At 41.4% G+C, this 144,179-nt stretch overlaps 1 protein-coding gene across 1 annotated transcript; it reads left to right on the top strand.

Annotated features, from left to right (window-relative positions):
- Positions 1 to 81,891: 81,891 nt before the first annotated feature.
- Positions 81,892 to 138,886, top strand: EYA2 (EYA transcriptional coactivator and phosphatase 2). The gene is made up of 16 exons (XM_068416139.1): positions 81,892 to 82,000; positions 87,137 to 87,185; positions 87,804 to 87,946; positions 90,823 to 90,939; positions 91,122 to 91,139; positions 104,778 to 104,845; positions 106,813 to 106,990; positions 108,609 to 108,736; positions 109,239 to 109,322; positions 122,556 to 122,645; positions 129,403 to 129,461; positions 131,646 to 131,806; positions 132,838 to 132,952; positions 133,564 to 133,685; positions 134,481 to 134,581; positions 138,560 to 138,886. Exons 1-16 carry the CDS (start codon positions 81,892 to 81,894, stop codon positions 138,638 to 138,640), a joined length of 1,623 nt encoding a protein of 540 aa, XP_068272240.1. The 3' UTR covers positions 138,641 to 138,886.
- Positions 138,887 to 144,179: the final 5,293 nt, after the last annotated feature.

The following is a 144,179-nucleotide window of genomic DNA, read 5'->3' as shown; positions in this document are numbered from 1 at the left end:
GATTTCAGGATAGAAACTATTCATCACTCTCCATGTCATTGCAAGGTTTACCTTCACGCTGCGGTCAGCCGCTGTAGCTTATGGATACCAAGGGCAGAGGAGAATCTGTTGGAGGAAAACTCTTTCTGTCACTTTTTTTTCATTGCTGCTGAGGTCAGAGCCTCAGGAGTTTGCACAGTTACAGCAGCTCCACAGCATCATGATGCCATCCAGGGAGATGCAGTGGGACTCATCCCTATGCAACAGCAGGTATGCTTAAATATCCCATTGACCTATTCTGCCAGGATTCAAATGCAGGCTTTCTTCTCTGTGTTTTCCCACTTCTCTCTCTGAAGAGCTTTTCAGCAGGTAAAGGCTTTCAGGGGTAGAGACTGCAATGATTTTAATAGGAATGATGGGGAGAGACCTTGGAGTGGTACAACTTCTTCCCATCCTGTAACATAAAGCACCCAGCACAAGAGTGATGCTAATGTGGGAAGGAGAACAGGAGCTGTGACATTAACTGTCCCTCCTTCCCCCCTGCACTGACCCTCCCTTTCAGTAAATTCATGCCTGAGGTTTTTCACAAGCTGGAGATCCCGATAACTGCAGGTACACCTGCCCTGCTATAGCTACAAACATATCTCCTGGACTTCTGCAGCAAAGGAGGAGGCTGGGAACAGACGGAGTTCCGTCCTGGAGATCAACAACAACAGGATTTTACACCATTTATTTTTGTTCCATAGAGGCCCATGTACCTCATTAGCATATATACATATCCACAGTCTCATTAGTCCTTCTTTCTCCTTGCTCTCTGTATGGTAAATCCCCTTCAGTTCTGCCAGGGCCACAACCCATGGAGGGTCCATGAACCACCATGAAACACAGCTCGTCTGCAGCGTCCTGAACTTTCAGTGGCATGAACAAATGGCAAATCTAAGCCTTGTGACATGAAAAACATGAAAGCTATTTTTCCATCCTCATCTCTAACAAATCCTGTTCTTCGTTCCTAGAAAGCAAAGTCAACTCCATAAATCAAGAAGTCTGTGGATTTGGGGTTTTACATTAACACCCTCATTCATGCTTTGCTGTGACCTCTTGGATTGGGGTGAACTATTCTACTGTGCTGGGAAGTGGCAGCTCCAGAGCCAAATTTAGCACCTAGAAAATTTCCCTTGGCTCTCAGGTGCCATAATTTTAAACTTGACTCCCTGCTTAAAGACAAAGTCATGTCTACATTTGATTTCAGGTGTTACATACAATAATTTAAGAAGTTAAATGGGGATCTGGCAAGTCTCCGACTATGAAGGGGGTTGGAAAATATTATTTGGAGCCAGAAATGCAGCTTTCTTGGCTATGATCTGTACTCTGTCTACCATCATCAGCTCTGCATTTAGTCTTTCACTGATTTTCTCAAGCACTACAAATGGTGACATTTTGCTCAGCTGGAGTATCACCATCAATAAATACAGCTGGACTAGAATACCTAATGGAGGGTGAAAAACTGGGCTTGTCATAGTTATTTATAACGCCTCTTAGGACAGTTAAAAGTAACTGAAAGGTCTCTGGAGTTTTAGAGCTTTCTCTCACTCCACTCCACTACTTCCACTCCTCCTTTTGCTCTGGTTTTTTCATATGAAATATGGCCTACCCTGGAAATTTATTTTAAAAAATCAAAACTCTGAAGAAACTCACAAAAAGCAACTTGCAATGGTTAAGACACAGCAAGCCACAGCAAGCAAGCTACTGATGATGCCACCATGATGCCTGCAAAGGAAGAGCTCCTGGAAGGGCACAGACTCCCAGAGATAGCTAACTCTAACTTTGGTCACAGCAAGCAGGTGCTTAAGGTTCCTCTTAATGCTGCCTTTAAATCCACAAATCCTTCCAGCCATCCAACGCAGAGCTTATGCTTTACTGTCAGACTGCCCACAGCCTCATCAAGTCTATAAGAAAGGTAACTCAGTTCTCATCTCCTTAATCTCTGTTCAGAGCTTTTGATTTTGCTCAGGGACAAGATTAGGCTGCTGTATCTGTGCCAGAGGCTCAATATTTTCCATCTTTAGTAACCACACTTGAAACACTATAATAAATGAGCTCTTGGAGTGCTTCACCTTCTGCAATCCAGTGCTGACCAGAGTAGATCTACATAACTCAATGGTCACCAACACTACTATATCTACTTTGGAGGTGTTTTTGGGATGGGAGGTGCTGGAAGGGTTCAGGGAGAAGAGGCAACACCGAAGGGGGAATGAAACTATATCATAAATTAGACTTTGACTCAGAATTTCCAAACTTTTAATTTTGTCATTTCAAAACAGCAGTCATTCCAGTGATGAATGGAGAAAGAATTTCTTTATTAAAGATCCAGCACTCCTCACTGCTCAGATAAGATATAAGCACTCCAAGTACTCTAAATTTAAAAAAAAAAAAAAAATCTATTCCCAAGTCTGACCATCATGCTATAAAGGCCTGTTCCTGCAATTGTTTTGTGTTTCTTAACCTAGAAATATCAAAGGATAGAAAATAAGTTAAATCCAGAATACTCCTGCAGCCTTCTTAATCAACTGCAAAAAGGGAAAAGAAAAAAAAAAGGTAGCCATAGATACAACCACATTCAGCAATAACATGTAGAAATCATAGCTACTGCCAGCTGGAGTGCAGGATGCTGAGAAGTTATCAGTGCTATGATAGTAGATATACACATATCTAAGCAGAATCCAGTACTCTCCAAGGAAGCTTTAAGAGCCATGGATCTAAGTTTATCTGACTCTGGTATAGTGCCACAAACCCGTACCTTGGGGTCTCACACATCATACACATGGTTCATCTACAAAGAGATGAGACCTTAGATCTCCCCTCAATGAGACAGCAGTGCCTCCTGCTGTACTCCAGGCTCCATTTATTCCCAGACTTCCAGTTCTCTCTGGTTTCAGTTACCATTGAAGCTATGGTTGGTATTTTGAGAAGAACTGAGGTGAGTAATGACAGATGTGTCTAACTAGTCTCAACAGCTCTGGAAACATCAGCCTGTATCACAGAAATACACTCTGCACAATCCAGCGTGGGATAACAGCAAGTTGTGCAGTGAGCGAGGCAGCCTGAAACATCCAACAGATATTCTGTTCATAAACCAGCTTTTAATGCATTTCTGAGCATGTTGGAGTATCACAGCACATCAGGGCTGATCTGTGGCACCCACAGGGTTTCAACCTCCTCGGACACGCTCCCCTCCTCTTGCTTTAACACATTCCAGTACTAATCTACAGGAAGCCCTGTTGCACCACTGCGACCTTCTGCTGAACAGACTTTCACTTGTGCTGACCCATGACAAACTATCACAGTTGGGGAATGCTGACTGTATCACAGTCCACGTGAATGCCAAGTCTGGCTTAATCCAAAAACATCAGAAAAAGGAACTTGGGGTCAATCTTACTTCAGGAATGTACCAAACTTCCTGAAGGTCACAGCAAGAGAACAAGCCCAATGTTTTACCTCTGGAATAGAGAGACAGAGAGGTTTAAAATCCTTTTGAGTCATCCGCCTGCAAAGCAGGTAGACTAGCAAAATAAAAGAGGTGCTTGTCTCTGCTCTGGGCTGTAACTGGGAGCCTTTCACTGGAGAGGGTTCTTCCTCCCCCTCGGGGTGGTTTTCTGCATATCAGGCAGAAAATCTCTTTGAAAAACAGCAAGTCAAATCTTTCAAAACAGTCATTATGACAACAAAGAAGAATAATAAAGACCGCTCTGCCACCATGACTTCCACCCAAAAAGTTTCTGAAGGCTTTGCAGAAACTATTTATCAAACCTCAGTGCAGTGCAGCCGGCTCTGGAGAATAACATCAACAACAAGCACCTCCACAACTGCAGACAGAAGAGTGCTGGTGAGGCTGCTCTAGCCGGAGGATGAGGCTCTGGGCACTAGCAGCCCACCACCCTTCCCTCCCCAGGGCTACGCTAATCCAAATAACATGTTCCCAGTACTTACAACAGATAATGGCACTGCTGAGATGGATGTCTGTCTGTCCCACCCTCCCACCATTTGAATCGATCTTGTTTGCCTGACTTCCAGGCTTTGGGGCTTTGTAATGTAGGCAAAGCATTTTGAGACCTTTGACTCAAAAGATGACATGGGTGTAAAGGATAGCCTTCATTCCCAGGCATGTTTTAGACAACCAGTAAGTTTCACAGCGCATCTGGGAGACTTCTACATTTTATATTTGGAGAAACTGAGGTGAGAGGTTACACGGTTTCTAAAGATCACCAACCGAAACTGTGGGAGTGCCAGGAACTAGGTGTAGATAACTAAAGCCCTTCAAATGACCTGTTCCATTAGAGAAATCTCTTTTCTAGTCCTTTTCCTTCAAGGATCGAGGAATATCCTAACACTCCTGCTAACAGAAGGCAGAGAAGGACATTTATACCTGAAACAAGTTTCATCAGGGAACAGGGTTCCCGAATAACCTTCTTCATAAAAGTCCCAGTTCAGTGACAGAGTAGGAGGGGTTAGTGAACCTGGAAGCTGTGACACCTCCCTTTCCTGGACCGCCTGTGACCACAATGCTCCTGCCAGACTGGCTCTGGAGTCTTGCACCAAGTCCAGCTCTGCTGCAGTAATCCCCTATCAGCACGGCCAGGAAAAATGTAGCCTGCAAGCTGTGATGCCAACATCACTGCAGTGATGAGCCTAGGAAGGAGTGCCAGGATGAATGTTAGCTCTTCTGTAACTAGAAGCTGCAGAAGTGGTAGCTAAAGACCTAACTGAGCTGCAGTGCAAAGCCTTGTGAGGATGGCCTCAGCAGAGCAGAAGGTCAAAAAAGCACTGAGGGTCTTGTTTGGAGGCAAGAAGGTACTTCTGAACACTAGTAGAGTCACTCCAGACTTACTCTGGGATAAACGAGAGAAAAAACTTGGTCTTGTGTATGTACAGCCAAAAGTGAATGTATGCAAAACCTGAGTAACATGGGGAAGTATTTCTCCTCACCTCTTTCCCCCTTTACCATTTCATACTTATTTTCTTCCTCAACCCAGAGGAAAAGCCTGATCCATCAGCTGACAGGCAATCCACATATGATTTCAAATTTTCCTGAAACTGTCCTCAGAAACACTTTTCCTTAGAAAATTATCTGCTCCCTCTGCAGACCAAAGAGAGCATCATCTTCTGATTATCTATGCAAACCAAGCCAAACTTCTAAATCTTTGGCAGTTCAAAATTCACAGCATAAAACTGTGAGATTTCAGGAGCTCTCCATAGCTCTGTTACTGAATTCTTAGAACAGAGCAAGCACTGCATTTGGGCAGCCACACAAAAATATTAATTTGCATTATTAAGACAGTGTTTTTCAGCTTCATTGATTGTTATCTTTCCAAAAAATTGCCCTTGAGAGTAAGTAGGAGTAATCAGAAAAGCAACCCTTCTGACATCAATAGGGATGTGAGCATATGCCTTCCTTTCTGAAATGAAATTGTTGATGCTCATTGTCAGCCAGAGGAAGGAAGATGTGACCACAGCATTTATCTGCATTCTTATCAAAGACACTTTGTGCACAGAGGCAAGAAATGCTCAAAGTGAATGTTTTTATAAGGGAAGGGGAAGAGGCTTCTCTACTTCACACACTAAGATCCATCAAAGAATATTTGCAGAAAGGCAATTTTGAATTCATTCAGGAAGATCTTGAAAGGAAAATATAATGCTGAAGATTGAGCTCTTTAGGGACTAAGGAGACCATTCCGGTGCCAACCACCTAGTACTAAACACAGTAAGTTTACAAATGAGCTACACCTGCAAGTAATGGAAGCAATGAGTGTGCATCAGGCTGCTACAAGACAGTTCAAGAGTACAAATCAGAATATGCTAATTGCTGTTAGTTTTGTGATCTGCATTATCGGTTCCACTGGGTTTTTTTTGCTTAGTTGTATTTTATTTGCTTATCTGATGAAATTAGATAATTTCATTAGAAATTAGATACAGCTCCATTTCCCCGGTCACCAGTTAAAGGGACTTACCAGAGTAGGTTCATTAACTTTGAACAGTGAGATGGGTCCAGATATGATTGCAGAACTTCATTTATCCTGCCTGGCCAGCAATTACATCTGACAGCCTTTCTGTCTGCCACAGGTTTTCTAGAGACTCCTTATCTTAGCAGAACAGCAGCTTCCATGCTAACCTGAAAAGGCTCGGCCAGACAGCCAAGAACTCATACTTTCTATCATCTCTTGCATTTTTTTTTTTTTTTTTTTTTTTTTTTTTGAGTTAAAATAGCTTGGTTTTGGCTTTCTCTGCAGAAAAAGACTTAGGAAAGGTCTTTTCTTTCATGCATGTTCACAGCTTTGTGCCAGGATCTAATGAGACTCTGAACCAAAGCTGACACAGTTGGTCTCAGACAGAATAATCTCTTCTCACAGTGCACATTAAGTGCTTTTTGGACTGGATTCCTTTCTCTCAAGCAATTATAGGTGATTTTAAAGAGACAGATGACGTCAGATTCCTCCTTTGTCTGTCAGGCTTTTCTTTTTTTTTTTCTTGGCTTTCTCTTTTCTGAACAATAATAAAAAAGTTGCCATTTCAGGGGAACTTCCCAAATTTCTGACCACACTCACCAGAGGGTTGCATTCCAGCCTAAAACCCCAGCCATTTCCTATTTTTCTGTCACAAGTGGTAAACAAGCACCCCAAAAGATCAGCATTTATAGGGAGGAGCTAAGGGTAATCTGCTGGCAAACGACTGCAGTTAAGTACAATTTTATATTTATGAAGAAATCTCTTCTCATGATAAAAGACAAAGGTATTTTTCCTACTTACTATACACTTAACAATGGCATCTAGCTGAGCATTTTATTACAATCTGATAGCCAGAAATATCCTTGGAGGAATAAAATTACCTGTTACAATCCCTATGAAGAGCCTGGCAATTAGAAGCAATTAAGATCCCCATTAGCCTTTCACAGCTCTCACCCAGCTGCTTGCTCCAGCCTCTTGACTATCTTACTGGCCCTTCATTGGACTCCCTCCAGTTTATTAGTATCTTAAACTGGGGAGCCCAGAACAAGCATTTCACTCCAGGGGGGGTCACACAGCTGTGGAACAGAGGGGAATCCCCATTTTCTCCAACCTGCTGGCTGCACTTTTATTTACACAGCCTCATGTGCCTTCATCACCTTTGTGTTCAGCGTTCATTCGCTCTTCTTGCTTTCCCTGTGAAGAGATGAACAGATTCCTTCAGTCAAAGATAATTTTTATGTGCTCTTTATCTTTGCATTGTACAAAAAAAATAATACAATGAGGTGCTGGTTTTGCAATAACCTCACAGTTTTTGCAAAATTTTAGCCTTAGTTTAGCCTGCTTTGCAGATATACTCAGGTTCTAGGAAAGCCTGAAAAAAACTGAAATGGGGCCCAAATCTGAGGGCTTGAGCAAATGTTAGACAGCTGCACGCATCTTTCCGAAGTAAAACATATACTGAATGTAGCTGATTGGAAATTAGGATTTTCTGCTTCTGCTATGCTTGTCATTTTGCAAGTTCTTGTTTTATTTATCAGTTTGGATGCACCTGACCTTGTCTGTTCCATCTTGAAAACCTCCTTGTGCAGAGACAGCAGCTGGGCAACCATCCCACTCACAGCCCCAAGCAAAGCAATCAAGTAACCCAACAAGTCTGTAGACATGTTTGTTTCAGACATTGTTTAAGCAAAAAGAGGGGGGAAAAGAACTTAGTGAGGTTCACCAACCTTCACCAGAACAGATGCAGAAGAAAATCCCTCTGGGTTGCTCAGCTCACTATCGCTGCTGTCCACTGTCTCTCTCTGACCTGACCATCCTGTCTCCTTCCTCCCAGACGCCCCTTCCCATGTCCTTACCTAACCGAGATGGAGCAATAAACTCATCTGGGTAAAAAAAGCACCCTGTGGGAAAAGAGAAAAAAAATGTCACTCTTTGTACAAATTTCTGCCCTGATGATGAAAATGTCAAATGGAAACATATCTCCCCTCCGATCATGGCAAGATGTCAAACACTCGGTCTCTTTTCCCTGCCCCTGCTTTCCACAGTGCCCACAGGGTGATTTTGGGAGCTCTCTCCCCCACACAAGCCAGACAACGCGGGAACCTGAGGGAGCTGTGGCTGCACACACTCGCCCTGCCTTGGAGAGCCCTCTTGCTGCTGTCAAATATTTGCCAGAGGACTCAGGGTCCCTTCAATCTGTCTTCAGGGATCTAGATGGTATCTTCATTCTATTTAAATGGGGATCAAAAAAAAGGCCCTTGGATCCAAACACGCGTGAGCTGCTGAGGAGTGTTGACCTGGCTCGTCCTTCTGCTCCTGTTCTCTGGGCTGGTCACACCATCCACCTGTGAGCTACACCATGAGTGGTCTGTCTTGTACACTGCCTTCCATATATACTTGTACAGTGATATTACAAGAGACTTTATTTCCTCTGAAAGACAATGGGTAGGTGCCACAGGCAGGTACAGAGGTCAGCCAAAGGCAGACCGTGGTGCTGGCGGTGGCACTCAAACCCTCTGCCCTGCTCAGGGTAGAGATCCAGCTTGGCTCAAGGCCTCTGGCCTCATCAAGATTGAAAATTGAGATTGGCCGCCCTCTTGTGTCATCCCGTCCCCTGGAGCAGGGTGACTGGCAGGGGCTGGTGAGGGACCAACCAGGGTCACCCCACTCCTGGCCCCAGCAGAGCTCCTGGGAGTGAAGCCTGGCCTTGGCTGCAGCTCCAGTCCTGCACCCTCCAGGGACCACAACCATTAATCTCATTTCTGTCACCAGTTGGGACAGCATTGCCAAGGCCAGTTCTCAGCTGCCCTGCAATAAGGGCAGTCTTTTACACCATGGAAAAGTGTCTGCAAAATGCCTTTAAACCAGACCAACAAAAGTCCACATCCATTGCAACAGGTAAATGAAAATGTAAGCGTCAAGGAAACTGAAGATCAGTCCTCTCGTGCACAGTAAACAACTTCTCCACCCCCAGGATCATTTCTTGGCTCCTCTCCCTTTAAATCGTAAGTGTCATGGTGGAAAAAACAGAAGGACTCAGTCCCTTAAAGCTCTTTCCTCTTTTTGCCTGTCGTTTAATTAAATTATCCTATAATGAAATCTTTCCCTAATGAGTCAGTGTTTAATAATTTATTAGACACTGAAGCCCTGCTTGGAGTCTCATCAATTATGTATCACTGCACCAGCCACTTTCAATCTCTCTTTTTTCCTTTCTCATTCAGTTCATTAAAAGCCCCAGCCTTGCTGCTTCTAGGTTTTAATTCACTTGTCCAGACTTAGAGGTCAGTTCACTGATACCTGTTTTGCCCAGCGCTCACTAACAGACGTGTGTGTGCATGTGTCAGCTGGTCTAAAAGTACAGGTGGCAGCTGTGTACACGTCTGTGCACACACGTACCAGAGCATGGGTACCCACCTTTCTGCCCGTGAGCAAGAGTTTGTGCATTTATCACAGATTTATACAGGTTGTCACGTAGGTGTATGTATAGGTGTTTGTAGATTTATAAAATCTCTGTGTGTGTAGGTGTGTTTCTGTTAGCTGTTGCACATCTACATCTATAAGGTTATATTTGCATTTACATCCATGCAGGTATCTGTCCCTACCGGCATTCCTGCCCATGTCTGTGTGCCAGCACACTCCAACTGCAGTGAACAAGTCTATCTTATTCCACTGTCTTTTTCATTTTTGTTCTCCTTAAAACAAAAGCACATATAATCTGTAGGAATCAGTCAGGAAATATTATGCATGAGCTGTACAGATAATGAGTTTGTATCTACTGAAGTGATCAGGAAGGGACTGCCTGATTCTACCCATTGCTGCAGTCCTGACCATCACCCTCAGAGTAATTTGGGGAAGGAGCTGACTCTTCACCGAATTTTCCCATCCCATTCACTATCAGCCCTCTGCAGAGCACTAAGCCTTTACACAGCTCAAGCTCCCTTAGCTACACCAAGGTAGTTCTGGAGTCAGTAACTCCACTGGCTACTTATCCTGGAAGCATTTTTCTGTGAAGATTTGTGTAAAGTACACTGCTACTAAAAACTGAGTCTAGGGGAACAGTTTCCCCAAAGAATTGTTGACCTTGGAAGACTTATTCTAAAACTTCACCCATTTGCTCCAGCTTGTTTCATTAAGTCTGCTCAATTACCATAAAAACATAATTAGTTTAGTCTCCAGTCTGGGAGGGGAGAGTCAAGCTCAGTTGTTTCTAACTCACACAGTGCCCTCGGTAATGCTGGTGTGCTAGTGCTCAGGAGAGCTGAGAGGTCTGGAGCGGGTGAAACCCCTGGCTCCACACACCTGCATCAGGAGCACAGCTCAGCATGATGACGCTGGCAGTAGCAAGGCAGATCTGGTGTTGAACTGACGCTGTCCTGGAGAGGTACAGAGTATTTTGGTGTCTTTTCCTGAGCAAAGCCCTGCTTAGTCCACACCCAAATTGGGGCACCCTGAAGTACCACTTGTTTATCACAATGTCTTAAGGTCTATTCCAAGAGACACAGACCCACAGCACATGCACTGGGTCATCTCATGTTCCCAATGACCAGACTACAACTGATCAGGAGGAACCTAGGGCAGAGGTAATCCCTTCTCCTCCTCTGAACAACCAGCACAGCCTTAGCACAGCCTGGTGCTGCCCCATCTGACCGCTGCCTCCATTATATCAGGGCTGCTCCCAGCCCTGGTGACATGGGGTGAGGATGGTGTTGGTCCACTCTGCTACTCCCGCTTACCAATGTTTCCAAGGAACATTGTGGAAAAATCACACTCACTCACATATACATGCATTTGCATTTTGAATACTTAACTAGACAGCTGTGCATGGGAAAGATTTTTTTTTGATCAATTTATACCCCAAAGCACAAAATTTGATTTTCCTCTTAATTATCTTATCAAGCATTTCTGAAAGAGTTGTTAGCTGTAACAATCTCATCAGGCCTTTCAAAAAATCTACTGTGATTTTAGAGGGTCTTTCTTTACCTCAAATTGTTTCTTTCAAAGTGAGTATTTCCCCACAACCATAGTAAGAGAATCTGTAATAGACACTAAGAAAACGCATTTTACTAATTAAATGATTGGTGTGTTTTTCTAAAAAAAGGATGCAGCCTCCCAAACCAACCGTGTATTGGTGTTACTGGAACCCTGTGTTGCTCATCAATAAATATTCTGTGTCAATAGGCCATTAACTATTAATCCCAGTGCTGGCCATTTGAGAACTTTACATCAACACTCTTGTTATTTTACACATTGCTTCTCATCTTAAGTGACTCGCACATATGGACAAGAGCACAGTCTCGCAAATGAGCCCACGTCAATAACACACAGGACACCACCTCCAATAAGGAAGGGGGAGAATCGCCAGAAAATGAATGTCTGGGGCTATCATAAGTATTTATTTACATTGAGAAGAAAGAGAAACCACTCTTGAAGAGCTTATTGTGTTACCTAAGCTGAACTTCCAACATATGTTCACTCTCAACAACATTCTCGCTTCATTTTTTGTTATCCTTAAAGGAAATTTGGTGTTAGTGAAAGATGTCAGACTGAAGAGCAGAGCTCACTGCTCACCACGCAGGCTGCTGCCCAACTGAGCTCCTCTCCAGGCTCAGCTCCCTGCTGCTACCTGATGCAGACGGATGATTCCCAGGGTGAGCACTGAGCTCGCTGATACAGCCCTACAGTACTATCAAAGAGTATCACCTCCAGGAATGCGTTCTCCAGAATAAGAGAGACAACAAGGGGAGAGTTTAATAGTTTTGATTCTGACCCTTTTCTCCAAGAGTATCTTGCAGCTAAAATACATTAAATGCAAAAAGCAGGAGCAACATTTTATTTTAATGGTGCAAAACAGTGCATCAATAAACACTGTTTTTTCAAATGATTTCAATATGCTGAACATTGTTCCTCCCAATAAATTCTCTTCAGGCACCTAATTTATAACTCAAATCAAACCCTGACCTGTTGATTTTAACTTGATTCTTCTGTAAGTCACATGAGGAATATTTTGATTCCCCAAATGGCTTTTCTCTTCCTTCCAAGTAAGAGTTGTGCAAGTCCACAAAGCTACTCCAAGTAATTATTCAACTGGACAAACTAAGAAATACAATATCCTGTATCCAGCTACTAGAGATGTCCCCACAGTATTCCTCAGGCTGTTACGGGAGGTGACTGACGAAGTTTTGAAAAGTTCTATTAGTGACATATATGGTGAGACTGAAGGGGAAAAAACACTCACTTCTTGTCTGAACTCTAACAGAGAAATAGAAGTGAGGGGTAAGCAAAGAACAGAGATTTGCAGTGTGTCAAGAGCATGTGGCAACACAGCAGCCAAACACGCACACACACAGATAGAATTGAGTAATACTGAAGTGGTAATTGCTACTCTGCGATTGCATGGCTTTAATTCCTGGCATTTAGTTGGCCAGAATTGAGCAGGAATTGGTGCATCCTCGACAGAGAGAAATGATGACAGTGCAACAGCTGTGCTCTCTAGCAAACAGCGTAATGATATTCAGGGTTTATGGCTCTCTGGTTTGATTCCCAATAGCAACTATCCTATTATCCGTGGTCGAGACAGGTTAGCACCTGCTAAAAGCAATTTCTCATAAATTAGTTCATGTCAGCTCTTGCATGGCTGCTACTTAAGCCCAAGGTCTGCCTGTACCCTGCCACAGCAGCTCTGCCCATGCAGATGGCCATCTCCCCGCAGCTGTGCGCTGGAGCAGGGCAGCCCAGCAGAACAATTGAGGCAGTGTGTGAGCTCGGCCAGGTTGTGTGAGGCGTTTGCATGGGGACCCACACCTGTGCTGTGCAGATGGTCAATGTGCTCCTTCCCTCTGGGGAATCGCACAGGAGGAGTGCACAGAGTTTCTGTTTGCATCTAAACCCGGGTATCTCAGCAGCCACCTTTAGGAGAGGGGCCAGCGGGCCGGGCTTGCTGCAGGAGGCAGAGCCCATACCTTGCACTGGGTCCCTGAGCAGCCTAAGGGAACTATCTGGGTCTGGCACTGGGAAATGTGTCCTCTGTCAGGAGTCAGCAGGTCCGTGGCTCAGACTTGACTGACATGTAAAGTGGGGCTCACCCAGCCACGCCAGATTCCGATGAACATCGGCCGTTATTTTCACATAACATATTTCCAACCCCACACTTGAAGGAAGATCCTGGACTCTCCTTCACCAAGCATCTGTGGCCAAACTCAGCCCTAAGTTAATGCCACTGTAAAGCTAAGGATGGTCCTTAAGAGCAAAATTTGAACCACACAGATGTAAAAATGCAGGTCTGCCTCCAGTTCTCCCTGCCCTTTGGCTCCTAGAGATTAACACGTGCTTCGTGCTCCCTGCATAGACCCACACATGCCTATTTGAGCCCACTCCATAGACAGTGTCGTACAATGAGACCCACGAGCAACAGCTTTGCAGGCTGAGCTGCCGGCATTGACCTTGGCGCGGACAAGCCATTTGCAGAACGGCGCACACAGATGGAACATTTCCTCAGCAGACACGGACCTTATATTACACAGAGTCCAGTAGGTCACTGTAAGTGCTTTGAATCAATGAGGCATCTCATGAGAGCCTGTGCAGGCCCCCAAACTGGGATGAAACCTGAGCTTGCAGCTCAATGTGTTACAACAATTTTTCAACTGCATTGCAAACAAGGGGGCTACGGGGCAAGCAGTTGTCTCTCCTGAGGAAATAGCCAGAAAAGGGTGAGGTTTACACAAGGCATGTTCAGGATCATCAAACTAGGGTTTGAACAGACCAAAATGAAAAGTAACAGTTGTAAACGGGGGGGAGCAACAAAACCTGATGCCAGTCAGTTGACTGACATGGTCAGAGCATGAGTGATCAGCACAACACATCTGCCAATCACAGAGATTTCATCAACCTGACATTCTAGAGCAGCATTTCCTGCAGATGCCACAATTATCACATTGCAGTCCAGGAAGCCTTGTCTCCACATGTGCTAATGGGCTCCAGCCCTTCCCTTCACACACACAAAGTCCCACCCCAACCAGCAAGAGCTGCAGGAAGCCTGTGCAGCCTGCCCAGAGGAAGCCGCGGGGCCACTGGGAAATACGACCTTTTTCCCCACCTCCATTATCATGCCTATTTTTACTCATTTTATTACTCTAGACTTCCTTTTCTATTTCTGACAGTTTTGTTACAACCTTTGTTTTAATTTCCAGAGGATAATTTTATCTTCATTTTTTCCCCTGCATCTGCTCTTCCTACACAGTGTTCCTCACTTTTCTTTTCCACTTAGGCCTACCACCTCCTATGCTCTTGAAACCATGTATTTCCCCAGCTCCTTCTTCCTCTTTATTTGTAGAGCACTTTTATTTTTAACACAGCAATTTCTTTAGCTGTTGGACATTGTGCTAAACACTGCCCAGAGATTTAGGTTTCCAGCTAGAGGGAGGCTGAGCAGACCTTATACCCCTCCTTGGGGTCAGTGATAAGGCAACACGCTTTTCAAGCAAAATATGGATGACTCGCTAAGCGGTTTCAAATTCATGTTTGCTAACAACCAAACTGGATTGGCACACCTTCATCCACAGAAGTGGTAATGACTCAAGAAAAACATTAAATGTCATATTTTTACCTAGAAAAGAAGGGATCATTGGAGCAGACCCCAGATCCCGTTAAGGTGCTGTGTGTGCAGTGCCCCAGGCAGTCCTCACTCCTACAAAACAGTATTTTCAACACACCCAATTTCTCAGCAGTTGAACAGCAAATATTAGGAAGAATACAGCACAGATGCTCAGGAGTTAAATAGTCACAGGGTTAGGTGCACCAATCACACAGGACAGCACTTGGCTGTCTGAATAACAAAAAGTAACCTGGAAAGTTGGAAAAAGGTATGAGAGTCAACGCAGGAAAGTTATGGTCAGCAAGAGCATAAAGACCTCAGTTTACAGCACCAGACGGAGGAAGGGGGGGGAAGAAAAACCTACCAGAGGCAACTTCATCTGTCATAGGCAAGCTGATTACAATCAATAGACACTTAATGGTCTCTCAGAGTCCCATCTGGGCAATTAGCAATAGCATTAAGCAAGGAAAGACGTATTGTAACTGTTTCTTCAGTGGAAGTGACAGAAAAGGGAAATAAGAAACCAAATTACATTTTTAGATCTAAATTCTTCTCTCATTAATATTGCATGAAACCTACTGTCACTGGTAAAAATGGAACAAATGTCAAAGTTTTTCTTTTCTTTCTGTAATTTTCTGGCTGATTTTTTGTTTTAAATTTACAAAATTCAATCTCCATTTCAAACTGTAATAAGATGCATTGAAGTCAGGAGATAAATATGAGTGCCAGTGAAGGAAAGAGTGGACTTTTGGGTATTTCTTTTACAACCAAATAAATCAAAAATAATGATTTTGAATGCCCCAGACTTCATTAAAATCAAAGAGCAGTATTCACATTTTCACTCTCTCAACCCTAAAATGCGACAGGTTATCATCCCAGGCTTTCTAAGGATAGAAAATAGTCCTAGAAGTAATTGAAAAAAAGGAAAGTTTTCTGTGCATCTTTTATTTTGTCCATGGCAAACACTGAAGAATAACATATTAATCAGGCAAAAGTACTTGATGTGCTCTCAGTTTTATTAAATATAACACTACTGCATTATGAATGACAAAATTATATCTCTACAAGTCATATAACTAAATTGCTGTCTCCACTGTGATCTCAGGACACTTCTCGAGAAATAGAGTATATCCAGTATCTTGCACAAATTTAGTTGATTGTCCTAAATTTTTCTCCTGCAATTCAGCTGACCCACTATTGTGCAGATTTTGACCTGTGATTTCATAGAAAATAAAGACTAAGGTTTTTGTTGGATTGGGATAATATTTGCTATTATAAGTTGTGCTCTTTTAGAGTCTACCAGTCCAGACCTTCCAAAAATAACAGGGAAAGTAAATTATGAGTATGTCAAGTTCCCATGTGAGATGTGCTTAATTATTATCACACAAGCAAATTAGGAATCTGTGCACACAGCTGACAAATTGGGTGCACTCTTGCATTAAAAGTAATTATCTGTTTTGTGTGCCACCAGTGAACTTACACAGATGAGACAAATTATCATACAGAAGTCAAGTCTATAATATAAAAAAAAAATCAAATTTGAAAGCATTTTTATCAGCTCAAGACTTCAGAGAGTCTGTCAGGGAGTACAGCATTAGGCTCCATAAATTTTGGCAAGTTATCAGCACCGTTCTATATCCAAGGAGGGCTCCTAGGATCAGATGCTTTTAACTTAATCCATGGAATTTTGCAGAAAAAACAGACAAATTGCATAAATGTATGTCAATTTGCCAATGGAAAGGCATATATCCTGTCTATACATAAGTTCTGTTGAGCAATTAAAAAGAACTGGTGAAATATGTATCCCTTATGTATTTGCTCCATGCAATATCTATGAATTGAAGATGATAATCTCAAAATGACAGGCCAAGAAAACAGCACAGCTCTGAGCATGTTAAACCTGCAGTATGGTAACTTTCTGTTACAGCGGTAAGTGATGCAGTAACTCCTTTGAGCTCGTGTTGCCCCTCTAAGAATCAAATTACATTTTAAATCTGCAGTGCAACTATTTTTCTTATCTTTGATCCACTGCACGAAGCAATTTTAAATCTGCCCTGAGCGGACCTGTCTTCAACAAACTTTTTAACTATTGCACTGGTGGTGAGCCCTGAACACCAAGAGCAGCAACTCGCTTCTACGTACTTAATAAATCACTTTATCTGAAATAGCTGTCAGTGAGATAGAGCCTGTGTTTCTTTGCAAAATCTTAGATAAGAAAGACTTCTTTATAATGGCTTTATTAGATACTGTAGAAGACAGACAGTTCTCCAAACTGACAGCCATAACTGAGCCACAACCAGATGCCAGGAATCAGGCCACGGTAGCAATTATATTTGGCAGGATAGGTTGCTGAAATTCTTCTAGTCATTGAATTTCTTCTTTCAAACCCCTTCCTTTCCTCTGCCATAATGAATTTTGCAAACGTATATAAAAGATGGCACTGAGACAGCTTGTAACATATTGACCAAGTTAACCAGGTCTGCCTAGAAGGGTTTTAGGTATGAAAGTGATACAGGAAGCAATCTTGAACCCTGGCTGTGCACTCCTAATTGATTTACATAAATGTTTGTGTGACTCTGATTTGATAAACATTACATACAATGTGAAGGGATTTGTAGGACAGATTTTTACAGCTTTCTATTTGCTGCCCATTTATCAGCAGAGACAGAGATCAGACAGAAAAGGGCTGGAAGCAGAGGCAGAGAAGGACCAGGAGATCTAGTGTCAGAGGTACTAAACATCAGATTAAGTTTATCATTTCTGATGGGTTGTTATCAAAGGTTTCTGGGCTTCCCAGTACAACAGAGTCATGGACATACTGGAGCAAGTCCAGCAAAGGGCAAGAAAGATGATTAAGGAACTGGAGCATCTGACACATGAAGAGAGGCTTAGAGCTAGGACTGTTCAGCCTGGAGAAGAGAACCCTCCTGGGGGACCTTATTAATGTGTACAATTATCTGATAGGAGGGACATGAGCAGATGGCTCAGCGGTATCCAGTGGCAGGACAAGAGGCAATGGGCACAAAATCAGACACAAAAAAATTCCATTTAAACATATGAAAAACCTTTTCTACAGAGAGAGTGGTCAGACGGTGGACCAGGTTGCCCAGAGAGGTTGTGGAGGTACTCAAAACCCAACTGGACACAGCCTTGAGCAAGCTGCTCTGGCTGACCCTGTTTGGAGCAGGGGGCTGGACTAGACGATCTCCAGAGATCCCTTCCACCCTCAGCACTTCTGTGATTCTGCTGTACAGATGGGGTCCGAGTAACAATAAACAGCCACATCGTCTTAACTTACACCATCTGAAAGGTTGGACCTGTAGCAAGATACTAAAGGCAAAAGTGATATTTGTTACATTCTTGATTCTGTAGATTGATTTGATGGCACACAAAATATGTTGATAGTTTACCATTTATTACTCTCAAACACAGTGGCAGCACCGTAGAGGATTTTTTTTTTTCTGATCATGGTGTGGGTGACTATGCTAATGACAATATCCTACACCTGGGTATAATTGTCACTATTAATACAGATGTAAATGAAATGTTAATTCTTGCTAATAGATTAAACTATGAATTGCTTTAAGAGCAGAACTGCTACAATAAAAGCAATTGGGTTGTTTCTTTGTAATTTGATGGCTCACAAAAGTGCAGAAACATATCTTACAGCTTTACAAATCTGTGATAATTTCCTTCAACTTTTACTTTTATTGCCTTGTCATTAAATTCACATTGAGTTCTTAAAACAAAAATGTTTAAAACAGATGTGGCTGTTAAAGTTACAATATGAATTTTACAACCCTAAATTTTATGACACTGAAAGAAATTTCAGCCACCAAAGTCAGAGACAAGAATGGAAGGAGAAGGCAGCTCTAAGGTTAACAGATTTCCACAATTACTAAAAACTTAAGCTAACAAAATGCATACAATTAAATATTAATTGTGTAAATCAGTGTTCAGAAAGAAAATTATCCAAAACCCCATGAATTATGAGGGCTGAATACCAAACAAACAAGAAAAAAAAAAGAGAGGTAAAGTTTTAATGTCTTCAATGTCTTCATTCTACTTCTGTCCTTTATCAGTTTCCTCTAGCGATCTAATTTACAGGACCTAAATAGTTCACTGCACAGTGAGCCACAGTGTCTGTCAAGTAATCCTAAACCAAAGATTCATTCTAACAAAAAACATCATTTTCATGATATTTTTGGAGAGGAAATTCAACTTCCATTTAATCCAACTATAAAAAACCTGTGATTTCACCAGAAGTTCCACTATGGGTAGACAGACAGAAATGCAGACATGGTCTCTTTCTGTCTTAAAATAATTCATAACAAGCGTAGGAATGATCTCGCAGTATATTATCCCACACAATATGTTCTCTGATCTTTCATGTGAATGGCCCCATGCTAATGCCTCATTTCCTGGATTTGAGTCTATGGCCACAGCCCTTCACCAGTATTTGCACGTTTCCTTTGCTCCCTTTCAGCAAGAAACATCTTCTCATGTTGAATACTCTTCTCAGGTCAGGTTCAGCAGGATTACATCATTATTATCCCAAGTGTAAAAAGTAAAAAATTGACTTCAACCTTACTTCTTGTTTTCTCTTTCTCTCAATTGTTATTGCCTTTCCAGTTCTATAGATCTCTAAAGCTTTAATCCTCCTAGCAACTGTATTTGTCTTTTCCAAGGCAATTCATACGACAGTCATTTGCTAAATTTAAAGTCTACGTATTTCAGATATGGACTGGCTGACTCTCCTTACAATAAAACATCCATAATTTGGTTTAAAACCTGTGATTTTTTTGTTGTTTATTAAGTTCTACACACCTCAGCTTTGTCATCAATTTAAGCAGTTTTTGTGAGGGTTTAAATCTTATGCTCAGGGAAAGTAGAAATTCTAGACCAAAATAATCTTTGGTGAGACTGCATCATCTCCCCACGTGCTGCGAGAGCACACTGAAGTTTTCCTGTTGAGTCTCAGTGGTATCACCTAAACAACCCACGCAATCAAGTTGCTACAGAGATTTTTTTTTTAAATTATTATTTATATGCTCTCTTTTTTTAATTGGCTTGATATTGTTGTTTAACTCAGTCTCTCCCAGAAAAGCATCAAAGCAGTACTGCTGTCAGCAGAGGCATCCCTGCACCACGCTGCTCTGCGTTTCTTCTCCCTAACTCTCCTGCAAGCAAGGTCCTGCAGAATTTTTCCTGTTCTTGCTTATATTTTGCTAAGGACTGGGCAGAGGCTTTCCAGCCTTGTGCTGATCCCTGATTTACTGCTTTTCCTTCCGTGCACTTCACAGTAACTTCCTCATGCTTGTTACTCCTATAATATCAAGCACGTCCTAGAAAACACAGCTCTGTCAGTCAGCCACATTATGACGTACACTTTTGGCTTCAGCAGAGAAAAAACCTTTTCCTCTTCTCTTCCAGTTGTCCTGAGCTCCAGCTCCTCTTCACCAGCAGCCACATTACCTCACGATTTCAGCAGCCCTCCCTCTGATCTCCCCCTTCCCTCATGACTGAGCTCAACCCTGGCCAGGTAACTTTCCATATTAGCAGCTAATCTCTCTGCTCCCATATGGCTGGGGTCAGTCATCATTTCCATGACTTATTTGTTTCAATATCCGTAAAAAGTGAGGAAGTCCTTGGCATCAAGTAGCTTTAAATGATGTCAGGGGTCAACCGTGTCTTTGTTCCAGCACCATAAATGTTCCCCCATTCCTTCCTCACCTCCAAACACTGCCCTGTAGCAAGCAAGAGGGTAACACAGGTGTCCTCCCTTCTCATTTAATTTACTGCAGACATTATTATATCCATAGCAATTCGGTTAAAAATAATATAGTGCCTTTTCTATCAGCCAAGTTGTAGGTGTCTGAGAAATGTCCAAGTTAGGAGGGTAAGTCTGGGGCTTGCAGGGAAACCTGATAAAATACTGCCTCCGTTTCCAGCATCTCAGTGCCAGAAAGTCTCAAATCTCTCTCAAAATCTGTATCATCCATGTGAGGTCACAAAGGCAAAGGAGGGGAAAATAGATATATAAAATGACCTTTTAAAAAAAAAAAAAAAAACAGTGATCTGAGTTGCTAGAAAGCAGAAGCTCCATTGCTCAAGGGAGGTATGTAGCTTGGTTTGACAGCTATCAGTCCATTTTGCTCAGGTCTATTAAACTTCATCTCTTTTAATATTATTTTTTTATAATTCCTCCCCCATTACTGTGTAAGATCTATAAGTAATGATGCTTTTACAAGTAAAGCATATATATCTGCCAGCATCTTGGTTCCTCTGTCATCTAGACTCATTCAGAATAGGACTGAATATCTTTGATTAATGCTAATGCTTGATTAGTGTGCAAATGCTCTCATGAACAGTAGTGAGCCATCACATAGGAGAAAGCATTATCTAAAACATTTAGAGACTGGAAGATGATCTAACAGGCCTCTTAACTTTTTAATTTTTATAATTTATTGTAGCTAATTTATGCTATAGTATAGTGTTAACATTATTTGAAAAGTCAGAAATCTCTCTGATATTGAGACTCATGCACATATATAAAGTCACATATATACTGAAATTCTTAAACAGCCTCCAGACCTTTACAAGTCTAGCTATTGCATATAGCTTCAGAAAAGGTGTTTCTTTGCTGCAAGTATCACCATCAGTTCCCATTTACAAATAGTTTGGATGTGATATAATAGCTACAGTGCTTCGAACCAGGCAGCCCCCCGATTTCCCAGACATGCTGCATAACCAGCTGCCACCCAAGCGGCAATACACTCCAGTCAGAGCAGTGCAAAGAGGTTTCACCCAGAAGGTCAGACCAGCTCCCCCCTAGGCCTGCAGAAAGCTGAGTACAAGCTGTGTTTGTCAGCACCAACCTGCATGTTTTCATCATCATTTTTAAAAATAGATGGGGCATCATCCACAAGTAACACCAGCTGAGGGGTCCTATGAGACAGCATTACATTTCCTTTTTTACTTAGGGAAAAAGGAATACACAAAAGAACGATGGGAATAAATTCCACCTGCTGTTTCAGGACATGTTCAAGAGCTAATTAAGGCTCTTCTAGTCACAAGCCCACAATACAAGGATGCAAAACAGGAGGAGGAACAGAGGGTCTGTGTAAGGTTTTCATCACATTAGGCAGCTCAAGTGTTGCTATTTAGATTCTGACATCCTGACCCATCTGGGCGATATCTCTAAAGCTTAGAAATACTGTAAAAATAACAATCTCACACACATTTCACTGTGAAGTTCTTGCCTCCTCCCTTCTTTTTTAGTAAGGGCTTGACGTTTAACTTTGTGGGAATCAGCATGGTGTCTGGATCTTCTGCAGTCCCTAGCGTGACTACACCTTTACCTGTGTCTGAATAATTCACGCAGTTCAGAAACACTAGTCTGCAAATACTCAGTGTCTCATGAAAGCTGAGTAGCTATCTATCTTCTCTGCTTCATTGGTAAAGGCAGCTAGCATTGATGCAAAGGTGAAGTAATTGATTTTGAGCAGCATTCAGATATGATGGTGATACCACCACGGAAATGTACACGAGTAAATTAACTTTCATATTCCGGTAGCATTTGAATAATGTGCAGTACAAAACATCTGGGACCGCGTATTAAAAGAGGATATAAAAATCCTGCATAACCAGTGGGCATCCAGTGGATGAAGCAGTACAGGATGACGCAATTATGATTTAACCAAATCAAGCATAGAGGGGAAAAAGAGGCTGCATTAAAGTTAAAACATTAATTTTTGATTATCCTAATTTTTGAGTGCTTGAATTAACAATTTCAACATATTTTGTGAAATGTAATATAAACAAGTTTTGTTCATATCTTAATGATTTCTATGGAAGTGCATGTAGGTATTACTAGACACCACATATCGTATCCCTGACATTTTTCTCTAAGTTACATTGTAACTGGGTCTTGCACGTGAGAGAAAGCAGAGATATATGTGAAACACAGAGACAAGCAGGTATCCTTTTCTTGTACCAGCTATGGCATTGAGGAACATCTTGGACCTCAGCTCTGCTTCAAAGTTCCTGCTGAGCAGCTTTCCAGAGTCTCACAGCTTCCCTGATAAATGCACTCATAGAAAACACCAGCAGGAAAACTCAATATTATGTGAAACTAATCTGGTTTCACATCCTGTCATAGCCTCCAAACCAAGTATCTCCTTACTGAAAGATTTGTGTACCTGTGGCCCATTCTTGTGTTGCCCTGAAAAGTAAGCAAAGACAGGAACAGATGGTTTGAACACACAAATGAGTTGATTACGACAGTCTAAGCTAAGCTTAACCACTGGATTTGGGCCTCATCATACTCTGCAGCTGAGTGATAACCAGAGTAGACACTCTCTCATACATAAAAACTGGGAAACATTTTTGCAAGGTCCTGGGAAGTGAAATATCAGAGCTGTAAATGGAGTCTTCCCAGATCTTCCCCAATATGGAGTTAACATCCTCAATTTGTAAACAGTCAAAAGTGTGTTTGCACAAAGACTGTTAAACTGGGCTTTGGGACGTGGGCCTCCAGACAGACCCCATCAGCTGTTGAATGGCCCTGTCTTTTGCTATGGTCATGCAAAAAATGAAGTCAGAATTGCAGAAATTTTATTCTCATTCATTCCTCCTGCTCCATATATCCATGAAGTCAGTCACTGGCACCCATACGGTCCCTTTCACATGAGCAGCTCAGCAGGTAATGAAGACAGGGACTGTCTACGTTTAGCTCACACCCAGGGCTAAACAATAACAGTTGCTCTCTCACCCAAGGTCCCTTCCCCAACCGAGGAAGGGAATTGTGCGTTAAAGTTAAATAGATTTAATAAAATAAAGAAACCAATATCAAAGATAACACAAAATTATACTTATCTACAGAGTACTGGCAAGTTGCTCCAGGAATAGCAATCACTGAGAAGGCAAAACAGAAGGAAAATGAAAGCAAAAAAAAAAAAATCCGCACCTCTTTCTACCAAGCTTTCCCTTTTATAGTGAACTTGATGTTAATGATATAGAATACACCTGTGGCCAGACTGAGTCAGCTGCCCTGGATTTAACTGCTAAGGGCTTTGATCACCATGGCTGGCCACAAACTGAAACCAAATCCCAATGAAACCAGGACAGAGACCAAAGTTCCCATTTGCTGATGCGTACATTGCAGCACTGGCAAATGATGTTCTTGTAACTCATTCCCAGCTCTGGTACAAAAAGCATCTCCCTGGTGCAATGTCCCTTCTCCTGCCATCCTATGTCAGAGCTGGGGACAAACACAACACAGGGACTGTAGTGTTCTTTCACGTATGGAGCAGCTCAGCCTGGGCCAGGGATGGAGCACTTTGATGGGGAAGAGGAATTTTTTCCTTCATTTTCACTTACTGTGGGATGTGCAAATGAGAACCCATCAGTGCTGCAGTGGAGACAAAAGTACAGTTCTGGCTCTGAAGAGAATCTTCATAAAAAGTCCATCATGGAGTATTTACTCCATCTCACTTTGATTTCCATATAAAAATATACATCTATTACAAGTAAATATTGTTTAATAAGAGTTAAATTACCAAGATCAAAGTCTGGTTTGTGTGTATGATTTCTTTCAGCCGTATACCATCATCATGCATTATTCTGTAGGTCAAATTAGAATGTCAGCAACATTTATGGTACCCCACTGCCTTAATGAGTTTAAACACATGAATTTAGTGAACTTGGATTTGTATGATTGGATCCTCAGTTTGCTGATCCTCCGTTGTTTTGGTTCTTTCAGGTTAGCAGAAGTAAAAATCAGTAAAAACTTATTTTTGGCACTAGAGGCAGCGGATCTGACTGAATACAGAAAAACAGCAGATCGACTGAAACAGTTCCATTATTACATGGTCACTTTGAATGTTGAACTTCACTTTAAGCCAAAGAACAAGCTAAAGAAAATAAAGCTTGAATATATTGTTCCCACATTTGCAAACCACTAGCATAAGAATATTTTTGAGCATCCCAAATATTCACCATTTTTGGCTATAACTTTATCTCAGTCACCATCTTCAATGCCAAGTTTATTTTTAAAGAGCAGTCTAGTTCCTGCTCCTTCAGGTTTATGCAGACAGCTGTTTTGCTTTGCTCTTCCCATGCTATGAAAAATCTGTCATTCAGTATTTAATTCTAGCACCTAACTGGCTCTCTTGAGACAACAGAAGAGCCTCCAACAAATGTGAACCCATCAAGATCCCCAAGTAGGATAAAAAACCCCAAAGTGAAGGCTAAAGCAAAACAGCAGGTCAGGAAGCTCAAAGGTTTGTAGCATTGATTTCTTTGGCACAAAAACCACTGGGTTAGTCCAGTCTGTACTCTGATTTAAATGGAATTATCCTGAGGTAAAAATAAAGGAATGCAGTGGTGAATCAGGCTCATTGTCTAGGTCTAGTACAAAGCTGAGATGAAGGCACTGGCCTGTGTGTGCTGCAAGGTGTAAATGAACAACACGCATGAGCAAGGCTTGATCTGTTCCTTATGGTGCTCACTAAACTGTATGTCAGGTATTTGTCTGCACAGCTCCTGAGGCCACGCAAGACTCATCTGGTTTGTAATAAAAGGATTTGGCTGCTACGTCAAGATCTTAAAAAACAATTTGAGCCAAATGGTGCAATAGGACTCCACCATTTCTCTGTCAATATTTGGAAGAAGCCACTGTAATTGGGGAGTGTTTGAGGCTGCAAGCTCGTGTTTGTCAATATGTACTTGGGAGCAATTCGCTGTCCTTGCTTCTAACCCTTTCATGTGGCTGCCCGACAACTGCATTTGATTTTTTCACCCCTTGTGAAGGTTTAAGGGCTGCTCCTGCTGCTGCTCCTTTCCTCCTCCTTGTTATCCAAAGCAATGGCTGTTTCCTTGCCCTGAATAACCTGCAGAAAGCAGGAGTTTGGCTGGCGGGTTTCACAGACTGCAAAGTTTCACATGGGGAGAGGATGAGCAGGAACCAGGCTGGGGAAGAGTGGAAGAACAGTAACTCATCAAGCCCTTAACATGGCTTTCAGCAAATATTGCTCTGCTGTGCTTTATATCCCTCAGGAACACTGATGGCACGTGACTTAGCCTGACTTCTGGCTGGTTTAGACACTGCACTGTGTGCATCAGGTGTCAGCATGAGCAAGGGGCTCATCAGACCTTCTGGATGTCCCGAAACAGGACAGTTGCATACTCATGGTAACGAGGCTTCTCCATTAGACGCGCATTTCTGCAAATTGCCATGCACGTTGAGGATTTTTTAAGGGGGGCCCATAAGACAGACAGAGATAATCAGAGAAGCACCCACTGGAATACACAGAGCTTTTGCCCAAGTGTTGCAGTATCTGAAGTTCTCTTTAAAGCAATGGCCCTAATGGTATGTTACTAGATAACAAGAGATGAGTTCATTTGAAATATGTGAAGTATATTGAAAATCACAGTTATGAGGACAATCTAAACCCTTAAAAGCTCAAAGAGCACATCATGATTGTTTTAAGCATTAACTGACCTTTTTTTACACCAGTGAGGGAACCTCCCTGTGATGCTGGAGCTGCGGGATTAGCAGCACCATCAGATTCGCAGGGACTATGACCTGGGTGTACATGAGACTCCCAGAGAGGCAAGTGGCACTTCTTGAAGCAGCTTCCTGCATTTACAGGATACCTCTTCTGAAGATTTTCATATCTCACTATAATCTGACTGAATTTTAAATAGAAACTTAGCTGAAAAGCGGCTTCTCACTGTGTTTCACAATACCTGGCACTGGCTGCTCCAACAGTGAGCACAAACGCCCTAAGAAAAACACTAGTTCAGCCATAATTTCCTGTCTTTCTGTTTCTGCTTTTCGGGGTTATGCATACCATTACCTAGAGCTTAGCAGTGTTGTGAAAGACACTAACCAAGTGTAATGACTTGGGGAATTCAGCTCACTTCAGAGTTTCCAGAAATTTTTCTCCCCCAAGAAGTTTTTCCAGCTATTTTATAGGCACCAGAAGGAAAAATAGTTTGCCCAGACAGCAGCAGCATGAGCTGTCTTTGGATTCACACTGTCGAACGCAGAAGGCATTTGCTGGGCAACTTTCGAAGTGTGCATGCCACAAGATTTAATCAAGGAAACTCGAGTTCATGTCCTATTTTGCAAGAGGTATATTCCCCAAAAGCGCTGGGCACACCTCCAGGGAAAACTCATCACTGCTGTGGAGCAAAACTGAGAGGGCAAATGCTTTAAGGTTGGAAACATCCCCAAGCCAGGAACACAGCTTGTGCATGGGCATTTGCAACGCCATGGGGCACGAGTGCTGCTTTCAGCATCGTGGGCCTGGCAGCAGCCCAGGCAAAGCCCCTTGGTGCATATTCCAAAAACTCAAGAAGGTCCCTCATAGTTGTCAGAAGTTGTAATTAGTATTCTGAGGTTTTTTGTTCTTATGTTAGACAGATAACATTGATTTGGAAATGTCTGTTTGACTAGGAGAAAGATTACTTTGGGAAGCCTGTTCTGTTCCATAAATGACACTAGGGTTATACCAGCCCAACTAGAAAAACTATCAACAACCAAGGCAGAGAAGAAGAGACAGATTCTGTTCTCTTTGCTCACCTAAACTAGCAATTCTGTAAAAATAACCCCATGGAAGCTGACAGTTGTTGAATGAGAAAAAGATCAGCATCAAAATAGTATTCAAATAGCATGAGAATCCCTCTTTTTGTAATAACAAAAATGAACGTCAAGGGTGATGATGATCAACACCAATAAGGAGCAAAGTATGCTTTTTTTTTAGAGGGAAAACATCTGCTCTGTTTTGTTTTTTCCTGAACACTGTGAAAATAGTTGGTTTTGCCTCAGGAGGTAGAAAAGGTTTCACTCCTCTAGTAATGCCTTCATTTTTCTGCTGACCCTTTGGATCATTTAATTGGGCTCCTTTTAAAGCCAGTATGTAGGTAACGTGCATGCATAATTAGCCAGCTGGGTCCCCTGCCAAGAGCATGTCATTTAGTATCTGTGAGTGCCAGCAGGGTCAGGCATGACACATGGTGCAGTTCTGAAAAGCAAACAACCTTCAGGTCTTGCCCATAAAACACGGAACGCATTCAGGGCTGTATCGGGCTCTTTCAGCAGTTTCTCATGCATGACCAGAGGTGTGGATTTTATGTGCAACTCATAAAGAAAACTTTGCAATTTGCACGCCACAAGCACTAGCAGGTGATGGCTCGGGGTAGCAGAGGAGGTGAAAAAACTTTGGCAAAGACATTAAACTGTGTCTGCAGGCATCAGTTGCCATGTGATGGCTTAAGGAGCTAAGCAGCAAGTTTGAAACATGGTTGGGAATCATTGCTTCATATCCCAGCAGGACTAGCTCAGCCCCTTTGGGAGGTGAAATTTTAGGAATCTACTTGTAAGTGCATTTTAATTCACATGAAATGCTCTGGTAGGGTCCACCCTTCGCTTTCCATGCAAACATGGTGCTTTGCACAGCCACCAGAGAGTTAATGGTGCCCTGGCCGTGCAGTTGCTGGCACAAAATGCTGGGTAGATTTTGCAGAGGGGTGTGTGTAAACAAGCTCCAGGCATCTCTGCAGCCCCTTGAAAAGCCCTTGTAGTAACAGAGCTGTGTTATGCTGTGTTTCTGTCTTTGCTGGAAGTTATCATTAACGATAGGGTCTGCAGCAACCAGACACATTGAGATTTATCCGGAACTGATGAACAGAGAGACTGTTTCCTGACCACAGTAGAGTAATCTAATCATTATTATACCATCGCTTCCATCAAGTCACTCCTACCTGAAATATCTGCCTTGCCTTCAATTCATTTCCTTCCAAAACCCAGATAAGACTCATTCACGTGATAAAGCATTACCTGCCTGCACACAGTGAGGAGCCACCAACATCATCTGCTTCAAGAGGCTCCTGTTTCCATCAGGTACCTTTGCTCTTGCCCTGGGTCAGCTGTGACTCTGCCACTGCAGAGTTATCCACCCATTTGAGGGTATATTGCCAAGTCTGTTGTTAAATAAGTGCTTATTTTGATGGGGAGGACTTTCACACTTCATGTGGGAAACAGAACATGGAAAGCACTCATAAAACCAGTGGCTAAGGTATATAGTGACATTCATACCCCGATCATGACAGACCCAAAGCCAAGACCCAGACGTGCATCCCAGCAGTTCTGTCCTCATCAAGCACTCACATTTTACCTCCACACTGCCTCACAACCAGCTCTGTAAAACACACACCAAACACCTCTGCATTTTCATGGAGCCACAGGCAAAGGATGAGCAGGGAATGTTTAAAGGATGTCAGTATCCCAGGATACCCACACCGCCTCTTACCACCAACATTTCTTTATTGTGGACACTTCAGAGGCCACTGCTTTTATTTGTTGAGGCATGGGCAAACTTGTAGCTTCAAAATATAAAGATCTGCCAGATCTGCAAAATCAAGAACTGTTACTTCCTCGTATTTCTTAGTATTTGAATCTTTCAGAGTCTCACTTCTAGTAGCTCGCCTGTGTGCTTGCTTATGTAAGGGACGTGGAAATGCTGACAAATTCATCGATTCCAGAAGCTGGAGATTTAAGAAAAACACCCGGTACTGCGAGACTCTCAACAGTCATAAGACTTTGATGTTTTGACTGATGGAGTTTCCACCACTTCCACCAGAGACTACTCCATAACAGGTCCCTGTATACTCATGTTGCTGTTACTCAGCAGTTTTGTATTTTCACTACAAAACCACTCCTTTCATATCATTCTTGACATCCCATACAGAGCACAGCCAAAGTATGGAGGTTTCTGAATTCTCCATAACACTTAGGGATATGAGATTAATACATTTATGTGGTCCACTTAAGGTTATCACATGATTGTCTTCAGGAAATGAAAGGGGCCAGGGCTTTTACACATTTTCAAGCACATACCAATAAGAATTTTTTTAAAAAGCCCCTCTCCAATCTTCTTGTTTAACAAAGAAGATATTGTTTGGAAGATAGAAAATAAATTAATTTTCTGCTATGACCTCATTAAAACTGGATTTAAGTTCCAACCCAAAAGAATTTTAGAACAACATTAGTCTCTTGCCCTTAAATCTCCATCTATTGAAGCTGGTCTATTTATTAATTTCCCTGCCAGAAAGCATATTTTGACTGGCCTGCAAGCTGAGCAGACAGTCTCTCCCCAGAAGCTCACACATGAGGGCCATTTCCTTATTCATTTCTTCTCAGCAAAGAGGGTGTTTCCAACCATATCACTTTTAATCAAAGCACTCTTGACTCAGACACAATTGTTCACGTTGATGGACAGATGGGGATTTGATCCCGACTGAAGAAAACAAAAACTTAGAGAGGGCAGCGCCTCTCTTATCTGCAATGAATGAACGAGATCAGCCATAACCTGTTTTCTTCTCACCATACAACAAATCCAGTGTGTGCTCCCAGCACAGCCATAGATTCTCATCTTGTAATTTTTAATACAAGACATATACAGCCTGAGGGAACAAATTACTCTTCTGTATTCAACATGCTTCAGTGCCTTCAGAGGACTGTGCTTGAGAAATACAGTTACTTTGCTTGGCAGGAAAAGCCTTTGAAAACAAAGGAGAGGGCTCTCTGCGATCAAAGTCAAGTTCATCCCAAAAGCAACAAAGCAAGCTGTTTGGGAAGTTGGACATGCTTTGGTGGAAAATTGTCAAGACACGAGTTTACTTTCGAAGTGGCACTGTACATCAAGTTTTTTTCCTGTGCAATCCCAAAGCATGACTGTCTTAAAAAAAAAAAGCCGGTTTGAAATCGGCAGGACTCTGTATCCCAACTTTTCTCTTGGGAACCTGGAGCTGAGCAGAGAGGACAGGAAGCCCTTCTCTTCCCTCTCCCCCCTTCCATCTCTCTGCTGTTCAAACCTCGCCTCTTCAGGATGGGCACTATTTTCTCATGTGAATGTGCAGGAAAATGGGATCTCAAATGCTACTGAAATAAAAATACCAATGAGAGATGACAAACGTGTGGGTCTCTATAACTAAGACAGACTGGGATCGCTGTCTGATACCCTTCTGCAGCTGTGCCAACCGTGTGTGCACTAAATCACAACAGTGTAGGCCTCCACACTCAAAACAGTGATTTAAGAATCACAAGATTTTAAAAGTTACAAGGTTTGAGAGATCTTATTTGTTTCATTCAGCACGAGTGGGTTTTGAGCCTATGAAAGCAATAAAAACTAGAAATGTATTCTATCACAAAAAAATAGAGAAAGAAACCAGATTTTTGAGTAATCGCCTGTCTTTACAAACAATAAATTTATTTTTACTGAGCTAGGAAATGTGGGTCTTTTTTATTTTGAATATTTTACAAATCACATCAAATGCATTTGAACTTCCTTTACCCCCTGCTTTGCTACGAGGATTTCTATAGGACTGCAACTGTCAGATACAGAAAATGCTTCTATTTCTCTGACTGCAATACTTCACACTAGCCGACCTATAGTACTTCTACTTTTTTTGCATAAGTACTCTTCACAAGAATCTTTTCCAAGAAAAATCCAATTACAAAGACGGCCACTTTTCTGTTTTCCAGAAGTGTTTTCAAATATGATATAATTCTATTTCCATTTTAAACGGTCCAAATGAAAATATCAAAATATTGCTGCTTTATACTGCGTCCATTCAGAACATCATTTCAGGTTTTGGCAACTGAACATCTTTGTTTTCCACCTCTGCTGTCAAGGCAGGAGGGTATCCAATTTCTTATCTTTCTCCCTCTCTACAAAAAAACAGTAAGGCTTATAAAGAGCATGAAAAGATAAAGAAAAATGTAAAAAAAAAAAAGGGATATTGCTTTGCCTACAGGATGTAAATGGTGTTTATTTTCCCCCTTTCTCTCTTGAAAAGATTTAATTACAATGCCATTTTCAGATAGAGATTCTTTTTTTTTTTAATAGAATTGAGATTTTTCTACGCATTTACATCCAACATTCAAATCCAAACTACAGTCCTATTTTCTCCTAAAAATGCAACCTCGTTCTATATGCCTGTCTTCCTAAACAGTTACGCGGGTTTATGAACAACGCAGGCTGTATTTTTCCAGTTTACAAATAATAAAGTGTAACTTCCAGGAAGGAAACCCAGCATAAAGTATCCTGTTACCTTTCCATAGAGTGGCTGCTATATTCGTTTGCAGAACTAAGTATGCAAAAACATATACCGACATTAAACGTAATTTTAGTGTACATACAATTGTATGGGTAATGACGACACTTTTGTTTGTTAGTTTGTGGGCATTCTTCTCTAAGTGCAACATTTTTCAGTCTGTTCTGAAAATCTAAATTCACACACAGATAAATTCAATCGAGTATCTCCCTTACCAACAACTGTCATAACAACAAAGAAAAAACATATGCAAAAGTTTACATATAAAGTGCCTATTAACACCGCCTCAAAAAACCCCTTGCACAAATAGTATATATGCTCCCTGCTGTGAAGTTGATTTTGTCTGGTCTGTAACTAAATTCCCCTGATACTCCAGTTTTATGACAGTGTGATGTAGTGGCAAATCAGGGCCATGCTGATGATCTAAATCAGAATAACCAGCATGTTTTTCATTTCAGAAGCAGAAAAAAAAATAACTTTGTGAGAGAAAGCTTGCCAGTTTCAGCACTTCCTGGCCGCCAAGAACATTTACTGAAAATCAATGGTCTGTCCAAAACCTAACGTGAGCAGGAATCATAGTGCAGCTGTTCAGAATCTATACTGCTTCCTAGGCAAAGTTTCTAAGCCCTTTCAGTCCTTTACAATAATAAAAATGATTAATGGTCTTGAACACTGTGAACCAAGTGTTTTGAAGTGTAACCTGCTACTTGTAATGCACTCAATATTTCTGATCTGTATTGTACTGGCATACGGGGCCTCTGGAAGCTAATGTTAAAATGGGCAACATTTGAAATGAATGAAGAGGGGCTCATGAAGTCTGACAGCAAAATCATTTTCTCCCAAACCAAGATATTATTTTCCATCAGTTCGTAAAGGCAAAAAAGAAGTGATTGTAAATGTATATAAACATATATCATTTTCTATAAACACATATTCTAAGAGACCAATGTGGATACCACACAGTATTTTATCAGCAAAATGATCTACCTCATCCAGTGCAAAAGTTTGCCATAAAGGGATCTCAACTTGTTTTGGAGAAACATAAAAGTGTTGGGTCTTCTCAGAGACTGCATGCAGCAGAAGGAGGCTCAAAAGTTTCATGGAACAACTTCTTCCACCTGGGCCTTCTCATATTCCTGCCCCTTTCAGATGCAGCCCCAGCCATAAGCACAACCCTTGGAGCCAGTTTGATCTGTGTCAAGAGTTGGTAGATTCACCTAAATAATAAAATCCAGTGAGGCACAGCAAAGTGCTGGTGACCAGCAGATACCAGACACTTGCAGTGTACAACTGCATGGGTTGCCGTGGGGCACTTCTTTCGTTCACATCAAGCCCATCTCCAGCTGCCACACGCCTGATCTCTGGGTCTGCTTGCACTGAGGCTGCAGTTGCACAACCTCCTTCTTCTGAAAAATTGGACTCAAGCCTAAGGTGTCAGTCGGCTCCCCCTTTATCCCGACTTGTTTGCTCATGCCCTGTACCAAGGAAACAAACTGATGAATTTGGACCTCACCTACTTCCAGATACTGTCAGGGCCCTGATCATCTGACCAGCCTCACCTGGGACCCACAGCTGCTGCCCACAGCCCAGGAGGTCTGTTTAAGCTCAGCCCCAGGGTACCTACCCCCTGCCTGGGCTGGAGACATAAACACCTCTAGCCCTGATTCCTGGGTGGACCTTGGCCCTGTGCTATAGGTGGCTCATCTCTGGTCTTCTCTTTGACTCTTTATGCTTTTGTACCTGGCTGGTCTCCCTGGATGGACCCTGGACCTGGTTCATTGTTCCCTGTGTCTGGGGCTCTCAATGGGTCCCATTGCCAGTATCCATCACTGCCTGTGCTGGGGTCACTCTTAGCTTCTGGGTCAACTTCCCTTAGGAATCTATTGGCATTTGCTGCTCCCTGAAAAGTATAAACTTTAAGTGAAAAGTTGTTGAGCACGGAAAAAGAGCAACAAACTACGATGGAACAGGAGAAAGCTTGACTACTGGATTGGAGCTCCACTGCAGCTTCAGCATCCCTACTGCTGGTACTTCCCTGTCTGCTTGTTGGGCGTAATAGAAGCTCGGAGAAGCATTATAAGGAACACTCAGTAATGTTTACAGAGAGGTAATGTGCTAAGTTCTCTTATGAAACTTTTTACTCTAAATTTACAGGCCTTACACACAATATTATTTTGGGGACAGCATATTGTATTCATTAGATATCTCAAATGGTATAAACAAGGCAGTAGAAGCACTCAAATTGCTGCAAGCCAGATGGAGATCTTATCATACTACCTCCCACAATTTAAATTAACTTCTTTTTGAAAGCTCCAAGTTATTCCTCTATAGCACAGCAGATGAGTGAATCTCCTGGGTCAATGCTGAACTGTGCCATGTAGAGCAGGTATGTGCCTGTCCCCTCTCTCTGCTAAGGATGGACCCAAAGTGCAGCCTCCTGCCTGAGCACTCGCACTAGTACACAGTAGTGGAAGGTGCATGTCAGCTTAAACAAAAACAAAGTAAAAATTAGATCATGAGAAGTCACATTTTTGGAACATAAGGGAACATTTTAGTCTAATTATCTTCTTGAGCACAGAAAGAAAAGGAAACATTTTACCAGAGTCAGTTTTTAAAAGAATTATCCTAGGTAAATTGATCTGCAGAGAATTGCTCCCAAAACTATAAATCATATTGATTTACTTGCTTTACACTTCTGAAGGGTGACCAATGAGTTATCGGAAGGGTGCACGGGGCCCTCAGCCTCATGGACTACGGATGTGGCTTATTGCTGCCTGTAATACAGATTAGCAAGATGCAAATGATCTCTCTGTTGTAATAAATAGGGAATTATTATGTTTCTTATTGACAAAAAATGAGAATAGACTATTTGTGACTTTCTAGCACTACCTAACTACATCTGAGTTTCTTCAATTTCACTGTATTTGCATGGCAGTTTGGAAAAAGCATTTATTCTTTTAATTTGGGGTAGATTTTCACAGCTTGTAATCACATGCATTCATTAAATGTGGTATAAATTGCACTCTGGAAGCGTATCTCCTTTGGTACTTTCCAGTTCTTCTGCATATAACATTCTGCCCTTTCGTTAGTTTGTAAAATAAATTTAAAAGTCCAATGAATACTAATTCTGGGAAAATAGCAAAATGCTCTTCTGCATTTATTGTATTCTCAGTTTGTTTTAAAATATTTAACAGCTGTGTTTTGGAGCAATTTTTAAAATATTATGTTAAATTTTCTAATTAAGGTTTTGAGGCAGCCAGATTGACTCATCTGAACAGAGCAATTAGTTTGGCAGAATTGACTCATGGTCATTCTACCTGACAGCATTCCCTTTTGTGGGAATGTAACCCTTACTGTGAAAATGTTGTACTAAGCGAACCTTAGTTCCGCTCGTAAATCAGTTCGATGAAAGGTTTGAAAGCCAGTTTCTATGGTGTAGTTAAATTACATCGAAAGTACAACTGAATTTGTCCCTAGTTTTTCCATCAAGTATAATGTGACTTAAAGAAAAGTTTGCTAAAGCGAGAGTGTAGTTTGGAAAGCCAGATGAGATTTCTTGAACGAAAGTAGATAGAATTTAGGTAAACATTCTCCAAGTTTAAAATAATGCACTGAAGCATTTGTCTTTGATTATCAATTTTCACATACATAATAATGAGACTTTATTCCCATAGGGACAGGCATGTTAAAAAAAGTTCCAGAGTGCTTGCATTCAGATTACTGAAATCAAACTCCTCCTTGCAGTCAAAATCTGATGTAAAGTTCAAGGAAGGATGGCTTTTGATTCATATGTGAATGAAGTTCCCAAATACCTCCCAATTCTACAAGATAAATTAAATGGAAGATTTCTGAAAGGCTAGTCAGCCACTCTGTACCAGCAGTGCTGCTGAGCTGCTGTTGCAGCAACAGCTGAGGGACTTTAATGCTCTTGCATCAAAAGCGAACCAGTGCCTGATTTGGAGCCCACCCAAAATTCAGCTTTTTTTGGCTTACTATAACTTCTACCTGGAGGCAGATGCAATATTATATGGGTCAGAAGCAACTTCAGTGATGTCCCTGAACTACGTTTTGCCTCATGCATGCTGCTCCAGTCATGAAGAAACAGAGCCAAAAGTTGTAATTCATGAGTAGGTTTGCCAGTCTATGGAATTCATAAGTCTTCCCTGAGGAGGAAGCTGATATCTACAAAATACTTTACCTGAAGTGTAAAAAAAGAAAAGAAAAAAAAAAAGCGCTAATGACCCATGAGAAACCAACTGCACAAATACCTTTCGTTCTCCTTCACAGCCACATGAGTGGACCATGTGTCTTCCTTTCGGACCACAAATACATCCTATTTTCAAAGGGAATGTTCTTTTATTAAAAATTAATACAAGTTTTCTTAATCTGACTTATAATGCACATATTGATTAGAACTGAAAACTGGCCATTTTCCAGCTCTGCTTGCATATGAAAAACCCACAATCGTGCACCTCTTCTCCAAATGGATCGGTGTCCAAATTCTTCCTAGTGATTTTTTTTTATTACTGGTAATTGAAATAACATATCAAACCTTAACTTTAAAATCTCACTCTAGCTCTGTCTCGGGTCAGATTTTCAAATCTTCCCCGCAGACCATCATTCCTTCCACCACCAGAGCCACAGCCATTTCCCATATTCACAACAGGGTTCATACCTGTGTGCACCAAAGTGAGTCAGCAGGAAGCGTATATTTGCATATAATGCTCCATCCCAAGCTAAGAAAGCAACACAACACAAGAATTTTGCTCTCACATTATGTTATTAAAAGAGTTCTTTAAAAAAACTCATGGAGAAAAAAGAGCAAAATGGTCACAAAAGTTATTTTCCACTTTAATATATTTCCATGCAAATTAATTGCTATGCAGTTGTGCTCACAGGTGAAATTGGTTTTATTCCTCTCATTAGAGGTGGCTGTCCACAGCAAAGTACAGCAGCATCCCACCCTGCAACAAATCACAATTTTTTTTCTCCGTGGATGTATTATTTGTGAAATTTCATTGTCTTCATAGTACAAATAATTTTTCTGCTAAAGTGTAAGGAAACAGGAAGGATGGAGTAGAGGGATCTTTTGTTTCTACAGGAGAAATTCCAAGCAAAATAGTGGGAGGGATTTTTTTTTAAAAAAAAAGTAAAAAATTCTGCTTTTTTTCATTTCAAGCCAGTAGTGGAAATTGATTAATGAAGCCCGTCTGTACCCAGTACAAAGGGCCAAATCTTCAGTTAATATAAAATAGCAAGCTTCTACTTTTAAAAACCAGAAAGAGGAAGGGGACATAAAACTAAAAAACAAACAGGCATATTTGATCATTTAGTGGTGAAAAGACCAGGCACTCCTCAGTTGCAGGGTTTTATTTTTGTGCATTGTGTCAACGATTGGAAACCATATGTTTTAAGAGCAGCTTCAATAGTATCAGTAGCTACAGTCCTCCTCTCAGATTACTTTTTACTGCCTGCCTAATTTTGAGCTTTAATAGCTAACATGCACTTTGTTTATCAGTTACAAATGTTCTGAATTTTGATGAATCAGGCTAAACAATGCATTTTGGTTTATCATCAGTACTAAAGACCCAACTAACAATTTGTTTAATATTTTGGCCTGCGACTTTGCAAACAAGCGTTTCTTAGAAATAAGAAGAATAATCTTAAAATTGATGGCTCTGGTTCCGAATGCTCAATGTGAGATGTTAGCACTGTGATCCTGACACAGCTCTCGTCATCCCTGGAAGAATCCATCCTACAAGGCGCTGAGCCTTTTGGCATCAAGAGTGCCACCAAGTATAGCACCGTTAGGTCCTCTCAGACTGCTGTTAAATAGCTGGTCTTGCAGTAAGTGCTTTATTGCACCAAGGTCATCTGGCAGTATTAAAATTAAGGTATGTTTAAAGTCTTTCCAGAATCAGACCCTTAGTACCTTGCGGGATTGAGCACTAATACATGAAATAGCTCTTTTTTAAGTAATTCTGTTTAGCTGTACAACAAAAAAATTCAAAACAGCCTCTAGCTTGTGTTATTTATCCTCTAATTACTTGAGGACAGAGTACCTCTCCTCTGTTTTTAAAGCACTGCATAAATTAATGATGTTCTAACAACAACAGTAGCAACATTTCTGGGCGTTTAGCAGAGAAGCAGCAACCATTAGCCTTGAGAGTGAAATTTCACTTCAGTCCACAAAATAATGTGTCAGGAAATATTATGGTTGCCAACTTTTGCAATTTTCTTGAAAGTCTTCTAAAATGTGAGAGTTGGGGTGTTTTGGTTGTGTGTTGGTTTTTTTTTCCCCCACAAAGCCTGAGCTCTGGCACCATGTGAAAACATGAAAATGTGAGATTCCCAGTTTTAATTTTAGAAGACAAGGAAGTTACTCAGCATTGTGGTTGCAAAGAGAAATTGAAAACATGAACCCAAGGGCCAGAGAACAATTAGTAAGAGCCCAAAATTCATTGCTTTTAAAATCTTACACTTTGTAAAGCAATTTCATGACACTCAGGGTCTTGCTTGGGATGTTTCTATGCTTGGGGTTAACCATATTCAGTAACCCAATAAATCCCCTATACCCTTTTTGAGGGTTTCTCACCTTGGTTTGTACCAGAGGATGGCATCACATCTTAACTGCCAGAGAGGATGCTAAAGTTAAACATTGGCTCGTTTGTTCTTTTTAAAAATGTAACCAGTTGTTGGTACTGATGTAACTCTGTTGATTTTGATGATGAGGTGGACAGCAGAAACTGGAAACATTTCCTCAAGGGAAACACACTTTCTATGGTAACTAAACTTCGAGATCCAGCTCCTTGCCTCCTCATAGGAGAGGCTGAGGTGTAGCTGTGGGCTCTCCCACACTATGGGATAAGCTCTCTGGATCCCAGGCTCTGGCAGAAGGTGGGTCCCCGTGTGCCCTAAGGACAGGGTATGGGCTGGCGGCTCAGGTCCCCCAGGATGCCCAAGGAAAAGGACCATTAGCTCCTCAATCTGTCCAGGACGCTGTCACTCACCCAGGTGATTGGGAACGTTTCCATTTGGTGAATATGTGGAGCTTTCTGTACAGCTTCCCTTTATTCTTTAAGTTTATGGTACATGGGAATAAGCACAGGGTAACAAGTCAGGCACATCCCCTTTTAAACCTGCCTTGGTCTTTGACAAAAAAAAAATCCACCACTCTCAGAAATCCCTGGCATTATACAGCTGACGATGACCCAGCTTGATGAAATGGAGACTTTTATTGAGCCAGCTACTAGGACTTGCTCCTTCTTTCTCTTGTCTTGCAGCCTGGTACCCCACGCAGCTATATGACCTATGCACCCTAACCTATAGTCTCATCTATAGGGCAGAAATAATTTTGTTCCCTTGCCTTTCTAAATCGCTTTTAAGATCTACAGGTATTTTGCTGGATACTAACAATGACGAAAATACTTAAAATTCCTAGTTGAAAAATATCCTTTATCTTCCTCTTTGCACCCTTTTCCCACTGTGCCCTTATCTACTTTTCTAAATATTGCATACAATGTTTTTAGTAAACAGAAAGGATATTAGAGTGGGCAAATAATGTTTACCCACCAGCTCAAGAAAGGTGTTTCTGGCACCAGTTCGCGAGTTACAAAAATTACTTATACTGAAAGGGACAAGGAGTGTCTTTTTGTGTGCAGGGTGCTGTACAAACAATGAGGTCCTGGTCTCTGACTGCCTTGCTGTGGCATTACCACAAACAATACTAATTCTTAAATACCTGCCTGGCTTTAAGCACTTAAGTAAATAATTGTATTGATTGTTGTAGGACTATTCACATGCATAAAACTAAGCATATATTCAAATATGTTGTGAAATCAGGGGTCGAGTGAATTTTGCATGCAAGGCATTTTTAGATGATTAGTATATATGAACTTACTTGTTAAGACCAGCTTCAAGAGGAGCTAATGTGGCAATCAGTTTTTGGGGCAGGGCAGGGGGGAAAGGAAAAGATTTTTTTTTCAAGACAGATCGAAAGGCTTTCGTGTACTTCAGAGACTCCTCACCAGAACCAACGATTTCAGGCAAGAAAGGCAGCAAGGAAGTCCCCCAAACCAGCGATCTCTCCAAGTTTAATGTGAGAGCGGCATAAACTCAGAACTGCAGATAATCCATGGGGAAATCAGGGGGTTAGTGCTGAGAACTGATGGGGAATAACAACTGAAAGAGCTTTGGTTTTTCTAGGCCGGCGGGAGGTAGCTCATGCTAGGAAGCCTGCCAGCTCCAAACTGATGCTGGGAGCTTTGTCTCCTTTGGATTGTAGGAACACACTTTGCAGTCGAACTGATCTGAGAGATTTTGATAGTAAAAACAGCTGTCTTGTTGCAATGATGTTTTTGTTCCATTGTCAAAATTTTGAGTTAAATCCATGAGTGGGCTGCAGCTTGTTCAAACCCTGAACTCAACACCCTTTGTGCTCCTTTGGCTTTTCCACTGCGGTTCATGGGATATCCCCTTCCTGAGGAAAGGACTAGGGGTAATAAAAGCTGTTGGGGTAAGGACTTGCAGGTCTCCTCTGATGCCTCCCCAGTGCTGGAGAGACAGAACTGGAGAGCGGCAGTCTGCCTCAGGCTGGTGAGAAGGGGGGAATAAAGAGGAAGAGCGGGGTGTGGGAACGAAACGCCCCAATGCCGCTGTGGCCGGGCTGCATCCCCAGGGAGCAGGTATGCCATGGGAAGGGGCAGTTGTGCGGTACCTGTGCTGTGTGCAGGGATGAGGCCAGCACAGGCGAGGTGAAGCTGCGCGCATGGTGTACAGCACAAGGGGACGCATGGAGGGTGCACGCGGTGGGAGGCCCCAGCCCCATCTCCCCAGCATGAGCCCTCTGAAGGTGCCTGTTATCCCTCTCTTGGACATGAGGAGAAGCAGGTGACGCACCTGATAGAGGTGCCCATCATCAGGCAGGAGCTGAAGTGCCCCTTGAGGTGCCCGTGCCAGAGATTGCCTCTGATTTTGTGCTGACATGGGAGATGGGGCAGCACCTCTGTATGGCCATAAATCCATTCTGGTTCCCTTGAGGAGATCTGAGCTAGAAACAAGATCATGAGGAGGCCTTTCACCCTCTGGGGAGCCCGGAGCTGTGGGATGCTCTGTGTTCACGAGTGCAGAGGGATGGTTCGCACGAGTGAAGCTATTTCTGCAGCTCCACGGCTCTGCGGCACAGTGTGCGTAAGAAAAACAGGTGTCCACAAAAGCCCTTCTTTTTAAATTGATATTTGAAAATTGTCACTAGAGATCCATAACACAAGGACTGTAGTGAGAATTACTATTTTCAGGGAGGCAGAGCCTACAGCGAAGGTGGTATTCCAGTGTCCGAGTTTTAAACCATGACTCTCTTTCAAAAACTTGCAGCTCAGTGTACGTTGATAGCACCGACAAAGATAAAACTGTAGCTATGACAGCAAAAAAGCGTGTTGGGAGAGTACCTGCCATCAGTGAGAATCCTGACGGGCTTTTGTTAGAGAACGCGGGGGAAGCGGCGGGGCCAGCTCCCCCTCCAGCAAAGCGCGGCCGTGGGTGGCACGGGGCAGGTTTGTGACAATAGCAGAGGGGCTGCCAGGGGGTCCCCGCGCTCCGGCCGGGCCCCGCGGCGTGCGGGACCCGCGGCAGGCTCCTCCTCCGCCCCAGCACCGCGGGCCGCGCAGCTGTGCGGGCGCTGGGCACCTCCGAGGGCGCAGGCTGCGACACGCCGCGGCCCCACGCGTGCGGTAGGTGTGGGGCGGCGCGGGCCGGCCCCGACGGCGGGCAGCCGGGGAGAGCCCCGCGGTGCGGTGCTGTCAGGGGCCGGCGGTGCCGGTGACAGGCTGCCGCGGGGGGCGGAGGGGCCGGGTGTTCCGGCCTCGCTACCGGGGAAGCAACAGGTCAGATGAACCGATTAAACATCCCCGCGCCGTCCCTCGTGCGGCGTGTGCCGCGGACGCTCCGCTCCGCACCCCTGCGCAGCCCGCGGGCCCCGGCGGGAGGCGCGGCGGGGAGGTGGGGGTGGGCGCAGCGCGGGGTGCGGAGCCGCCGCCCCGCTCCGCTCCCTTGCGCGGGCATGCGCGCCTGCCTCGCACATGCTCACTGCGCCCGCAGCGGGCGCGCACACTCCGCAGCGCTGCGGCTCCGCGCTGCACCTCTGGTGAGTATGGGCAGGGCGGTACGGCCGCGGAGCGGCTTCTCCCCGCGCACCGCTTCCCGCGCCCGCGGAGGGGGCCGGCAGCAGCGGGCTCCCGAGCAGGGCTGTGAGTGCCCGTGGCCAGCCCGAAGTGTGAAAGCGCCTCCGCGTGTTGCCGGGCGGTGCGCGGAGCGGGGCGGGGGGCACGGCGCGGGGCGCTGCCGCGGAGCGAGGCGCTCGCCCCGACACCCGTCGGGGGACGGCGGCGGTGGGGAAGCGCAGTGAGCCGCCCTCCGCGGGCGCGGAGCGGCTCTGGGCGCCGTGCGGTGCCGGCCGTGGCGTGAGGCGCGGCAGCGCGTTGGGGTCCTGCCTGCGGGGTTGCGATCGGGAATTAACCGAGGTGGTTAATAGGTGCGCAACGTAGCGTTTGGTTTTACCGTAAAACTGGCTTCGTTTAGTAATTATTTTAAAAACTGAAACATCCGCTTAAATAAAATGCGTTAATGCTCTTTTTCGCCGTTACTTGTATAAGGAAAACTTCTAGTGCGATTTATGCAGTTTAAGTAAACTTTTTTGCGTGTTAATTTATGCTTGCGCCCAGTGAATGGCCTCTAAAGGAAATTATTCATGGTATATAACTACTGTTTTTCAGACATTTCAAATAATGTTATATTCTGTTGTATAAAATTGTAATTGTTAAAATACATATGGTTAACCAATGAACAGTTTATTGGTCTACATCAAATTTATTAACAGGAATTTTATTCAGCGTAGTATCAAATTCACACATCCCTTAGCGCTGTTAAAGGCAATGGCAGGAATGGTTTATTGTTTAATCTTTCTCGTGGACTTTACTGATTTACTGAGAATTTCTTATCTCTGCAATGCCTTCGATAGAGGGGTTTCCCCTCCAATATATTGAGAAAACATGTCTAAATTCTTTCTGCCTGTCTACATCTGTGTGTATTAGGGCAGTCTGGTCCCCAAAAGATGGTATATATTTAAACTGGTTGTTCTATGTCTAAACTAATGTTTCTTAGATACTTTCATACATTTAGTGTTGCATTGTTTTGTGTTACATGTTGCTACATGCAGGATAAATTGTTTCTCCGTGTCCTTTTTGACATGAATAAACCATTTCTATTCTTAAAGCTGAATTTTAATTTCTACTTTGAAATTCAAGGCATCATGTGGCCTCAAATGTTACACATGCAAGTAGGAAAGACTAGAAGTACAGATGCCTTGAAAATAATCAGTGCTCGCAGCTTTGGAAACATTCCAGAAACTTTTTAAGCATGTTTTGAAAATTCACTTGAAATGGCACAGCAACTGACAACTTGATTTAATTATTCTAACTTACATCTCTCAAAAAAAAAAAAATTAGTGATGCAAAATTAAGTTGTGAAGTTACTGAGTCAAATATTCAGCCAAATTGTCCAGACAATTCTTTGTGTCCTCTATTCCCCCACCAACAGGTCAGAACATTTGGGTAAATAACAAGCAGTGTACTCTTCTGGTTTTAGGCTCATTGATTTGTTTTGCTTTGCTTTGTTTAGCCCGCTCCCCTCAGCTCATTTTCTTTTAAAATACTACATAGAGACTTGATTCCCATGACTCGCTAATCTTATCACCATTATTTGGTTGAAATGTTTGAAATGGGCTCCCGTTTCAAGTATCTCACAACCTTGGCAGTCTTAAGTTTCATTAGAAAAGCTTCATTAGGGAGAAATAAAAATGTTGTTGATAATTCCCCCTCCAACAATAAGTCCCATATTCAACTACACGGTGTGTGCGGATATGCCTTGATTATACAAAGGAATTAAACTCGGGTATTCATATGAAGAACTTGATTTCAGAATATCACTTAAAGAATCTTGTGTGTTGTGCTTAGCTGGTTGATAGGCTAGATTTTTCTGAAAATGTAATAATTTAACTTTTAGCCTTGCAAAAATTAGTTGCATGCCTGTAAGGCATCCTCCTGAAGTCGATGTGTCTGTATTTGTGTGACAAAGAAAACAATTAAAGAAGTTAGTAATTTTCTGTTGTCTTCCCAACTGTTATTTATGATGTGTAGTAGTAAAACAGCTATTCTGAAATCGGCTATAATTCTCTTCAGTAAGATTTGTTTCTTCTGTGCCAAATTTTGCAGTAACCAGATGGTTTTAAGGTGTCTTAACTGGAGAACAAGCAAGAACAGTGCTGAAGACTAATTATTCTTTGCAGTAAATTCCTTCTGCAATAAATTCACAGGTTGTTAGACTTAATCTGTGGAAATGATTGTTAAGATTACTTGTGCAGTGAAAAATGCTTCAAAAATTTTGTGAAAACTAGCAGAAGTTCTTAGCATTCTAAGAAAATATATTTGAATTAATTTTGCCTGGCTGGAGTAACTTTTATTAGGGATGAACTGTTAAATGAAGTTGCAAATTCAAATCCTTTTCATAAACAATGGAATGTTGCAGTTTTAATAAGAAGATTTTAAATATATCCCGTAAGTGGAGGGGTCATTTGGTAGATCAAGTAGGGAAATCTTGTGCTGCTGTTTCCAATATATAGTTACTGTATGCATGTGTATTATTCACAGCAATAGCAATATGAACTTGATTAATACATGGTGTAGTCTCCTGGACTAACAGTCATGTTCTTTTCATTAAATTTCACAACATTGTACTACATGGGGCAGAAAAATAGTTATACCGAGAATATGTTCACAGCTATAAACAATGACATATACAAAAGTAAAGCCATTCAGGTTTTGCAGACATCCTGCTTTTCAGTGGCTTAATTTAGTAAAAAGTACAAATTTAATTTTTAAGTGTACATCTACTGAAAAAAAGGTGTAACTACTCAAACCTCTTGGCATAATACTCATTTTGATATGAACAGGTAGAACTCAGCAAATCTCTTTCCCTCCCTTTTCTACTGACCATCCTGATTGGGACTGTTTGTTAAGAGGTCTCATCAGAAAACAATTGTTCATGGCAGTCTAATTCTTAAAACAATACTTCATCTTTATTTGCAGATCTTAACTCAAGTAATGATGTTTAACAAACACCTTGTTTTAATCAGGTGAGGATAAGCCTCTCAATTAGGATGTAAATAATTGCTCATCTCAGTTGGGCCATTTGGGGCCTGGAGGTGTTGCCGTTTGCAGGTAGATTTGGTGCTACCAGAGCATTGAAGCAGGAGGGAGGAGAAAGCAGGAATAAGGATTTAGGACTATGCAGTTGTCTTGCAAAATATTTTTTGATCACAGCATACAAAATTAGATCCAGTTCCCTTCTTCGGCAAGCTGTTCAGTTGCTCTTGATTTACAGCGGCAAGAGGTGTGAGAGGAAAATTGGATCCAAAATAGTGGTCACTGCATAGATGGTTCCAGTGAATGTGTCACAGAGTGAATATTTAATTAAAAATCGTCAAACCTCTTTTCCACTCGCTCTTTCTACTTGGGCTTTAATTGTGTATTTGAATTATTTCAAAAGTGTGTAAAACGAGAGGAGAAAGATTACATGGGAATAATCCTTCCCATTTAAAATTATTTGTCTGCAGCTGCTTAAGTCCTAGCATTAGGAGTCACATATAAACATGTTTATTTAACATCAGCGTTATCTGTTAGATTGTACATGGTTCATTAACATGAAGAGAATAGTTTTTGTTTAATAGTGTGTGGGAGCTGCCAGAGGTCAGAAGAGGTTGTTTGCCTGAAGTCGAGATGGCATGTTGGCTTTGCTCTCATTCTGTTTGTCACCTCTGCTGTCTCCGGGAAATACTTCATTAGTGCCGTGCTAAGGTATTTTCCCTCGCGTTTATGTACAGAGGCTCTGTGGAAAGCCAGAAGTCTGCTGCAGGGTTGCGGTAAGGTTTATGGGGAATTTTAAGGAAGGTTTGTTGTAATTTGTGGAGGATTGTTTTAGTTGGGGTTCGATTAGAAAAAGTGGCTTGGAAAGGGAGAAGCAGCAGGGGAGAGGGGAGCCTGGGACATTGTTGAGGTGCCCACAAAGTTCATGGCTGTAAACCGTGATTTTTACAGAATTGAGGAGATGGAGATTCGATGGTTGGGAAGTTCAGAGCGTTTTGTGTGCCATTGAGTAACGTTTTGTCGCTGTTGGTGTGGCTGGGTCACAGTCAGACTCGAAACAGCTGTACCTGGGGGTGATGCTGAGCTGAGAGCTGTGAGGAGAGGTGGCACCTCTGTCTGCAGGGGACAGAGCAGGAGCGGGCCCTTCAGACTCGAAACAGCTGTACCTGGGGGTGATGCTGAGCTGAGAGCTGTGAGGAGAGGTGGCACCTCTGTCTGCAGGGGACAGAGCAGGAGCGGGCCCTTCTGTCTCCTGCAAAGCTTGTGGGGTGCTCTCCGCTCTTTCTCCTGTTGACTAGAAATGTGCTTGGATGTACGAAACAATATCAGGGACACTAGAAATACCTTGTATAGAAGTAACCATGGCCTCAGGTTTGAAAAGGTTACTTATAATGTTTTAATATGATTTATGTATACGACTAATAGCCACACACTGCACACAGTATTGAGGGAGAGATGTGCGCACACACATGTATATGCAATTTCATTTTTTTATTTCAGCTTCTTGAAAATGTTTCTGAATGTTTCCAACAAGTTGGTGAACTTCTCTAGCCCGTTTTGGATGGCAGTGGCTATTCGGGGTTTTTTTTTCCCTTGGAGGGAGAAGATAATTTAAATTTCCATTAGAAGGCAATTTTCTATTCTTTTTCTATGTTTTTTATCTAGCAGGGACCCCTGGTAGATCATAACCGAAAGGCATTGAATAAAATGAGCATTATTGTAGAGATCAAAGTGGTTGTGGAAGATGCAATGTGAATGAAGCATACCGCAAATGTGCAGTTTTTTAAAAGCAAAACAGTAAAAATAGAAGGGATTTAAAAAAAAATAAGCTGAACTTCTGTGTTGATTATGAGTTGTAACTGAAGTACACTGAGGGCCTAAGTATTGTTTTTAAAAAGCCAGCAAAACAGCTATTTCTAAAAAGTAGTAGGTTCCCTCAGAAGGGTAGAGAGAGAACAAAAGTGTTGGGGGGAATGTCTGGTGTAGGGTTTTTTTCTTTGAATTATTTTCAACAAGTACTTGCTCTGTTCTGTATTTTTAAGGAATTATGTGGACAGCAATTTTGTTTCTTTACCAAGGCAGTGAAAACACCAAGAATCCTTTTTATAATTTGGAAAGAATGTCAAAAGAATGAAGTAGTTAAACCTAAGTGTATTAGATCATATGCCTTAAATGCATAAATAAGCATAACTGCAATCACAGAAACCAATGTTAAAACCACCAGGAAAACTCACCCACAAACCCTAATGACTTAAAGGGAATGACCTCAGCCATTGTGAAATTTGTGCCTATTTGTTGACTGACTTTTTTTTGTAGAAGCAGAGTGCATGTTTTGTTGGGGTGTGGGATTTTGTTGTTTGAAAGACTTCTGGGTTTGTTTTTTTTTTTGTTGTTGCTGCCAGGTTTGAATACAAAGAGTGAAAATGGGATTGAGGCCGGGAGAGCCTGGATATGATTTGAGTCTTAGCAATTTGAAAAGCAGGTGAAAGGTTTGTTATTGATGGACAGAGACTGGTAGAAGTTGGTTGAAGTTTGGTTTTCAGATGTTAGGAACTTCCTTGATGATAGCCCATTTCGAACTTTTTCCCAGCTGGTTTCCTCTTAAGGAAATGAAGGTTTAAAGTATTTGGTTACAAACCTGAGATTTCTTCACATCCGTGTCTTTGCGTGAGTGCTGCATGAAATGCTGGTGTCATTCATCTCCCCTCTGCTTTTTGGAGAGGAAATTGATGCACGGTACAACTTCGACTTGCCTTTGCCGCGATACCACTTAATAATTCAGGGAAATGGAAGTCTTGAATTATTTCAACAATAATAGACTTCTTTGGGAATGTTTTTAAATAAAGCAGTGCTACAGACTGCAAGCCTGGCCAGAGCCAAGTCACTCTGCAGACAAGGTTCCTCTCTGCTGCCTGTTCCTTGCAGTGGGCTCCTACTTTTCTAGGGTGCAGTGATTAAAGAAGGTCCAGATTTAATTGCCCCTTCTTAGATGTGCAGAAAGGTTTAAGAAAATTGGTAGTTTTATGCTGTTTGGCGCCTAACTCTAGGTGTTCAGTCTTATGGTGCAGAAATTCTCATTTGCCGTCCCTGCTTTTGAGAAGGAAAACAGCCCAGCTAAATAAATAAATGAAAATCCTAAATAAAAAGAACAATCTAATACTAGTCAGCCCGGATAGTAACTAGTTAACTGACAGAGTTGCCGCCTCACTCTATGCTGGAAAGGGCAGGCTTCACAGAAACTCAACCGGAGTAGGAAAGCCTGGTGCTTCCAAACAAAGACAAGGGGACATGGGGAAAATTTCTTGAAGTCAGCAAATGCCTTAAAAACTGGAAATGCCTTTAGGATTACTCAGGCACCCACAAGAAAGAGTGAGGGGAAAGTGGGGCAGGCATCTGAATTTATTTTTTTTTAAATAGGTTGAGCAAGCAAAGCAATGGAGGGGATGCAGTTATTTACAACTTAGTCTGTGCACCACGCAGAGAGGCTCATCAGCTGTCTTAAAGGCAAGTTTTGCATCTATTGCAAATTGCGTCTTTTGATGACAAGTTTGGTTCAGCTTTTTGCCGTGTAATTGTCCTACAGCTACTTTGAAATAACTTTGATCAGTCTTGAATATAGATCTGTATGACCAGTTTGATTCCCCTTGCGACGGCTCTTCTATGCTAAATTACCGTCTTTAGAGTTGAATTGTAACTATCTGATGATCTGATTATGTACAAAATACTTTCAGTAAATGTTGACAAAGTGTACTTCAGTTTTGTAAACTGTACTTCAAAACTGCTGTTTTGTAAACTGAAGTAGTGCTATGCAAATTTATTTTTTTCCCATTTCTGTGGCTGAAACAACTCAAAACCTTGTTTAGAATTGAGCAATACTTTTTCTTTGAAGAAGAGATTTTTTTCCACCCTTTAACAAACTGAAAAGCACCATTTTTAATGAAACATGACACTTTTATAAGTAAAACATTTCGATGTTATATTGGCTGTGTCCAAATTTTCCCTTTTTTTGCTAACTTACGTTTGGTAAGTACTATGTTGATACTACTACTCTTCACTGAGTTAGAGTAAGGAGTAAGTCAGCCTTGATGCTTGTAGCAAAATAGATAAGTTTTCTCCTTCCTTGTGTTTAACTGTGGGTAAATATATTAGATCCAGTCCTGCTGCCACTTCAGTTCCCAATCATTTCACTCAAATAAGGGTTGGCTGTCAATGCAAGTCCAATTGACTTCTTCAGTGCCTGAGCCTTGCGAAACAGGAGCGGTAATCGCCGTCTGTCTGTGCTGTCCAGGCTCGTAGGCCTTATTTGTGACTCGACAAAGGTCTTCAGCAGCAGTTAGCAAAAGTTAACAAATCCAAATCGGGTGGGAAGCCAGTACAGGTCCCTGAGAAGGAGGTACCACAGCCCCTGTGGTAACAGTGGATGTAATCTCCTGCACCGAAAGACCTTTGCAGTGGTGTGACTTAATACTTGGTATAACATCTCCTCTGACCTAATACTCTTAAGTGTGTTCATGGAGTTACACATGTAGCAGGAAAATAGGGCACGCATCAATTTTATTTATTGAAATAAAATGATCAAGATCCTTGTTCTTTTTAGCCTTGGTAGCCTGTTGCATAAATATCTGCTTTAGAGGAATCATGTTTTTAATAAAATTCGTTTCACTCTGAATAAGAGAATAAGCTTAGGTCTCTGACCTAAAATACGTAATCGTTCAGCAATGCTGTAAATGTGTGTAACTGTACAAGGCAATGTAAGATATCTTCTATATGAAAACTTTGACAGACTTTCGCTGTCTCTCCTTAAAATGACTTTGCCCTCTTCAGTATCTCTGCACGTGAAATTTTAAGTTGTGGTTTGAAAGAAGACATATTCTGCCTGTTCTGTATGATTTAATTTTGTTTGTTTGGCAACCATCCTTCCTGTTCACTACAGCAGATGAATACAATTTGGGGAAGAGTAATGGATGGGGAGAGGGACTAGGGAAGCAAACTGAGTCTTCTGTGAAATATTTGAGATCCAGCAAAACTTCTGGGCTAGATTAGTTTCGAAACACCATTTCTGCCTCCCTGCAAAGTAGGAGTTGGGGGGTGGAGACAAATAATTGATTTGGAATTGAAAGTAATAAAGGATGCTGCTGTTAAAAGTCAGATGCAGTGAAGTTGGAGCCTGGCACTTCCCTTCTTAAAGCCCAGTGCTTCTCCTTCCCCCAGTCCCCCCTGCCACAAATCAGGATTATTCAATCACAACAGTGGTTTAACTGTATCTGTGGTGGAGCGGGATGGTTGCTTAACGATGCACAGAAGCATTGTGCCCTGGTTTAGGACAGGAAGTGGGAAATGAATATTGTTTTGAACTTGAACTTTGTGAGCAGACAGAAGGTAATTATCGGAGCTGGAACTCCCCTGGGAGAAGTGGGGGAGTGATGCACTATGCTTGTAAGAAGCGCTGTGGGATCTTAAATATCTAGTCGTGTTTAATGCTTTGGTTTTACATTTCTGCTTTTTAATTGATCTTCCACTCCTCATTTTTTTTTCTTGGCAAATAGAGGAAGAAACAATTGTGTGTAGACTTCATGTACTGTATTTATTGATAGACACCTTCCCGCCTTCCCTTTGCTGGTGGGACAGGACTCTTAAATTTCTGTCTTGGTCCTAGCGTTACTTTCAGTTGTAAAATGAACTCCTGCACTCCCTGGGCTGTTTAATGGGCCTATTATAACATGGAAAATTGACTTAATTGATGATTAAGAGCACGTAATTGTATGTGAAGCCATTTAATCAGAAGCCGTAAGCCACTTATGTAGTATTTAGTATTAATTATAAACTATGGAAGTTGTTTTATCTGTTTTATAAAGTAGAAAACCCCACTGAAATGACACAAAGTCTGCGTAGTTGTGAAGTTAGCAGTTTGAGTATCAACTCTTTAATGACATATTACTATTAAAATATTACTGGCCACTTTCTAGAAAAAATGAAAAAAGGCAAGCTCTGCCTTCACTGAATATTTTGCTGTATTTCAGTGGCCTGTGACTTTAGCAAACTACCTAAGTTTTTGTTGTTTTTTTTTTTTTTCTCTACTTTGGCTGCTACTTTACAAGTTCTTCAACAAAGAATAGTCAGTGCAAGACTTTGCCTTTTCTTACAGACTGTGTAGTATCTTCTGTAGATTTTTAAAATACCGTTCCCTATTAAGTTAGAGAATTAAACAAAAAAAGGAAAAGATTTTTTGCTAGCTTTTTGAAGGTGATACTTCTACCTATGGTAAATACATTATTTTTTTTTCTCAGGATTAATTCCTTATTTTAAAAATAACATTTAAAATGTAAAAGTAAAATTACATTAATATTCAAAATAAAATTAAATACATGTTTTTTTGTGATCCCTGATCAAGTTCACGAGGCTGTTTTAATCTTACATTAACACAGTTGTGGGATTCGTTACTTGTGGTGAAGTCTTAAAGGTAGTAAAATTAAGTCACGTTAAAAGAAAATTGTGTGATGATTTATTGTAGTAGAGTAGGTGAAATTCCTCTAGAGATTTTAATATCTTCCACCTGGTATAGAAAAGAAAATATTCTTTAGCTGGTGACTAATTTGTCACTAATACCCAGGGGTTCCTTCATTACAATGCAAAGATGTCAGTTTTAAGAGAAACGTACAGTGAAAAAACTGAGTGCAACTTCCTGTTGCAGACACTTGCAAAAAAGGAGAAAAAGAAAGGTCTGGAAAGTAGCTGAAGCAGTGGGAAGAAAGGCTCTAAAGTTATCAATCAGGGCAGAATAGTTGGGGAAGGATTTTACCTGCAGGCTTCAGTGGAATTCATTAGGACATGTTTGAGGAGGAAAGTCACTCGATATGACTCCAGAGGAGGAGCTCTGACATGCAGTAATACCCAGGCTGATGCTGAGTTCTCCAAACTGCACGTACTGCATCCTGGTAATTGTTCGAGGAGGAACTGTGTTGTAAAAAAAAGTCACACTCTGCTTACTGATGGCTTTTATACTTTATCACAATGTTAAAAGAATTGGGTCCAAGACCTGGAGTTCAGATGAAAATGCTGCTAGAGAATATCTGCAGCTCCTGACGGCTCAAACCTGACAAGAAAGATCACGGTGTCTCTGCCACAGCAGTGTCTTGACAAGGCATTTTTCCCAGCAGAGAACTATTCCAGTGTCCAGACCTTGTGTAGTGTCATCACTTTGCCTTTTGCTGCAATAACAAAATTTTGACTCTGCTGCTCTCCTTCCAGTACTGCGGTTTCATGACAGCTCAGTATAAGGAGGGAGAGCGTGAGCTGTCACAGTACCAGGAGAGAGTGGAATGAGGATTTTGGTCTCTCTCTCCCTTAAACCAATTCTGCGCTCATGTCATATGCGAGTAGGCACGGTAAAATGTGAATGTGAATATTGGGTCGAAGACATCTGCTTATGACCAGCTTTAGAAATGGGAAGTAGGTGATTGGCAATGGCAGCAAAGCGTCAGCCTGTGGCAGGAGAACATCTGCAAGCAACCTCTGTTGTCCACTTTACCGGTGCAAGAATCGCAGCAACTGGTCTGGTTTCCACTGCAGGAGTGGATGCTCTCAGATGGAGCAGGTATCACTGTCCCATGCCCCTACATCAGCAGCAATCTAGCTTCTTGAGGGCTTTCTGATTTACTCTTCTTCTGCTTTTTAGTACAACCCAAAAAGTCGTTCAGGAAGCACATTAGCAGTAAATGTCTGTGACAGAAATAATGATTCAGTGTTAGGACTGCAGCGATGTTGGAGATTTGGGAAGAAGTAGCGAGTACTGCACCAAGCAACGTACAAGTTAGAAACAACATGCACGACAACTTTGTGGTAAAAGTGTTTATGTAGCGGGGAGAAGCGCTGGCATGTCCTGCAGACTGCAGGCCATGTTAACACAGTTCTCTGTTTCTCACTGGAGAGTAAGATTTAATCTCAGCCATTCTACGGTTAGTTGGAGAAAAGGAAGATTTTATGTCTGTCAGGAGCAGTTTATTAGAAAGAAAATTTATTGGTTGTTTCTTTCAGTTTTGGTGTATTATTCAGAGCGCTGAGGTGAATAAGAAACATTTTTGTATGTGTGGTGGATTGAGCTTGGCTGGTGGCCAGCCACCCACCCAGCTCCTCTCCCATTCCCCATCCTGAGCAGGTTGGGGGCAGAAAATAAGATGGAGAAGCTCATGGGTCAAGATAAAGACAGAGACATGGCCTACCAGTTACCATCACAGGCAAAACAGACTTGACTTGGGGAAAATTAATTTATTGTGAATTAAAATAGCGTTGGATAGTGAGAAACAAAGGGAAAACCTCTTCCCACCCCCTTTCCCAGGCTCAACTTCACTCCTTAATTCCTCATTCTTCCACCTGCCCCAGAGCAGTGTAGGGGGTGGGGAATGTGGGATTGCAGACAATATATAACATTTCCTTTCTACCACTCCTTCCTCTTCTTCACACTTCTCCCCTATTCTGGTGTGGGCTCTCTGTGGGCTGCAGTTTCTGTCAGGAGAACTGGCTCCGGCCTGGTCTCTCCAGGCGCTCTGGGGGAGTCTGCTCTGGCGCCTGGAGCACCTCCTTCCCGCCTTTTTTTCAGGCCTTGGCGCAGGCCTCACAGGGCCGTTTCTCTCATGTTTTTCCTTTCTGCTGTGCTGAGTTTTGCCCTTTCTTAAACGCATTTTTACAGAGGTTTCTCCAATGGGCTCAGCTGGGTCCTGCTGCGGGTCTGTTGCGGAACTGGCTGGAACTGGCTGGAGCCGGCACGGGGCAGCCCCTCACCTCTCCTCGCAGAGGCCTGTGCGGCCCCCTGCCAGCACCTGGGTACGGACACCCGGTACAGTATGACAAAATCAGCGCTTTATTAATTCATATTGGACTGTGATCTGGAACGATTGCACATCCCGTCCGGTGGGATCCGCTGCCATTTTTAGAGCGTTTTACAACAGGGAAGGAAAAGGAAGGGTGGCACAGAAGGTCAGCCTTGCTTATCCAGCATCCCACCCGAGGTAAGACAAGTCTGATATTAAGGAGCGGTCCCTGGTCACGGAAAGCTGGAGTTAGATCCATGTTTTCAAAAGTCTCCGGGTTCATGCCAAAAGGCTATTCAGGCATCTTGTGGGCCCAAATGATCCTGCAAGGAGAACTGAACTTGTACTTTACTGATGTTTAAGGGATGATTTTTTTCAAAAATAATCTAATTGCACTTGTATAGTAACATGCGGGCTGTTGAAATGTGTTGTCATCTTTTAAATGACTACCTGAACTAGGGACACATTTTTTCTGTGTTGAGGATCTTGTATTTGCTAGATCTGTTTTCTTGAGAGATGTTTTTTTGGTTTTAAGTTGCTTGTAATTTTGTAACTGCTCTGAAGATGGGAAAGTTTACTGTAGGGGGGACCTCTCCTCCTCCCAGTATCTCCAGAGGCCAAGTCTTTTTATACATTTGGGGGTTTTTTTTTGTGTGTTCTGTTAATATTCATATCAAGAGAGTAGAAACAGGTGAGATGGTTTTGCAATGAAATGGTGTCCGTCCTCTGATTTTAATCATGTGTCCACAACTTAAATAACATTTTAAATTTCCTTCAGCTGTTAGGCTTCAGGGCTTTTCAAGCCATTAACCTGAAGCTTGTATGGCATCGTTCTTCTACCTGATTATGCTACAAAGGAAGATCTGTGTTGAGTTCCTTGTGAGCCACTTGCCATTCCTGTTGGTGATGGTGGCTCTTTGCCTAGGAGTGTGCAGGGGAGAGTTTGCCTGAGGAGAGCAAAGGATCTTTCTGTTCTCAATGGAAGTAGGTTTACTTTGAGAGGGATCTTGCCAAAGATTTGCCTGTAGCTGTAGATGCTAACAGAGTGGGAAGTGAAGGTGACTACATGGTGCTAGTGTTATCACACATATTAATGTGCCAAGTGCTCTGCTGGCAAACTAACATTTTCTTGGGCTGCTTTCTTCTTCTCAAGAGAGCCTTACATTTATGCTTTTGTCATGGGAACCAAGTTGGAAAACTCACTTGAACATCAGTCAGCTCAGGAGAGAGCTCTACGTAAGCATTTTTGTGCTTAACCTAACAAGCCCAAGTCTTGCACCAAAATATTGTCGCTATTCTACAAAGAAGCTGTCGGTCTTTCATTAATCATTCAGTGGTCCTTTAACTATACGGTAAACAAAACCCACCAGGCCTGTGTTGTCCTGCTTGCAGCCAATTCTCTTTTGCTCAGCACCTCATGCAGAACTTGGTTTGAAACCCAATCTAGCGAGGTGCTGCCTCCCCCAGCAGACATACTATTAATGACCCAGATGGCTCCTTAATTAAAGGGTTTTGTTGTGCCAACATGATGCTCTCTGTCCTTCCTCAAATGGATGCTCTCTGTGTTGATGCAGATACCATTACCAGAAGAAATAGTACGGAACCTACAATCTTGTGGTCACTGGAACTTAAAGTTCTGTAATTATTCTTGGCATATTCTCTTAAAGGTTAGTGCATACTGGGCTTTTTTTCAGAGTTACTGAAAATCAAGCTCTGAGTTGTGTCATGGTTTTTTTTTTTTTTGTAGTGCCTCAAATGGTTGATACACCCTTTTGACCTTTGGAAGTGCAGTTTGGATTGTAATCCACAAATCAAATGTTAGTAAAGAAGAAATAGCTGAGATGTGACTTGCAAGGAGGCATTTTTCAGATGGTCCCCTGACAGTGAACAGTAAAGTGCTTAGAAGTTGAAGTATTATGTATGCAAAAGGGAAGCCAGGGTTTAGTTGCCAAAATCTGACTAGTTTAACTTGCAAGTGGACTGAATATAGGTAACGCTTTGCCCTGAAGTCTTAGCCTAGAAGTTACACAGCAGTTCCTAACACTGTAAATTTGAAGATTTCCAGACTCATTTAAGTGCTGTCAACCAAGGCTTGTGTTCAGTCTTAAGCATTTTTCACTTCAGTTAGGAAGGCCTGAAATAATCAGACCTTGGAAAGGAAGCTGTGTTATCCTGAGACGAGTTGAAAAGAAATATTTTTCCCAGATTGTAAATGTCCAGAATATACTACTCAAATTTGTTCTGCTGAATGTTAACTTACAATGGTGAAGGTAAGTGACTGTAAAGTCAATTTTCATGTTTAATTAGTTGTATACATGATTCATATGGTTTTTATTCTCATTCCGATTTCTTGCCAGCCTTGTATTTTTACACTGCTGTGAGTTTGTATTTTGAGGCAGTACTTGTGGAGTGATGGCCACCAGGCTCTCATCTTTCATGGACATACTAAGTGCAGTTTTGATCTCGGGATTTTGTCTCTCTAGATACTGACAAGTCAGATTATTTTTTTTTCAATGCAAAAGAGATACCATCCAGTTGTCTTTAACAATGCGTGTAATCTCAGAAGAGCAAAACCCTATGCTTATCCCTTAAAAATCTATTCAGAAAAAGAATTACGTGGAGGAAGGAACCTGCCAAGCCTTCTTCTGCTTAAAAATGCTTACAAGTACCCTGTAGCCAGCCGCTATATTCACTGATGCTGAACACCAGTGAGCAATCTCCCACCAATTCCTAAATGCTCTTTAATTTTCTAGTTATCTAGTAGAGCTTTTTGACTCTGTTTTTAACTGCGGTAGATGGCTGCCAGGCTATGTGCATGATGTGAAGTAAACCCCCACAGTAGTTTGATACCGCTGTAAATAGACAATGCTGCAAATACCTAAAGTAGATGTCGAGTAAGAATTGCTGACTCAGAGTCTGCATGAGTGTAGTTTATGGATTAGGTGGGGTGGGTTTAGTCCTCAAAGCCACGTTAAATTTATCTGTTTGTCAGTTAACATTAAAATAGTAAAAGTGGTGCCAACTTCAGTTGTATTGGAGTATTTAATTGTAATCCTGTGTTTACAGGGCAGTACAGGTAGCTGTCACATAAGCAGTGGAGTAATTTGGGCAGACTGTCTTGGCATTAGAACTACAGTCACCCTGCAAGCAATGGGACTCTCCTTACAGCAGTGATGTTGATAGATTGCAGGTATGGTTTCAAGACTCAATTAAGCTGACTGAGAGCTGTGTTGACATCGAAACTAGTGGCCTCCTCGGCTTGGCTGCATGTTCCTGTCTCCTCCTCTGTGTTGGTGCTATCGGACATGCTACAAACTGGATCAACTCACTGATCCAGCTGAGAAGAAAACGGGGAAAAAAGATCAGTTTGTTGGTCTGGCTGTAAAGACTTGTGTGGCTGCAGGAGTCTGCAGGAGCTTGTGGCTGGGCTGGGGAGAGGACAGAGTTGCATCTTTGGTCAGAAGGTCGGTCTTTGAATTTCTACAATCATTTGAAGCTAATCAAATCCTGAGATAGGCGATGATACAGTTTTGCTATTAACCTTGATACCAACTTCCAGGCAACAATTTGAGAAAGAAGTCAGTTTACAAAGTGTAGTCAGCTTAGTTGTTGAGGATTAATCAGCTTGATGCTTTAGTTTAGGCATTTTTCATGTTCCCTCTTTTATTTATGCATTTACTATATAAAATTCCAACCCTTACCTGGCTTGGACTTTCAGCAGCGCGTGCCAAGTCCTGTCCTGCTTCTTCACCAGGTTCCCAAGGGCACTTTTGGGTAGGTATTTTTGAAATGTGCATCTTAAGCACATTCCAGAGGAAGTTCAGAGCAAGATGTGAAGTTTGCCACTTTCTTTTAAGACAGCCAGACAAGCTGCAAGAAAGTCATGGCTGTGTATTTAATTATAAGAGCACTTGCCCCAGTCATAGGAAGCCCAGGATGATTTCCTCCAGGCACAGGCTGTGTGTGACATCCTCAGTGGATGATAGTAACACACTGATCCTGATTTCATTCCCATTTGGGATCTTGTCAGAAGTGACTTGCCCAAAATCTAGCACCGTGTTAGTAGGACAGTGATGAGGATGTGGAATCCTTAATTTCTGAGTTTCTGAAGTCATTGGTGCATTGGCTACTTAAAGATCTCACTGAAATGAGCTATAGCAATCCTGATTTTTTTGGTTGCAATTTGTACAATTTGGAAATTGTATTTTAAAGTAGCATTAACTCTCCCATCAAGTGGGGTTGGTAGGATTGACTGACTAGCTATTTTAATTACTGAATGTAGGTTACATATATACAAGAAAAACTTCTGACAAAAGCATATTATATCTTGGCTCTGAGTACTAACCAGCTCAACTTTAATTTCACAGCTTGCTGCCAACAGCTGCCTTACTAAGACATAGTACTCATAATAAATGAAATTTCACGAAAAAAAGAAAAATGGAAACTTTGTTCCAGCTGGATTGAAAAGGCAGTTGGAGCATTTCTATCCTGCATATAAAGCTGCCATCCACATAAACATTTCAAATTACTTTTTCATTTTTAATAATCAGGATCAGACCTTTTCTTATTATTGAGGCAAATGCAAGATATTAGAAACAGACTATTTAATTCAAAGTCCATTAGTTATTGAATCCTGTCCAAAGATAAGTATTTGAAGTGTTTTGAGAGAAACTCACCTTTGAGTTTCATGTTTTTGACGGCCTACTTGGATGAAAACCCTGAAATGAGCAGACCGCTCTAGTCCCGCTTGGTAGCATTCAGAAAGATGTTAGTTACATCATTTGCTCTTGGAACTGTATCTTGTGCATTGTTGAAAGCCCTGCAGCTGGTGAGTGCTTGCCCAGACTACCAACGGGAATCTCAGTTAAATTATCACACAGCCACCCTGCACATGGAAGAGATTAATTCTCATAGCCACAAACAGAATGAATGCTTTGTACTTAGTACCATAATGTAAGTTCATGCTGAAATACAGTGCCAGTAACTGACTCCTTTACCAATAAATTCACAGTTCTAATAACCATGTGTTTTTACAGCATCCTGATCCCAAAGGATCAAAGAAACATTGATTTATTTAGCTATGGGTCCCATCCCCCGTTGTTCTCGCTCCTTCGCCTTGCTCCCCATGAGCTCGAAAGAGCCATATATGAGATGAAACCCAACTGTTGTTCTGTAGTCCACAGCAGGGAGGGACACTTTTCAAAACCACAGAAAAGAACATTTTGGCCAGCAGAATGACAGGAAGTGGTGTGGGCAGACAGAACACAAACATTAGAGCCTGCTTTGGCCAAGAGTCGGTATCAACCTGTCTAAACTGCTGTAAAGTTCTTTATTGACAATAAATGGATTGAAAGTTACAAATTCAACATCTTAAAAAATTACACTATGCCTGTGGCATACAACTTTGCTGCTGTATAGAAAAGTTAATTGAAGACAGCACTCATCTTTCCAAAACCTGGTTGAGGATGCAACTAACAGTATTAGTTCAAGACAGTGAAGTTGAGAAGTGTTGGTACGAGTGTCCGATGAAGCAGGTATGCATTACTCAGTAGAGGTGCCAGCAGCGGAAGCGTTTTGTCCTTTAGTTGGGAAGAGGTGAATAACGCTCACAAGGAGCATTACCACCCTATAGCTGAGCTATTGGTAATGTGATCATGTCCCCAGACCTCTGGGAAGGCCCCTTGTCCTATTGCAAGCCTGTGCTAAGACATGGTGTAGCATCTCTTGTAAGAGGTCCCTGGGGGCTGTTAGGATTTATACCCTGAGGATTTCCAGAGTTGTAGGACTGGTTGATGTTCCTCATCAAAAGGCTAACCCAATACAAGAAGGTTCCTGAAAATTTGAATCAACAAAACTATTTAGCAAGCTCTACTGAAATTACCTTACAAAAAGGTGTTTTATGGTTCAGACAGTGTTTGGTGGCTGTTGTATTACAGCAGCAGGTAGAGGTCCCAGCCCCACTCTGTATGTAGGTATGACTAAAGTGCTTCTTGCCTCAGAATATTTATTTCTTATGATCAGAGGAAAATGTGTGTAAAACCAGCCTGGACACAAGATACAAATTGCCATGACCAGGTCATTATTTTGTTGCAAAGTAAACCAAATATTTAGGTTTTGCCTCTGAATTATACAGAATCAATCAGGTTGGAAGAGACCTCTGGGATCATCAAGTCCAACCATTGCCCTGACACCACCATGGAAAGCTTGATTATTACTAATGACTTAAACATTCTATTTATAAGCCTAGAAATTCTGCTTCTGACTAAAAAAAGTATTTTTAAAGGAAGAACCTGAGGCTGAGTAGCTGCAACTTCCACTGTTTTAAATGTTTTTCAGTCCCATCTTAGACCAGTGCAATGAAATAGTTATTGGTTGTATGCAGGCCTATGGGTCTGTCAGAAATGGCAACTATTCAGGGAAAAAGAAGTTGATACACTGAACAAAACCCTGTCAGCAACTGGAGAAAATCCTTTCCTGGCATAATGTAAGATGTTTATGCACCTGAAGTGTATTGTCACCTTGAGCTGTGCTTTGTTTGCTTGTTGCTGCCTAGAGTCTATAAAGTCGAGATTGCAGCCAGTACTTAAAGCAGCATAAATTTTTGTTGCCAGCAAGAGTCAGAAAGTGGTATGGGGACAGAGGGAAAGAGGACATGTTTCTATGTTCAAGAGCATGTTTCTTAGGTTTTCTTGGAACGGGAAGGTCCAAAAACGTTTGCTGGAAAAACGTCATTACTTTGTGTCTTTGTAGATGAGAATGGCAAAATTATGTACATGTGTCTGTTCCTAGATAGAGAATATATGTTGGAAATACTTAAAAATTAGAATGATTGAATATGTAGAACTGTTCCCAACTCTCTAATATTTTCTCCCACATCCAACATATAGTGCAGACCTTTTTTTGACATTTGATCTATACTGTTCATAGGTCTGTTATATACACAGAGGGATTTACTGCTTTGTAATCAAGCTGCTGAAGAAAAACGTTGTCCTTTTATTCACTAGGGATGACTGTAATAAATTAAAATGGTTTCCCATTAGCCTTCCCTACTTAGTTGAACCACTTAAAATTACTTTGGACTTTGCCCTTGTCTGACCTCCTCACCTTTGCTCAAACATTTCTGCTTCCAGGAGTGCAGCAGTGTTGGTCCTAGAGACTTACTTCTGTGACTGAAGTTACAATTCATTTCAGGCTGGAAGCAGAATACCAAGGTGGAGCCCATTTGGAGTTAAATGTTTAGTAGTTTTAAAAGCCTAATGCATGGCCTAACTTGCAGGTGATCTGTGGCATCATAGATTGCTGTTAGTGTTAAGAGCTGATTGTAGCTTGATTGTGTGCATATTTTTCAGTAAGATTGTGTGCATTCAGATAAAGATAGGTTGTTTTGGTGGTATGTGGGTTTTGGGGGATTTTTTTTGTTATTGCTCCTGTGAGGTTTCTGTGGCAATAATGGCTTTACCAGCTTGTGGACAGAATTGTAGAGTTGAAACAACCAAATCTCTGAGGCTTGTCTGAGCACAGAAGTACATTTAAACAAGTGTATGTAAAGTTCTCTTTCTCCTGCCTATTAAATGCAACCAATTACAAATGCAATCCATTACATTGATTTACAAAACAAAGTGCAGGTTTAAAACTGCAGTTCTGTCAAATGTACAACTCATGTTTTATTACTGATAGTGCCCTAGTGTTAAATGCATACACATTAATCGGTTGTGCTAAAGTAAAAAGAGAGCCACGACAGTTATTAGACAGTATATACTCAGTTCAATTCTGGATTGTCATTTTTAGTTATTATATGAATGGAAGGGCTGGATTTCTTACTGAGTTCCCGAATCTTGTGTCCTCCTGCCTGTTACTTCTCTTTGTATTTGGGTTCAAAATTCAGGTTTTCCACTTCTCACTGGCTTGGAATAGTAACTTGGAGGTGATTTGAGATGGTCTCAGTGCAATGTCATAATCTGGAGAGCCTTAGAGAAGACGCTATGCTTGTAACAGTGCAGAGAAATACGCGGCATTACTGAATGGGATTCTTTGAAATATTTCAGTGAAGTAATGTGCATGTGGAATGGATAGAGGAATAGTGATAGGATTGAGAAGGGTTTTTTTAACAATATAAAAAAATCACTTGTTTCCATGTAGAAGTCTGACCAGATTGTTGTTTCTGTGCCAGGAAAGCACACAGGGCAGGCCCAGAATGACCCCATGTTTGTGGCGTACAAGGTGGTTCGAACGTCTGGCTTTGGAGGCACCGCTAGTGGAAAATCCCACCTGACTAACCTTGGGCATGCACACCTTGATAGATGGCATGCTTATTAATGCTTACAAATTAATGACTTATTTTATAGACAGTGAAACTGGATAGAGTTCCAACTATGTCTCAGCACACCGGTATTGGAGACAAGTAAATGCTCTAGGGAGAGAGCTAAATGCACCCTTCAGAAACACAGCACACTTGTGGGAAGGTAGCAACAGGAAACAAGCTCAAATGGCATTCAGCAAAGGTGTCTTGCAGTTGCATAGTTTTATAGGAATTAGTAGCAGTTTTATAGGAATTAGTAGCTAATGCCAGTCCATACGGTTCAGGAAAAGTTCCAAAACTGTCCTATAAATCCCTGCTATTCCAATTTTGAAATATTTTTGTTAAAAGGCCTAACTTGTCAGAACAGAAAAAGCAGCCATAGAGTTCTTGGCTGGTCATAGTGAAGATCTCACATCTTAAATATTTTCAGCTATCTGTGATTATTCCACATAGGTAAAAATAACTGATAGTCTGCCTAAATTTGAATAAACACAAGGAAACCACAAGCTGACTGCAAATCTTGCTTGGAGAAGAAAAACATATGCTGTATATCATTGATCAAAGTCATCAAATCATAACTGAGGGCAGTTTGGTATCACTAGTGTTTTCTGGTCAAGAGGATGCTGGGACTAGGGTAACTCGTGGGGGTCATATTGTGGGTTTCCAGGGCATTGTATGGCATAGGGAATATCTGCCCAAGAAACGTGAAAAACTACTGACTTTTTTCTGAGTTTCTGAGACTATTTTTGGAATCTCTAACCGTGTATCTTGGGCCACTGGAGTGCCAAGGGCAATATTGTGAGCAGTTGAGAAAAGGAAACGTGTTCCCTAGTTTTGCAATTGCTGTGCGCACTTGCATCCTGGGAGGAGAGCAGACCAAGCAGAGCGTTTGCCCAGTGAGGCTTGTCTTTGTTCCAAAGCAAACTCTGGGCTTTTTACGTATGAAAGTATGCAAGAATTCATAATCTGACCCTCTATATTATTTGTGTGTATACGTAACCTGCAATTCATTAAAGAAATCCTTGCTGCAGTTCTCTGCCTCTGCACTGCCTGGGAACGATGCAGAGATGAGACTAGTCTTAGCAATTGCAAGAGATTTCATACAAAACCACCAGCTTGAAAGAGCTTATCGCTGGTAAGAGAATGATCTCTGACATTTCATAAATCATCAGCAGTACTAACATGCTGTTTGGAGATTTGTATCATTAGCATATTAATCATGTTCAGGAACACTCCTGTGGCAGTGTTGGATGAGATGCTGTGCAATGCCTTTCTGCCAAATAAACTGCAGAGAGAGGGGCCTGGCAGATGGGAAGTGGAGAGGAGAGGCCAGGCTCAGCTCTCATATTACCTCAGTGTTGCCCTTGATAGCAGTCTTTAAAAATATTTAAACAAAATGACAGTGAAAAGCTTCTTAGCATCTTGACTTATGCTATTGGCAGAATATGAGGAAGGAGCGATTTCTGATTCTGACATCTTTAGCTTCTGTCCTCACAGGAAGCATCCACAAAAGTTTGCTCAGTACCTTCCAAGTCTGTAACATCTCTGCCAGCCTCTAGCCCTGGAGTGCAAATGCTTATCGGGCTACTCTAATGTAAGGAGTAGAGATGGTAAGAGGTGCAGTATTTTTATAGGCCACAGGAAAACCCCATTTTGGAGTGAGAACTAAACCTGAAGTTCTGCCCACCTGAGTACTCCTGTTGAAAACCATAGCATGAACCCAAAGTTTTGGTGTAACTGAAGGTAATTTTGCCAGCCTTTCTAGAATTTAATTTATACACTCAGTTCTTCGTAGATTCATGTGGTATTCATGTAACTCTGTTTTTCCCTTGAATTCACCAAGCTTCGATTCTGACTTCTAAAACCACTTAGCAGTGTTTCCCATGCATTGCACTCTTGAATACATACTTAGATTTAAGTTTCCATACAGCTACGGATAATGTTTATACCACTGATTCTCTGCTGTTATCTCCTCTTCCCTTTAAAAAATAAACATAAATGTATACCATGAAAAAAAAGTGTTGGACTATTAAATCATGCCTATTTTCAGTTGCTGGGTGTTGCCTGCAAATTCAGTGCTATATCAATGCAAAAGACCAATAGAACCATTCTGTATGTAGATATTTGTTAAACTGACTTATTTGGCTTTTTTCTTTGACTACGCTTTTGTATTAACCAAAATTGAATGCTTCCACTAAGAAGGAATGTAACTAGCTTCAGCAACCTAGAGTTGGGAGAGTGTATTTCAGGTGTTGCCATACAATACATTAGTCCAGAGACCACAACTACTCATTTTGTGTTCTGATATAAGTCAGGTAACTACAGTTAATGTCTAAATCCACAGTATAAATCTGCCGTGTTTCAAGATGGCTGTTAGATTAGTTGTCTTAATTCTTCTGCTGTGCCAGCGGATGCCAGCAAGTTCCAAATTTAAGTGCTTTTTAATGCTTTGTACAGCACTGGACACACTTTATAGAGCTGAGTAGGAGATATGCTGTATTGTGCTTAATAAACTGCTCTTTAAAATATTCATAATTCAGCTACTGTATGGAAAAATGTATACTTTGACAAAAATCTTAACTCTTATAGCTCTCAGTGTCAGGTTATTGCTTTTAAAACATGCATTTTTGTTTAAGGTGTGTGTACATGCTTTTCAAAGTATTTGTCTACGTATTTACTGGCAAAGTGGTATGTGACAGGACAAGAAAAAAGTTGCCTTTTTCAGTTAGATGTTGTTAACCTTTTCTCCAATGAGCCAGAAACTTGAGTTCTTGTGGACAGTCCCATGATAGAGGGAAAGAGATGGAGTATAATTCTAGAAGAAACTTGTTTTGTTTGTTTACAAATTGTACTGAAAGTTTTCGTGTTTTTTTTCTCCAGTGCACAGAAAGGAACAGAGCTAGTGTTTTTCGGTAGTACTCCATAACATTTCAAAAGGCTTTTCTCAGGCCCATGTCCCAGGAGCTTTTTTTTTTTACTTTTATGACACACATTCTTCTGGTTTTGTGTTATTTTTTTTGTGCCTCTCAGCTTCCACTCTACTGATACATGCACACTAAGGAAGTAGTTCCTAGACCAGTTTTAGAGGGAGAAGTTCTGGTGCAGGCTGTCCTTTCTTGTGGAAGCTTGCAGTCTGGGATCTTTGTTGCACCCATTTACTCTGCAATATCTGTTGCTGAAGGTGCACCCTATTAACTTTCATGAACTATGTTAGAAGTGAAAGATGCAGGATTTTAAGATGTTAGATGAGCCCCAGTGCTAGTTTGTGAAGAGGAGCTGAACTAAGCGAAGCTGGTTCTCTTAATTGTGGCATTTTAATTCCATGCTTAAATTTGCAGCTGAACTGAATGAATTCAGTTGCTGGGCTCCTAAAGAATCAAAATTGCACAAGCAGGCACACAGGCAGTCTTTGTGATGACAGCCTGTAAAACCAGCAGCTGTCCAGGGGTTAGCAGATTGGTTATGCTTAATGTGAACCATGGCAGGACATGTGCTAACAGAAGATGCACGACATACCTAGCACCTATTGCTCGAGGGTAGAAACAGACCAACTGGAGTAGAATGACTGGGATAGAAGAGTTACACAGCCAAATGTGAATTAAAGGGAGAATTTAGCCATGCAAAAGCTGGATGTAGGAAGGAGGAGGGATGTTATGTGGTCTAGGAGAAAATAGGATTGTGAGACTTAGGCTTCTGTTCTGTATGGGCAACTGCAGACGGTGTCTGCTCTCTGCTTTGTCAGAGGAGCAGAGAAAGATTGCGAAGTAGGAAGGAAAATCAGAAACGTGTTGGTTTCATGGCATTTTTAGTAGGTGTAAGGTTCCTTTTCTGCCTCTGGCACTTGTATAGTTTTCTCGTTCATGCCCTAGTGCTGACTTACCTGAGTGCAGCACATTATCTTCATGGTTTTGAGCTCAGTGTTCTCAGACATGGAAAAAAGCAGTAATCCCTACTTTACAGAGAAGGGAAATAGAGGCAAGCATCTTAAATATGAGTTGGCTTTGTAAAATACTCCAGTAACAGGAAACCTGTGGCTGACACAGAACTGAATCCAAGTCTCCCTAATGAGAGCCCTAGCCACTGGACTATGGCATCAAATTTGCCATTTCGGACAATTCCACTTGAGAAAAAAGTGATTTTTTTTTTTTTTTTTTTTTCCTAATTGTGGTTTTATTGATGTTAGTATTTTAAGGTGGCTCTCTACATTAATTTCCCTGAACTACTAATTAGTACTGTTATTTGTCTGAGCTCAAACCCCTTTACTCCAATTTTTGTTTTACTCCTGTATATGCAGTAATAAAAATCCCCTGAAATTAGGCACGCTCTCTTTTTTCCTTTTTTTTCTATTAGAGTTACCAGGACTACTTTTCTAGGAGGAGGGAAAAGAGGTGAGCTGCTGTATTTCCTTTGGAAACCAAGTGCTGCATGCAGATATTTTGCACAGTTTTTTTTGGTTTGGGGTTTGGTTTTTTTGGTTTGGTAGCTCGTTGCTCCAAACAATGGGGGTCAGTGAGAGCATCTTTGCATGCTGCTTATGAGTGAATTGGTCATATCTGTGCCATCCTGTAGTTGCCGGAGGGAAGAAATTATTTGGTTCTTTTGTCTGTTGTAGAAGTTATTCCCTAAAAGTGTCAGAGATAAACTGCTGAAGGCGATGAGCTGGAGTTAATCCAATGTCAGGAAACTCATCAACTGTTGAACTAGGCTGTTGGGCTACTCTTGTGGGCTGTGAAATGGTGAGGGCCTTTGAAGTCCCTTGCATGTGAGAGAAATTTGCCTTTAAGCTAGGGATATGTTGCAGATCAAATCTGAGTTTTAAGTCTAAGGCAGTCACTTTCTTAATGGCACATGTAAACTTATTCTTAGATATCCAAGAAGCCAAAGTTGGCTTTTATTTACAGCTGGATTTCCTAATCTGTACAGATGATAAACGCGTTTTCTTAGATTATTTGAATGAACTCTGGGTTGCTGCTATTTTCTGTACCTGCAGGGAATTTTGTTGAGCTGCCTTGGAGTCCTGTAAATGAAGCAGACATCTCTGTTGCTGTTTTGAATCCCAGCACTCTTGTGTTTACAGCAGTCCCCTGATTTGGCATTCTGCTTGAGCAGTTGCTGTTGACAGGCAGCCTCAGAGGTGATGAGCTGTATTGGAGAGTAGCTTCTTGAGAGCTGGACTGGTGATCCCAAGGGTAAGTGGTATATAACATGATAGGAGGAAACCGCTCTTTAGTGAAACAAAGTGGGCTTTAAGATGCTTGTTTTGTCATTGAAGCTGTAAACATCTTCCAGTAAAATATACCATGGTTTGTGGTCATTTCAAATTGTCCTTAGTTTTCAGATTTGACAGTTTTGTTTGAAGAATTTGAAGCCATCAGAGAAAAAGTTAGGCCGTAGTAATCAGATCCTATTTTTTTCAGTTTGTTTGACTTTTGGAGGTGGGGGGAAAAAAAAAGGTCAAGTTTTCACCTTTAAACCAATTCTTGCTTTTCACCTATGCCTAAGTAAGTTGCAACAGGAGGCTTTAAGACACAAACACCATGTTGGATATCCTAGTATGAGTGCTTGTCAGTATTATTTATGAAAGTGCATGGTTACTACCGAGGATCAGATAAATCATTTGAAATCTGCTTTGAACGTTCTTACATGTTTTAGTGCTAACCAGATTGGCAAAAAGCTGTCACGGCACCGCACATACTTCTGACTTTTATCTGCCTGGTGAAGGTGGTCCCTTGTTTTAGAGTTGGTGCTTACAGAGTTTTAAAATTTGGGGAAATTAGAATGGAATATGGAGTTTTTCTGCTAGAGGTAATGAGTTTAAAAAAAATGAGCAGCAACTGAAAAATGCTGCTATTACATGGCTGTCTAGTTGCGTGTGTGAAATAAGCTGGTGGCATCTGTCCAGTTGCAGGCATATGTCCACATCACAAATCATCAGACCCTTATATAGAGCAGAGAAAATCAGCCCACACTCTTTTCAGTTCAAGCTGGGAGAGGGGGATACAGTGAAGAAAACTTGCATTTCTCTTCTCCGTTCCAGCTGCATTTAAAAAAAGAAAAATATGCATATGCATTTCTTTCCAGAGCACTGCTCCAGCATCACTGAGTAGGAGCAAATTCCCTCTCAGGAAGGCATAACTGGAATGTATTGGAAAGAGAAATTTGTTGAGACAGATGTGTTCTTGTATGAATCAAGTATTTTTCTTTGAATAATCTAGTGGAACTTGCAGTTGTGCACAGAGGTTCTGCTGGCTAATAGGTAGCTAGCTGGTGGTTTTTGTAGGCTCAGTTTGGTATGATGGACATATGAAAGGCACTGTTACGTTACAGTTTGGTCCCTGCTACTGCCCTTAATTTTGACATGCTGTTGTAAAACTCGTTAGTTTTCATATATAAGTAGGTGCTAGATTAAGGGGTTAGCTAATCGGCGTCTTTGTTCCAGTAACAAAACCATGGTCTGTTTCAGCACTTTTCCATTTACTGCTCTGTATGCTGTTTATGGCAGCAATGGCAAACTCTTTCAGTGTGTCTGCCAAATTTATTTTAAAGATCATAGTGTTTGGTGCCAACCCTAATCTCTCTTGGTGCCAAACTTGGCTCCAGCAGCAGTAGCTCTGCGTTGTTAGTCTTGTGCAACAGTTGCATTACATCATGGTGAAAGGAGGAAAAGGGATTTTAAAAATTCCAGTTATTCAAATGCAATAGTCACAGGGGGAAAAAACAAGACGGAAAACAAAACTCCTGCAGTTCAAATGTCAGCATCCCTCTGTACTTTGGTAAGTCATTTGAGGCCTGCTTAATATAATAAAATGGCACTTTCAGGAAGTGTTTTTCTTTATCAGATCAGACTTTGCAAAGGAAAACAAGGACGTTTGTGTGAATGGCATTGAGTTGGTGCATTTGTCATTTGGTATTTTCACTTCCATGCTGTCCTGTGGTATATCAGTGACTGGATGGCAGGATCTCTGCAAAGGTGCTCCATAACTCTTCCTTGTTTGATAATATCCTCTGGTCATGTCTGTAAAAATCCTTTCCCTCTGTCTTGAAAATAAACCTGATGCTAACAGCTTTGGGATCTTGGGCCCAAGTTAGCTTTTGCCTGGGCTTAAAGAAAAAGCTTCATCCTATTGTCACAGCAAAACTCTTGGGAAATCAAACCTCAGCCCACCTGAACCCACAAAGTTAATCAAACTGTCCCATTTGTTATTTCGATGTTGTTATTTTAGCCTGACTCTCAAATATCCACAGAAACAAAATATTAATGGAATAAATATCAAGGAAAACACCATGTGAACCCTTACTCTGAGTAAACTCCTTCTCCCCTTGGCTATTTCCACACTATTAATGGCACGAGTGACAAATCAAAGTGCAGTTATTGCTCAAGCATTGCTTTTGATTAGTTGTCTTTTTCCTCCTAACATCCCCAAGATATGCAGCAATTAGATTGTGTTACTTTGCTCATTACTGTTGTACTGTAACTCTTTAAAATGAGAAGTCTGCTCCACTTAACTTTTATCTATAAACTACCATCATCAGCCTGTTGCCTAATTCAGAACATCCCTTTTGGACCTTCCAGTTAGAGATACAGGAACAAAAAAATTTACAATTTGTTATTCCTACTGATGAAGTAACCAATTTCCACTACCGAAATAATGTTTACCAGCAGAGTAACTCCTACACATTTCACACAGATTCTTGAAGATGTTAACCTAAACAATAACTTTTTCTTGTGTTTTTAAAAGCATAGGAGGAGCTTGGTGCTGTAAAAATGCATATCTGGTATGCATATATAGTTGCCAGTAATGACAGCACAAACTTTTCTGCATTTGTATGGGCAGATGAAAACCTAGCACTTGCACATGGAGGTACCCAAGTTCCGGTAACCAAGAATTACTTGGTGTGTAGAACTCAAGTTAAATAAACCTTTAACAGCCCCTATAATAGGGAATGGGCAAAGGACATGTGCTGTGTATGGCCAATGAGTTCGTGTCAGAGCTGGGAATGAAAGCCTTTGACTTCCTGGCTGTAACCTCTAGAAAACATTTCCTCCTTCAGGTAAATTATTTGAGATCAATAATCATTATTAATAATGACATTTGATTTTTATTTTATTAAGAGTCAAAAGAGGAGGAAACAATGGTTTTAATTCTATCAGTGAACAAGAGGAGAGAAGGATAACTTCTTGAAGTTTAGTTGAGTGATAGCCTCTCTTCCAAGACCACCCTCTGCTCTTTTCAAACAAAGAGAAAGGATTGTGACTAAGTGAATGTTAGAAGTTTATAAATTTGATTTATTTAACCACGATATTTACTAAATCCAGATTGGTAACCTGACTTACATCAAATCAAGCCAGGGAAAGTATATCAGAGTACAGTTGGATTTCATAATTCAGGAGCAAATCAGCTGTACATTCAGGCCATGCACTTGGAAAGCAGCTTCAGGGTTAAGTGATAATGAACAAGCACCTGCATTCGTAGTACTCTTCGTAGCCATTGCATTAGTGCTTGTACAAGCTTTGCCTATAGCATTTATGAAGAAGTGTTAAGCAGGATCAAAAGGAGGGAGGCAGCTCTTTTTACATTATTAGGCTTAACTAGTTTAACTCAACATGTTTGAAGATGATCCAGCAAGAAGTTCTGTTGATCACGGAATGGTCTAAACTTTGTGAATCTGGTATTTGCATAAACCTTAGCTCTAATAGAGCGGTTTTATTCAGAAGTCTCATAGGCTTATCACCATCATTCCTGTTTTCTTGATAAGGAGAGCAAGGCAGGTGGGTTGAAGGATGGCTTTTCCTAGCAAGAGCACACGGGCCTCCTGACTTTGATATTAAATGTGCTGTCATGATTTTGCAGAAGCGGGACAAGAGAATCCTTCCCACCCATGCAGTGTTGAGCCTTAGGGTGAATCCATTGCCCTAGCAGGCAAACTGCCCTTGGACCAGGTAGCAGGGCTTGTGTTCCACTGCTGCCACAGACATGCTCAATCAGCAGTTACTTGGGAACCACAAGTTCTGATTTAGTGATGCTTTAATTAAGACCACAGCAAGGAAAATCCAAAATGAAAAAGAAAAACCCTCCCCCTCACCCTGAAAACCCAAACCCAAAAATCCATCAGGCAAAGAGAAACAATTAGGGAAGCCAGCTTGGAGTGGGGGGTAGATTTTTTTTGTTCTCCCTCACGTGTAGTAATGGACTACCACAAAGATTTTTTTATTTTAATATTTTTTTTTTAATATGAGATGCTGAGAGATGGTTGGGAGGCTGCTTAAATTCCAGACTATGAGACTAAGCCAAAGCAGTACAGGGTTTTCAGACACATTGTTAAATTATATTATACTTCCAGTTTCTTAAGAAAGTGTCCTCAGTTTTAGAGAGACCACAAACTTTGTCGCGTTTCATTCTAGTATGTAGGGCATCAATTGCATTTAGGACAACGAGGCCGGCATTTGTGTTTTCCCTCATCAAGATACTTCATAAATAGAGGAAACAGTGTACTAAAGATATAAAACATGAGGCATTCATTGCTTCTGAATCCTTGAGAATGATCTTCCTTGGTTTATTCCTGCAGACAGATGAGATAGTCTTCCCTTCCTTCACTAGGGGCAGGAGGAGGGAAGAAGAGTCCCAATCAAAGAAAGGTGCTTTCAACCTTGTACACGTACAGCAGACCTTCCTCTTTGCTGTATTCTCTGGTCAGAGAAAGTCTGACTTAGGGGATTTAACCAAGGAGAGGGTACGTCATTCTCACTCCAGCCTCACCTGTACTGTTATGCTAGACTTTTCCCTCACATCCAAGGTCCTTTTACTAACTTACATTTCATAGTTCTTTTCCCATAGCTCTTTTTGAATTATTATTCCCTGAATGCCAGTCCTTTACAGGCTGAGAATGGAGGTGCTGACACAGGCCTGTTATAAAAGGGAAGCCTTACCTTTCTCACTGGGTTCTTGGAGCTTTTGCAGGACTATGAGAGGTTTAAGGAGTAAATCAAAAGGGTGAAGAAATTCTCATAGTCTGGGAATGGAGAGCTTTTGGACCAAAAATGAGTGAGAGAACATGTCCTAAAGGACAGCTCTCGTGCCTCACCTCCTTCTTGGCTGTCTCATGTTCAGGGTGGTCATTATTCATCACCATGGATATTGATACTGCAGTGGTATAACAGATTTCACCTGAAGATTTCAGAGCACTTTCCAGCTCCTAAAAAGAGCTTAATTGGCAATTTATACTGTATTTCCCAGTTTTACAGAGGCCTTAATGTAGTCCTGAGAAACTTGCCCAATCTGTTAGTGACAGGGCTTGGGAGCAAAACTGGAATTGTTGTTGTCACCTTCAACAGCTACACTACAGACCCAGCCTTGTGGCAACATGCACTGTTATACTGCACCATGTTGCTCTTTGTAGGGGCAGCTGCCAGCCCTGCAGCATCTAAGGCCCCAGTGCACATGGGCAGCTGAGTCTGCCTACAACATCCTTCTGGCAGGAGTTGGTCAGGGCCTTCTGAGAGAGTCTGGAGTATTCAGTCCATCTTGCTTTCCCTGGATCATTCACATAATGTAGCTGCAAAGGTAAATATGGCTGGTGAAGATAGCCAGGCCAGTACAAACTGTGGGATCAGTGCACGCTTGGCTCATACCAGGGTTAGCACAAGTCCATGTCTCCTCCTGTCTGTCCGTAAAATGATGCTTTTGTGGGACAGTGTTTAGCAGTATCATGCCTGTGGACTAAGTGGATGCTAATGCGCTCAGGACACCCAGGAACATTTTTTCTAAAATCTCCTGCTACTGATGCAGTCATGCTAGCAGTGCTGAGTCTGACGTGGTCCAGTCACAAAGTGCTTTCCACATTGGAAGAACTCAGTAGAAGCTGCTTCATGTTACTTCAAGATAAACTGCAGCCCTAGGGAAAATTACATATATATAATTTTTGTTATTGCTGTTTATTTAGTACAGCAGTACCTGGAGGTCCCACTGAAAGTAGGACACCATTGCAGTGGTCGATGCTTCACATGCACAGAAGAGGAACACTTGTCCTGCAGTCTCTGTAGAGAAGGCACACAAAGGTCAGAGCACAGTGGTGGCACAAAGGACTTGCCTAGGGATCAGCTGAGTTACCAGGAGCAGAGTGGGGCGAAAACACCAGGTTTTCTGAGTCTAAGACCAGGGCTTGATCTACTATTTCTCTGCGGCAGAACTAATTTTTCTCACTGTGTCCTATGTGAGAACTGTTTCCGTGTAAGCACCACCCTTTCCTGCACACAATTACCTGTGGATTTTATTACCTCTCAACTATTGTGGGCAGGTATTTTCGGGTACATTTATTTTTCTGTGGAAACTTCGTGAATGATGCATCTCTGCCCTTTGAATGAGGAGTTCTTCCTTAGGATCTGGCTGGTGTAAATGTTTATGGGTAACCATGCACATTTAAATCCACAACAACGTGAAGCCATCTGTCTGCAGAGAAAGGCAGCTGCCGGCGATCCCTGCAGCCAGTACTCCTCTCCCCAAGGTAAAGCTGTCTGGCACAAAACTTCCTGGAAAATGGTTCCCTTTGCCACTCGTTCCAGATAATGGCCAACTTTCACTGCGTGAAACCATCTTCATTTCTTTTGGTGTTAAGAAACTATCCAGTTCCTCTCTTCCTTCCCTTGACTGCTAAGTAGCGGAAGGAAAAATTAAGTTGCTACTAATGTTCAGCTGAAACCGAAACAGAGTGAAAGGCTCCTGAGTGGGACACATGGCTCAAAACAGGTTGTATTTGTGGTGAGAGAATGGATGTTGCCCCGTAACTGAAGGATGTGTTCAGCCAGCAGTCGTAGCTGCCGTAGCAGCTGTCTGCTACTTCAGGCCTGTCTGGCAGTGGCTTTTGTGTGCTGTTTGCAGAATTTGTGGAAGGAGTTATTTTATTTGTTTTTGTGACAGATAAGTCTCATGCGTAGGACCCTACAGTACCTGGTTTGTGAAGCCCTGTCTTTGGAGGCAGTTGTTTTGCATCATGGGCCATGATTCTGCAGCTGGAGCTGCCAGGGTGTTTTTTTGCAGTCACATGCAGCCCTGGCACGCTTGGGGGATCTGAATAGGAAGAGGTGTAATGGAATTAAAAAGCTTGTGAATGTTAAAGAGAAATGTGGAAACTGAAAGAGATCATATATGTACGTTTGTGTATGCATATATGTGTATGTATACACATACAATCTTATTTTTGAAATTACTGTAGGCTATAAGCTTGTAGCGTTTCTTTACCAACTTGGACTGTTCTGTGAGGTACTTGATTGTCCACAGTAAGACAGCTGAGTAATTTTATTTTCTGGCAAATAATAAGACTTTTTGCAAATGTTTCTCCATTTAGCAAACAGGTTTAATAGACCAAAAAAAGGCATTCTGAAAAATTCAGCTTTCTCATTTTGATGTATTCTAAGTTAAATACTAGTCTTGAAATTAATTCTAAAAAACCCAGTGCCTCAAAGCAATTATATAATGTATTTCCTGCTTAGGCTGCCAGATTGAAAGTCTGTGGCGCGAACCCCATCATTAGCTCACTTCAAATTTTCAAGCTACCTTTCAGACTGTGCCTTCATAACAAACAGTGAAGGTAGCTTGGCTTGTTTGTTTTTATGTGCACTGAAACCCCTTTACCTTGGGCTGCTCAACCAGAAAATGCTGATGATTCCTCTGGTCTATCTTCCTTCCATCTCTTCCCGAGTTAATTGCAGGAAGTGCAGGGGGAGATCACAGCCCAGCCTGGCCTCCCTCTTCTTGGTATTGCCCTGTGTCTGCAATGTGGGGACTGGGGAAAGAGCACCTGGAGAATGGAGTAGTGAAGCCTTGCTAGGAGTAGAAAGAACATTTATTTAAATGAAGACAGACTGCTTTTTTTAAATCAATACGTTTGAGACAAGAAAGAAACTGTGTTTAAAAAAAAAATTAATTGAAAAGCAGTCTAGAACAGCAGGTGATGAAGCCTGGTGAAGCAAGCCAGTACTTCTGGAAATTCAGGACTTCCAGGGAAACAAGGCATTCAATTACTTTTGCCAGTCCCAAGCAGTCAAAAATCTTACAGCAGGCTTTCCTCAAGGAAAAAAAAAAAAGTGAAGTTGGCTCAGAAAATTCATGAGACAGGATTTTTCATCTGTTTTTTACTGTCTGGTCTATGGGTTTAAAGCAAGACAAAAACTTCCAGTGAAAGTAAAATTTTGGTCAAAAAGACTGTCTCATTTTAAAAAAAACAAACCAAAACAGAAAAACCATGTGGGGAAGATTTTAAAGCTGTTGGAATACTTCGGGTATTTTTAAACAATAGCAGTTTCAGAATTGTGACAGAAATGGTCTATTTTGTTATTTTCTCAGTTATTTTTCGTAGAATTGTTTAGAATTAACACATTTAAAGAAGAAAAAGGAATTTGAATATCTTAATGTAAACCCAAACAAATTTTTGTCTTACGGAAGTGAATAATTTTAGGTGTACATGGAATTAATAGGGAAAAGGAAGGGCTGTTTGTGAAAAGTTTTCTATTTGACTACTGAATTAACAAACCTATTTCTGATCCAGGTCTTACTTGGGTGCTTGTGCTCTTAGTTCAGGTTTTGGGGTGGTTGTTTTTGAGCTGTGTTTTTTGTTTAAACTGAAGCACAAGTTGTGTATGTCTCTTACTTTGTTAGAGGTGTAACTTTTCTTAACCTTGGGGCCAGCTATTCCAGTGCTGGACTAAACAAAAGTTGAATGTTTCAGAAGACCAACAGTAAGATTGAAAAACCGTGTGACAATATATAGACAAGGAGAGTGATGAGGGGATGCAATGAAGCACAGCTCGAGACCGCTGTCCTCTGGCCAGGGAGGGCTTGGGTGTCTGTGCACGCCCCATGTGCAGCCTCTGCCCAGCTTTCTCTGAGCCACACATAGGCACTGCTCAGATGGGGCTTTCTCCCCAGCTCTTTTAGAAAGCGAATGGCATCCTGCTTCAGTTGAAATGAAGATTTTTATTGCTATGGGCTTGAGTTTAGCCAGTATACCCCCCACCTCCTTCTTTGTCTCATCTATGTATTTTTTCTCATCTCTCATACTTCGTTCAATCTGATCAGCAGTTGCAAGAAGGCTTAGCTGTGTGCCTGTCACCTGGAGCAGGCTCACTACCACCTCAATTTAATTTCTGATTTCAGTCTGATGTGCTTTGTCCCTTGCCTATCTAGCACGTAACTTCTCTCTTGTTCATCTTGGTTTAATCCTTAGCTTGAGATATTATGTGCTGGAGAATAATGCAACTATGTACCCCCACCCCCAGATGCTGTGCTACAAGCCGTACTACTGTGAGCCCTCTTTTGTGTCTGGAACGGGCTGGGCAATGATAAATCCAGACAAGTACTGCTGCTTTTATTGTCCGATTACATCAGCGAAAGGCAGCTCTCAGGAATATAAACAGCCTGAGGCATGCTGCCCTGCAGGTCACCTTGAAAGGATATCTTGTCATCACGGCTGTACTGTCAGTCTTGTACATAAGCATTTATGCCAGCTCAGGTTTAACTTTATGCCTGTTCAGGCCTTTCCTGCATACATCTATCAGATGTCCTTTTAGATGAGCTAAGATTCATTATAAAAGAGAAAATAGTGTCGTGGTTTTCACCTGCTGAAGCATTTTTGAAATGGAAGGAACAAAGGATCTGTTATAGATGGAGAGAAAATGTCCTAACAGTGTGAGGAGGAATGTACTGACAGAGGAAATGAAATTACTTTCCTCTGATTTTGAAATGTGTGGACAGAAGTAGCCAAAATCTTCAGTACGGGAGATTCCCTATTATTATACCACCTGGAAGGTGGCTGCAAGATAATAGTGTTTTCCCTGCTTATGAATGATTCCTTTTTTTGTGCAGGAGTGGAGTAAAATGGGGAGTGTAATTTTGCAATCAGTTAGTCCTAGCAAAGCTGGCTAAGCTGCCATGCTTCCCAAGGAGTTAAAACATCAGAAGTCTGAATTCCCACTGAAAATGAATGAGACATAGCAGGTGCTTTTGAAAATTTTACCCGCATGGAAAAAAATTACAAGGAAGGGCAAACTTTGTAGGATTTGGGGGTTTTGTTTGTTTGTTTTCTTTGAATCAGAGATTCAGAAAGCCATCTTCACACTTTTTTTTTTGCAGTTACCTTTTAGTAGTTCACTTCTGAAATGAAATGGGGAATCACACTGTCTTCTTTTTTGTTGAATAGCACTGGCGTCATAAAGTTGCAGATTTCTACTTAGTAATCTGCACCATTTTTTGAGGAAAATAAAGGTGAAAGCAGTTGATCAAGTAATTAAAACCAGATAAAGTCATGGAAGCAAGACAAAAATGTTACTCTTGCAATTAGGCTGCAATCTCTCTCTACTCCTCCCCTTCCCAGCAAAGCTAAAAGCAGAGGACTTGGCTTGTACCTCTCCTGCCTTGGGCTCTGTGTTGGCATATGCATATGTTTAGGAAGATTTAGTGTATTTGGCCTCTAGCCACATACAAGTAAAAATTCTCGAGAAGATCGTCGCATGGGGTTGTTGCAGGGAGAGTCATTTCTAGATTTGCCTCTCCCCTCATGGACAAACTTCACTTGCGATTTTTTACTCCCTTAAAGTATCTTGTCTTTCCCATTTTAGGATCTGGCAGGTTTTTTCTCAAGGGCAGGAGTCCTGTCTTTCATTTCTCACCTACGTCATTCTGCAGGGCTCATAACTCATCAATTTCTCCACTGATGGCAGATGCAGAGCTCATTCGCTTTATTTTTTCCACAACCATGCCCACTTTCTTCCCCCCCCATACTGTCATCTACTCCTGGTATGTCCTTTCTGAACTGTACCATCAACCTGCTGTTGCTTAATACTCTCCTACAGACTACTGTCATTACAGGGCAAATGCTCTTCCTTGCATACATTCCCTCTGAAGTCTCTTTGTCACTTGGCCATTGAGTTTACCCTGGTACTACGTACTACCCAGGTGTCTTATTTACTGAAAATGCCTTGCAAGTGCTCTTTTGAACATTTTTTCCACTTCATGTATGTATTAAAGCCAGAATACTATCTTCTGAGCAGAGCTGTGGTGTGGTTGCATCTGCCCACAACGCCGTGGTGGTTTTCTTTTTCATCCTTTCAAAATATTATCCATCAAGTTCTCACCACCATCAGTGTACAGAGCACCTTGCTGACTCGGTCTGCACACTGGGTTCCGCTTCAGCATTGCACTTAATGCTCATCTTTGAGTACTTTGCTGGAGAGAGATGGGATCGCTCAATAGTTTGATCTTCAGCACACGTTTGAGTGTTTTGAGTTTGGATCTGGAATCGCTGCCTTCGGAACATCATAGTAAAAGCAAATGTGATTTGTAGGTTACCCCAATACCTCAATCAAAAATTTGAAACCTTAAAATGTTTAATTTGGCATTCCTAGCTTCGGAATGACTGAAGAAGACTCTCATTTTTCTTTTTTCCTTCCTAAACATTAATAAAGAAAAAAATTTCTGTTCTTGGCAGAGATTTTGTGGGCCAACTTTCAGGGCAAAATATTGAGTTTTTGAGGAGGAGATTCTAACGGAAAAGCCGAGCACCAAATTCACACAAGGTTCTTCTTAATTATAGAAGCCAAAAGCTCTTCCAGATGTCTGTCAGCCCAACATGCTAGATGCTGCCATCACTGGTTTTAATAAAAGCTCATATTCATCAAACTTTATTATTGATTTACTGTACATTACTTAAGCCAGAAAATGTTTTTGCTTTAAAAAGCAAGCAAACAAAAACCTGATATTTTCATCAGTTGCACTCCAGCATGTCATTTACTGTGTTAAATACCATCCCAGTTCCATTATTTTACTGAAGATTTTCTGTAGATTGCCATTGTTAAAACTGGAATTTCAGAAACCCTTGTGAAGAAGTACATAAACGAGAAATGCACATGAACAAATCGGTAAATGGTGCGTGCAAATCGGGCAAAGCCACGAACAACGCAAACAATACGTGACATGCACATCTAGGCAGGCGTTTCTGTGAAAAGTTACCTGTTTGTACATGAAACTAATACATACTTAAAAGAAAAATGGAACCAAAAAAAAAAAAAACCAGGAAAATGTTGTAGAACAAATACAGGGAAGTGTGATGTGACTTTGTGAATACAAAAGTGAAGAGAACAAAACCAATAGAAAAATCATCAGTCAGAAAGTAGCTAATGAAATCTTTGAACGATGATGTAATTAAAGTCTATCAATCATTATAAAAGATCATTTCCCTTTAAACATCTGCTCCCATTCACTTGGCAACAGTCTGGGCAGTGTCATGAATGATGGGGTTTTGGATTATGCTGAGGGCATGTGTTATCTGAGAAACAACACAGAACGTCCCCAGCTTGACAGGATCTGGGACAGCAGGGCTTTTCCTCAATTCAGGTATAGCGTTAAGGAAATAAGGGGGAAAAAAATTGGACATTGTTTACAGTGGAAAGGAAAAGCTGGTATAAAACTGAACCCTGCCTTCTCAGCCAAGCAAACAAAATTTAATTTGGTGCCAGTGGATTCAAATAAAGTAATTCCTCTGGGAAAAACCCCCTGCCCAGCCTGCTGCTTTTAAGAGAGCCTTAGGGGAGCCATAGTTGCTTGTAGGAGAGACCTTGTTCCTCCCCACTGAGAAGTAAGCACCACAAAAGGCTTCCTGACCCCTTTCTCTGTGGCAGCCTGACTGTACCAGCGACAGAGTGAGATCAGCTGTTTCAGGAGAAAAATTGTTTTGCTCTGGAATAAGCAAAGTGTGCAGAAGATCCATGACCATCCCTTACTGCCTGACAGTCTGTGGCTCCGAGGCATCTACCTGCCTCCCCTGTGCCTGAGACTGCCTGTGAAGCGGATGCACATGTGCTTCGGTAAAACCTCTGTCTGCACGTGCCAGTTTGGAGCGTAACTGGCTCCAGTGCTTTTAGCACTGAGTAAAGTTTTTTGGCCATTCTGCAAATTCACAGAGGATGGATGCTTTTTCTGCCTGGGAAGAGTGTCTTTCCAGCTGTTAGGTGGGGAAAGTGAAAATGAATTCAGCTTTGGTCTTCGCTGTTCAGTTACAGGTAAAATACTTCATCTGATTTGTGCCTGTTCATAACAATACTTACGCTCTTTGTAAGGGCTTTGTAAAAGCGACTGGAGAAGTTCAGATGAAAAGTATGTGGTTTATTGTTCTCTGTTTCTCAAAGCTGGTAAAGTCATACAGTGGTATTTAAACAGAAAATCAAAGCAAACCTCTTTGCTTCTCACAGAAGTGCATAGATTAGTATTGCAGAAGCCCAGTGTCAAGATTTCAGGTTTAAGTGCTGTAGTCTTTAACTTCATGATGTTTTAGGTGGGCTATGGCTTGCTACTGGCCTGTTGCTGCCATGCCATCTGCTACCTTTATAGGCCAGCTTAGATAGGTCCCAGCCTGAGAGCAGGGGTGTGCCAGCCACCTTTGCAGGTAGTGTGTTCGGTACTGAGTGGAAAGGGGACCCCATGCAGGCTGCAGCTGGGTGCCTCAGATCTGCTCACCACCATATGCCCTCTCTCCCATCTGCTCTTGCCTGGGCCCTGCTCTGTCCAAGAGCACAGTTACGCTTTTCCCTAATAGTCCTAATCCCCACCAATAGCCTCTGGGGTACTGAAGTGAGGACATGCTCTATGTGGCTGCAGAAAGTGAAGAAGGACACAACATCTTGGAGTCTTCCTCTTTTCGTCATTTGTTCTGGCCCTGAACCAAAAGCTGCAAAATACATTGGTGTAGTCTTAGAAAATTCAAATATGTTCGCATGTCATTGTGTGTATTTTTAAAAAAACGAGCAAAATTAATTGACAAGTTTAGCTTCAGGTTGTCTTTGGCCAGTGGGTTCTTCACAGTTCCAGCTGCAGGCATAGGTTGCACAGGAAACAAGGGCAGAACATTATGGGGGTAAAGGTGTCCAGGAAACCTGCCTTGCATAAAAGCTGTTGTGCAGGTATCTAATGTAACACAGTTTCCTTACTGTACTCACCCCGTTGTCTTTACGCAAAGTTGCAAACATAGTTATGCAAATCTATGCACTCAATGCCATGTTTTGTACACATCCAAAACATCCAACGCTTCCAAGGGAAGCAAGCAGCTCTGTTGCAAGTGAGTGTCTTTGGAGCCCATTTCTGAGAAGGTGTGTAGCTGGAGGTAGACATGTATATTGAAAATGGTGGTATTTAGATGAATAGACCTATTCATGTTGTGCATAGGGTCTGAAGTAATGATTTAAGTCGTTCTCTTTTCTGAAGTGTTTGTGCAATGCAGATTTTGTAAGCTTTCATTATAGTGTAGGTCATGCGCACACACAAACAATTATGTTTTTCTTTGGAGACTCAAGTCTTATCTATTGTTCGTTTGAAATTTTCGGTTAAATCCAATGAGGCTATTTGTGAAAGGGACTGGCCTTGTGTCACTGCCACCTAATGGTCGGGACATTGTCCTTAGGTGCCTGGTTTAGGTGTCCCCTGGAAAACTGATCCCATCACCAGTACTAACCTTATCATCTTGTAAGACTAGATAACGCTGTTAACTGCCCTCAACTTCATTTTCAGCCCTTAATAGTCTGTTCTGGAGCCTCACTGGACACTGATGTGTACAGTCTCACTCTGATGGCATATGAGTGATAAGGAAATCTAGTTTTCATATGGCAAAATCCAGGAAGGGAAAGCATTAATCAAATGGGTGTAATCTCCAAGGGAGCAAGTACTTCATTTTAATTCAGCATTTCCCTTTGATGAAAACTTTAGTGAATGTTATTATGTGGAATTTATATGAAGCCTGGGTTTAGGTAATCAGCTTTAATATTTATACTCTTAGGGAAAAAACTGAATCATTAGTAAGCATGCATAATTAATGAATAAATTATATTTTTCCTTTGTTTTCCTTCAGGTATAAGGAAATGCTAGATCTAGTGATATCACCCAGCCTGACTGTAAATAGAGAGTGCCCTGACAGACGGAAGCTTAACCTTTCTAACATTTATGCCACAGCTCCAGATGACATAGAAGGTAGGCTGCCTCTTTTGCTTACTGTTTACTGGCTTTAACATAACGTGTATGCATATGTAGCCCAAGGGAACTGACCACATCTAAGGCCTCTGCTTCTGACAATTAGTTCTACAGTATAGTGAGCAACTGAGATCTTTGAGGTGTGGTTTTTTTTTTGACATGCTTCAGTTGTGGCTGAAACCTTTAGTTCAGCAATGGTTTGAATGCAAATGGGATTGAAATGTTTTACATGTAGATATATATCTGTGTATAGTAGGTGCATACATATGCACACATGCATGTATATGTTTGCTCCACTGGAATAATTGCAGGTGTAAAACATATTTTGTGTAGAGTTGGTAGTTTTTGTTTGGACCCCGCTAGAACCCCAGTGGTGGAATGAAGGTGAGTCCTGTGCTTTGGTGGCTGTGCTGCTGCTGTTGGGGTGGTGAGAGCGGGGGCCCCCAGGCCCAGCAATGTATTGTACAGCCAGAAAACATTTTGCCAAAAGCAACCCCGTGCCCCAGTTTGCATTGCTCTGAGATCATTGCTGCCATCTCCAAACAGCCCTGCTGGCCTCTGGTCTGAAATTTCAGATTTGGCAGGTACCAAGGACAAATTCTTTCAGTGGTTGAGGCTCTGATGGAAATTTATCTGCTCTTCTCCTCCTCCTCCTCCTCCCCTGCCCCCCCATCATACTGTTCAAGTGAAGGAAACAGAAGAATGTTAAATCTGCTAAAAAAATTATTGGCAAGTGATGCAGCTGAACTAGTTCTTGCTAGTACAATCCCAGCTATTGTTTACTGCGGTCAGGATCTGTCAACCTTCCTGTTGGAGGGGAGTTAGCAAAAGGCACTGGCTATTATGTTTTAGTAGTGTGTTTAACCCTTCATTTATAGGCTCTTAGAAACCAAGGAGATGTTTTGCTTGCATGTTTGCTAAGGCATTAGAAATTGCGTGATTAAATCACATACATCATGACTGCCTATCCTTTTAAATGTACTTGTTTGCAGAAAAGATTAGAGCTAGAAATGATTTTTAAATACATCATTTTGTAAACTCCTTGGTGCAGGAGCTATTTGTTATTATGCGATATAAATAAGAGCCAACATAGCACTTGTACTGCTGGATACCAGTTTGCTAGTGACACCTCATGTTGACACGTTTCTTATAGAAATATTATGGTTATTTTTCTACAGAATGATCCCCTGTGCTACCAAGATTATGCTCTTTCCCTTGAAAATACTTCTTGTTAATTTGAAGAACAGGAAAATACTTGTGTGTTTGTCAAGTCTCAGACTGCCAGAGCTTTTAATGCAATAAATGCACACAAATGTATGCTCTGTATTACACATACAGTTTTAATTCTAGCAAGTCTAGTTTCAATATTATGTGGATGTCCACGTAGATGTCTGGCCTGCTATTTTCATGGGTGCTTATCATAAGATGTGCAATTATATCAATATAATTTTCAAATGCACATTTTGCCTGTAGCCCTACACTTCTGAGTAGAAACGTGTGTCCGTTTAACTTGCCTTTTTTTGGCAGTGGCAGTAGCGTATTGCATATTCACACACAGTAAATCCCCACTTGGCGTTCTTGGCAAATATATTTGCTCTGTACTTAGCTCTTTAAAAAATAAAAAATTGGAGCTGTAATATTTTTCAAATAGAAAAGGAATTAAGCTCAAACTGTTCTGCTGTTTTTCAAATATAAAAGGCATTATGAATTAAATGAATGAAAACTAAAAAAGTATATTTCTTCAATGCAATTCTGTTTGGTAATGAGGAACAGTGTGATAGAAATGGTATAGTTTTTGTTTTCACAATTCTAAAAATCTAATTTTCTAAACTGTTTTGTTTCAGGTGAGTCAAAGCAAATTTTTCATAGTGAGTTTGAAGGTGAGTCAGGTAAGCCCAGCTTTGGATTTAAAAACAATCTTTTTTTCTATATCTGTATATATAAATGTATATGTACATTTGTATAACACTATCCTTTGCCAATTTTTAATTTTTTTTTAATTCTAAGCTAAACCTCTCTACCTGTTGCTTGGGAAATAGGTTATTGTGTTACCCACATTTTATAGGTAGAGGAACTAAGGCAGGGTTGCTGATGGGCTTTACTTTTCTAAGGTGTTTCAGGGTTGTAAGAGCGTGAAGGAGTCCTTATGATCTTGTTTCTGTCAGTGATTAGGGCGATTCTGTTACTGATTCGGGCTGTATAGGTTGCACGTTCCCTCCCCTGGCACACTCTCCTCCTGCCTGAGCTGTCCTTCGCAAACGGGTCAGTGCTTGGAGCACGTACTGTCTGCAGGGGATCCTGGAAGAGGACGCAAGGGGGTCGTAGCTGTGATATTTGCCCTACTGTGGTGTTTTGGGGGTGTACTCAGCCAGAGGGAGAGCTCTGGCAGAACTGGGGGACAACTTAAGAGAGGTGGGATCAGAAAGGGCATGAGGCTTGAGTTTGTGGAGGAAGGTGCAATGAGAAGGATATGGCACAGGAAAGCACTTTGGAGGAGGAAGAGCGAAGAGTGGGTGATGAAAGTGTATTTGAACACAGTGGCTGTATTTGGGCAAGTTTGTTCTCTCTCTTCTTCATACCCAGAGAGGAGAGGAAAGGGGTGGAACAGACGTCCAGCATGGTGCTAGGAAAGACATTAGAGTCCAGCACATAGGGTTGTGGACAGATGACTCTTGGGGTCTGTTGCTGCACACATAGATGTACCCAAGATGGGTTTTTCTCTTAATAATAATAAGCAGCAGTGTCAATGCAGTCGTGGCCAGCTCACTCTGACACCTGTTCCCCCCGGTCACCAGTGCCTTTGTTACCAGAGCCACCTTCCCTAAAGTAATGATGCTGCAGTAACACTGCTCTGATACTGCATGTGGAACAGTTGAGAGACTCTTAAAGGTAAGTATGGGGCAAGAAAGGAGCTGCAGTCGGCTTGAAGGCATTCGGCTGGGTGACAGGTTGCTGGGGAGAGAGCTGAGAGGCTCGGGAACACTACCGAAAAAAGGCTGTTTGCTTTCAGATTCAGAAAAGAGTTCGGTAAGCACCTAAGCGCAGACACCTTTATTTTCATATTTTTTATCTATTTTAACCTAATGTGCAGTTCTTATTAAACAACTGCAGTTACCCTGGAGAAGAGAGAAAGGAGTACATGGATATTATTTAAATTTTTAATTTTGAATAAAGTTATCTGAAGATATCAGAGTTTGTGAAAAAGGGCCTTCTTTTTGAAGAAAGCGTGCATTTTAGATGTTTCCATCTTTTAATCAAATGTTATTGTTTCCTAGGAAATGCAGCTCAGTCTTATTAAGCTCAGTATTATGTTTCCTAGGAAATTTAGAATTTCAGTGTTACTATTATATACAGTAAACATTACACAAATTAACATTCAAAAAAACCCCTTGTAATTAATATTTTCAGTATTATTATTACATATAGTAGACATTATACAAATTAACATTCTAAAAAAAGAATAATACCTATTAATATTTTTAGTTAGAACGCATGCACCTCTATTGGGGTTTTCCCATAAAAAAGTGACCAAAGATAAAAATACATTTTAAAATGAAATTTAGTTTAAAAAGGTATCAGATTAAATGGCTGTGTTTTTAAAAATAGTTTGGTGTAATCTGCATGTTATGATATAAAATGATAAAGCCATGCAAAATGTTGTGAAAAAGGGTTGTGTAGGAAAGAACAATTTCAAAAGAGAGTTAAATCAGGAAGAATGAACGTTTCATATGTGCATGTGAGCATGTCGGATCTTTTTGGACATTCTCTCCATGTTTACAGCATAACTAGTTACTCAAACCCATAGGACTATTTGCATGTATTTAGACTTTATATGTACTTGCGTATTTCATTAAATAAAACATGGTTTAAATGTTTAATTCACCAACTTGCAAACAGCTGAACAAATGAAGTGGTGCTGTTTCAGACAACTTCGTACTGAAGATAATCAGTCTACAGCATTGTGGGTACGTCCCTGTCGATGCGTGGGACAGCACTGCAGATGTTTCCTGCCTGGTGGTAGCAATGTGCAGGCGTCGGGGGCACTGCAGGAATCTCCCTTTCCATCCAGCATGTGCACCTGCAGTTGAGAGATCATCTTCTACGTGAGACTGGGTGGTATTTCCTATCCTGTGTAACAAAGTACACTATAGATGCCAGCAGCCAATGTCAAGGGTGGTGATGCTGCCATCAGTGGACAACGTGATGCTTGATGTTCTCCCTGCACAGAGAAGCTGTGTGCAATTAGTCTGGTGTGTTCATTGATGCAGCCAGCAGATAGAGAGGCTGAATCTGTTGTGCCTAATGTTATTACTGATGGTGGTGAGGGTGTTTTGGCATCTATAGTGCTGTAATAACATCTAACAGCTCCAGCCAGGAACTGAGAAGGAAAGTTTGGATGACATTATGGAGGCAACCTGCATAATACTTATGGTGGCATTTAGGTGTGATGTTTTCAATACAACTTGCAGTTTTAAAAAATTTTAATTAATTAAATGTAAATTTATCTCTAAATAAAGATGGTGGCACATTATTCTTTGGTAGTGTTGCAGGGACACAACTGTTAGGTATGTTGAAAGGCATCCTGCATGTATAGCCTGTGTGCTACGTTTTCTACTGGTTTATTTTGATTGCTGGCAGGTCAATAAGATAGGTTATAGTTAACTCAAAACATTGAAGAGTAAGGAGATTTACAGTGTTGTATTTTTAATATTTATTTTGATTTGATATATTTTAATGAACTTTAAAGAAAGTGAGTAATGGTCTAGGAGAGTACCAAATAAAGCAAAAGGTGCAGTGAGCTTAAAACACTTCAATAATCATAGTAGTTACTTTTATAGCCTTTAGCATGAGTCATCCCACTAAAGCCCAGCTTCATGATTGTTATCAGTCCCATGAGAAGAGGAAACTGGTAGCTTGATCAATCAGTATCATCCTCAGATAAAAACTGAATCTATATTTGTTGTTAATTGGAGAATAACTTTCTTACCTACTTCAGTTTGTGGAGGTTCACTAAAAACAGTGTCTCCTAATTCCTGTGTATTTTTCTCAAACCAGCAGCGGTAATACCAGTGATATCACCTTGGCTGTAGAACAGAACATGATGAAAATGTAAGACCCTTTAATTTTGTTTTCCAGGCATCAGCAAAGCAGCACCACAGTGTTCTCTCCATCTGTACTCCACAAAGTGAGTGCTTGTGCCAAGTGCTGTAATTTAAAAACCGTGTTTTGCTGAACAGACATTTTGTGCAGACTTCTGTCACCTTAAAAAGCATTTGCCTTAAGCCCATCCACCTGTTCCCCTGAATGTCTCTGGCCCAATGAAGTAACTAGTTCTTAATCTTGTTAGATATGGAATGAAAGAAGGTTTGAGGTACTGTGCACTGTACTTTCGTACCCCTGGGAATCCAAACCTTATCAGTTTGAATATTGTTGTGTTTATGGGTGACCACAAACAAATATGTTGACATGTCAGAGGTTTCCCATGATACTCGCTTGTTTGGGAAACTCAGAATGAAACATGAAAAATCAGTGTTGATTTTATTTTATTTTTTTTAACTTGCACGTTTTGCACAGTCTTAGTGTCCCCATGCATTTAGGTTGCTTAATCTTCATAGCTCATATCAGGAGCCATATACTGAAACCAACTTTAGCCCCAGTCTAGTCAATTCTGAGTTCCCAGAATATTCACTTTCATACTTCGAATGTTATTTTATCGAAATGTCTAGAAGTGTTCTACATGTGCTCTAGAATACCATGTACAGTAACTATTGCCTTAGACCTTCTGTTTTCTTGTTCTGAATAGACATTATCCCCATATAGTGACAGTCCCATCTTTCTCAACAATGGCAACATATGGACAGACTCAGTACAGCGCGGGAATCCAGCAGGCTGCTGCATACACTGCCTATCCTCCTCCGGGGCAGCCCTATGGCATACCCTCCTACAGTGAGTACTCTGATATCATGTTACCTTTGAGGACATCTTCCTTGTGCTCCTAGAAAAATGTATTTGAAGTCTTAAGCTTTAGAATGAAAGGTCATTTCTGTCATGGCAATATTTTCTTCTTAGGCTCAAAGGAAAATCTGATGTGGTTAAAAATGTTAGGATTACTTTAAACTATCTATCAGCTCCTGATATTCTGGGTTATGATCTTCCAAACTAGGTAAGTTTGGAGCCAGTCAGTAGTAGGATATGAGACAGCATGACAAACTCAGGTTCAGTAGGATGTGCCACTTAGGAGAAGTAGCTGGTGAGCGTTCCCAAGACTCACTGCCAAGACAAAGGCTCTTGCAGTAAATATGATATTTAGGTAAACTACACTTTGCCTGCCTTGATTCTTCCTGGAGTTTCAATGATACAAGCTACTTTAAGAAGAACTTTCCCTATGTTATTACAGAAGAACCAAGACAGAGCAGAATAAGGCATGGGTGAAATGATACAGAGTACTTTGGTTTTGGAAGACGATTCGTATTTAAATGGATGATTGTTAGCTGTAGGTGCAGTAAACATTTGTAACCCCAGTCAGCTTTGTTCCCTGCTTTCCTGCACAGCCTTGCCAGCAGCTGTGGGGAGACAGCACTGGGCAGGAGCAGCTGGGGAATTCAGGCAGGGGACTAATTAAACCAGCACTCCTGACAGGGAAATACCTGGTAAACCATGTGCTAAGAGTGTCCTCACGCTCTGCATGGAAATACTGAACTCTTGAGGGAACTGGGAAGTTCATTCCACTCCTAAAGACCAAAGACATGTTGCTCTTGCTTAGGAACAGCTCTTTAAGAGACAGCTTTGGGCTCCTTATTCGAAGCTGATCCTGGGAGTGCTGAGTTTTGCAGCATTAAAATGGCTTCATAGTTCTGTTTCCGCTCCTGTTTTCTCTTGTGCTCTTAAACACCTTGGTTTGTTTGGCAAATACAGTATCTCTTCCCAACAAGAAGCTTTTATACGGCCATTGACAAAGCATTTACTGAAGGGAAATTCAGTGCAATGGTCTGGAAGGCCAGGGAAATGGGCTTGGCAGAGCCGAAGCTCTACCAGGATGATGAGAGGAATGTTTTGAGACCCTTTCTTGGAGCTACTTGTGTGTTTGCATCAGCTGGCTGATTTCCAAGGCAAACTCCGAACAGTTGTCCTGTTAGAGCAGGTGAAAGTAGAGCCATTTGCTACTGCCTAGAGTCTTTAGGGCATACATGTGTCAGGCCCATATGCTGCTTATAAATCCTGCGGATGACCTCTTAGCATCCTTGAACAGTGATTTCCCTCCCCCAGCCCATATACCCTCTCCAAGATACTCAACACAGCATATGAAAAACTCCACCTGGCTGACAACCAAGAACAATGAAGCAGTATTGTTTTTAGGCACAAAAATAAAACTCGGCCAGTTTCTAGACAAAACAGAACATTGTGTGGAAATTAATTTAGTGCTAAGTTATTTCGCTGTCTTACAACAATTTTTAGACTTCCAAAAAGGCCCATTCGCTGAAGATTAATTGTTGCTGGGGTAGGTTGAGTGCTCGGATGCGGAGTGCTGATGTAATTGAAAAGCATGGGATGTTATGAAAAGCGGCTTCTCTGCACACACTCGCAAATCCCTTCGCTTCCCCAGCAGTAATGGAGCCGAACGCTTGCACCAACACATGTTCATTCACTGTCCAAATAAACTTCCTGCGTTTCACAGTGCAGCATTGTTATCTTGTTGCTAATTTGTGCTCCAATTGCATTGCAGCTATTCTCACCTAAAGGTAGAAGAAATGGTTTTTATTAGAGAAAACATTATCTGGGAGAACTTATTCCCAACCTGAGCAAATGCAGACTTGTTGCTTTTAAGAGTCATTAAGCTAGAAAACAGCATGTTTGGTGGAAGGCACGTGAATTCGACTTGTCTTTTGGCAAGTTTGCCTACAAGTGCTAAAAGATGACAACAGCCTGGGAAGTGTAAAAAAATCCAAGGCCAGAACATCAACAGGGTCTTTGTTCAGTCCCAGCACTCAGGGTGTGTCCAGTGGCCGATTTTTGTTTTGTGCAAATAGGCATGCAAAGGAGGGAAGGATCACACCCAAAGGGTTCATAATAAGACGCACCTTTCAGCTGTTTATTTTAATAATACAGCTGTACAATCTCGGCAGCATCTCAGAATAAAATATCAGCCCCTTTCACTACCAGCAAAGGTTTCATCTTGCAATGTTTAATTCAGCTATTGCTGTTCCCCCTGTAAATTGTCAGTTTAATTGCCTGATTTTAGTAATGAAAAGATTTTTGTGGCTTCAGGGCTTACCTATTGTTCCTGAACTGTGTGTTACAGCTAACTGAATAGATGATAACCCTCCTATATGACTTGCCAGTAAATATTTTGCTACCAAAGCTGAAAATATAATGCAAGTAAAAGAAAACTCTGTTGAGAACAGAAGTCTTGAGGTTATTTTGCTGAAGATCCTGTTGCTTTGTTAATTGTTGCTTGCATCTGATAACCATTCAGAAAGTTTGAGTCAATGAGTTTGTTTGATTCTAAAACAAAACTATTTGTTCAGAAATTGTTTTTGAGAACAATATCATTCATGATTGTTTCCCCATCTTAGCAAAAGTTCGAGTGTGGATACAGCATGTAGCTAACTCAAGTATTATTTGTGATGAAGTTGCTTGACTCTATTATTTAAGAGATCTGTTTGGGTAATGCAGATAACTAGAAAAAATATAAGGAAGTGTAGGAAAAAGAGTTATTAGGTTAAAATCTGGCTGAAAAATTGTTAATTCCTAAACTTGCTTTTGTACACCTATTTATGACAAACACTCATGTATTGCTCTTGGTTCCTACTTATGCCCCGAAGGCATCAAAACAGAGGACAGCCTGAGCCATTCCCCAGGACAGAGTGGGTTTCTTAGCTATGGATCCAGCTTCAGTACCCCGACCGCTGGACAAGCGCCGTACACGTACCAGATGCATGGTGAGTACAGCTTGGTGCCTTGCAGGATGTGCTATGAGAAGTCAGAATCCTGTACCCCCATAGGAGACCAATTCTTCTTTTGCAATTACAATGAAGAGCTTAGGTGTAAGCAGTCAGGATAGGGAAGGAGGTAAGTCTTCATAGATCTGTTTTGCTCATCAAGGAATTAATTTCTGGCTGAGGTACTGGATTTAGCACTAGTATACCCTAGCAAAACTTCACATATGATCAGTATAAGCTTTGCCTTTTTGCAGAAACTGTGTTTTCTTTTTTTTAATTAATTTTGTGACTGCATACCTGGGATTGTTGTGTTAGTGTGAATTCCTAGATTCTGACTGGAAGCAAAACAAAGGTGGTTTTACACTTCATGCAAGCAGTAATGTTAGTATTATGCTTCTGCCCTGTTCTGTCCTGAACAAACTACTCTGTGGTTAAACTGCTGTATATTCTTTCCACTATTTTTTTTTTTTAAGCTAATACTAAAAAAAGTTTTTTTACTGTCAAGACGTAACCAAGACCTGCTAAGATACATCTGCCTGTTTTAACTCCCAAAGTACCAACATCATTAATTACCTGTATACTACTGAGGTAAGGTTCAGAAGAGCAGAGCTGAAAGTAGCTGTTTCTTCCTCATGGTTACTGCGCTAAGATGTAGTAAGTTTAGAATAACTTTTATTGTTGTCAGAATAATAATTGATTATAAAATCATCAGTTGGATTCCCTTAAGGCTTCAAAGAGAGTGCCTTGTGCTTCTAGCTTTATAACACTGTCTTGTTGTACAACCAGGAAGGCCAAAATATACTTTTATTTCTAAAAATAAAACTTAATTTTCTAGTCATTCCATTTGGGAAGCTGTATGAAACACCAGCCCTCAGGAGATTGAATGTTGTCTTGCCAACTCCAAGAAAGTCATGAAAGAGTTTAAATCTGAATTGCCAAGAAGTGTAAAGTAAATGAAAATGGTGGAATTTAATTTGTGATGGCATTTGATTTCTTTGAGCATTTTGGTGCTGTTGGTCAGAAACCTGAACTGCATATGGCAAGTTTTCATTATTTGGCACATTATTCCATGTGCTTTTTCCTCTGGTGTGTACTGTTCCTGATCTTTGTGAATTATGATATTTTTTTATTTTTTTTTTCCCCTGGGACTTGCTGAGGAATTAGAGGAGGAGTACTAAAATTTGGATGTACTCCATGTAATCTGAATTTAAAAACACCTGTGCAGGCAGTTCTACAAAGAATGATGATAAATTCTAACGCAACAATAGCAGATGAGAGGAACCATAGCATAACCATTTCAGCTTTATCAATCGTTTTACAAACAAGAAGAATAATGAGTATATTCTGAGAAACAGATTATGTCCTTAAAATATCACTCCATCTCTGTGCCTCTACGTTGAGTCCCTGGGAATGCAGTTTCATTCCTCACCTGTAGGCCTCATATTTACAAAACACATAGCCTATGGGTTTGTTTTTTTTTTTTGTCACCTTGACTCCTACAAGCTTCATCTGTCCTACTCCTAACAGGAGTTCAGTTTTTGGCTTCTGTTCTGCTCCTTGAACATATCGATCTTGTCTTGTGATTGTGTTACGCTGTCAGCAGTGGAAGTCCTCTCTTTCTGGTAAAACTGTGGCTTGGAGTTACCAGCAGTTGTAGGTGCTGGAGTGTCACAGCTTCATCAATAGGCTGAAGTGCCAGGTTTGTGCTCTCCTGGAGCAATAGCAGCCATGCTGCCTCCTGACTAACTGCTGTGTGATTAGATACTGATGGCTGTAACACCACTATTGACAAAGTACTGGTGTTTTCTTTTGCTGCCTTGGAAGATTGCTGTATAGGTTTCTGTTGGTTTTGTTTCCCCAGAACACAGTTTCCACACGTGCTTTGTGTTAGCTTAGAAGAATCTGAGCTGTTTGAGAAGGCAAACTCTTGACTCATTTGGGACTGAAGTTTTTAAGATGGCCTCTTCATTCAATCAAGAGGTTTAGACAAGCAAATTTTGTGCAGCAGCACTTGAAAATGTTACACTTGCAAACAACAGCGACACAACCATATGTTGTACCAAAACAGGCTGGGAGGAGCTTCATGCATATGTGTTTGAGCATGAATGTGCCCAAAATGCTTTCAGATAATGTTCCCTAGGGCCATGCTATGGTATTAGGTGAAATCACTTCTTTTCAGATTTTTATGCCAGGAAGATCATTGCAGCCAACTTACTAAGCCTTTAATGCAAAAGGAAACAGAGAAAAACAGTTTCTGCAAGTGGCAGGTACTTACTCCAAGGCAAAGGGATCAGGAGTAAATGTGTCTTCCTGTTGTAAACAAATATTTTCACTCTTCTCCTTGCTCATGAGAGGAACAATCTGAAGCTCCATGACCGTATGGTTTATTTACCTTGCTGAGTGCTAGTGAAAGGTTTGAGTGAGAAGCCAGGAGCTTTCCTGTGCTGAGTGCTACCAAGGAATGCGTGCTCAGTGCTTTCCCACGCCACAGCACTCGGAGGTGGTTGCTTCGTCTCTCTAATGCAAGCAAGCAACTCTCCGTGCCACCCAGCTCCAGGACCATTGAGACTTTTGCTAAGTTCACATCAGTCCTTTTGGTCACCCCATTGCTGACCTAGGCGGGGACTCTGGGTGATGGGCTAAACCAGCTTTCTGAAAAGGGCAAATTTTTGTTTACATATTTTTATAAATTCAAATTTCAGGAGGACTTTGAGTCAAGCTCTTAACCCCTACTTCAAGGATTAAATGTTATTGCATCATGTTGAAAGAGAGATCTTGAAGAGGGTTACTTGCAGAGGATCAGCAAGGAAAGGTATCTCCAGGAGTGTGTGCTGCTCAGTTTTGTATTCTAAAGTGTGAAGAAAAAATTACTTTCTTAAGCTAAGCTCTGCAAGTATTGTAAGGTGGTAATAGCTCGAGTTCGTAAGTGAAATAACGTTGATATTGTTTGCCTCCATTGAGAACCAGCTCTCAGAGCAATGTAGTGAAGTCATCTGCAGGTGGGCATGGGTGGTCAGACTATGAACCTTGAGCAGATTGTCCAGCCTATGCGATGCCTCCTCACTGTCCCCTCATTTATAAGTTACATGGTCCAGCCAGCAAATAGGCACCCATCGTAGGTGTGTTACATCAATCACCAAGGAATAAATGACTTTTTGGGTGATAAATACTTTGTCTCACGGGGCTCTAGGACAAATGTTCTCCTTCAGTAAGTGCCAACATAGTTGGTGCTGGTTTGTTTGCTCGTGTGTTTCTTTGGTACCAGCACTAACTCTGGCTGTGACACATGTCGGGTTGCAGCCTCACCTCCCTGATGGCTGTTGTCAGTAACATGGTACTTCTGAAGCCAAATTCTGCTTTCTCTTAAGTCTGATCATTTTCATTACAAACACAGATGATGCAGGTGTAATGAGGTAGCATTCAGCTTTTCATATTTAATTCCAATTATCAACTGTATCCTGGTTCTTGAGTGAGAACAGAATCCACTAAAAAGCAAGAATGAGAACAGAACATTCTTTTGGTCGTTAAGAAAAAAAACAAAACTATTCTACAGCCAGCCAGAAGGGGAAATCTATTTTCATGTTTCCCTGGCATGAGAATAAATTAAATGTGGAAGGGTTTATAAGCCAAATAGCTAACGCAGTGTGTCACACACATATATAAATATAAAAGATGAGATTGGCAAGTTCCATAGCTCATAAAAATGACATGAAATTATATCAGAAAGGTACTATGGATTGAAATAATGATTTTAACTGCCGTGTAACAATGAGTATGACCATATATCATCAGACTTTGAGTAACATTCAAATAGACTGAAATCTGCTCTTCACTTATTTACTCTGAAGTGACTTTTTTTTCCTCTCTTTTTTTTTTTTTTTTTTTACCAGTGCTGTATACAGTGTTGTTTTGTGTCATTATTGTATTTAAAAAATAAATTTGTTTCATAATAAAGTGAAGATATTTGAAATATGCATGTGGCCAGTCGGGGGATGCCACCCATTTCTAGAGTCGTGAATCAGAAGAGGAGGCAACAGCTTACAGATTTTCCTCTTTGAGGTGATAAATTTGTAATGCTGGTAAAGAAATGGTGCTTCAAGGTCTATGCCATTTCTTAATCAGTCCTCATGTAAGTGTGCAATTACAGCACCAAATCACCAAACAACATTCTAGGCTGGATATTAGAAGTATATTGTGCTTTTTAGCTCACATATTTCTAAGTTTGTACTTTCTGACAATTTAGCAGTTCAGTGATTTGCTCAGACTTTTGGTAAAATTATTATTCAGTAATAGAAAATGAACATAAGACACAAAGATTATATTCACCTACTGCCCCAAAGAGCTTACCATCGTAACTGGCAATTGAGGAAACTGCTTCTTGTTGCTGAGGGTGGGGGAGAAATCTTTGGAATATGAGAAACTTATCATTTAATGAGCAATGTAAAATACAAAGAGAAAACTGGGGCCAGCATATTAGCTGACATAGAGGACCATCAGCTCTGCAGAGAGAGTAATAGCAGCCAGCTTATGGAGCATTTCCTGTGGTCACGTGCGCATGTGTTACCCCTTTATTGCACATCAGGCCATCTCTTCTCAGCTTGTCATTAATTCCTAGACAATGCCTTGCTCTTCAGTTATTATTGCTAAAATGACAGCTGGTATGAAACTATGAAGTTGCACAACAGTTAAAACTGTGGCCAAAGACCACCGTGGATACTGTTGTTGAGCAGGAAAAGATTTGACCACTTTATTTTTTTTTTTAATATCCAAATCCATCTACCCGCAAAATACTTTTTACATTACAAAGGAAAATTCAGTTATGTAACAGGGATAACTTTCCTTTGCCAAGGAATTGCAAAGCAGTATTGAGTTCAGTACAGACATAAATTTGGGGCCAAAGACCTACGCAGTGAAATTCTTTGCTACTGCTGAGCATTTGTTTTCTTTGTAGAGTCCATTCTGATCAGCTGTCAAATAATGAATAGAAAGCGGCATTTCTTTTGTGCAACGCTGATTTGAAATGGACTAATTATATATGTTGCTTATGTTTGTGGAATGAATTGCTTATGAATTGTTTTCCTGGCCTGAGATCAAGTAAAATCTGAATATTTAATCAATTTAAATGTTTTCTTATGCTGGAAACATTTTGTCTCTTCTTAATATCTGGATAATCTAGACAAATTTTCTTCCGAGAGATGCCTGAATTTCTTGCAATTGTGTGCCAGTTTGTGTGTTACATATTTACTGTGAGCCCGTAAATATCTATTTGGCATGAATTTAGCTCTGCATGCGTGAATTTTGCAAAGGAAGTGGCATGTTTAATTTTAAGCTTGATTCTTTAAGTACTTAGTGGTGAAATGCGTGAGAAGGGGAAATTTCAATCTGCACTTCAGAAATGTGGATCGCGCTTTGGCATGCAGATAGCGAATCCATCTGAAGTCCCAGAAAATAAAGGAGAGTGAGAGCATGTTCTCAGCAAACTGTCATTCAGATGCCTAGGATTCATAAAATTAAAACCTCAGTAGAAAATGAGTAGTCTCTTTCAAAAGCTTGTGCTTTGCAGCTGGTTTGCATTAGTTGCAGTCTAAAACTGTGGCAGCAAAGCTGTGCTCCACTCTGTGGTGAGTTCAGCAGGGAGAGGCCTCTCTTCAGGAGAGGTCAGACCTCACTTTTTACAGTGTAAATACAAGGTTCCTCAGAATAACAGCACAGTCTCCCTTTCAAAGATTTTTTTAAACACCAGGGGCTGACCATGCTACATTTACTTTGTTTTGAAACGAGCTATCTTACAGGAGAGGGAAGTCAAGGGGAGAGGCAAAGGTGTTGACAGTGATGCACTGTAAGCTGCAAGGATGTGTGCTACTGCTTACCCAAGGAGAAAGCCCTGCTCTAACTTTTCCCATTTACTGCTTTTTTGAGGTTCCATTCAGAACTCATTCCTTGGTCATTATTAAACAAGGAGGAGCTGGGGAAGAGGATATGCTGTTGGAAGGAGTAGACACCAGGGTGGATGGTCCTAAAGCCAGGGGAGCAAATCTGTGTTTGCAAGAGAGAAATGGGCTGACAGATCATCTGTAAATTCTGCTCTCTCCAGGCTCATCAGGGGTTTATTGTCAATGTCTTTGTCCCTGAGGAACATTAGGGTTTGTGGTAAGGCTTAAAGTTTGTGTGGGGACACAGGTTTTCATGGCTGAATAGCACCCATGGAAACTCAGAAGTAACTGTAGAGATGATGGCGGTACAGCCAAAGCCAGGAATCTTCTCTGAGACAGAGCATTTACTTTGGGGGGTATCTTGCATCTGCTGAGGTGCTCAAGAGGAGGTTTCATCACTTTTGTAGGATGTAAAAAAAAAAAACATAGGATGGTAACAGCTTGGGAAATTATGAACTTGGCCTTGATTATTCAGCTTATAGTGCAGCTGGCACAGAATATGCTAAAATGTTGTAGAAGCTTTACTGAATAATTGATTCAGTACACCTAATAATGTTTTCTTGAAAATACCTAGAAGGCAATAGAAGATCTAGTGTAAAATTACGTATGAAAATCTGTATAAAGAAACATTATACCTGCACAGTGAAGCACTTGAAAGTTAGGAAACATCAGATTTGTGATGCTGGTGCAGTATTTGTACTGCTTTCTGTTGTATCTCATTTCCAGGCACTGCGTGAGGTAATGCTCTGGTGGAAAAACTAGAACGCAGTCATACAATCAAAGAGTCTGATGATGTTTGTGGACAAATAAGGTCTGACCCTGCTTCAGTTAGCACAGGCTGTGCAACTCAGGAGTTTCTTAACTGCTGTGCTGGCATTGGATAATGCTCTTGCATGGGCTTTTTTATATGTAATTTGGATGCACTTTCTATTTATATTGGCAGGGTTTAAACACTGACACTTCTGCACTACAATACTGTGACCTCTAGAACTACGAGAATACCTGCACTGTCTGGAGAAGAGTCCTTGACAGTTATTAAAGATAAAAGGAAGAGGATATGAACTTGGCTTAGAAAGTCTGTAACTGGCAGATTAATTGAAGCTGACAAGGCAACACTGGGGCAAAGATCACTCTGCTTTTGTCGTGTTTCTTATACTTTTCTCTCAGCAACCACTGTTGGCCACTGTTGTGTTTTTTTTCCTGGAGGCACTGCAGTACTGAAGCAGTGCATAGAGGGACTGGAAAAGCCTTGGGGCAAGTGCCTGGCTCTAGAGTGTTCAGTAGAGAGTTACCATTATCCTAAGTGATGGGTCAAAGAGTGGAGACATGCTGCCCAGATCGTTCTGTTCTTTTCCATTGGCGTATATAGAGATTCACCTTGCTAAAGGGGAAGGGAATTGCTAAACATGTTGCTGTGCTTGCAGGCCAGATTTTTATCCCCAGTTGCATGACAGCAGATGTTATAGGGCTGGTTAGATTTTAATGCTGACCTGGGAACTAGAATCTCGTAGCCACTAAGCAGCACAGGAGGTGCCAAATGGAGCTTTCCTTTATCATGTCTTGTTATCTGTCAGTGGAAGATTGTGTCTGGAATGAAACTGCCGCTGGAGGAAACTTTAATCTTTGGCATCCATGGAGTCACCCAATTGAAGTCAGTTTTGCTGGTTGCTTTTTCAACAAGGGATTGCACAGAAACGGTCTACATTGTTGTTGTAAGGATGTTCACTTTTTGGCCCAAAATATTTCCTCGTGATTTGTTTTTGAAGACAATCCAGTGTGATTTCCTTCTATAGCTGCAGCATCATTTGATAGGAGTGGTTAAGAGGAACACTTTCTCAAAATATAATAAAATTTAATTGCTTTCCCATGGTTCAAATCCTGTGAGTAAATATAAACCATCCCAGCACTTTCAACACCATTTTTGAGCTGGATTGAGCTATACAGGTGACCAGGCTCAAAGGGATGGTAAAAGCCAGGCCCTTAAAACTGCTCCGGTCATCACTTGTTAAAGCTCTTTGAGGCTCTGTGGGTTGAGTACTCCCAGAAGCAGGCAGCAGGGGAAGAGCTTTTACTCAGAAAAATTGTATTGTAAAATGTGTTTTATATCACCATTCAGAGTGCTCTCAAACACCTGGTCAGGCTAGCAGGACTGAATGGGATTGTACTGGGAGACAAATGAACATACTTTAAATGAGTTGCCTATCAGCGAGTATTATCTGCAGGAGGCGTTTGTATGCTTTTGGGAGCAATGTCCTTTAATAGACACTGCTGATGTCAAGTGCTGTAACATTGTAGAATCCTGCTTTTCATCTAAGGTAGTATAGTGTGCTCTTCCCTATACTGTCTGAGCCTTTCCAGACAGAAATACAAGACTGTTTTTGGGGAAGAGTTCATTATGCCTAATGGCAAACAGTTGAGCAATACGCTGCAAAGTACATATGGGTTGAGTTTTTCTTCTCCTTTAACAGGTCAGATAGTCTTGAAATACCTCCACAGCTGACAGCCATGCAACATTTTATGAGTTTTCTTGCTCAATAAATGCGGGCAGATGTTGTAGGATTTGGAACCTTACAAGGCACTGGAGTATAGCTGGTGGGAGGTAATTTTGATGAGTGCTTAACCTCTCACTAAAAAAGTAGCAGCTTGAAGAAGGCAATATTTACTGCAGGAAATATTAGCTTGTCAGAGAGCTAAAGCACTGCAAAGAACCTTTCTGAATGACCATGCAAGTCTTCAGCCAGATGTTCTTTGTAGCATAGAGTAATGCACACTCTGCTGGGAGTTAGACTAAGGCCTTTCCTTGCATCGCTCACGGTCAACTTTGTTTCCTGTAGGAAAACAGCTTGCTGATGTAAGAATACACAAGCCATTATATGCGAGCTTGTAAAATACCATGCAATTCAGCTGAACCCTGTAGGCATTTATTTTATTAGTGCTAAGTGATCAAATAATCCTTTGAGAGAACTCTCGCTGGAACCACTGTGCGATTCATCTACAGGTTAGAGGAAACACTTGGATCTAAGCTTTGTTGTCCTATTTCAAGCATATTCAGAAGTGCCCATGGTAGCCACCCTCTGAACACCCTCATCTCAGTCCAGTGTTCTATCCTCTGTGCGTTCATGGGCTCACAATTGCTGCTGGCTACCCAGAGCGCTGTGATAAATGCCCTGCTGTCCACCTGTGTTGAACCTTGCTATCTCCTCCTATGATTGTTGAGTATTCCGTTGGCTATTGGAAGTGCAAACCATCTGTTCTTCTAAATACAGCAGCTTATTCTTTTTTGAGCAGCACAGGAGACTTGGAGAACACCTCCCTGATGTTAGGGCCTGTCTGACCTGTGAAATGCAAGGACACAAACCAGATTTTCAAAGCGTGCTATGGTATTGATCTGAACCATACCACAGGCCCACCCTGTCTCTGTAATCACAACTCCCTAAGACATTAATATTCCTGTGTCGTACTGTGTATTCATAAGCTGAAAGAAAACATTTTTTAGCAAGCCAGAGCTTAGTTCTGAAGATACTGAAAATAACTATGAATACTCCCTTATTTTCTTTACTTGCTCTTACCTGGAAAGGAGGGGAAGAAATGCAGCCTGTTATTGCAGTGACTGAGAGACAGAAAGGGAGAAACTGAGAGGAAGGAGAAGCTGGCATGAAAGTTTTTGCAGGAGCACAGTCCAGATCACACACCATTGAAATTATCATTGACCATGGCACAGATTCTAAAATACTTGAATTAAAAAGGGAATGAGGGGGAAACAGCAAATGAAATCCATCTGTACGGGAACAGAAATAGACCATCAGTCATCTCACAAAGAGTTTCTCTATACGTGTTGCCCTTGGATATTCATATAGAGAAGGGACACATCTACTTATCAAGGAAAAGACGTGGCACTGAGTATGTATGGCGTACACATGCCTCTTATGTGGTGTCTGTCTTTTCATGCAAGTGTGTTTGTGATATATACATACTTTACAGGAACGTTTACAGTACCATACATCTGAAGAGCTATCCTTCTCTAGAGTCCAGATTGTTTTATTACCAGCTAAATGTTCTTTAAGCTACCTGTGAATGAGGGCATTGTGACATTTAGCAACTGGTTTGATTGAACACAGATGTGAACCATATTCCATATGGAGAAGATCCAAAGGGAGAGATCCCAGGCTTGTTTCTGATTTGCAAGTAGGAGTTTGAATGCAATTACTTGGCATTGAGCTACCAAGATAGACGGAAACAAATCACTTGCACATCTACAGTATTGCAAATGTAAAATCAGCTGCAGTTTGAGATAGTGCACTGTCTTCAGAGGTCAGGAAGAAAAGCCAATATACGTGAAAGCAAAAGTCTTGTGGAAATGGGCAGTATCCACACAGAAATGGGAGGGGGCCAGGCATTCGTGTGCATTGCTTACCAAGAGGCTTCCTAGGTGTGCCCCATTCCACATAAGCACTGCTTTCTAATGTCATTCCAGTCTATCTCTGAATATTACAAGAAATGCTATTACCTGGGAAAGCATTTGAAAAAAATGGTTACATGGGGACTAGGGCTAAATTGATAATGCCAGTATGCAAGGTCTGTTGATAATTTTCCAGCGTTTCTTGAGTGTAAAATTTACTGACACAAAACTGAAATTGCACATGGCAGAATTCATTTTATTATGGAAATGTTTATTTCTTATGAAAAACTTAGGGACGAAAAGCAAACATTTGGGACCAGTTCTGATATGTGTTCTGAACTGCTGAATTTGACAAGGCTGCTCGCAGAAACTGTAACTAGCAGGCCTCATTCTCTGCTCATGAGGAGAGAGGATTTATCCTTGTCTTCATTGCCTGTGGTGCTTGTTTGTTTTCCTTCCATTTGAACTGATTGTTCATCACTGAAAACGTGGTCTAGCCTGTAAAGTGGAACAGGGACTGAGCTATAGTAGTCCCCATGAAACAGCAGGAGTTCCCAAGACAAAGGTTGATGCTGAAATATTTCTGAACCTCAACAAGAACTTTCTTTTCCGTGCAGATAACTGATTTTTTTTTTTTTCTCCCAGCTTTTCATCCTTGTTCAGCTGGGAAGAAGTTCCAAGTTTTTACTAGCTTTGGTTGTTTGATTGTCTCAAGTGTCCTTATCTGTAACTATTCAGCTATAACAATACTGAGCTGCCAAGAGACACTGAGCTTAGCAGTTCTCAAGGTGTACTGGCCGGGGGGGACGTTGCATTCTCCGAATGCGGTGCTGTAGGGGCAGAAAAAGAGAGTTGTGTTTGATCTCAGTTTAGACAAACTATGCTCAAACGATACGCCTGCTTGGTCAGGATACAATGACAGGGGCCAGAATAAGTGAAAAACCCAAGTTGCCAAAATCTGTTCCCAGGCCTGTTGAACTTCAGGTTATAGGAAATACCAGTCTTAAGTACTTCCACAAGTATTTAAGTATGCAGGTAAAAAATCAGGAAGTTTAGTTTCTGTCTCTGTACCACAGTCCTTCCTTTTGAAAAATCCTCTGGGCAGAGGGAGGGAGACTGCAGCAGCCTGTAGGCACACCTGAACTTAGAACTGGGGTAACTCAGCTAAAATGGCAAAAATATATTCTACAAAACCCCAGTGTAAAATCCACCACATAGGGTCTGGTCACAATGTACTGCGGGAAGCTATGGAGCAGGAGTCATTCCCCATCCTCTCACCCCTACGTTTCTACCCTTTCTCCCTGCTCGCGTACCAGCCCTGTGTGTGCTTGGACACACTCGCTTTGCACAGCTGGTGCAAAGTTCAGAGTAAGTTCATTCCAATTGTGCAGATCTCTCCTCCTTTTTAGAATTCTCTCATTGTTTAGAAACCAGGAAGCTACGGTATCGTGCAGGTAGCACAGCAATGAACATGTTCTCATTGCAATTTACACATAAAGCATGAGTCCCTTGAGGTAACTCATCCACCTCTTGACAGCTTTAATAAAGGATGATGGATTGTTTCTAAATGACAGTTTAGGAAGATCAAAAATTCCCCCCTGTATTGTTTTGAGCTCTGGTGTACAAGAGCTGTTTTGTGTTCTGTGAAAGTTGTTTTTGCCTGTAAGCACTGGGGCTCTATTACTCCCCTTCACAGTAGTGAGAAATGCTTAGTTACCACAGGAATATATTCATCCTGCTGCATGCTCGTGACTTTTTGAAAAACTCTGCAGAAAAGCAAAGCCTAGCGAGGGTGAAAGGTGGGATGCCATCTTTGGGATGCTGCTCTGGGCAGTCTCCGCATATGGATTGTGGGGAGGAGGAGGGATTGGATACTGATCCACCCAGAGTTGCCTCCCAGGTATGAATGCCAGGAGGAGACATCACCTGAACCCACCTGTGCTGGCTCGTGTCCCCAGCCAGCACATGCAGGGGGCTTGGGGAGACCCAGACCTCCAGGTACCTGGCAGCCCTGCACCCTCTTTTCTGCCACTCTGCCCTTTTCTTTTTAAAGACTACATGTGGAAGCAAATTAGTTCTGGAGGGCAGAGTCCTCCCTCTTGTTTCTTTTTTGCTTGAGATTTATTTCTCAGTGCATGTGCTTTGTAGCTGCATTTGGCAGAGTGGAGTTTGTTCAGCTGTCTATTCCCTAGCTAATCTGGCATCTTAAAGTAAAAACAAGCAAGTGGATCTTTGGAGAAAGGCTGCCACATGAAGACATGCAGAGAGTCATATGGTTAAAACAGCATTGCTCAAAGTCATTCACATGGTAAGAACCCAGATAAGAAAAAAAGGCTGAATGCCTGATTAGGGCTTGGTCTGATGGTACATCGAGGTGACAAAATGAGGCCCAGACAACAGCCCACTGTGGCCATGCAGCACCAAAATCATACCTCTTTCAGTGTGGAAGTAGTGGGTCTGAGTGCTCTTTGGAGCCCCTCGCCTTCCATTGGGATGGAATATGGCATAGTCCAGCTTCTGCCTCCTGTATATGAACAGCCAGCTATTGGAACAAGCACTGTTGCAAAACACTAGAAGACTTTTGGTATAGGTTCTCATCAAACCGCACAAACTCAAGCGGAATTTTTCCACCCATGTGAAATGGATAATTTTGAAACAGAAAACAGTATAGACTGGAGTTAAATTAAGGCTGGAACTTGCCAGGGGATGGGAAGCTTGCAGCTCTTCTACCACTTCCCTGGTAGAAGGAAGTTGGGAGGTAAAGGAGGACTGTCACTGCAGATCTTTTCTGAACCTTTACTTCTCCACCCATAAAATTCTTGCAGTAGTGCTTTCTCCAGCTGGACATCAGCTGCTTCATTTGGGACAGAACCATATAAAACTCACCTGTCCATCCATTCTCCTCCTAATATCCCAGGATGAAGCATTGTTTTTGCTCCATGCTCTTCCAGAAGTCTCAGCAATGTTGTTCTTGTGTTTGGGATATCAACACCAGGGAACAAATTTTCAGTCTTCTAGAAATTCCCAAGTACCTGGTCTAAGGACAGATTCCAGGACATAGCTATGCATGAAAGAGTATGTGTATGGTTGTATACGTAATCTGAGGGGTTTTGCAACAGAAGAAGATGATAAAAAATACTTTTCCATTATTTATTGGAACAAAAAGTAACTGCATTTTAAATTTGGGTTGAATCCTTATTTCCCGGCTCCATAAGTGTTTGTTTTAGTGTATATAATGACAGAATCACAGAATCAATCAGGTTGGAAGAGACCTCTGGGATCATCGAGACCAACCATTGCCCTGACACCACCTTGGCTTTGAATGCCTTTCAGTAAGCAGACCTCAGTAATAGCCCTAAATCTTTACAGCCTATATTTGTCAAGTTTTCTGATTTACTTTTTTCTAGTGAGCAGGTACTTTACTTCCAGTTGGAAATTATTTATGTTAATATATGCTATTACTTTGATTGCTGTGTGTTTTATGACTGTGATATTCTTTCCCTTAGGCACAACAGGAATTTACCAGGGAGCCAATGGCCTGACAAATTCTGCAGGATTTGGTGCTATGCATCAGGTATGGTTCAGCATTTATTATTGGCAGCCTTGTCATTTACTTTAAACACTTGGAAGATTGGTAGATCAGAGAGATTATTGTGGTGTTTACAGATATTTAAGGAAGGTACTGCCATGTGTTTTACTGAACACCTTTTTGCTCTGCTCCTGTGGCCTGTCCATTTGCTGGACTTCTATGTATCTTGATTAATTTTGAGATGTGTGTATCGATACACATGCCTGCACAGAGTGCAGTCCTTGCAGGAGGAGGATGCCCTAGCAGTCTCTGATGTGCTGCTGTAGTAGTGCCAAGAGTTTCATCATTCCTCTGCCATCTTACAACTTTCAGATATGTTTTCCATCCTCTGCAGAGAGCTCCACTTCTAGGATCCTGTCAACTGCTGTCTTGGCACTGTGTAAGAAATATGAACAATTTGAAAGAGATATTGGCAGGCCGTGATGAATATTGAGCCATCTGAGCTGTCTGTGTTCTTTCTTCTTTGAGAATACACCTGTCTGTGGGCTTCATGCTTCAGATACCTTGATAAATGTGTGTGTATAAATAAACAGCATGCATGTATACACAAGACAGATGTTTTTCAGTAGCAAATGGCTCCTCTTGATTGGACCAAACAAATGAGTACACTGTCCCAGAAAATGTGTTTTGGTTGGCCAATAATTTAAGTTCCTTGTTTGTAAGGTGATTGATGACTTGTATTTTTAGTGACAACAGTGAACAATTTCTTTATTACTTCAGTTTTGGCTAAAAACATGGTCAGTAAATGCTGATAGAAGTGCATTTGATTGAAGTATGGAGGTTACCTAAAAAGCAGAAAAGTAATTGAGCTGTTTTCATTATTTTGTGATATTCTTTAAGAGAAAGCACTGACATTCTTTTTTTTTTTTTCAGTTTTATTTTTATTATGACAGCTTGAGTCTTTCCTCTTGAGAGCTCCCTGGTGACTGAAAGTTAATGAAATAGCTGTGTCACAGACAAAGATATAAGCAGTTAAGGAGGAAAGTGCTTTCAGTCTTTCTAAAGACTATTTATTATTTAATTTTATTTAATACCAGAGACTAATTAGCATTTCTGAGGAAATAAAAACCTTTTATTGAAAGACAATCCTCAGAGCATGAATACAGTTCTCTATCTGAAAAAGCAAATAGGTGGACAAGAGCAGGAGTTGCAAATAAGACTAAAAGAAAGAAATTAAACCTTTTATGTTTAATTGTCCAGAGAGAAGTTTTCTAATCTGTTCCAGTGTCCTGCTTCTCACAAAAAAAAGAACATATGGGGATGATGGTATGAAGTTTGTTTGGGAGCCTTAAAATCAAGACAAAGGGTTTCGTGATACCTCAGCTCCCCAAGGTCACTTGCACCTCGTATTTTTAGTTCATTTTTCTGTAGGTAGCAAAGACCACTCAGGCATTTAGTTCTTGCTGAGATAGTTGGACAATCTCAACGGTGAACATTTCTGCAAAACAATTGTTACTTTTTTTTCTTAATTTTTTGTAACTTAACAGCTGATCAGAGAATGTTGCCAATCGTGGGAAAATGCAGCCTGTTTTGCTCCTTCTCTCACCCGATTATTCATTCTGTTCTTCTAATTTCTCCGGTATTTTGTTGTTTACAGAGACTATGTGCTCCATTACAGCCCTTTTCAAAAAGCCACCCTACTTCACTCCTGTATAGAATTGTTGAATTCTGTAATACAAAATACGTCAGCGCTGATAACTCAAATCCTATAGGAAAAGCAGAATTCACCTGATATCTGAGCTCTTGCTGATTAGTTGATCGTAATAGAATAGGAGTATATTTGGGAGAAGGAGAAATGTGATTTTGTAAGTGAATAAAACATGGGTCTTTAGTGAAATGTTCCTGAGCCATGACTTGCTGCATGTGTAGATTACACTGTGTTTGTGGTACCTTACTCATTTATGAGATAAAACCAGATACACAGAAGTCAGATGTTTCTTTTTTCCTCAAAGGAATATTCATCATATCCAAGCTTTCCTCAAAGCCAGTACTCACAGTATTACAGCTCCTCCTACAACTCTCCGTATGTGTCTGCAAACAGCATCAGCCCCTCAGCCATCCCAGCCTCCACTTACTCTCTGCAGGAGTCTTCTCACAATATCACCAGTCAGAGCACAGAATCGCTGTCTGGTAGGTGCCTCTCTTCTGTTTTCAGTTTGGCAGTCTCAGCCACCTGTAGTAACCTTGCTGTTGGAATATCTTAAAATACACATGTTTACATGGATAAATCAAATTTCCTAGCACTTAACAGTTCTGCTTACATGGTGGAACACAGGGTTTTGGGAAGAGATTAGAATGTCCAAGCTCTCTAAAAACATCCTGTGTTGTTTTCATGAGTATATGAAGTTTGATCTCCTCTAAAGGTAGTACAGGAAGATAAAACAATTACATACAAAACCCAGATCAGTATTGAGGGCTAACGTGGGTAGCAATGAGTTCCAAACAAACAGCCATGCTCTGAGCAAGCCCCAGAGTTTCCTGACTGTCTGATGACTTTTTAGCCTGTCAAGGTTTATAGTCACCTCTTAAAACAACATGTAATATATGCATTCATAAACAAGTACATCAAGAGAAAGTCCCTCTTTAAAAAAATCAACACAAACAGTTTGTGTAAGTTGGAAGTTCAAGATGAATCCCACGCAGAAAGGCTTCAAAATTTGTGGCCTCTATTTGAGTGCTTAATTTTTAAAGTCTCAAAGCTTAAATGGTTTATGGAATTACTGACGGATTATGATCCTCCAATGTACTGTTCAAGTACAATCTTCAGATATCACTTCCCTACTAAAGTTTTCATTGGCATGCAATAACATTTATATAAAACGCCACATAATTTGTGGATGATCACAGTATACACCCTTTGTAGGTCTGCTGACTTATGAAACAAATCTGAACATCTGTGGTTGCTCTAAAAGAAAAATAAACTAATATTGGGATTTAAAAAGAAGCGATTGCAGGTTGCTCTAAAAGCAGTTGGAGGATTTTGTGTTCTTTAGATCTTACCTCAGGCTTTTTGAGAAAAGGTGATTTCAAAAAGGCTTGTTAGGCACAATCCAAGCCTCTCTGAAGAAGAATACAGTTATTATAGGAAGCTGGAGAGGCCACAACTTAGCAAGGTGAAAAGAAAAAAAATGTTTGAAAAGGATTTGTAATGTAAGGTAAGTGACATCTGGACAGGTTTATGAAACTCAAGCCAAGCAAAACAGATACTTTATACAGAGCAGTGCACCTTTGTCGCTTCTCAGTTATTTCTGAAGTACTCTGTGAGATGGAATATGGCTAAACAGGCTAGTTCTGTATTTTTAAATAAAAGTTGATGTTGAAAGTATGTTTTTAATCATGAGCATTCATCAAATTATTAAAAAAAAAAACCAATTTCTTTTTCAGAAGTTGAATTCATCTTGGTTTCCTTTTCCATTGCCTTTCTAATTTATCCCTTGAAAAGCTGTGAGGGGGTAAAATTCAAAAAGATTTTTTTTTCGATGAAAAATGTGATAAGGTTTTTGAAGTGACATGTCCATTTAAAGATGCTATATATGCAATCCTGGTGATTTCTGGAATTGCTGTTACAAATCTTAGGAGTTAAAAGTTATTTCTCTAACAATGTCAGCTATTGACATGAAAAGAGTAAGGTTTTCTGATGGTGTTTTCGCAATGTTTCTGGTGCTCTCCATTAAAAGGTTTCATGCTTTAATTATAATGATGCAGTGCAAAATTTAAGATTACAATGGAATTTCTTTTTTCATTATAGGGGAATATTCAACAACACCAGCAAAAGATACAGAAACAGACAGACATCACAGAGGGTCGGATGGCAAGGTACGAGCCCGGTCAAAAAGAAGCAACGATCCTTCCCCTTCTGCTGACAGTGAGATTGAGGTAATAACTTTAATTTTATTCCCTTAGTAAATCCAGTAAAGATAAACAGTTGCATCTGTTAGCAAATCCCACCATCAGACTAGTGATGTAAGAGCCAGAATGAAATCAGTAACATAACTGGGGCCTACAGACATGGGTAGTCAAAATAATTGCTCGATTTCTGTATTATCAGCATCTCAAAGTATTTCTCATATGTACATTTTTTTTTTTCCTTTGGGCTTTTAATAAGTGTCCTGTTTTGTTCCCCTGACTTGACATGCAGCAGGGGATTTATGTGGTTGTTAGGGGAGCAGACTCTCAGAATGACCAGCACCCACACAGTTCCAAAACTCCTGATGTTTCATTTGCCTGCTTTCACAAAGCATTTACAGTCAGTGCTCCAAATGGGTTTGAGACCTTAAAAAGCTCTAGTCTAACAGGACATATTTCCTGACTGAACAAATTCTTGCAATTGCTAAATATGTAACTGTATTTCTTTTTTCCACCCCGTCTGTCATTACAGCGTGTGTTTGTGTGGGATTTGGATGAGACGATAATTATTTTTCACTCCTTACTCACGGGAACATTTGCATCCAGATATGGGAAGGTAAAATTTAATTTTTTTAACATTACTGCTTGTCCAGCCAAATTGCATCGGGAACTGTGGGGGCAGCTAATGAGACAGCTTTTCAAACAGATGCTGCTGATTTTATTCAGACACATTTGTATAACTATGTCCTGCGGTATTTCCTTCTAACATGTGAAAATTTAATTTATCTCCCTTTCATGTTGCAAGTAGCCCCCTGTTTTTCAAAAGCTTGTATTGTTCAGCTGCTGCTAGACAGGACACCAGGATGTTCTTTCAATGTCTGTCTTCTGCAAGAAAGAGCTTATCAAGCAGCCAGACAGCATTAACTCTAGCCTGAATGAGGTAACACATTTTTTGTTAGACCAGTGTTTTCTTATGAATCTCAGACAACTTTTTAAGAGAGATTTTGGTCAGTCTTAAGCTGCCATGAAGAATACTGGCTCTTCTTCCCACATGGCTGCTGAAGGTCACATTTTTAAGGGGTTTTAGGAACCATATCTTTAGCTATCTGTACTTTAGATACCCCCTTCGAAATGCAGGCAGTTCCATTTTTTTTAGGTAAATCTCTCTGTGGCTGAACAGACTGAACTTGGCTGCTAAGGAGAAAACACTGGCTCATGGATTTAGTACCATGTGCTTAAATTTTTTCCTAAGGCAGCTTTTTATGATAAACACTTAAGTCACTTTGAATTACAGAATGTCAAACACTTTTAAATGGGTAGAAAAAAAGACAATATCATTACCTAATTAAAGGTGGATGACCTAGTTGGCAGCTGTTTCCACACATGGCTTGGAACAGTCAGCTTCATCAGGAGACTGGAAAATAACCCTGTTTCTCACTAGAAAGCAGAAATATGATTTGACATCACTTCATGGCTTTACCAGCTGTACTTGTTTTACGATGGTTATAACAAGCTGAATGTGTAATTAGTAAGATAGATTTATTGTTTGCTGTTAGATGTGCACAGTTGTAAAGGATATAAAATGGTGTTTGTGGTGTGGAAGTCTACTGCAGCACTTGGAATGCTGCTAACACTTCTAACGGCACCCTCTGAAAACCACGCACATGTTTCCAAGCAGGGATTTATTCAGACCCATGTTGTACAAGGTAATTGAAGCGGTTACTTTTCCCAGGGAACGCAATGAATGAGGCAATCTGAGGTATCCATGTGTAAGCTCAAACCTACTGCCTGCAAAAAATAGAAAGAATTAGGCAGAATCAGGAAACATAAACTGACACTGCATAGATCTGCTATGTGGTCTGGGTAAGGGCTGCAGTATGCAAGTGGAGAAGTCCCTTAATGGGCTGACTTTCTTCTAGCATAAAACCTCTGAAGCAGATGCCTTCATCTGCTGCCTCCTGCACAACTTTAGAGGGTGTGGGGTTAGGATCTGCTACTCGGGGGCAGATGGTGATGGACTGAGGGGTGTGATGGACCTGTGGAGATGAGAAGCCCTGCCACATCAGTACCTGTAAGCTCTTGCTGATGGGCTGCCGTAATGGCAGAAGCTGCCATCTCTAGAGCAGCTGGTGTGGGGATGAAGTGGGGTCAGGGAGTGGAGCCAGAAAGGATTTATCAAAAGCACTCACCAGTGGCTGAGCTGTTCCTGCTGGCTGTGAGAGCAGTTAGGCCAAGGCAGGGCACTTGTGAGCAGCAGCCTGCAAAAGGGACTAGGGCAAGAGGAAAACAGGAAAATGGAAACGCGGGAGTTTGTCTGCTTTGGAAGGCCTTTAAAGGTACAAAATGACAAACTTCTGTTGGCTCTTTCCTTTATACAAATGTAAAGAACGATATAAAGAGGAATATTTTTTTTGAATGAATGAATCACTTTTTCTATTAAGTTACAACAGGCTCTTTGAGAAACTTCTCTAGAAGGATTTTTTCGTAGTTCTTCATTTGTTTCATCAGTATTAACTTCCTCCGGGCTTTCCTATAAGGGAAATGGTTGTGTTATAAAAGTATTACAGGCTAACGGCCTGATCCAAAGACAGCTTTGGAAGAAAGACTGGGCTTTGGAACAGACCTTAGACCAAGAGGGAAATACAGCACTCAGGCTGTCCTGGGAACTGTTAAATAGTAACACAATTCAAAAATGTTTAAGTGAGCTGAACTATCAAGTAAAAGTGAAGCAGTGAGCCAGAGATTAATAGAGTTTCAGAATCTCTTACTTGAATAAGGTAGGAAGTGTTAATCTCAAAGTAAATTAAGTATCAAGGCCTAAAATTCTTATTTTTGTCCATAATTGGTCATAAAAGATTCATGTGCCTGTAATTAGACATGCACATGCTTTGAATTAAATCTCACACGTGGAGGTCTTGGTTCTGTATGTCTTCCTCCAGAAAAAGCGTCAGTTTATATGATCTTCACCATTGCCCTGACTAACATTAATGTCCCACTACCATCCTGTCTGTGACAGTGGTAGAGCTGCTGTGCAGCCACTCAAAGAATTAGTCTATGGAGTTGATCAAGCTAAAGAATAACGCCTCTTTCTGAGGTGTTTTTTCAGGGAAGAGGGGAGGAGGAACATCAACCATAGCTTCAGAGATTGGGGTCTAAACTCCTGTGTTCTTTAGCTACAAAATCTCAGATGGTTCTGCGTGCTGTACCTTCCTTGGTGATGGCAGCAATAAGGAGCTGTCCAAAAAAATCTGATTTTGAAAAAAAAAAAAAAAAAGAAAAAAGAGGGAAGAAGTCACAAAAAGGATTATTGATTGTAGTCGTATTATTAATCATTAATGCTTCAATGTATGTTTTATGACCTGATTTTACATGAAAATTCTCTTTGTTTGGTTTCTGAGGGAAACCTCTATGGTCTTTGCAATAGTTATGGGCTCTTCAGAGCATGGACAGTTCATCTCAGGTGTTGAGAAAATAATTTTCTCACAGCATTAATAGAAGTTAAAACACAACATTTATTCAAGGTTGAAGCACAAATGAATGGCCCAGCCTTGGTTGCTCGTTTTTTGTCCCCTCTGCCCAAACTCCTTGCTTTATCCTATGGATTACACAGTCATCAGACATTTCGTCTTAATGTCTTTCCCATACGGTCACTGCAGTATAACTTTTATAGTGGCAGTCAGAGTGGCCTGCAAATTCACACCTCCTTTTGCTTTCTTGCCCACGGTTGAATGGATGTGTACCTGCACAAACATACGGAGTCACGCTCTAAGTGCAGCAAAGCTGTCAAACCTGAGGAAATCTCTCCACCCTTTCGTTTCCCAGCAGGAGGCCCTCTGACAAAGAAAAGGCAAAAAAAAAAATAGTTCCACAGCCAGCTAACCCTGGATATTATGTTCAGGAGGGTTTAGAAACCTGTTCTGCAGGCTTCTGATCACTGTATGGGTGCAGAATATTTACCATGTGCCTAGAGACCACAACAGATGTGGACCATCACTATAGCTTAATGTACTGTCCACCCAGCCCTTTTAATCCCTCCAGGCATGTATAATAGAGCTCCCATTCAACAGGAAGATGGCTGCAGTCTTCACTATGTCTGCAAAGATCTGCCTGCTAAATCAGTGACGAAATATAATGGGGAAAAACGGGACAAAATCCATAACGGTGCTTCTGGGGTTTCACATGAGTTGGGTAAAAATCAAGGGGCTTTGGCCATTTGTTTGAAGCAGCTAGGCACAATACAGAAAGACTCTTTTGGTGGTATTAATACCACAATATACCGCACAATAAAAAGATAAAAAGAGATTGCGAGCACTGTGTCCCTGTGAGCCTGGACTATGCGGTCGCTTTGCCTGGAGTGGCCACTCTGGCTGCTTTCAGTGGGGACTTGCAGTTTGCCTCATAGTTGCTTGATTGATGTAGAGGCTTGATTGATGTAGAGGCCGTTTTTCTATGATAGCCATATTTTTTTATTGCTTTTGCATTTCTGAAGTGGCTAGATGAGATTTATCCAAGTTGTAAGCAGACAGGTATCAGTGAGACAGAGACAGGGCATGAGCGCAAGTTTCCAGTCTGTGCAAACATGGGCTCTGCCTCTCTGCTGAGGGACTTGCAGTGGCACAGGTATGTGAAGGACTAGGAGAGGGTCCTCCAATGATAGTAGGGCCTCAAGACCATTTGGACAGAGTAATTAAAGTTGGTGCTTGGCCCAGTTGAGGACAGGATATAAACATGATTTTTTTAGCATTTCAAGCAAATGTCATAGCTGCTGTATGTTGGCTGTCTGTGAAGTGGACTGTCTTGTTCTCACCAGAAATGATAAAGTGGATCTAAGAAACCTTATTCCTCAAAAGTTTCACTGGCACTTATATATGTTCTTACAAAAAGTTTTCCTTTAAGTTAATTATAGTTTCCAATTAAAAAAAAAAGGTCATTGAAAAGTTCCTGCTTGGCTCTACTCAGGATCCTTGTAAAACCCTAGCATGGATTATTTTTTTCTTTTTTTTTTTTCTTGCTTTCATTGAATGCTTCAAGTAGCTGGTGCTTTTCCCTGCTTTGTTCTCTTGCAGGACCCTAAAGTCAGGACCTGATTGAAACACCATAGGGATTTAATCAAATCTGATGGTGATTCATGCTTCTAATGGCCGAATCTGTCCTTTACTACTTTACAAACTGAGAAGGAATAAAACCCCATTTTATTGCTCGGCTGTTAAAAACTATTTGTAGAAGTTGCTAAGGTTCAAATCAAAAGCGCCCTCCCTTGAGAACTATTAGTTAATTCTAAGTGCCATGGCATTGCTTTTTTCCTTCTTCTCTCGCTTGAGATGTGGCCTTATATCACTACTTCTGTTCAAACATCTGAGAGTTTTCCATTCCTTTGACAAACATGAGCCAAAGTGCTTAAGGACATCTGTTTATTTTATTTCTTTAATGAGAAAACCTTCCAATTTCTTACTGGCTCAGCTGTGTTTATTTACATTTTGTTAGTCATATGTGTGGGGCACCTTGGGACGTTAAAAACCTGCAGAGGCCTATGCTGAGGGCTGCTAGCAGGCATCCTGGTCAGAAAGGCAGAATAAGCCCTTCCTAAGGAAAACACAGTCCTTGGAACTCCATAAAATAGATTTTCAAAACAAATAGAGCCTAATTCACTCAGTAGATCATGGATTAAGTCAAGATGAATACAATTTGGAAAGGATTTTCTGAGGAAGTTGGAGATTTTTTTACCCACTGGAGGCTAAACCTTGTATTTAATGCCTTTTTAAGTTAAATTAAAAAAGCATTCAATCACTGCAGGTAATAAAAAAGTCTGTTACTTTAGACATGCTGCTATATCAATTATTAGTTCATTATTGGAGAGAAGGGAGTAAATAATTCCAGCCATTTGATTATTTCAAATGTGTATTTCGGGAGCAAACATCTGTGTTTATCATCTGTGCTGGCTGATGAGAAGAAATAGCAAAACCAGATCCACAACATCTTAGATGGTGGGCATGGGAGATGCTCTGAGCTCGTGTAGATGTAACCTCTTGTACTAGAGCTTAGGTGAGCAGAGGGTTTTCTAAGCAAAGTGCATGTGTGGCATTTGGAAGTATTAAAGGATTATTTTTGACATAAAATATACATGAGAAACAATGCTGGATCATCAAACAAGCATGAGTAACTGGAACCTGCTTTCCAGTATCACTGGATCGTGATGTGATTTTAAGGGAAAAATAGTTTAAAAAAACCAAAGGGACATAACTTGTGTTAGGAAGTTGCACGTGCAAAATATGCAGTTGTGCTGAGGATTATACACCGTGATGTGTTTCCTCCAAGTTTTCCAGGAGTTTTGTGTTTTTCACAGACCTATCAAGGGCTAACATATAGAAATACAGTGATTTTCCTGTGAGGAGGGGAAGGGAATGAAGACGTATTTGTTTTAAATTCCACTCCCTCTTTTGACATTTATGTCCTGTATAGTAAAAAGAAATTATTTGTAGATTTTTGGTGATGAACTTTTTGTATCACTAAATAAAAATAATTTCCATTTGTTCTCAAGCATCACGGTCCAGCCTCTAACCTGTATTTAAATACAGTATTCCTGCAGGACTGCAATCCATTTCAGAACCCATGGGTTCAGACACTGGATAAATTAATGTAGTCATTACTTCTTGTCCCTAAGCATAGTTCATTTAGAGAGGGAGGAGAACCTTTTCAACCTCCATGTGCTCTTAAATGTGAGGATTTAGTGACTGATGTGCCCATTTGCTTATTGGAATAATTTCCAAGGTGTAGTCCCCAACCATTTCTGAACAGACACATGCCAGTAAAAAGAGAGTCCTTCAGTAAATAATAAGCAATACTTTGGAAGTACCTCTCAAGTCACAGTAAGGGTAACTATGGAAAGGTATCTGAAGAAAAGGGATTAAATTATATTTAGCATATAATGTCCCTAACTAAAGTCCCTAGCATGGACTTTTCACAAGGTCACACTGTGGTGTCACTTTATTTAAATTCAGTAGGTTGTCTCATAAACCTGGATGTATCAATGGTCAGGTAAAACAGTATGTCATCATCTGGGGGGGGGAAGTTTAGAGCCTGAAAAGCTGGGTGATTCTATTTGAAAAAGGACAATCCTTTTTTAAAAAGTCTGAAGTGTAGTCACTTAAGTAAGTCACTTCTGAAAATGGGTTTCAGCTCCTGAGCTACTTTGGTTACTTAAAACAACTTTTCTCACAAATACCCACTCTCTCACTTGAAAAGCTCTGAGAAGCTAGGTCTAGCTGTAGCCTGTTAAAAAGACAAATTTGCAAGCTAAGCTACTGAAGTGTAGTAAAAGAGCTAAATGTGTTCTCTTCCTCAAAAAGATGTGGGCTGACTTGAACTAGAACTGATGCACATGGTTAATTTCCCAGTTATGGAAAAGCCTTGTTCCTTCTCAAATTCTGATCAAGGTATAAAATGTTACAACTGAAAAATGATTATTCTCACAGACTCTTTTTGTTCAAACTTGTAGCATAGGCATTTGTATCTTTGCTTTATTATTATTATTATTATTATTATTATTATTATTATTATTATTATTATTATTATTATTTCATACTACAGCCAAGCTGGTCCATTTTCCAGGAGTTTCCAAGTAATTAAACCCAATTAGAAGTATTAAATTCTTTTTGCGACAACTTCCTTATTAACAGCTAACCACAAGGAGGAGATTTAACTTAGAAAGCCCTCGATTGTGTACTAATCCGTCTCTCACCTCTGGCTGACACCTGTGGCAGATAAACTCTATAGAATGGGAGTCTGATGAATACTCTTAATTAATACTTTCTTCCTTATAGAAAAGTAATTATTTGCTCATGGCATAAACAGGTATTTGGCAGGGATTTAAAGAGACTGATTAGTTTTAAATACTAGGGCTTTATTTTGTGTTTTTTAAAGTGAGGGGGCGAGGTCTGAATCCAAGATCCAGGCTCAGAATGACTTTGTGCTAACATTTTGAATGTCGAGTTAATTGGCACATTGCTAAATAGAAGCAGAGTCAGACAACAAGCTGATTTGTTATCCTTCTCAAAGGAGCCAGCTTTGCCCCTTCGCTAATGGCCTGCAAGTCTGAACAGGGTACCTGTAAGGCAGAGGCTTGGAATGAGCTTTGGAGCCAGGATCGGAGGGGAGAGCGACTTGCACTTGAGAGATTGCCAGAGATAAGTCTGCTGCTCTCTTCTTTTCAAAATTACAGTGTACAAGAGGGGAGAGCTGGCTGTGGACATCCAGCCAACTGGATTAGTAGTAGCTGCAGGTGTTAACAAATACATGTCTTTCTAATGCATGCTCTAGGGCAAGTATAAGCAGTTTATGAAAAATCAGTCTCAGTGTTTCAGGGGAGCAGTGGTAAGAAGGTTTTAATACAGAGCCATTTGGGAGGATGCTGACAGTGCAGTTTGAAGTGTGGCTGCAATGCACAGGGGTTTTTGTGTAAGTAATGCCAGTACCTTTAGTAGTGAAGATACAGCAGTGCAGGCTTCTGTGTAGATTAGCTCCTGAAAAAGGGTCTGGGGACCTACGTAGTGCATGCTGCAACATACTTGGAGCTGTTTGTACCCACATTCGGTAGCTTAAAGCTAGTTGGGGTATGCCTACACCTTCTGCATTCCCTTTGCTTTGCTAAAATACAGACTAGTCGGAGTTTCACATGGAGTGAGCAGACCTAACTTCACACTTTAACCTACTGCTGTAATAGGGGAATATTTGTTCTTCGCTCACCTCCAGTTTTTGTGGAAATTATCTTCAAGCAAAGACAGACTGAAGGCTGTTCAACAAGCTCCTTTTAGCTATCTTCTGTCATCCTGTTACTCAAAATGAGGAGACAAAATGAAAACAGAAACAGACATTAATTTTAGGCAAGGTGTTATTAGCTTGGAGAACATAATTGATCTCAAATTGTCATTTAAAAATGCAGTTCACTTCAAATGTACAGAACTAGTTCAAGGATTAGGAACAGTGCATGCAACTAGCCAACATAAAAGCAACATTCAGAGCAAATGTGTCAGCTCATGCCATTGGGATCTGAAAGAAAACGTTCCCCTTGGCGAATGGACACTTTTGTCTTCCTCTGCATCATGTTCCACAGGCTTCTGTTGCCCATGTTTTGCTCCAGTAGGACTATCCGCTGAACAAGCAGCAAAATTACCCCCAAACAAGCAGATATGGAGCCTGGAGTTGGCAGTGCTTCACGTACAGTGGAAATTACCTTGCTCACAAGATGTGGCCATTGTCAGCAGTAGGCAATAGCCCATCAGTCCTTAGCTGTAAGTCACAGCTGTGACAGAAATAGCAGACACACATGTCCAAGGATGCTCTTTAGGGCAAACATTTTTGATCCAAAATGTTAAAAAAGGGCTTATGTTACTCTTCGTATGATTTGATCCTTTACTGTTTATGAAGGAATAGTAGGGAATGGGGGGTTTTTCAGCTCTTAGTTCCCTCAAGATGTGCACTAAGCAGAAATGGGCAGCTGTGAAACTACTACTCCTGTTCGTTAAAAGTGTGAGTGAAGGGTTTATTGAGGAGGGGGAATATCAGTCTCTTCGAGAATGAATACCTCAAAATGACCACTGCTCTCCTGGTGCTTATTTCCCCCATCCAATGGAAAGAAACCTGTTAGAGCTGTGTGTTGGAGGGTCAGGGGTGCCTGGTCTGTCATGTCCAAGCACCAGAGGTTAGCACTAAAAGTAATTTGTGGGGCTGTTTAATTTTGACCCTGAAGGAAACTCCAACAATGGTGTGTGGCAGAGGTGAGGCATATAGGGATACACTGTGGTGCTGGAGGTTTTATTTACGAAAGGAGTTTATTGCCTGTTTTCTCTCCCTGCTTCTCATTGTCCTTGTTTGTGAAAGCATGACTCGTAGATTAGCAGAGGGGTAGGACCTTGCTCTTCTAAAGTTACTAAACAAGCACTCAGGGTTGAGTTTTTAGATCAATCTGTTTTCACTGTAAAAAGTGGTTCCTGGAGGAGATTGATTTCAAGCTCTCTGTGGTCCATTCTTCCTTGGGCTTCATATGCACTGGAAAACATTGGCTAGATGTGTTATCCAGGAAGCTTGTTCCCAGGGCTCCAGGGTGCACTTTTCCTATGGAAGGACATGTTAGCAGGGATCATTGGTATGAATGCGACAACTTCACGTTACTGTACTAAACTCACACTAACGCAGGCATTAGCAGTCCACCAGGGCATCCCCTGCAGCGCAGAGCTATCCTTTAGTGGTGCAGGATTTCTGTACCTAGGAAGAGCTCTCTGTCAGATAAATTCTCTTCAGATAAATTTCATTATTGTCTTTCAGATTATTTACACACTGTACAGAGAATTTGGACAACACATTGATTGATATACCTACCTCATTTTGGTGCTTTCCTGTCAGTCTGATTTTCCTGTTTATTCACACTTGAATTGAAAGCTGTAGCGATTGTGTCTTTCCTCTGTGTGGGTAAAACCTCTAGCACAGTGGGGTTCAAGTCTGGGACTAGTGCTTCTAGATGCTACAGTAACACAAATAAATATCTCCCAGTGGAACCCTGGCCTAGTGCCTCTAGACACCTATATCATACTGGGAGTGCTGATTTGCCTTTTAACTTTATCAGCCTCTTTAAGACTTGGAAGCATGCCTTGCTATAGAGGAAATGTCCATACTGTGAAAGCAGTGATGCCAAATCATTTCCCTAAACGACTTCCCCTCTGGGTGGTAAAGTGCATTTTTCTGTTTTATTTTCATTCCATCATATTCTCTATCTCAAGAGAAAGATTTATTTTTTTTTTTTTCCCCCCTCTCATCTACAGTTTAATTTCCATATTGTTTAGTTTAAGAGAAGGTAACTTCATACACTGTGGAAACGTTTCCTACTCCCCATTAGTGATTAATACCAATAAAGCTAAAGACAAAACGTAGAGGATAAATGACAGATACCAACCAGTGAGATTTCCTGAAAGAGTTTTAAAGGCTAATGATCCTTGAAATGTATAAAAATAAATTGCTTCATTAAAAACTATTTTACAAAATAATTTCTTCCTAGCAGCATATTTTCTTCAAAACAGTTCCCCCGTGTAACTACACCTGGGTAGTAAAATTTGATTCAGTGCTGTTCGCATGGGGCCACAGTCAGATGCCCTGATTATGCCTGTGTCCCTGTGCCTCATCAGGGGAGCAGGTTTGGGGCTTAAAATTAGAGACATTCTCAAGGCAAGTCTGTTGAAGTTTACTTTTTGCCCAGAGGAGAAAGTGCCCTTCTTTCTGGGACAGCAACAAGCATGTTTAAACATGAGTGACAGAGCTTTTCTTTAGATGGGCACAATGCTTGTGAGTCACACACATGGCTGAAACCACAGCCATTCTGCTCTAATTAAAGAGAACTACACCAAGAATGCGTAATAATTAGGTTAGCGTGTAATACACCATCCATGTCAACAGCATCTGCCGCAAAGGTTGATTGAAATGTACTCATCCCCCAAACATTGTGCTCCCTGTTAGAGCTCCTCAACTAATTCATTACTGTCCTGTCATACAATAACATGACTCCACAGAAATCTGCAGAAAATTAGAGCAAAGACTACATATAAATCTGCCCTGGTTTAGCATGGCTTGTAACTTCAGTGGAGGAAAACCACCCACATAAACATAAAGATGAGAGATCCCTCTCCTAATGAAGATGAATTACAAATAAAAGCCTGTTGTGGGAATGCTCTTTTTTTTTTTTTCCAAGTTGTCTGTTGTTGTTTAGTTTGAACAGGCACAATGCTTTTGAGCTATGAGTGTTTATCAAATTAACCACAGATAATTTTTACTTCTGTTTTTGAAGTATTTAATTAACAAGAAAGCGTTCTGCTGGCAACCTTGTTTGCATCAGTGTGTTTCTATGCTTTTGCTGTGGGTTTAGGAACAAGGTCAGTTGTTTGGAGGTGGGAGGGGTGGTTGACTTTATGCATCAGAGACATGGAAAAGTGACTGAGACTCATTTAATATTGCAGTGCACCGGGCTGGGTACAGCAGGTCACTTGATTGTGTTTCAGGGTAACAGATCCACTGTATCCAGTGGCCACTGGGCAGCTGTGAAGCAGTAAGCCAAGGGCTGTAGGAGCCCTGTGGCCGCCATCCCCTATCCAAAGGGCAGCACGGAGGACCAAGGAGATGTGCTGTGCACGTGCAGTCAGCTGTTAACGTAGCCCTTCAAGCCAGAAGAAAGGGAAACGGACCAGCCAAAAGCATCAGTCACTTCTGCCACGCAGGATTGTCTGTGGGTGGCTTCTCTGGCCAAGCAGAGTCAGCCCTGTCAGCCTGGGCTGATTTAAGCTTGTGCTTGCTGACTTGGAGAGGAAATGAAGTGACAGCCCTCTCACAGGCAGTTGTGGTATCTCGGCTGGGTAGCAAGGGGCAGGGAAAAACATTCATTTTCTAAAAGGAATCTACTAAACTCACTAAAGTAGAGCTGCAGGTAGTATAGTCCTTCTCCAGGGGAATTTACTTAAGGTTTTGCCACTGATGTTGGTAGGAGCAGGATGTGGATGTGAGAAAGTTCACACGTGCTTAAGAACATGTAGAAGCCATTTAGAGCTTCTGGCATGCGCATTTTCACATTCTCTTAATCGTTAAGTGTGTTTTTAAAATGTTGCAGAAAGCCAGAGCTTCTGCCTCATGTCCTTCCCCTTTAGGAAGTAGTTTGGGACCCTCTTGGGGAAGGGCCGAGTTAGACCCACACCCAGCTAGGCAGGGGGCTGCTGATACAAGAAAATGGCAGAATGAGCAAACCGTCACAGCCAGCTCACGCAGACAGGAGCATCGGGTGCATGTCACTGTTTCTACCACTAGCTAGAATGACAGGTGAATCCATTCAGCATTTTAATGTGCTGTGTCGTGTCTTGTATTTTTTTTTAATCGATGTAGTTATTTGGGTGTAACTGCCATTATAGCTGCAGTTCTGGCTCTGCAAGCATGCTTCGTACCACTGCAGAGCACATTCTGTCCTAAGCAGGAATAGTCATATTTGGACAAGCATTTTATCGTGCTGTAATTGGGTTTGCATGGTAGGATGGGATTGTTTTAACTCTGCTGATGCTGTTCAATAAGTAGGCAGCTCCAGTGGGGATGGAAGAGCTTTGCAGTAGTGTGGCTGCTCTTGCATCTCTTGCCCAGGTGCACGTGTGCTGCCGAGGACAGTAGGTACTGTATCACACGCTGGGCTCTCATGTGGGAACAACACGTCTGCCTTTCTGTCCTGTTCTGTGCTCATCACCTGAGTTAGTGTGGCAGTAAAGACCTAAGCCAGGTGTGCAGAGACACATGGATTGCACCCTTTAGAGAAAGAGGCTCAATTTATGTTTGAGCTCCTGGGTTCTATTTTCAGGTTTTGCTCATCAAGTTGCTGTTTGACATTAAAAGAGGTTAATGCTGACCTTCTGTAGCTGGTTTGAAGGACCAAGTCAGGAAAGGATCACCCTCTGTGTGCTCTGTTGCTTGTAACTATCCCCTAACCATACACTAATGATGCTTTTGGAAGTCAGTTCTTGGTCTAATCTACTGAAGAAATTCTTATAGAGTCTCAGGTGTTCAAAGGTTCTTGTTATATCATCTGAAGTGTGTGGGCTATTATTGGTCAAGGCAAGCCACAGATATCCTTCAAAAAACAGAATTTGATTATCTAGGAGAGCAAAAGAAAGGATGGGAAAATCATGTTAAGATACACTTGGGAAATAAAATCACTTTAATGAACATATCTTCAGAAACAGGAATGTGTAGATAATATCTTTCCTCTAAGATCTCCCCCCCCCAAAAAAAAAAGTAAATCAAAGTGAATGGAAAAAACTTGATTTTCCCCTAACAGGACACTACAACGTCTGTGCGGATAGGTCTTATGATGGAAGAAATGATCTTCAATCTTGCAGATACACATCTGTTCTTTAATGACCTGGAGGTATGTAGCTGATTATTTTATTTAACATCTCTCTAATCATTTGCATCTGGCCTACAAACTTGTTTTTCTGGCCAAGAAGCTTTCATTTTTGACCCCTAAGAAATGGGCCTTAGAGGGCTTATTGGAAGCATACTTTACTGTGTCCCTTTGACATCTTCATTCTGTTAAGGATTTTTTTTCTCAATACACAGTCACAATGATGGCTTTTGGCAGTTTTACGAAATCTAATAATGAAGACATTGCTGCTGCTTCTCCTGAAATTTGCTATTTAATAATTTTATTAAGCTAAATTAGCATAGATCCTATGGGGCAGGTAGCAATTAGCTATGAGCCAATGCAGAGGTTTTACAAATGTTCTCGGTTCTTGAGGAAGCTCTGTTTGCACACACAGAGCAGGAGGTCTGCTCAAGCTCAGACACAGTGCAGGATGAAACTACAGGAGTTTCAACATAAAAAAACAAGAGGAAGAATCCTTCCTGTTTGTGGCATGATTAGATCTGACTATGCCTTATACAAAGTGAAAATCCTTTTGAATATACGGTAAAATTCAAACAAAGTGATGCTAGCAGAATTCTGTCACCAGCTGAGCAACAGCTGTACAGCGCTGATGAAAATTTGTTTGCATTTGCAATCAGTAGAAATAGTCTGAATGAGTCACATACAAAGTGAATAAGGTGGGATTTGTGCTGTGGGCACCTTGGAATCAGAGTACTGCTTGGAGGTGTTTGGAGGAAAAAAAATCTGGCATCCCTGGGCGACTTCTATGGAATTTTTTCTTCAACTTAAAAAGGAAGAATTTGTTTCTGTGCCAGATGAAATGAGAGAAATTTTTCTGTGCCTGATGAGTTCCACAAGAACTTCTGGTTCCTTCACTGCTTAATTGCACTGTGGTCCTCTGCATTACAGGAGGTACATCCTTTCCTGCCACCTCTCTCCTTACAATCTGAAGTTTCACTTGCTGAGAATTTTCATTTCCTTTCAAAGACAAGTAGCGGGTAGCACATGAACTAACAGATTTTTTCCTCTTTCAGCTTTTTTCAAAGAGGGAGTTGGTGATGAGGGTACGGAAAGTGCAAAGTGAAAAAATCCTTCTCTTGGGGGGAAAAAAAAGAGAGCTGCTCTTTGGGAGTACAGGTCACTATATAAGTAGTGATAATATTTAATATGCAACCAGCGCTTTCTAGCCATCAGATCTCAACATGTGATGCAACAAAGCTCTATGTCATGTACAAAGCCACCCTCCAGAAACCCTCTGCCTGTCTAGACTTCTGCAAGAATATAAGTTGGCAAATAATTTTAAAACAAGTTTTCTCCTTGCTTCGCTTACTGCTCTAAAACATGAAATGAAGTAGCAAATTGTCTGGCCTCAGTCAAATTGTGCACGTTTATCAGTCAGTAACAGCTTTAGCTGCTAGAAGCAGAATCCTTAGATCAGTTTTGTCTCACCTGGCCTCTGAAGCTCTTCTTCAGCCACTAAGGTAGAGCAGAGTTTTTAATTATAAAAAGTTAGGATGTTGGTTTCTTTTCTTTTATGGTTTCTAGACATTAAGGAAGCAAAAGCTAAACAAAAGTCCCTCAGATATGGGACTGTCTCATTCCAGGAGGACCGGAGAAACAACTAGTCCAATGAAGAGCTAAAGTTTAGCACTGTGTCTCCTCATAGAAATCAAAAGCTTCTGCAAAAATACCTGTGCTGTCTCCAACACAGGAAGAGAGTCAGGTGCTACAGGACACATCTGTTCAGCAAAATATTACAGGAGGTTGTCTCTAAGTAGTTTGGGCTACAAATGATGATAAATAAAAACATTTATGTTACTAGTGCTATTTTGTTGCTGCATGAGAAAAGAGAAGCAATTTTTGCTGATTTCCTGGGCTATCTTATCAGCTTACCTACTTTTAATAAAAAATTGGGAAATGCAAAGTTGGCAGCTGAATGAGTGAGTCAATATAACTTTGATGGACCTGCCACAGGGTGCAAAGGGGCATAGGCACCTAAAGGTGAGAACAACTTGCTGCTAGACCTGGATGGCTCAAAACCATGAAAAACATTAAAAACTTTTGGAAATAAGTAGTGTTCCAGCTAGCCAGAGCAGAAACGAGCAAAGAGAGAGCATTATGAGACAGTTTTATCTTAGGTTCAGCACCAAGATAAAAACGCTAAGTGTTCTAAGCGATGATGCATGGCACAGGTAGCTGGAAAGAGAAGAACCTTTTCTACTGAAAAATTTCAGTTTTCCCTTTTCACACGTGCTTGATAAGTGAAACAAACCAAAGTTTTTTTCAAACCAAAACCAAACCGTGGTGGTTTGGTTTTAGCTGAGCCTTTTCAATGAAAAAAATCAGGGATGAAGGAGAATTCAAGAGAAGTAAATGTTCTTTACAAAATTTCACTTTCCAAACGAAGCCATTTCAGTTTGGAAGAATTTACAACAACAGTCATCCATCTCTGTTTGTTAACCACCCTGCTCCTTCATTTAGGGTGATAAATAAAAGTCAGGTTTGAGTATTCACAAAGTGAAATTTAAGGTTGATACATCACTAAGTGTTAGGCTTAAAAAAATGCAGTGGATGATATTCTTATAAAAGAAATTGATAAAAAACAAGCACAGAGGCTGATTAAATTCTGGACCTACAAACATTACCATATACATTAGCACCATCATGTGGTATAACACGGGCCTGTACAAGACAAAATAAGCTAAAACCGCATGGGGCTGAAACCATTTCTGACCATCTTCTGTGGTGGGGCAGGGTAAAAGAAGCTGTAACTGAGGAGGTGGTAGGATAGTTGCCCCATTCAAGACCAAAGCAAGAGTTCTCTTACTAGATGATGCTAAGCATAGCAAAACTTTTCTCTGGCACAAGTCCATAGCCAAGTTTAGGCATTTTGGGGGGTCCAGCAGTCTGAACCAGCCAGAGCATGGCTGGCCTTGGTCCTAACAGGCAGAGGCAGAGGGAGAAGTGGAGGAAATGTCATCCATCCTCACCAGAGAGGCAGGTTGGACAAGGAAATCAGTTATTACCTTGCTTTAGCACAGGGGAATGGTTTATTTTTCTGGCTGCAGTTCGCAGTGCTGTGCAGAGCAGAAGGTGCTGCCAGGGTGTAAAGCCCTTGTGAAGCATTCCCAGAAAGTGCCTGATGAGGATGAAACATCTGTCCATAGACACAGCAAGGTTTGCACAGCCCTTACTAGCATTTGTGTGATCCTTCTCACTCTGGTGAGGACGTGACTTCACATCATAGCAAAAAAATGGCTTCAAAGTCTGAGTGAGGAGCCTGAACTGGAATACTCCCTTTTTTCTATCAAAAAAATGATTCTGAGACTTTGTTGTTAGCCAGGGCTTTATGTGTTTTCAGGGTTTACCCAGAAGGGATTCAAGCAACTATTTCCTGGGTGCATTGTCTGGATGCATTTTTCCTGCTATGCTCAGCAGTGAGAATCCTGGATGAGTGAAAAGGCGAACCAGCAGATCCATTCAGATAACCTGCTTCACCCCATCCTCTCCTGGTGCTGCAGCCTAGGAGAGAGGCCAGTTTCCTATTCGAGTCAGGTTAGTTGGATAGAAGGAGGCTGATCACTGGTCCCCAGGGCAGGTGGGTGACTGGAGAAGCCTTAGACCTAGACTCCTACCAAACACTTTCAGTCTTTCTTACAGAAGGAGATTCTCTGTCAGCAAGTTAACTCTTAAGTTTTACAACTTAGAAGCTGGACATTTTCCAGCTGATTCAGTGCAGGGGGGGTGGTCGATGCTTGTTGAAGCACAGCTTAGTGGTGTGCCTGCCCCATAGCAACAAATCAAGGCATCAAACCTTGACAAGGGCAGCCAGCGTGTTGCACTTCCAGGACATGCAGTGACACAAGCATTGCCCTGTTCTGCAGGTCGTTAGCAGCATAACCCAGGCAAGCAAGGCTTGTGTTTGCTGAGCAATGCGTTGAAATCAGACAAGTGTGGGTTTGCCACACTAATTCATCCACTCATGTAGCACTTACATGCCTGTCGACCGCATCATCTGTGCTTGCAGTTGCAACAGTACAGGCAGATTAAACTCCTATGGTCTGTAAGTATAGGCCATGCAGGGTGTTGTGTACAAAGGGCTTGGATCACATTGCAGAACATATGAGCAAATATTCACTTGAAAGGAGGTATTCTCACTCTCTGTTTCCCTTTTGGGAAATCAGGGAGAAAAGGAATTCCCCAAGGCTGGAGATCACAGTGAAGTTAAAATACGAATTCTGGGCTTTCCAGGGTTGTGCTTTTTCTTCCATATGCCTTTTATACACAGTGCAGCCCTGGCTAAAGAATAGTACCTTCCACCCCCAGTCCCTCTGGAGATATTATTGTCTACCACTCTGGAAAACAGGACAGGGGGACTGACAAGGGGATGAGGAATTAACAAACAAGGGGATTAGTGTGTTTACAAGTTACTGCCTTTCAGGGCCATCCCTGGAGGTTTTGTTCTGGGAACTGTTAACCCCCCGCCTAATGAGGGATGCCAGCTTGACTGATCAATGAATCCAGGAGATGTTTAAAAATCTCTAGCACAGTCCTGATGCACAAATAGACAACCTGTGTGTTCCTAAGTTGTTTTCATATGTGCACAAGACATACCTTGAGAGTATTCAGAGGGGGAGTGTAAGCAATAACAGAAGGAGCTTCTCCATGTGTCCTCAGGAACAGCTTATATTTCACAAGGAGGCAGCAGAGGCTTTCTCCAAGCCTGCAGTACCATTTCAAAGCTGCATTAGCCCAGGCTCCTTTACATGTGGGTGCAGGGGTCTGGTCCAACCTAGAGGCAGGTTGCATAGCACAGACCGACCGAGAGATATCACAACAGTAAAAACAGTTCAGTTCCCAGAGATGCAAGGGTTGACTGAGGTCTTACACATTTGACTCAGTTACAGATTGTACGTGCCACACAATGTATACCTCTGAGATTCTAGAGTATCACTTTGAAAAGTCAGCAGATGTGAAAACTGGGATATGTCCCCATGGCAGACTTCCATTTGAACAATCTGGACCTTCTTTTCAGCAGCCCAGATATCCTGCCTTGATTCCCTACTCACTAAGATTTCAAGGAAATTCTGCAAGAATGAAAAATTAGTCTCATAACCAAGTAGTAAAACACAGTCCATATTCTTGCTTTAACCAGCTTCTCTCTGTTTCACCCAGTAACACGATAGGCTCAGCCGGCGGACTATGAGGTAGTGTCTCACCAAGTGTCATGGTATTTTATTAAGTTAGAAATGTGATAGCTACTGTTGTCACACTTGAGTGTACAGAACAACTCATTCACAAATGAGAAAAACAGATCCCTCCACAAATACCTTTCCCCTGACTTAATGCCCTGCATCATGCAACTGAAGTGGAGTGGGCTGCATCAATATCCCAGCATGGCTCACAACAGCTATGGGGAGGGGGGCTTAAAAAATGATGAGGGTGGAGGAGAGAGAGAGGTGCTAGCAGAGATCTGCTCTTCAGCTGCTTGGCTCCAGTTATATACAGAAATACACACCCCAGTGGTAGGTTGGTAAAAGGACTGATGAGACAAGAACAAGATAAAATCCTGTGTCTTTTTGAGAATTATCTAAAATAAATGCTGCTGATTATGGACAAGAACTATCTGTGACAGTTTCCCCTTGATAGTAAGTTTGGTTACTTGTTTGGGGATTTTTTTCTTTTTTTGAAAGGAGCTAGTTTAAAGTAATTCATAAAACTCATAATTGCCTAAGGAAGGGAAGACAAATTCTGTGGTTTACAGAATACTGAAGTGGTGAAGAATAACTGTACCTTGTTAGCTGCAGTTGTTCTGACTTGGGAGTCCTGTTGTACCAAGTGCTTTTACCTCTGTTGAAAAATCAACTAGAACAAAAGATAGTGTTCATCAACTTGAAGGGTGTCTGTTTTTGTTCTTCCTGCAAGGGTCGTGGAGAAAGGAGATTTAAGGTGGTGGGAGAAGCTTCCTGATTTTCCTCTTTCTAATCTTAATGCTAAGACTAGGAAAGAAACCAAAGAAATAACATTTCTCAGATTTTTGAGGCAGGGCCTCCACCATTCAAACAATGAAGAATTTTGGAAGATAAGATCTAGAGTACATACTTCACACAGGCTGAGCTCCAAGTATATATTCTGGTTAAATTTCCTGTGCATAGATTATTCTGACACACATGATTCCTTAACTCTGTCTGTGGCTGGGGCTATGAAAGGGTGCCGCCTTCAGTGCTTCAGCCCAGCTTCCCTGCACATCAAAGGAAGCTCAGCCCCCTCAGAACAAACTGGGAAAACACCAGCAGGACAGGCGTCTCTGGAAATTTCTTTGGGACAGATCTTCTCCCCTTGTAATTATGTGGGCATACACCTCCTGTCCAAAGCAGTATTCTCACAGGGGGAGAGGCTGCCAAATCTCTGTCTTATCATGCATACAGAGTTTAAAAAACACAGTTTTTCTGGCTAAAACACAAGCATCTCTCTCCCTCCTGTCTGCATAGGAAGGAGTTTCACTTACTGTATTATTCAAAAGTTGTTGTGCCCTTAGATAACAGCAGATCACACACACACACTCTATTCATATTTTGTGCAAGTGCTATGTGATACTCGTTCCTAACAATCAACTGGCTAGACTATGCCAGACAATACTAGCAATATGTAAGATTTTATCTCCTTAATATTACCCTTAAAGTAATTGTTCATTACATTCTTTCAAAATTTTTTTCAAAGCATTTACTTACTACTGTATTTTTTTTCATACACTTCCCAGGACTGTGACCAGATCCACATAGATGATGTATCATCAGATGATAATGGTCAAGATCTAAGGTACGCGATCTCCAGGCTGGAAGCTGCAGGTCAGGTAGTCCCCAGCTGTTTGAAAATAGCAGGGGGCTGGTCAGAGATGTAAAATAACATTCTCAGCTATGCACCCTCTCCCCTCCCTGGCTCCACGCTGTCTACATTTATTAAAACACAGAACCACAAAGTCCCCTTTCTCACATTAATATGCCTGTGCCTAGTGTCAAGCTCTGACTACACTGATTTTTGATCCATTCTGGGAAATATATCTAAAATTAGGTTGAACTCCAGTCAGGCTACACTAGGCTCTGGTACGATGTGGCCAGCCAGCTGGCAGTAGTGTGGCCAAAACACTTCAAAACCAAATGGACAGGTTTCCCACTGCCCAATCTGTAACGAATGGGCTTAGCAGTGAGGATTGTGGACCTTGCCATGCCAGAGCCTTGTCATTGGTAGAAACCTGTACCAAAACTATGCCAAACATTATTATCTGTGTAAGTTAGATCGTCATGTACGTAAAAACTACTCTGTACAATAACATCTACCTTTCCTAAAGTGTTGCCTGCAGAGTCATGGTAATTGGCACAAGAATGAAATGTGCAGAGCTCATATAGAGCTTTATAATTTGTGTTTTTATGGATGGTTATTATGATAAATTGGTACAGAAACAGCACAGAAAACAATGAAGTGTTTTAGGGAAGAGGCTTTTCCTTCTGCAGAGAACACTTGAAAGATTTTTTGCTTTGCAATGAACTGAAATGGCACATGTATATTTAGGTCCTTTGGCTCCAGTGGCCTGTAAGCAGGTGAGTCTGGATACTTGTTCAGTCACTGAGTGAAACATTAATTTGGGTTTTATCTCAATCAATGCACTTACTTCGAGTGAATGAAAAAATCCATATGCTAACAGCATATCTTGAATCCTGTGAAAAGCCCCTGCCTGAGTGGTTTCACTTGTTTCAGAAATACTTCTCAGCTGCTCATGGCTTCTCTACATGGGAAATGAAGCTGAGCTGACTGAAGTATGTTAAGCATGTTAAACTCTTACCTGGTTACTCTCATACAGAAACAAAGTGGCATCAGGGCTTTCTAGAAGGGGAAATCACCGTGCAGTAAATCAGGATGTGAATATACAAGCACTGGCTACTCCCCCAGTCAGGTGTCAGAAGCACTATAAGTTGAGCTAACTTCAGGCTGCGGCTGAGAAGGGTAGGTCTGTGTCGCTGAGCCTTCCTGTCCCTTCCCTTGCTCTGGTTCAAGCCAAGTCTGTACAAATCTACTGGGTCCATGACCTGATCCAGCCAACTGTGCCCCATAAGCTGCAGCTGCCCTCTTCCGTCGCAGCTCAGTCTGAGATCTGCTCAAATCGTGAAACCCATCCTGATGCTGTCATCCAGCAAACATTTTAAGATGACATGAGCTGGTACTGCCTCTTTGCGTGCGCCCCCTCCCCCTAACCAGGGAACTGATCCAGCTGAAAAGCAACGTCTTTTTTTTTAAAGCTGTATTATATTTTAACTGGAACAGTTCCCTGATCTGATTCACCTCAGTGCTGAAGAAGTGCTTGTGCTGGTACAAAGAAAGGGACATCAGGGAGGGCTGAAGACAGGAACAAATGCCTGGTAGAAGGCAGGATTGTTTCCTTCAGAGAAGCTGCCTGTTTAAGGTGTCTGTGGAGCTGTCACTTGCCCCCAGTTCCTTGTGGTAATTACTCTAGAGTTGCTTTGAAATATTAACTTACTTTAAAAACCCCCAAACTTTACATGTTGCAGGCAGTTAAGGCTCCTTTAGTTAATTTCTTAATTTTTTTTCTTGATCTAATGTGTGTTCCAAGCCTGTTTAGCAATATAGCCAAGCAGTCAGAAAGGTAACACCAGAATTGTCTCCTTTAGGATTTGAGTATTTCTGCAGTTACCTTAGTAGTCTAGATGAGAGGCGGGTGAGGAGTTTCAGTCACCTGAGGACATTCAGATGTTTTGTAGTCCAGAGAACCTCAGAACTGGCAGGTAGTGCAAAGTAACCTGTGTTGTGTTTACACTAAGAACACTTTTTAAATCTATTCTTGTAACTGTGCTAGAGCTGAACTCCAGTTCTGGACAGCGTTCTGCTGCCATTTGTCTCCGCATCTCTTTTCAATTGTTTCCACTCCTTGCTGGCATTCTATAGACTGTAATTATACTGACCTCTCCCTTTCTCTCCTCCCTTTCCCAGCACATATAACTTCTCCGCAGATGGCTTTCATAGTTCAACTGCCAGTGCAAATCTGTGTCTGGGCTCTGGTGTTCATGGGGGAGTTGACTGGATGAGGAAATTAGCATTCCGCTACCGTCGGGTGAAAGAGATGTACAACACCTACAAAAACAACGTAGGGGGTAAGTGTCTGTGGCCAGGCAGCAAGCGTGCCTTTCATCTTCCCAAATACTTCTGACCCTGCTAGGGAAGTGCTGTGGAGGAGGTGTAGAGAGCATTGTGATAAGAATACTTCACACTGAGCTGCACAAGTGTTTCAACAGTCGTCCTTAAGTAAGAATCTGTACGGGATTTGTAGGAGATATGCTTAAAATACCTGGTTTAGTGGTTAGAGAAGGGCTCAAGTGTGAGTGTGGGGCTTTATTTTATAATTTTTTTGGCAGGAAAGCAACCTTCTCCAATTTTGCAAAATGCTTAGTAAGCAAGCAAACAGTTCAAAACTAAATATGTTTTTTTTCCACAGAACGCATAGCTGATCTCTGTCTGAAGGCATTCTTGTATCATAACTACTTGTTTTTAACTCCCCCGAAACAATACCACCAGATATCAGGATGTCCTGGGTTCCTTTATACCAGCTAGTTCCAGACAGTTCTTCTAATAGGCTGCTCTGCTTCTCTTCTAGAACATCAGTGCCAGGTCTCTGACTAGAAAGAGAAAGAAGCAAAACTTAGAATATTGCCACATTTTTTTTCAGTTGGAGGAATAGCCTACCTGTGTGTAAGGAAATGGTGCATAGCTTTTCAGGAGAGACAAAATCATCCTGGCTTCAGATGTCTCTCAGCTCAGGCCACTAGCTGCTATACACAGCTCTTTTGTCTCTTGCTGGCTTCCCGTGCAAGCTTTATGCTAACTCCAAGAAAGGTGTTTTAACGTGGCCCCGCAGCATGCAGGTGGCTGGTACCATTCCACCGGAGAGGAAGGAGGCTGAGCTGCAGTAGCACAGGAGTGTGCTGCAGTTGGGCCTCATGTACCTCAAGGCAGAGCCTTGGCGTGCTGTGGCGGTGGGCAAAGGGAAGCAGCCTGCACCAGGGCCAAGAGAAGGGTAGTGGGAGAGATTGGGTTCAGAACACAGACAGGAGCCCTTTGGCATTCTACATACAAAGCCATGCAATTCCCTTCCTGTGCTTCTGCGAAATGCTTTCCCTGCTTACAGGTTTAATAGGAGCTCCTAAGAGGGAAACCTGGCTGCAGTTAAGAGCAGAACTTGAAGCACTGACTGATCTCTGGCTCACACATGCTCTGAAGGCGCTGAATTTGATACATTCCCGGTAAGAACAGCTTAAAGTATTGCCTACAGGCTTGATCCAGGACCTCCTTGGCTTCCCTTTTTTTCCCCCTCTAAACAAGTCGAGACACATTTATAGGACTTTGCTGGCCAAACCTGTGGGAGGCCAGTCTGCATGTTTATTAGACTTGTATTGTCAAGGGTTGGGGTGAGCTTGAGATGATGAACTGAGCAAAAGAAAAACCAGTCCTTTTTCTTGCCTTTCCTTGGCTACCTCATCTGTGGCACACTTTTCATGTGAGCGGATTTATAAGAGAGTAGGAAAGGGAGAAAAGGGCCCTTCTGTCCCTGAACATGTTTACTCAAAGAACCCAGCGTGGACATTACTACATGGTGTTTAACTTCCTGCAAAATAGATCGTGGCATGCATGCAGTAAGGCTGCATTGCTGCTGCTAGTTTGTTTTATGTTTTTTTCATTCTACTAAGTTGATAAAAACACATTACCAGTACTCACATTATCTGCTTATAGCTGCATAATCTCCCAGTGGCTTGGGAACTTCCAGTTGCAGGAAGGGTTTGCTTCCTGCTGTCTTTCAGTCTAGAGTAAAAGAGAGAAACACAGATTGCCACTTCTACTAACTTTTGTTTTCTAGGCCTAACTGTGTGAATGTGTTGGTCACCACAACTCAGCTTATACCAGCTCTCGCTAAAGTGCTTCTCTATGGACTGGGCACTGTCTTCCCCATTGAAAACATTTACAGTGCAACAAAAACAGGTAAGAGCAAACTAACTTAGGCCTCACTAAAGACAGATTGAAGTTTTGTCCCCGAGTCAGGCACATCCATTCAACCTGATTGCAACGAGCAGTGTATGAGCTTTATTTTTAGCTGCCTGTTTACACATCTCTAGTTCACATCCTGACTGCCCACACTTAAGCTAGTACAGAATGCAAAAAAAAAAAAAAATCAAATTCTTCCCAAGCGTCTCCATGGGCCTGAAAAATACTCACCCTGTGGAGCATCTGTTGCATGTGGGATGTTCAGTTGCACCCAGCTAGGAGGAGGACAGCCTGGTTGGACCTGTTACATACAGAGACACTGTTTGGATCCTGTTACTCTTGAAGAGGGGTCAAGTGCACTGAATGAGCTTTATGAAGCTGTGTGAGTAATAAATACTGGTAGGGTTGGTTTGGGGCTTTTTTGGTGTTCTGTCCTTTCTGGTATGAGTGTTTGAACCTCTGAGGTTTGTATTTTTGAGGGCTCTCGAAACTGAATACCATGAGTGTCACAGCCATCTACCAACTGCCGGTCTAAACAGAGTCACAAAGCTTACGGACAACTGGCAGCACCTGGAAGTCCTTGACTGATAAAGAAATGCTAGTAGCTGTCATGAGGTGGAGAGAATCCACCTCAGATGAAGACTCAGTTGGGTTCTAATTTCAAAAGAAAATGAGGAATGTAGCAGCAAGTTCAGTTAGGTCCCAGCTCCAGTTCCATAAGCTGAATGTCAACCCCACCTGCCGTATGTACCCAGATTAAAAAAAAAATGTGTCTTCTCTTCTGTTGCTTAGGGAAAGAGAGCTGTTTTGAACGAATAATGCAAAGGTTTGGAAGGAAAGCCGTGTACATTGTAATAGGAGATGGTGTTGAAGAGGAACAGGGAGCAAAAAAGGTACAGTTTGTGGATGCCATGCTGGATTCTTCCAAGTTTTAATTTTAATGACTTTCTTTACTTAAGCATTTAATGAAGCTCCCTCCATTTGAAACAGTTTACAATTGGTCTCATTTCTTAATATGCAAAATACTGAACAACCTTGTGAGAAATGCCCTACTGTAGATCTCCCCACCTTGGCAGCTAGTGCAATTTTTCAGGTAGTCACTGTGTCCCATGTTCCAGGAGATATTCTTGCTTAATAAAAGTGGCTTTAAACACATGAAAAGGAAAACTCCAGTGTGTGATCTCAGATAAGCAAGCAGGATAAATTTCTGATCTACACATGTTGCTTTTGTAAATCCCAAATTATTGAAATTAGTTTTGAATTACTAGACTATGCATATATTTATGACTCATTGAGATCATAGGGTGTAACATCACTAGAGTGAATACCAAAGGGACTAGTACTGAGTTGCTGCCTTCATTAATGATTTACGGCTCAATGTGATTAATTGACAAGCAAAAGGATATTGGGAAGGTGTACTGAATACAAGGGAGAACAGAAACTGCAAAAGCAGTATGGTCAGAAGCAACAGGCCCTTGGTAATGTTTCATGCTCACTGCATAGATGTGGCCCACTGCCATAAGTAGCGTTAGAATTAAATGGACTAACCCGTGCATCCAGTTGAGTCCTCCAGTCTCTAGTACCCACACTCCACTCGTTGGGAAATGAGAACTGGAGTTTTAGGGACCAGATGAAGCTCTGTTGTTTTGGGTAGGTGGTAAGAGGAGAGAAGCTGGAAGCCCAGAGCCTGGAAGAGATAAAAGCAAAATTTGAGAAGACCAAAGCCCACGTTCTGTTTTCAGTGATCTGGGGAGGGAGAAGATTTAGAGATCCAGCAAGGAATACCTGCTGCCATATACAAGGGATATCAATGTATTGGAGAAGCCAGGAGTGGTAGAAACATGGAGAGCAACAACCAAAGACCTGAAGGGAAGCAGTCAGGTACCTCAACTAAATTGTACAACATGAGAATTGAACAGCTAAAATTTTCATTTCCTAATCTGCAGAACAGAAACCTGCCTAGTATCCCCATTTATTTGGCTTTACATGTACTGGAATAGTTTGTTAATGGCAAGCATTATGTGCAAGATGTCTTTGTGCATCCTGGGTCTTGTGCTCCTGATGCGACTACAGAAATGCAATTGAGCTGCATTTGCTTCAGGAGCATTGCACATGAGCTGAGATGCAGGAACTGACTGCATGAGTCCCATCTTCAGCAAACTAGTTAACTTTTAATAGGCACGCAGATGACTGTTGTAGCTCAGGTGATGTACAAAATACTACATCACAGGACCTCAGCTGTACAGCTGAACCTTGTGCTGCAGGACCTGACAGCTCATTCTGAAGGAAGATCCTGCAAAGACTTTCCAAGCACATTTGAGCTCATTGGGTGCACAAGCCCAGGAACAAAGGGATCCCAGCAAATAAGGTGATTAGCACATGTTCTATCCCCAGAATTGTATCTCAAGTCATCTTCAAAGCAGCAGAAACCCTCTTTTCTATAGTGCATTTCCCCTGGCCAATGGAAGCTACAATACCTGCACCCACCTTGGAAAACTAGCTAAATCTGCAGGTTCTCTAGTTCATGAAGGGTTAAGGAGTTGTCAGAGAAGAGCCCAAAATGCCTGACTGGGAATGAAGTGATAATAGCCTGCTGCTTTTGACAGCCCAGTGCCATACTTCAAAGGTAGTGGGTCAGTGAACATGGCTGCATCAAAGGCTGCCAGGGCTCTCTGCCTGTATGAAGTGGGAAGGTTCAACGATCTTCTATAGGCAGGATTTCAAGAGCCCTCTTGCTTGTGTCTCCTGGCCTAAGCAGCTCTCCCATTAATAGAGCACATTCTTTGCTGGGCTGTTGCCTCCTTTGATTGATGACAATCATTAGTCAAGGCTTCAACACACGTGAGCTTTATACAAAAAAAAAAAAAGGTGGGGGCAGGCAGAGAGCCTTTCACTGTTCTGCCGACAGCACTGATAGTATCTCCATTTTAGTCGGTCATTTTTCTTCACCTGTCTGATGAGTGATAAATCTGTAAATACTGAACAACAGGAGTGGCTGGGAGGCCAAGTTTTCTTCTCATTTAAGAAAGAAAAATAGATAATTTAATGGAAAAGGTTTAATAACAACCAGGGGAGGGGGAGGGAGAAGGAAATAACTTTTCCCCTTCAAGTGAAATTGCAGAGCAATGGATTCCAGTCGCTTCAGATGTCTGTGTTTGCTTGCTGGCTCTATACACATGATAAATAGCTTGAAGGAAACATTTGTTTACTCATAGGCAACATACCAGAGGGAAGCTTGAGTTGTATTTAAACATTAGAGGAGTGTAAATAGACACTCTGTAAAATAAACATCTGGAACCACTGGAGTTTTTTTTTACACAGGTAGGTACACAGAAAAGGAACATCTTCCTTCATTAGAATCATCTGTCTAGGAAGTGTATGTTCTCTAAAGCTTTGTCTGAGCTATTTAAACAGAAGCTGTATGTTTACAGTTGAATTACTTGCAGTGATAAAAGACTCGGAAGTTTTATTCCCACACTGGAAGGGGAGTAAGCTCTGTCAGTTAAGGCTTTCTATATGTTTGTTGCTGCATACATATCGCTGACTGGACAGAGACCAGTATTTTGGGAGGAAGCTAATAAAATCACAAGCCAAAACATTGTTATAAAATCTAAGTGCAGAAACTAGCTGTATCTTCAACCTAAAGTAAAACTGCTTTAACTGGTTTGGATAAGAAACAAATCCAGTTCAAACCTCAGGCTCACCAGAACATACCAAGAAAAGCTGTATTTCTCATCAAAAAGCAAGTTCTAATTATTTTGAGGTTCTCTCTTTGCCAGCCACGAGGGGGATGGGACCTATTGCTGGTGATTGCAGAACGATGTTGTTACACTGATGCTTTCAGAGTACTGTTTGTACCTCACCAGGTTACAGTTCCCATCTCCAGTCCCCTGCGTGATTGAACTGCACTTGTTTCACAGTGCTTAGAAAAGTTGGTCACAGATAGTTGACCTTTCCAGATTTTGTCCAGATACTGAGATTTCAAGTGGAACTGACTGGTTAGAACTTGGATATTTGTATACATGACTTTAGATTTATCACAGTAAATATGAATTGAAAAACAGGGAGGCAGAAGAAGAATATATGATAGTCTCTCAAAAATGGGGATTAGGAAAGTTTCTCGAGGACAAGCTGTCATATAAGCCTTTCTCTGAGGCAGCAGTGTTACACTAAATGAATAATTGATCTGAGCAACGACACCAGTTCCTACATTTCCAGAAAATGCAGTATAACCACTGCTCCAATTAACTTGGAGAGGGAATTGTTAGAAAGCATTTTGACTCTGTGTGGTATTACATTATTTTGTTTACATTTTTGTAAATTTTAATAACTTCATTTTATGTTATGTGTTGTCTATTTGTCTGTGAAGCACTCGCAACAGCTTTCACTAGTAGTAAGTAGGGCTACTTTGAAGTCAGTGTTATAGGACAGGATTATGCTGCTTTCTGGAGAGTCTAAGATCTTTGTATAACTTATTACAATAGGTGAACATCACAAAGTGGCAAGAAAAGTGTTTCTAGGAGTACTGCAATTCTAGATACATTCCTAATTAATCCATGAAAAAAAGAGGAGAGTAAAGGTTAGTAGCTAGTTCTGTAGCAGCCCACATCCTACGTCATCTCTGAAGCAGGACACCCCCAAATTATGGAGGATCTGTCTTCCTCTCTGCATAGGAGAAACGTCTCAGCAAATAGACACTCCCCACTCCCTCCCTCCCTTCCTCTCTAAGATGAGACTCCTTGCCTGTGACACCGTGACAACCTGGTGGCCCCAGTACACAGCTCTGTTCCTGAGGGTGCAAACTAAGAAAGTTGTTTTGATCTCAGTATTAAACAAAAACCAAAAAATACCCTCTTTTGGTTTCACTCTAGCACAACATGCCATTCTGGAGAATCTCTTGTCACGCTGACCTGGAAGCTCTTCGGCACGCCTTGGAACTTGAATATTTGTAGCAGACCCCAACATCTTAGCACTGTGAGGGCTTCACTCAAACTATTACATCGGTTCCACCTATTCCTCAACATTTTCTTAGTAAAAAAATCCCACAGCAACTGCAGTTTTTCTTTTTTTTGAAGGAGAACCCTTTCAGTGGAAGCCTTTAAGAACTTGCAGCCAAAGAACATTGTATCAAGTCCTTCTTCCTTTGGACAGAGGAAAAGCCTTCAGATAACTCGCTGGGGATCCCGCAGTTATACGGTTAAGCCGGATGCATAGAGCTGTAACTGCCTCTTTGCCATCAACGACACACACACTAGAAGTCTTGGGTCTACTTGTCAGTTTTCTTGCTTTTGAATGGGGAAGAGGACATAGTAAGGAGTCTCTGCACAGTACATCAGATCACATCACATGGGACCTTCTGAAAATAAGAGTGAAACTGTTGATTTTTTTTTTTTGTATTTTTTTAATTTATGAACTAATCTCATTACTCTGGTATTAAGCTCTGTACCTGTGTTTTTAATCTGGCTTTTTGGGGTGGGTGGGTGGGGAAAGCCTTACCATTCTAAATTAATAGTTTATTTCTCCAGAACAAACTCTGGGGAAAATCATATTGTGTACATTAATAATGAGGACACATGGTACTGTTGGTAAGAACTATAGCTGTGTTTTTAAATCTTACATAGATGGTATGTGGACTGTGCATGTGTCTACACGGTGCCTTATGCTGCCATCTTGGTTTTTGGGGTTGGGGGTGGGGAAAAAGTACCTTGTGATGAGTGAAAGGCATTAAATAAAAACATGTTTACATTTTGGGGGACTAGATTACCTGCCTTCTCTTCTCTCTAGCCACTCTCGGATCTAGAGGTATATGTAGAATACATACTCCCCGTTTTAAGGTGAGGTTAGGCTAGAAGGACTCTGAACAGGGCCCCTTGGGTGCAAAATGGAGTCTGTAGCCCGCTGTTCTTTCTGTTGGTGGGGCAGAGACTAAAGACAGTGACTGTGTCTGCTGGGAGAGAGCGTGGGCACTCGGTAAATCTGACTTGTCCTGCAAAGGAAGATAAAGAACAAGCAAATACTGCAGCTGTGCATATTTATTTTTATGTAAATAAATGCATCTACAAGTAAGCTTCAGCTTTAGGATTTCTGCTGAGCTGGCCTGTTAATTCTTGCTGTCAAAATATTTAAATTCTCTGGGCCTGGAGGAATATCTAACTGACCTTCAAAACTGCTCACTCTTGCTTGCTGTGGCACCAAATAACCTCAGAAGGCTCAGAGCCTCACTGGAACAAGGGGTTAGAGCAGCAAGTACTACAATCCCCTTACCTATCACGTGTGAATCAAGATCAAACAAGTAACGGTTACACAAGTGTGACAGAAGTGCTACACAAGCCTGAGTAATACTCCTAAAGTCTGAAAACATTTACCTCGGGAACCCGATTCATTGCTAGATCTGAGAGGGGATTTTCTGCCGGACTAAAGCAGAAAATCTGATCTCAAAATAATCTGATCTCAGTCTTTGGCTCAAAGGGAGCAGCCATGCAGCAGCTGTACACCATGTCAGCTATACTTGTCAACAGCAGCCATGAACAAAAACATCCTTTAAGTACGTGCTTTGGAGGCATTTGCAAAGAGCTGCTCTCTGGGCTGGGCACAACACAAAACAAAACGGGATTTTTTTCTCACAGAGGTGTTGCCTGTCTCCGGGCCTGCTGAGAAGCAAGCCTGGCAGAATTTTTCCCTCAAGGTTTTCCAGCTGTAAGACTGTCACAAATAGGAAGTTCTATCACAAGTCACGGAAATCAAACTCAATGGCGAATTGACAGCTGCTTGCAAGATAAGCACACCTGTAAATAAAGCCTTTCACAGAGGAACAAATGCCAGGGATGGCAGACTCCCAGGAAAGCACAACTTCAGCTTTTAACACCCTGTCAATCAGCTAATTGCTCTTCCTTGAAATTCCAAATTTAACACCTGCCTTAATTGAGTCAATTATCTGAGTACTGATTTTTTTTTTAAAGCTTCTTAGGAAGTTTTTTTTGCTTTCTGAATGTATTTAAAGATTCTCAAGCTCTCGTTTGTCTCCAAAGTTCTTGGCAGAAGCCTGTTCTCTGTTAGTGCCTGCTCGTGCTCCACATACCACTGCTGTAAGTGATGTCTCCATATTCCTTTTTCCTTACCCACAGGTAACACAGCTGATGAGGGTGCTGTACACCAGCATTAGACACTTGTTTGGCAGACAGGTGTACCACTTTCTTCCAGTCATTGTGGCCCATGGTCATCTCTCACTACAGCAAGAGCTCACACACACATACTCACCTGGGCTTTTATGTATTCCTACATTGTTGCAGCATAAACCCTTGCTTAGCCACACCCCTAACCAGACTGGAGTACAACTATCATGTGACAAGGTTCCCAAATAAGTTGCAGTGTAGCTGACTCCAGGGTGAACAAACCAAGCAAGTCATGTTAGTACCATTATTAAAATGTATAGCTGATACCAAAATCTGTTCTGTCAAAAAAATGTTCAGTAAATTAGTGTCTGAACCTCTAATACACAACGTCCAAATGCTGAGGATCCCCTTAGAAATGGCAAAAAGCCTCCCCCCCCTTGATGGGGCAAGGCTGCCAGGAGGAGGGAAACCAGATTCCGGTTTTTCCTCAGGAGCAGCTGCTGACTGGGGGTGTTAGGGGTTTTCTTCCCCCCAACAGCACAAGGCAGGCTGAGTCTTTTGTCTTCTATACGAGAGATTGGATTGCAGTTAACAGCAAAGGCACACACTGCAAACTGGTTTTAAAATACTTTACAGCACTTCAAAGGTACTTTCCGGGCTATTGCAGGCTTACAGCATGTTTCCTGTTTGCATTGTCAATAATTTCCTACAAAAATGAATGAAAAATTTGGATAATTTAGATTGCATGTTTGGGCCAGAAATTTCTCTGAGACGAGAAAAATCTGACCCAGTTCATCCTTGCATTACTGTATTATGAAATTAAAGGCAGTAATTCACTTGTTACACACTTTTTAGAAAGGATGGAGTTTCAAATGCTGCTCTACTGTAAGTACACAGCGGGATTTGTTGCTGTGAGAACACCACACGTGCGGAGGGCCTGCTGCAGTTAGTTGAGACGCCGCAGCTACACAGAGAGGAATTACTTCATGCACGTGTGCTGTGGCCTGTCGTCCCAAGAAGGGGGTTCTAAGGGCCAGAGCAATTCTTCCTGCTTTTCCTAAGAGTGTTTAATGTTGCTGTGTTACCTTTTCCTTCTCTTCTGGTGTTTCTCCATCATCTCTCTCAGGTAAGGACCTTCCTCACTTACTGTAGTTGTTCTTAAGTAATACACTGTAGGCTTCATCAGAGCCAAGGTTTTATCCCTGAAGTTTTAATTAGCTTCAGCATGACCAGAGCTTCGTATCTAATAATACTCAACAGGCTGACAAGGTACTGTGCAAAAATTTATCATAGTAATTCACAGTGTCCTTTCTCTTCTGCTTTTCACCATAAGGTTTCTTGCATGCCAGGATTCTAAGTGAGAAGATAAAAGTTTATTTTTAACAGACAAAATGTGATAAAAAAAATACCATTTATTTCAATATGTAAAATGTGAGCAGAACAAAACCTGGAGATTCTTTACCGCTTCCTAAGCTTCAGCTACCGATGGTGTTGAAAAATGAGCAAAGAGCAATAGCAAATGCAGTTGTGGAGGTCTTTTATCCTGAGAACGGGGAACGTACTGAACACTTACAATGAGAAATAACAAAAGCAGCAACACGCTTACTGGAAAACTCGCGACCACAACAAAGGTCATTCAGAAATGAAGACCGATTCATGACCTGTGTTGTCACTGGGAATGAGGAGTCGAGGAATTCTCCCAGCAGACAGGGATCAGAAACAGCCACTGTTGCTTTTCCCGTCACCTCTGGGCCCTACGAGCACTGCCTCAGAGAGGAATGTAATGGAGCTGCTATTGCGGCTCCTTTTCTAAGACTGCCTTTTGCTTTACCATTTTGGGGGCTAAACCGAAACCTCAGGGCACCCTGAATGCGGTATTAGCTCCTGCCTTCCTGAAGTAACACTAAAACTAGGAGAACACTGCCACCACTCGATACAGCTTTGGAGTTGACTGGCCCAGATAAGGAACACCAGTGTCAACCTCCCCTCTTTCTTTCTAACTGAAGGCCCACATGATAATGGAAGATAATAATAATAATAATAATATAATAATAATAATACAGAGATTTCTAAGCTCAAACCCCAAGACAAGTTAATTTTGTCCCCAAAACCAGAGGAATCAGCAGTAATATGCCCACAGGTCTTTCAGTAGGTTAAAACAGAGGATGGCAAACCCAAGGGACAGCAGTGCTTGTAGCTGAAGGGTGAAAACAAGTTTTCCCAGGGTGCTATATGGCCAAAGAGACTTTTCATTATTTACAATTTACTACCCCCAGCCCCCATCAACTCAACCCCTGCTCATCAGCATCACCCTTTGCAGCCAGACGATGAAAGGACGGCCAGCCAGACTCTGTCTTCAATCCAGGACTGAGACAGGTACCACACTGATGAACCACCACCATCAGAAAGAGGTAAAAATTCCAGACCCAGCACAGTAGTTTTTCCCCAAAATACTCGTATCTGAAATAAACAAGGAATACACTACCCAGGGGAGAGGGAAACTCCAGACACAGCCGATGGATGCAGCTCATGCCTGGTCATGGAATTCAATCGTACATTAAATAAAGTCACAGCCTATCATCTTTTAAATTCATATCACATCAGTGTCATCTCCTCCCATAACATCCAAGCCAGAGATGTGCTCTTCCTTCACTTCAGTTAATGCAAAACAATCTTCAGAAAAGCAATGAACTTTATACCATAACTAGCTAAAATGTGGAAAAAAATACAGTCACCAAAACATCCAAGATGATACTTTGATCTTGACCTGATAACTCTTGTTGGGAGTTACTATTTTATAAAAGTCTTTACTAGGATTTGGTCACCTATTATTTCTCACAAGGAAAGAAAACAACTGTTTTATAGAAAAAATAATGCCCATTAAAAGAAAAAAAAACATAGACTGAAAGAGGCTTTGGAAAGCAGTGTGGTTTCCTGTAATGATTTTTGACTTGTCCATCTCTTTCCTTTCTCCCCCTAACACAAGAGCTTGTCCCAGTGACACCAGCATGCCAGCTACATGGGGGAGGCCCAAACATTGTTTCAAGCTTTCAAGATTTGTGCTTTTCTTTAAACAGAAGCACTGGGAACATTCACTTTAGTCGCTTTACAGATGCACATAACAAGGTAACTCCAGGAGCAGGAACTTTAAGACAACATTCATAGTAAGATTTTTAGGTGAGCTATTTCATTAGCTCCCTGTTCAGACACACACAGCAAGCAGTCTTGCCCAATTCCTGCCCTCTTAGAGGGCTACAATTGTTCTCATCATGAAACTCCCCATTTCTAACCCACAAATACACGTAACAAGACTACAAGTATCGGTCCAACCCCAATCCAACCAATGAATAAATGTTACACAAGCAGCAATCGACCTTTG

This window comes from Nyctibius grandis, chromosome 19 (genome assembly GCF_013368605.1).
Source record: "Nyctibius grandis isolate bNycGra1 chromosome 19, bNycGra1.pri, whole genome shotgun sequence".
Classification (NCBI taxonomy): domain Eukaryota; kingdom Metazoa; phylum Chordata; class Aves; order Nyctibiiformes; family Nyctibiidae; genus Nyctibius; species Nyctibius grandis.
This window is presented reverse-complemented; position numbering and strand designations above follow the sequence as displayed.

Bases quoted from the DNA above. Each gene is read 5' to 3' on its own strand.
- EYA2 (XM_068416139.1), top strand. From the start codon at position 81,892: ATGCTAGATCTAGTGATATCACCCAGCCTGACTGTAAATAGAGAGTGC. The intron at 87,947-90,822 runs GTGAGTACTCTG...TATGCCCCGAAG, and splicing joins CTATGGCATACCCTCCTACA to GCATCAAAACAGAGGACAGC. The intron at 104,846-106,812 runs GTATGGTTCAGC...TTTTCCTCAAAG, and splicing joins GATTTGGTGCTATGCATCAG to GAATATTCATCATATCCAAG.